The sequence below is a fragment of the Lithobates pipiens genome, unplaced genomic scaffold (assembly GCF_037356315.1).
Source record: "Lithobates pipiens isolate NorthernLeopardFrog02 unplaced genomic scaffold, aLitPip1_a1.2 Scaffold_18, whole genome shotgun sequence".
NCBI lineage: Eukaryota > Metazoa > Chordata > Amphibia > Anura > Ranidae > Lithobates > Lithobates pipiens.
Window position 1 is genome coordinate 367,387,898 of NW_027507758.1, and position 144,179 is coordinate 367,532,076.

Genomic DNA, 144,179 nt, shown 5'->3' on the forward strand with positions numbered 1-144,179 from the left:
TCCTGTTCCACAGACACAACAGGAAGTGAAAGGCAATCTCACCAAAATGAGAGCAAATCCTGTCTTAGGCAGTTGTCATTGGCACAAATTTCTGACCCAAAAAATGTCTGTGAACCTATTCTTCTGTTATTATTATTTATGTGTCTGTGGTCAATAGTACAATAGAACAGAGTGAATCCGCCAGTGGGGACACAGACAAAAAGAACTTAACAGACATTCTAACCATCCAAACTAAAAGAAAAAAAAAAAAAACGTTTTTGTATCTGATGGTTGTTCCAAAAGAACTTCACTAATTTAAAGCCAACCCACTTCAAAGTACAGGCTTTGTAATATCAGAAAGCCCACTGCTTGCCTCAATTGTACTATTAAGAGTTTCCTTGAGACTTTAGAGTATGGTTGAAGACAAGCTCCAGGCAGAACTCTTGCCACCTTGACCTATATAACATTTCCAAAATATACCCCTTCTTGCCCAATGACACCAAAAGCTACTAATTCACTTCCTGGTTATCTCTCACTTTGACTACTGCAACACTCTCCTCATTGGCCTAACTTTACTCATTAGCCTTACCAACCACCTCAGTATCTGCTAACCAACTCTGCCAATCCCTCCATTGGCTTCTGTTGAACCAACAAAGAAAATTCAAAATACTAACAACATACAAAGCCATCCACATCACTGACCTCCTCTCAAAATATTACCCAAGCCATCTTCTATGCTCCTCCTAAAATCTGCTGTTCCCTTGTCACCTGCCCTGCTCTGAGCAGTGGATGATGTCAGAAAATCAGTGGACGGTGTCAGGAGAGCAGTGGATGGCGCCAGTAGAGCAGTGAATGGCATCAGTAGAGCAGAGGACAATGTCAGTGTGGCAGCGGACGGTGTCAGTGTGGCAGCGGACGGTGTCAGTGTGGCAGCGGACGGTGTCAGTGTGGCAGCGGACGGTGCCAGTGGGGCAGCGGACGGTGCCAGTGGGGCAGCGGACGGTGCCAGTGGGGCAGCGGACGGTGTCAGCAGAGTAGTGGACGGTGTCAGTGGGGCAGTGGATGGTTTCAGTGGGGCAGTGGATGGTGTCACTCTGCTTGCTGTTTGACAGACATCTACACGGCCCCAACTCAGCAGCTCGACACCACGTTTGTCCACACTCCGTGCCTGAGGGTCATCGCTGGTGTTTTCATCGACGGATATCTCTTCCTGTTTCGCTGTCCTGCCAGGCATCTAGTTTGGTCCAGTCATTGGTGAGGTGGCAATAGCCCATCTTTTACAACCTTTCCCTGGTTACTTTATTGGAACACTGTGTACAGACACCTTTACCTTGGGAACACTTTACTGCACTGCCATTTGAACACTGTAGACACCTCTACCAAAAGTGTCTGATGTGTCCGCCATAATGTCGCAGTCATGAAAAAAATTAAAATAAAAAAAAATCGCAGATCGCCGCCATTACTAGTAAAAAAAAAAAATGCCATAAATCTATCCCCTATTTTGTAGATGCTATAACTTTTGCACAAACCAATCAATATACGCTTATTGCAATATTTTTTATCAAAAATATGTAGAAGAATACGTATCGGCCTAAACTGAGGAAAAAATCATTTTTTTTTTTTTAAATGGGATATTTATTATAGCAAAAAGTAAAAAATATTGTGTTTTTTTTTAAATTGTCGCTCTTCTTTTGTTTATAGCACAAAAAATAAAAACTGCAGAGGTGATCAAATACCACCAAAATAAAGCTCTATTTGTGGGGAAAAATAAATAAAAATGTAATGTGGGAACAGCGTTGCATGACTGCGCAATTGTCATTCAAAGTGCGGCAGTGCTTAAAATTGGCCTGTGCAGGATGGTGGCATAAGTGCCAAGTAGGCAAGTGGCTAAACACACAAATGAGGACACAGTACACATGGTTCTTTCCTATGCCATTGTTCCTTGGCATATTAAAAACAGGTGTCACAAATTAAAACTGTTCATCTCTCGGAGTACCAGCAGATGGCGCTTTAACCACACCGGAAATGTGAGTGTGAACGTCGGAGACGGATGACGTCATCCTGAAAGTCCTCTATGCTCTGTGTTATGCAAGGAGTTGGTGCTGGAGCAGCGCGTTCTTGTGAATGTTATACAAGGAGGAGGCACGCGCGGCAGGTACTGTACTGGGAAAGGGCTGGAGTGATGGGTCAGTAAGGGGCAGGACCGCAGAAGGGCTACTAGTAGAAGGGCTGTGCTTGTAGGTAGCTTTAATTATACTGACTTCTTATTGGAAAACGTTAATGCAGTTATTTTACAGGGCTGTGACTAAATGCTGCCTCTTGTCATTTGCTGGTCTGGACAAAGCATGCAGCCAGTGAAATGTCATCCTGCATGCTTATTCCAGATCAGTGACAAGCCAGGTGTCCTGGGGTGAGCATGGTACATGAAGGTACAGCATGATCTGATCCTTCAGGTGGTTTCATTCTGGTTCACACTGATGCAGTGCAGGAACTGCAGCGATTCCTGTGTGGCTCCTGAACCATGTCAGAATCGCAGGCAGTTAACAATGCGCTATGCAAACCGCTGTGGGTGTCGATATAAAGTTAATGATGCCCCCAAATTGGTTTAAAGAGCGCAGTGTGAACTGTGGCATCTGCATGGGTCTGAACACCCATGTGATCTGATTGCAGTAGGGCTGCAACTAACGATTATTTTCATAATCGATTAGTTGGCCGATTGTTGTTTCGGTTAATCGGTTAATAACCTTAAAAAAGGGTGTGGTGTCTAATTTAGGTAATATGTAAAGTTTAAAAAAAGGCAATTTTATTCTTAAATATCTCTATATGCAGTGGTAAATATAAATAACCAACTATATGGTTAGGGAGCAAAATATCTAATCCACTCTGAGAATAACAGACAGAAGAGATATACTGTATATACTATTAGAAGAGATGTACTGTATATACTATTATAGGCTATATACTATTAGAGGAGAGATATAATGTATATACTAGAGAGATATACTGTATATATTAGAATAGATGTACTGTATATACTATTATAGGCTATATATTGCATATACTATTAGAGGAGAGATATACTGTATATACTATTAGGCCGCGTACACACGCGCGGACTGTTGGCCCAACTTTGTCCGTCCAACAGTTTGAGCGAACAGTCCGCTCAAACTTAGCATGGACGGACATGGCCACACACGACGGACGAACAGTTTGCTGAAACCGTGCGCGATGACGTGAACGGCACGTACGACGGGACGAAAAATACGACGTCCTATACACTGCAATGCAACCTTCCGACGTGGAAATCCTTTCTGAGCATGCGCGAGACTTAGTTGGCCGAACAAGCCTACACACGAGCGAACAGTCCGCTGAAACAAGGTTTCAGCGGACAGTTTTTCGGAATTTCCGTAAGACCTTGTTCGGCCAACTGTCCGCTGAAACTGTCCGCTGAAGCCCCACACACGAGCGGACTGTCCGCCCAAACACTGTTCAGCGGACAAGGTTGGGCGAACAGTCCGCGCGTGTGTACGCGGCCTTAGAAGGGATGTACTGTATATACTTTTAGAAGGGATGTACTGTATATACTATTATAGGCTATATACTATTAGAGGAGATATACTGTATATACTATTAGGAGATATACTATATATACTATTAGAGGAGAGATATACTATTAAAGGGTCAATCTGGTAAATATCATCAGACTCATTAACTTTAACCCCATTTTGTTACTGGCCGATTAATCGATTATGAAAATATTAATCGATTAATTTCATAATCGATTAGTTGTCGATTAATCGATTAGTTGTTTCAGCCCTAGATTACAGTGCGGACAAAAGCGCAAAAAAAAGGGTCCTGCATGGTTTTGGTGCGCATCGAGCCACACATAATGTATGGCCCAATTTGCACTGCACTGAATTTGCATGTCATATGTACAGTAATCGGGGGCGATTCCTGTACAAATGATATGCAATGTGGCAGACCGCATCAGTGGGCACCCAGAAGTGGAACTAATGGCATTTCCCAAAACAGATGCTTCCTATGAACAACTGTCACTGATCCTTGTGCTCTCATTCAAACTGTAACGTTAGCAAAAGGTTGGTGTCATAACTGGTCACACGTGATTGGTCACAGCAATCACATGGTACTAGGGCCATGCACAGTGGCTAGGATTGCCACCTCATCCCCTTAAACCCAAACACATGGATTACACAGCTTCTGTGGCTGATTAAGGTGGTAATTTTAAACTCTGAGCCTTATCCACATTAAATTAGCCTGAGAGCCTGTGTAATGTTTGGGTTTAAAGGGATCAGGTGACAAACCTATTCAAACCCCCCCGTGTTCCAGGGGTCTGGATACCATGCCCAAAATGGCCACAGGCCTGGGAAAGGGCATCCATATTCCAATGCACGCGCCCAGTTGGGATGCCACCTCATCCATTTAAACCAGAACATATGAATTACACAGGTTCTGTGGCTGATTAAGGTGGTAAGTAAACTCACTTGGTGCCTTATCTGCATTAAATTAGCTTCAGATCCTGTGCAATTCATATGTGTTTGGGTTTAAAGAGATGAGGCAGCAACCTTTTAGGGCTTTTTTTTTTACATGGGGCGGATCTGTGCTGTTCCGCCCCGTGGATATATGCTTGCTCAGTGAGGGATCGCTCCGTCGATTCCCCCGCTGAGCAGGGAGATGACAGGTCTGTCTCTGCACACTGCACAGGGACAGACCTGTCAGAGCACCGCTCTCCCCTATGGGAGATTGGATGAGGACAGACCACAGAGTCCGTTGTCATCCTATCCGATGATGGATGGAAAAGTAGGTTTTTCGGATCGGAGCGGATCAGATGTCAGCGGACATGTCACCGCTGACATCAGACGCTCCATAGACCTCTATGGCGCATCCGTTCAGGTCCACCTAAAAAACTGACAGGTGAACCTGAATGGATCGGTCATGTGAAAGAGGCCTTACAGTGGCCCAGTACAAAAATCTGTGTTTTGCTGTGTCTGGTGGACACAGCTAGTCACAGATAACCCTGCTGCATGGCCCCTAGGGCATGTGCGAAGCACACGAGGAGCAGAGCATCATATTCCGTCCACCTGGGTTAGCAGTTCACCCGTACGTGTTATTTCAATAGGCTGGGCAGGAGGTGGTTACTGTAAATGAGTGTTTAAAATAAAGGTAATTTAAACAGCTAAAGGAGTGAAGGATCTATGCCCTTTCTTATGGATATTAAAAGTATATAATGGATATGAAAGAAGAGTATATGATGTATTCTGTTGTACATCGTAAACCAGGAAGGACAAACATACCATTTACGCAGACTGCAGCTGCACAAGAGCCCTCTGGGATTTAGGGGTCCGTTTATATTGGAAGTATGTCAGTTAGGTGTTGGAACCCCTACCCACTGTCTTGTGACTCTGCTGCTGGCAGTCAGGCTTCAATTATAGGTAACGGTAGAGTGGAGAAGAATTAGAACAGTTGTAAGGTTTTTATTGCTGTCTGTACCCGCAGTAGGGAGGTTCATAATCTCCATTTGTCCTGTTTACCATTTTGGGTTGTCATCTGAAAATTTTCCAATGGGGACATTAGCTCTGGTGACAACCAGGGATTCCTGCACTATTGGAGGAATTTCTTCTCGCTTCCTGTTTTGGCTATGGGACAGGAAGTTTTAAGGGAAATCTCCCTAAAGGGAAATGGGTTTGTTTTCGCAACAGGTAATAATCCTCCCTTATGCTATTCAAAATGAAATGTGCCTTTTTAGTTCTACTTTCACCTTGGATGAAACCTCTAATTCTACTTAAATGACCTCCTATTTTATGTTTTAACTCGTAGGTTTGTCTTGCCTGCCAAGCTGATCCTAAGGTACCTGAGTTTGCTTCGTCCCTTAACCACAGCCAGAATTATGTCTCAAAAAGGAAAGGTGACAAAGAGCAAGAAAGAAGAGTCTAGTAGTGAAAAGTCTGATGGCAGCCAGAAAACTAGTAAAATGCTAGAGCCCAAACCCAAGTCATCCTCTACAGCTATAAGTCCAGGGAAAAGAAAATCCGAGGGCTCTGCTAAGGAAAAATCAAAAGCAATATCTGAGGCAAGTAGTAGTGAAAGCTCAGATATTGATGCCAAGAAGAGAAAGAAACAAGAAAAAAAGGATGACGCTGAAGGTGGAAGTTTGGTGGATGGATTGAAGAAGTCTCGTCTGGCGACTGCTGCCTCTGTTTTAGAATTTAAGTTTAATAAGAAGAGGGTGCGGTTGGTGTCTACTGAAGAGAACCTGAAGGATGATGCACAGGGCATAGTCTACTGGATGTCAAGAGATCAGAGAGTTGAAGGTACTTGTTTCTGCTTTGTGTATGTGTGTGTTTTTGTTTTTTTGGACATATGCAATGGTTCATAAACAAATTTGTTTTCTTGTATAGATGAGCAACTCTGTTTTGCAATAGGTTTGGTAAATCTAACATAGCACAGGCAAATTATACTCAGCAGCCAGCTTGAATATCTGAATTGGCATATGTTTATTTAGGAGGATACCTAAATGTTAGATTTTTTTATTGTTGATGGTACGGATCAACGTAAAATGATATTCAGTGTATACGTAACCACTTGCCGATCGCAATACATAAATATATGTTGCAGCTTGCAAGTGGTTTACTGGGATTCTGGCTAAAGATATCAGCCGTGACCCCAGTAATGTTTTTTTTTTCCAGCTGGTGGCTGGCTTTTTCAAAAGCAGTGGGAGGGGATGCCCCCCCCCCCCTCTTTGTGGACGTGCCAGGGGAAGGAGGTGTGGGGATGAACTTTTGACTGAGTTTGCAGCAAAGTCAGCTGGAAGTGGGAGCGGGTACCAGTCAAAACCAGCTACCCTCCCCCAAAAGGCAGCGGATGGGGGAGGAGGAGGCGGTGGAAAATGGAGCTTTCTCTTTTTGGGTGGGGCTCCACTTTTTAAAGACACTGTCAACTAGTCCATGCAGGGCCTCCCCTTACCTGCACTTCCTTTAGTGCATCCTCCACAGCCAGCATATTAATCAGCAGTGTTAGGAACACGTGGGAACAAGGAAGTCTCTCCATAGTGCATGTGTCCATGTTTGGGCCTAGCTTTTGGCTGCTAGGCCTGGGCACTATCATGGGAGCAGTTGCATGCTTCCCCATACCCAAAAGTTCTGGGTATTTTTGCTGACTACAGAGGAGTAAGAAGCTGTGAGAGCGCAGGATGTGGGGGATTGAAGGATCTGCTTTGTGGCTATTCTGTCACGTTGTTCTGCTTGGACAAGGTGGCAGTGTCTCTTTAAAATGATAGAAAACATGCCAGACACTTAACACAAAAACTACAAAAAATAGGACTTTTAAGGTATCGCACCAAGAAAAAATACATTAAAATTCCTTACATTTTATTTTGCACATATTCTAAAAGTTGATATTTAGAAACCCCACAGAATAAAACAGCAGAGATAAATTGCGTTGACATGCAGAGATATTACAACGTATAAATATCTTCTACATGTTTTGTGGGACAAGGCCTTCAGGAAGAAACTATTATCACATATCTGTTACACATGCTGAAAGCATCTGCCAATATTAAAAACACATAAAAATCCTCAAAGGTTGCCACTGATCACCTGGACCCCTCAATGACCTTCACATGGTTATCATAAAAGAATATTCCTCCAGATTGGTTACCCTTATCCTGAACAATGGTTAACAGGTAAGAGCTGTATAACCCCAATATGGGTGAAATCCTCCTCAATTTCGTTGTTTTTGTGCAAAATCAGAAATGACAGTGTTCTCTATGGTCCATGGCAGCCTCTCTTTAAAATGACTCTGTAGCTGTTTAACTGCTTCCGGACTGCCCACCACACATTTACTGCAGCAGGGTGCCTCGGGTGCGCGAATCAATGTACCTGTACGTTGTTAATTCTTCCTGGGCCTGGAACGCGCACCATCTGCGACCAGCTCCCGCTGTGTTTGGATGGCCGATCATTGACAGGAGAGGCAGACCGGCGCTCTGCCTATGGTAACAAGGCAGACCACTGTTCTGTCAGAGAGGAAGATGGAGATCTTGTGTTTTTTTTTTTTTTTTATAAGCAGGAACACAGATCTCTCTCTTCCTCCAGCTAAGCCACCCCCACACAGTTTAGAAAGCACTCCCTAGGAGCACACTTAACCCTATTGATCGCCCTTGATGTTGACCCCTTCCCTGCCAGTGTTATTAGTACAGTGAGAGTGCATTTCTTTTTTTATTTTAACACTGGCCCCAAAAAGTGTCGCTTTAGTGTCCAATTCAATGTTGCAGTCCCACTAAAAATTGCTGATCGCCACCATTACTAATAAAAATGCCATTAAAATATCTATTAGTTTGTAGATGAGAACTTTTGCACAAACCAATATACGCTTATTGGGGTTTTTTTTTTTTTTTTTTTACCAAAAATATGTAGCAGAATACATATTGGCCAAAATTGATGAAGAAATTTGATTTTTTTTGTTTTTTTTTTTTTTATTGGGTATTATTGCAGAAATTCTAAAATATACAGTGCCTTGCAAAAGTATTCACCCCCCCCTTGGCACCTTCAGTGTTTTGTTGCCTCACAACCTGGAATTAACATGGATTGTTTGAGGATTTGCATAATTTAATTTACAGAACATGCCCACAACTTTGAAGGTGTGGGTTTGTTTTTTTTGTTTTTTTTATTTTTTTTTTGTATTGTGAAGCAAACAACAAATAGGAAAAAATTACAGAAAACGTGGAACTATTCACCCCCTAAACTCAATACTCTGTAGAACCACCTTTTGAGGCTATCACATCACCAAGTCACTTTGGATAAGTCTCTATGAGCTTGCTACATCTCACCACTGTGAATTTTGCCCATTCCTCCTTGCAAAACTGCTCCAGATCCTTCAAGTTGGATGGTTTGCTCTTGTGAACAGCAATCTTTAGGCCTGACTACAGATTTTCTATTGGATTGAGGTCTGGGCTTTGACTAGGCCATTCCAACACATTTACATGTTTCCCCTAAACCACTTTGACACTTTTTTTCCTGGCCTTAAGTAGAGCAGGGAGGGGGTTAGAACTCCTGACTGTTTTTTAGCGATGCATAGTAGTCCATTATGCTTTGCCTTTGCAGAGAATGAAAGAGGAAGTAAACTCATCAGGGTTTACTTCCTCTTTAATACTATATAATCTTATATCTGTTGCTTGGCACTGTAGGGGTTTTCTCTCTTTTTAGATGTTATCAGCTGCATTTGTTACAGGCAAATCAATTTTATCTTTTTCAGACAACTGGGCTTTTCTATATGCTCAGCGCTTGGCTGTGAAGCAGAAGCTACCATTACATGTTGTTTTCTGCTTGGTTCCGAAGTTTTTGGAAGCCACAATACGTCATTATGGTTTTATGCTGAAGGGTCTGAAAGAAGTTGCTGAGGTATATTTATAAAATGCTAAATCCTACAGTATTGGTATCATGACTTTAACAGTAATCTGACCGTTTCTCCAATTCAGGACTGTAAGGAGTTAAACATTCCTTTCCATTTGCTCATTGGTTATGCTAAGGATGTGCTTCCAGACTTTGTGAAGAAGCACAGTATCTGTGGAGTAGTGGCGGACTTTTCTCCTCTTCGTGTCCCTATGCAGTGGGTGAAGGATGTCTCTGAACGCTTACCTAAGAATGTACCACTAGTCCAGGTATAAAGTTTATAGTTCTACTTCCAAGGTTGTATGGCTTGACCCAAATGTTTTGAACAGATGGATGCTAAATCAGGAGGTTAGTTGTATTGCTGAAACCCCCAAGCAGTTAGTGGTAAATTCTTTCAAAAAAAGATTGAATTAAATGGCTTTAAGGCACCATTTGGATCAGAAAAGTGCTTGCTTAGTGCCAAATTTAAAATGAATGTTTACATTCTAAAGCAGGGGTTTGCAAGTAGTCAGTCGTGATCTATCATTTGATCTCTGCCATGTCATGAGTAGTTTGTGATCCCACCATACTGCTGGCTCCTGATTCTGCCCACCACTTTCCAGATCAGAGCAGCAACATGAATGCAGAGGCAGGGGGAGGTTCTAAGCTCCTCCTTGGTTCTGACCTGTCATATGAGACAGCCGAACGGAGACTTGGGAGGGTTCTGCTGGGAGCCTCTATTAGACATCTGAGGTTTGTGAGTCCATTCTAGGAAGGGAGGCAGGGGAAATTTGTGTTGTGGGCTATTTTAGCTTGGGGGAAGATATTTATACTGGAGAGGGTTATAATTGTATTTTTTTGTATTTATTTTACCTGTGCACTCTGTTTACATACTACTGACCTCTGAACTCTGTGTTAGTTACTACTTACCCCTGCACTCTGTGTTTCTTACTTTTAAATTGTCACCTCCTTTCTGCGTTACTTACTCTTCACCCACTACATTGCGTGTTACATACTAATGACACCTTTTCTCTGCATTACTTCTGATCCCTGCACAGAACAGCCCCAATCCTCCTCTTCTGCCAGTGCTCCTGGCTACTCCCCCTTTACCAGTGCCCCCAATAGCAAGCCGCTTGCTATGGGAGCACTGGTGTGTGCTCGCTCCCGAGCCCTGCTGTATGTGTCCATAAGACACATAGAGCCGTGGCTCGACCCCGCCCCTCACTCTCTCCTGGCTGTGACTAACAGCAGTGGGTGCAAATGGCTCCTGCTGCTATCTCAACCAGTGAAGAGAGGAAGTCCCTGTACAGTCAAGGCTCTTGTGCACATCGCTGGACCAAGAGGGGGTTCAGGTGAGTATTAAGGGGGAGCAGCACACAGAAGGTTTTTTACCTTTATGCGTAGAATGTAGGTAAAAACCTTCACCACTTTTGATTTAAAAACAAAAAAATGTTTTTTATTGCATTTTCCAGTTTACAACAAAGCTTATAACACAAAAAACTTTCCCATCAAGCAACCCCCCCCCCCCCCCCCCAAAATATAAACCATTTCTGGGTATCAAGAGAGTCCTCAATTACCACTGGTGTTACATGGTAACCTATATGGAGTAGCCCATGTTAACCTGTCCTTTCTCTTTCAACCCCCAAAAAAAAGAAAAAAAAGGGGGGGTGTTCTATCATAGTATAGATGCGCTTTCCAAATTATAATTTTAGTATTACTTAAAACTTTTTGAAACTACTCTATATAACCAATTTAATTGCTACTCTTTAATAATATTAAAAAATATATATAATATAAAAATTAGGGCTGTTACTGAATTCAAATTTTTGTGATCTATTTTTTTTTTTCCCCAACTAATTTCAATTAATTATAACGCACATACAGATCCAAAAGAAATAGACATCTAATATTCACTGTTGTAGATCTGTTTGGGACAAATTGATCTACCGTATATACTCGAGTATAGGCCGACCCGAATATAAGCCGAGGCCCCCCAATTTACCCCCAAAAAAACTGGCAAACTTATTGACTCGTGTATAAGCCGAGGGTGAGACATGCCTGTCCATCCCTGTGTGTGTGTCCGTCCATCCCTGTGTGTGTGTCCGTCCATCCCTGTGTGTGTGTCCGTCCATCCCTGTGTGTGTGTCCGTCCATCCCTGTGTGTCCGTCCATCCCTGTGTGTCCGTCCATCCCTGTGTGTCCGTCCATCCCTGTGTGTCCGTCCATCCATCCCTGTGTGTGTGTGTGTGTCCATCCATCCATCCATCCATCCCTGTGTGTGTGTGTGTGTGTGTGTCCATCCATCCATCCATCCCTGTGTGTGTGTGTCTCCATCCATCCATCCATCCATCCCTGTGTGTGTGTGTCTCCATCCATCCATCCATCCATCCCTGTGTGTGTGTGTGTGTGTGTGTGTGTGTGTGTGTGTGTCCAGCCTACCTGTGTCCCGAGCCTGTGTCCCGTGCCTTGCCTCCTTGCCTCCGTCCCGTGCCGTGCCTTGCCTCTGTCCCGTGCCGTGCCTTGCCTCTGTGCCGTGCCTTGCCTCTGTCCCGTGCCGTGCCTTGCCTCTGTCCCGTGCCGTGCCTTGCCTCTGTCCCGTGCCGTGCCTTGCCTCTGTCCCGTGCCGTGCCTTGCCTCTGTCCCGTGCCGTGCCTTGCCTCTGTCCCGTGCCGTGCCTTGCCTCTGTCCCGTGCCGTGCCTTGCCTCCGTCCCGTGTCGTGCCTTGCCTCCGTCCCGTGTCGTGCCTTGCCTCCGTCCCGTGCCGTGCCTTGCCTTGCCTTGCCTCCGTCCCGTGCCTTGCCAGGATCGCCGCTCTTCGTCGGCGCCTCGGCGGACATTCTACCATTCAAACGCCGCGCCTCCGCCTTCGCCTGTGATAGGCGGAACACTGAATTTCCCAGCAGCCTGTGTTCCGCCTATCACGGACATCGTCTCATCCTCGTCCGTAGTACGAGGATGAGACGATGTCCGTGATAGGCGGAACACAGGCTGCTGGGAAATTCAGTGTTCCGCCTATCACAGGCGAAGGCGGAGGCGCGGCGTTTGAATGGTAGAATGTCCGCTGTCTGTCTGCTCGACACGCTGATCGAGCAGGCAGACAGCGATGACTCGAGTATAAGCCGAGGGGGGCACTTTCAGCCTCAAAAAAGAGGCTGAAAATCTCCGCTTATACTCGAGTATATACGGTAAATGCACTATCTTGTATATTACTTTGGCCATTCTAGTGACTTCTGTATGTACATCTTTTGCTTATTCTGTTTGGGGGATCGGACTAATGGATGTCTGGAGAATCTTGCATCCTCGTGATAGTGTTTTCCACAGGAATGTACTGTTTGCTCCTGTGCGATAGACATGCGATCTGGGTGCAGTGCAATTTCAGCGCATATATTTGACCAGACCACACCAAAAGTACTGTACCATGCAATCTGTTGCAGACAAACTACGTTTGCGACCTATGTTTGGAGTGTCATTAAGTTACCACTGACACACACTGCATATTGCAAGTGCAGCGCATATTGAACGTGGTTCAGGAAAGGCGCACCGGCCACTGGTTTCCCACACCCTATTCAGGTGTGAACTGGCCATAAATGTATTTTTCAACACAGACCAATCCTTTTAATTTTGTTTTATATTTACAGGTAGATGCCCATAATATTGTGCCCTGCTGGGTTGCCTCTGTCAAACAGGAGTATGGAGCTCGAACCATCCGCAGAAAAATACACGATCAGCTTTCTCAGTTTCTCACTGAATTTCCTCCAGTTATCAAGCATCCACATGACTCCACGTTTAAGGCAGAGGTTAATGCTTATTTCCTTTTGTTCTTTTCACTAACTGTGCAAAATTGATATATATAATATTATATAAATTTTTTACTGCAACAGAAATTATACTGATGTGCATTTACTTTTTTTATTTTTACTGGTCAGCCTATAGATTGGGAAAAGTGCTATGCCAGTCTCGAAGTGGATCGCACAGTCAAGGAAGTAGAATGGGCAAAACCTGGGTCAAAGGCAGGAGTGGACATGCTGGAAGTATTTATAACACAACGCCTAAAGTCTTTTAATGCTGACAGGAACAATCCAAATCATAAGGCCCTTAGCAATCTTTCACCTTGGTTTCACTTTGGTAAGTCATTGTAAAGATAAAAAGCAAGTATTTGTGGCTAATGCATTGTTTCTCAACTCCAGTCCTCAAGGCGCCCCAACAGGCCATGTTTTCAGACTTTCCATTATGTTGTACGGGTGATTTTATCAGTTTCACCTTCGTAATTACCACAGCTGTTTCATCTGAGGAAGATCCTGAAAACATGACCTGTTGGGGCGCCATGAGGACTGGAGTTGAGAAACACTGGGCTAATGTGAGCCTTTCTAACAAAAAGGCAAACACAATCACAGGCAGGAAATTATATTTCTAGTGTTAGTAGAGTGTTGTAGACTGCTGAGCTAAACAAAGCTAAACTACCATTACTGACCACCTGGAAATATTAGTTGCTTGGCAGCCATTGATAATCTTTTAACTTTCATTTTTTCTAAGTCACCCAGAACAAACAGCAATTTAAATCAAATCTAAATCTGTTAGTGCATCTAACACTACACTCTGCCAGATTGACAATGCTGCTGGCACTCAAGTACAGGAAGTGTGCTACTAGCCAGATCAGCAGGTGAAAATAGAAGTGAAGAAAACCCCTAAAAAACAAAAACAAACACTTCTGGACCGCTCACCCGCAATGTACTGCAGACAGGTGGCCCATGCAGGCAAAGAGGCGTTCGGTACATTGCTGCCTGCTTCTGGTCTTTTTTTATTTTTTTATTTTATATATTAAGCAAAAAACCCAGTGGCAATCAAATACCACCAAAAGAAACCTATTTGTATGAAGAAAAAAAAAGCAATTACCAGTAAAAGTAACAGTGTTAAATAGCAAAAAAAAAATGGCCTGGTCATACAGGGGGTAAAATCTTCCTGAGCTCAAGTGGTTAGGCTGTTAATCTTTTATATATATATATATATATATATATATATATATATATATATATATATATATATATATATATATATATATATATATATATATTAAAATATATATATTAAAATATATATATATAATTTTTTTTTTTTTTTTTTTTACACCACTTTAAATCAGAGCAAAGTTAGAACTGTGGATAAATGTACCTTTTTGCGGGGACCTGGAAAATATGGAAGTAATTTGATCAGCATTCACATTTTTAAAGGGAAAGTTCCTCATTTTATTTTTTCTTGGCACAGATTTTCTTAATAGATGGTATAACGTATGTTTGAATGTAACACCTTTTTGTTCTGTCTCAGGCCAGCTGTCTGTGCAGAGAGCAATCCTGGAGGTACAGAAGTATCGCAGCAAGTACAAGGAATCTGTGGACAGTTTTGTTGAGGAAGCTGTAGTGAGGAGAGAGCTGGCAGATAACTTCTGTTATTACAACAAGAACTATGACAAAGTGGAAGGTAAATATGGAAAATACATTGGTTTTCTGAAGCTTTCTTTGGCTATTGCTGATATGTTGTCTTCCCCAAATACACATGGTGAGGCACATAAGAAGCTGGAGTAAGCCACCACCACTTGGAGGCATTGACTAAGGGACCATGAAATGTTTTTCACAATTACTGTCTACCTTTACTTCCCAGTGTTAGGTGTTTTTTTTTTTTTGCTATTTGCCAGCATCAATGGCTACACTTTTTAGTATTAAAGAGGAGCTGCACCTTTAAAAAAAAATTAAAAGCCAGGAGCTACAAATATTGTAGCTGCTGACTTTTAATAAATTGACACTTACCTGTCCCAGGGTCCAACGATGTCGGCGGCAGATGACGAGCAATCGCTCGTCTCTCCGCTGCCTCCACCGCCATCCTCTGTCGGGAATCAGGAAGTAAAGCATTGCGGCTTCACTGCCCGGTTCCCAACTCTCTCTGGATGCGAATGAAGAGCTGGATATCGGCAGACTTTGATTTCAAGGCGAATTACCCCTGCAGGGGTGCATTCTTCTGGTGAGTGGGGGACCTTGTGGGGGAACACAGAAGTCACGTTGGAGATTGCACAAGAAGCACTATAGTCACATTTGAACTTTTTGTAATTGCACCATTGAAGATTTTTTTGGAAATTTGGACACTATTTTTGCACTTTTGGTTATTATGGATTGTTTTTTCCAATTTAGGGGTTAATTGACTCTCTGCTTTTTTATATATATATATTTTTTATTTTTTTGCTTTTTTGTTTTTTTATATTTTTTGTTTTTTGTTTTTTTGTTTTTTCACTTGCACTTTTCTGACACAATTTTTATGTACCATTAATATTCTGGTCTTTTATATATATGCTTATATTAGCATTTTGCATTTATAGGTTGTATCATTTTGAATTTTAATTTTATTAAGCACATCTATATACACCCCCTACTGGGTTTTTTGCATATCTTGGCGATAATGCGATTTTAGGCAACAAATTCTTTTATATATACCTATATCAGCGTTTTGCACTTGCAGTTTGCATATTTGGGATTATAATTCCACTAGCACATTCACACACGCCTCCTACTGGGAATTTGCTCACTTAACCTTATTTTGGCGATAATGCGATTTTAGAGAATATGGCTTCTTAGCGATAGATACAAATCTTTTGTTTTCTTGTTTGTTGTCGCTTGGTTTTTGGTTCTTTCCTTTTTCTTTGTTTACTGGAACTATCTATCAATCTCAGAAATTAATCTATAGTAGGAATTTTGTTGCTTTTTGGGACATCTGAGTAGCTTGTAAATTAAAAATCGCAGAATAGCAGTTTTTTGGGGTTATACCTCCTTTTATTATATATATATATTCTTTAAGATGAATGCATGATATATTCGGGATCATATATTGATATACATACATATAATGAGTTTTATTTGTAGGTAGCGCCAATTACCCCGGTTACCATATTGTTCTATTTTTTGGAGGAAACACCTATTGGAGTTTCTTTCTTTGTGGGTGGCAGCAACCTAATGATATAATTAGTATTTGGCCGTAGCTACTGCTATTGCTATCCTTTCCTACTTCCCACCGTTGTTGAGCGCGGTTTTTCCTTAATTTTATACTCGGTTCCCTACTGCGCATGCGCGAGTCGCGCTGCGTGTCTCCACTGGTCCCCGCTGTGTCCTGGGAACTGTGTGTTTCCCAGAACACAACGGGAGGCGGGGCATCTGCAGCTAGCTGCGGCTAGCTTGTCCCGGGAAGTGGGTGTAGATACCTGGATTATCCAGGTATCTGCACCCCCTCCCCCCCCCTCAAAGGTGCCAATTGTGGCACCGGAGGGGGGGAGGGATCAGATGAGCGGAACTTCCACTTCAGGGTGGAGGTCCGCTTTAAGCAAACTGCACACTGCTTTGATTTGCTGATACCCATAGCGATGGCAGAAAGCATCTCTTATCCCCTCTTTCCTATTGCTGCTGATATAAGCTTGTCTTAATACTACCCCTGTTGGGCTTCACGTTGGGGCATTTAAAGGAGCAGCTTGTTCCTGATGTAACCAACTGCCTTTTAACAAGTTACCCAAGTTATTCATACCCCTTGAAATTTAATTTTTTTTTTTTTTTTTTCTTGTTACAACCAAAAGTGGAAATGTATTTGATGTGGCAGACCAACACAAAGTGGCAAATAAAGTCCACCTGTGTGTAAATTAATCTCAGTATAAATACAGCTGTGAAGCCCTCAGAGGTTTGTTAGAGAACCTTAGTGAACAAACGGCATCATGAAGGCCAAGGAACAAGTTAAGAAGTTTAAAGCAGGGTTGGGTTATAAAAAAAATATTCCAAGCTTTGTACATTTCATGGAGCACTGTTCAAGACCTCTTCCGAAAATGGAAAGAGTATGGCACAACTTCAAACCTACCAAGACATTGCCGTCCAACTAAACTGATGGGCTGGGCATGGAAAGCATTAATCAGAGAAGCAGCCAATAGGCCCATGGTAACTTGAGGAGCTGCAGAGATCCGCAGCCCAGGTGGAAGAATCTGTCCACAGGACAAATAGTCATGCACGCCACAGATCTGGCCTTTATGGAAGAATGGCACGAAGAAAGCCATAAGTCCTGTTTGCAGTTTGCGACCCATGTGGGGGACACAGCAAACGTGGAAGAAGATGCTCTGGTCAGACAAAACCAAAATTTTACCTTTTGGCCTAAATGCTATGCGTGGGGGGAAAAAACTAACCCTGAACACACCATTCTCACTGGGAAACATGGTGGTGGCAGCATCATATTGTGGGGATGCTTCTCTTCAGCAGGGATAGGGAAGTTGGTCAGAGTTGATGGGGGGGGGGGGGGGGGGGGGGGGGGAATGGATGGAACCAAATACAGGGCAATCTTAGAAAACCTGTTAGTCTGCAAAGTACTTGGGACTGGGGTGGAGGTTCACCTTTCAGCAGGGCAACGACCCTAAAAATACAGCCAGGTCTACAATGGAATGGTTTAGATCAAAGCATGTTCATATGTTAGAATGGCCCAGTCAAAGTCCATACCTAAATCCAATTGAGAATCTGTGGCAAGACTTGAAAATTGCTGTTCACAGATGCTCTCTATCCAATCTGACAGCTTGAGCTATCTTGCAAAGAAGAATGGGCAAAAATGTCACAGTCCTAGATGTGCAAAGCTGGTAGAGAAAACCGCAAAAAGACTTGCAGCTGTAATTGCCACGAAAGGTGGTTCTACAAAGTATTGTCTCGGGGGGGGCTGGGTGTGTGCTGAATACAAATGCACACCACAGTTTTCACATATTTATTTATAAGACATTTTGAAAAGCATTAAATCCCAATACAATACACTTACGTTTTTGGTTGTAACAAGACAAAATGTGGAAAATTTCCAGGTATGAATACTCTTTTGCGGCACTGTATTTGGCCTAAATGGAAAAAGTTGTTTCTGGACCCTGCCTTTGCCTTGTCTTTAGTCTGCATTATCTTCCAGACTCATTAAGGGAAAGCAGGTCAGAGACTCGATCCACTGTAGACCTAAAGAATGCAGAACTAAGATTTCCTTAGTGATGCCACACTGCTTCCCATGTCAGATCAATTTTCATTATCCTTTGTGCTCTTTGGCTTCTTTAATCAGCTGAAGTCTCAAGTATGAACCACTGCCACAGCCAGTACTTGGCATTCCAGCATTATCTCAATTTGTTGGTGCCATAAGTGACCGTAAGAACCATCATGACTAATGCAGGGACTTATTTTATTATTATAAATATTATTTTAGGGAAACTTCACTTACTTTGTGCCTCCTCCACTGGAATCCCTCAGCTTGCAGGTACAGAATTGGAGGTAGCAATCCTGTTGGGATATATATATATATATATATATATATATATATATATATATATATATATATATATATATATATATATATATATATATATATATATATCTATCTCTCTCTCCAGGTAGGATAATTATATTAATATTGAGGCTTTATATGGTGCCAAAAGTTTGCACAACGCTTAACACCACTTTACAACAGAAGGGCACACAGTACAGTTACAATGCTATGCAGTGCCATAATGTGTTAGTATGCACTGCATATTTGAAACTCCTAGATTTATATAGATTAATTACACACCAAGTGACATTTTAAACATTTTACTTTAGTATTTTTAAAATTTAAAGAGATGCACTGGATAAAGAGGTTTACTAATCAATATATTAATATGCCAAATTCATTATTTCTAAGGTGCTTACGACTGGGCAAAGAACACATTAAAAGTTCATGAAAAAGACAAAAGAACGCATATATACAGCCTGGAAAAACTGGAAAATGGAAAGACTCATGATCCACTGTGGAATGCAGCACAGGTATTGAATTGTAGATTCAGTTGGAGAACCCTGTATGAGTTGTCAACTGTAGGTATAACAAATCAAACCTAACAGGAACAGCCTCTTCCTAAGGTGCATACATATCTATGCCTTAATAGACTCTGCAGTACTGTGTAAATTGTTCAAAATTACTTACTGGCATAATACTTTTGAAGGGCCTTGACCTTCTGCTTAGAATTCTCAAAACCTTTTATTTTTTGTTTAGAATGGGGTTGTTAGGCCATTGCCTTACCCCAAACCTGGAGGACCAGCATACCCATTTTTGTCTGGGTCACCTCAGGAGACCTCACCAGCAGGGATAACCCTACTGATGAATATACTACTGCTGGTACAGCTCTCATGTGGCCACACAAGCTCTTCCTTCAGGAGATCCATGCTTTGTGTATGCTGCCAACTCTGTTTTGCGAATAACGTGTATAGAGAGCTTTTAGGTGAATGCAAAGCTGGACCACCTGATTTTCATGAAAACATGATTTTGTACTTGCTGTAAAATTTACTGTCCATTTCTTGAAGTTCAATAAAGCAGAGGTCTGCTCCCCTCCCCCCACAAAAAAAATAATAAAAGCCAGCAGCTACACATACTGCAGCTGCTGGGTTTTAATAATAGGACACTTATCTGTCCTGGAGTCCAGCGTTGTTGGCACCACAGCTAATGTTTCCGTCAGCTGTCGGGTGCTGCCATTGCGTGTAGGGGAACCCAACAGTGTAGCCTTATGGCTTCATGCCGAGAACCCTACTGTGCATGCGCGATGCTCTGCCCCTCTCTCCTACTGGTCTAGCGATGGGGAAGGAGGAGGGAGCACCACAGTGACGCCATGGGCCTTGGCGCAAACTCCCGGGAGTGGGAACAGGATACCTGTCAAGGTGCCAATTATGGCAGAAGACGGGGAGAGCAAACAAATGAGCTGAAGTTCCGCTCATTTGTGGAAAAAGTGGAAGTTCCACTTTTGGGTGGAACTCCACTTTAAGAGACCCCAGATTCAGTTAATCGCACAATAAGGTTATACTGCTGCCAGTGGGATGATTTGAATATTTAGGAGTGGATCACAAACACAGGTGGGTGGTCCCTGTGTCCCTTATTGAACTTCAAGAAATTAGTACAAAGATCATGTTTCCCTTATCTTTCTTTAAGGGACACAGGATTCAGTTAATCCGAGACAATTAGGATGTTCAAAAGCAATCCAACTGAGGGGCAGGCAACACGGCACAAAAAAAAATGCTAACTGACCCAAAAACAGAACAAACGCCAACCATTCCCCCCTTCTCTTAAAATGCATTCTATGCATTAAGATAAAATGCATTCTATGCATTAAGATAAAAAGCCTTCTGTGTATGTCCCTGATGTTAACCCCTTCCATGCCAGTGTCATTTATACACCGACCAGTGCATATTTTTAGCACTGATCACTGTAATAATGTCACTGGTCCCACAAAACTGGGGGGGAAAAAAGGACATTAATTTTATTTAGGTACAGCGTTGCACGACTGCATAATTGTCAGTTAAAGTAACGCAGTGCCGTATTGCCAAAAATTGCCTGGTCATTAAGGGGGTAAATCCTAACTGTTGTGTTGCATGAATGAAAAATCTTGTATATTGAATGATGTATTAATATATATATATTTTTTTATTATTATTTTAACACAGTTGCAAATGGTTCATGAAGGAAAGATGCACGGCTTCCTTCGCATGTATTGGGCTAAGAAAATTCTTGAGTGGACTAATTCACCAGAGGAGGCTCTTAAATTTACCATATATCTCAATGATCGGTATGAACTGGATGGGCGGGACCCTAATGGATACGTAGGTGAGAATGTACTTTGTCAGTCTTTCTAAAGTTTGCACATGACCCCATTTTGAGAGAGAGGGAGATAGATGGAGATGACATATAAATATTATATATATCAACTTTATTGCTATCACACAGGCTCCCCAGTGGGATGGGGACAGCCTGGAAACAGGGGGCCCTTCTGCCGCTTGTAAAAGTAAGCGAGTGGCTTTTTAGCAGCTCTGATCACTTTTACTAAAGTCCACCGCCAGATCTAAGGAATGGTATCTGGATGATGACTGTAGCTGCAGCCATCATCCAGATATCCCTCCACTTCCCATGGTGGTTAAAGATACTGTCTGTTTTCTCTGACACCCATTGCCTGTACAGGGAATGAGAGGAAAGCTCTTCAATGTGGAACAATGACCAGGATTCTAATCCTTCCCCACTTTGTTACAATTGTTTATTTCTGTCTTTGACCCTCTTAGAGAGATTTCTCTCTTCACTTATGTTATGACAGAAACGTATTAAAAAGATAGAGGAAACCAGTCGTGGGTACTATAGTTGGAGAGGAGCCCACGAAACTAATCTCGACACTTTATGACTCCCTTAGAAGACGTGCCGTGGCCGGTCTCACAGGGGTAGCACGGTATAGGTGGGAGGAGGATGTAGGCCCGATTGAGGGGGAGGAGTGGGAGGAGATCTTAGATGTGGTTAAAAAAGTCTCCCCTAGGGTGACTGACAGGCTGACTCAATTGTACATCCTACATAAGTCTTATCTTACACCTGCCAGGATTCGTAGATATAAACCCTCCCTGGAGCCGGGGTGCCCGCGCTGTGGGAGTCTTCCATGCTCCTTCTACCATTTAATGTGGTCCTGTCCAGACATTCAGGCCTTCTGGTTGCAGGTAGTTCATTTCCTACATGACCACATGGGCTCCCCCCTCCAGGTGGACCCTAAAACTTTTTTATTGGGCCTCGAGCTAGGAGCCCCGGTGGAACCCTCGAATGCTATTTTCATCCAGGAAACATTGTTCAGTGCTAGGAAATTAATTGCCCGGTTGTGGATGCGGCCCGAAACCCCGACACTCAGGGCTTGGATGACTGAGGTCAATTCTACCTTGCCAATAAAGAAAGTCATATATGCACACAGGGGGTGCCCTGGCAAGTTTAATAAGGTTTGGGATCCTTGGCTTAATGACCCCGATACTTGTGGGAACTAGCTTGTGAGTCGAGACTTCTATGGGTGTGCCCTGTGAGGTATCTGTTTTCAGTCGCTACTGGGTTCCCCTTCCTGTTACTCTATTTACTTTGCAACACTGCTACGGTGCTTACACATACATATTTGACGCTGTTTTTATAGATCTGCTCTGGGTTTCTCGATGTGATGGAGCTACTTTTAAATGTTATTACCATTGGCTGTAAAATGTACCAACACCTGTAACTCTTCTTTTTTTTTGTATACTGTGCCATTTACCAATAAACTCGTTTTGTTTAAAAAAAAAAAAAAGATAGAGGAAACAAAATGAAGAGAAACCAAACAAAAGGGGCAGAGACAGCAGTAAAAAACAAACGTAAAGTTTATGGCTCGAATTCAACTGAATAAGAGCAAGTGGAAAGGGTATTCTCAAAGAAATTCTCTACTTTTTAAATAAAAGGATTGATATGATAGGATTTTAGTACTGACTGTAATGACCTTTTTCTCTGAGTTAATTGAGGGACATAGGATGTCTTTCACTTCTGGGTTATACGGCCACCTACAGACAGAGGTATAGAACATTAATGGACTCCAAAAAAATGGCAAGTACAAAAATCCAATTTTGTTTATACACAGGAAGTCTTTTACTTTTGGGACACCCAAAAGCAGTCCCAACTGATGGCTGGTCAATCCAAGCAAACGTAACAGACCTGAAAAAATAACAGATAATAGGGAACTGGCTTCAGCTCAGAAAGTCTCCTGAATTATCTTGCATCCAAAGCTGGCATTAGAAGATGCCAAAATGTGCCAGCGCGCTGCTCCAGGGCTTTCCCACTGGAGACAATGGAGCAGCTGTTTGAGGGCAGATTGCAGGCGTTATTCTTAATGATATAGCACCTGCAAAACGCCCACGGTGTTAAAAGGGTCTTAATCCATCTTCCTGAAAGAAGCAGTAGTAGAGAGTCTCGCAGCCTGAACCACATCCAGGCAATAAAGGAACATTTCCTTTCTGTGACCTGGAGTCAAAGGGAAGAATCTGATTGAGTTGAAAGGCAGAAACTACCTTTTGGGCAAGAAGAAAGTCCTGGATCTCAAAAATACCTTCTCCCTTAGCAAAAACAGAATGTGTTCCTTGCAGCATAAAACTGCCAGTGCAGATGCTCACCTCGCAGGTAATGACTACATTGCAAATCGCCTTGTAGGTGAGTATTCGGAGAAATGTCTCTATCGGGTTTAAGCCCAGTTTCTGAAGCACAGAGAACCAGATTAAGATCCCACAAAGCCACAGCAGAACAAATGGGGTGTGAGAGGCCAATGGCCACTGAAACATGATAGAAATGGCAGAAAGCTGGTCTTTGATAGTGCTGGGAGTCAAATGTTGGTTCAGACAGAACCAGGGATCATGAAGCAGGATGGTAAATTGATCCATGGTACTGAAGATCTGGATGATCTTTGTTTGTTCTGTGCCTTCTGAAGGTGTATCAGCACCTGGAATCCTGTTGTCCTCCACTCATAAGTTCTAGCTTTTGGAATCTTTCCTAGCCCAGCTGGGGTCTTTAGTGGACTTCATTCATAGAGCATCTAACCAGCTTGGTCTTTGAGGGATAACATCTATTGGACTGGTTCTGCTCCCTTTCCATTTCTTTACCTCTGTAGTATACATGGTTTTCTGCCCTGGTTATATATATATATATATATATATATGTATGCTTTTATTGGGGGTATCAAAAGCATAACAAAGCCATTCCGCTTACAGAGATTATCGGGTATAAAACTATGAAGAACATACACAAAATGGACATAGTTCTATTTATTCGTTCATTAAAGGTTTTACAGTGTTCTAAATTTCCAACAAAAAAAAAAATTAGGTTGAATCCTTTCTCTTTAGTCAAAAAAATATAGTATTTCAATTCACATATTCAGAAAGGGTAATTGTATCTAGAACACTTTTTATATCTCTGACTTTTGGAACTTGTGTTGAATCCGTAATCTCTTAATAACTAAGTATCATCTATAACAAGAATGAGAATGAAAAGAATGAGGAGTAGAAGTGAAAAAAAGAGAATAAAAATAATGGGAAGACAAATCTGAGATATGCCATGTATCATAATTGGCTAAGAACTCGTGCAATTGGGAAGATTTCTGGAGGGACATTCTGGGGGTCAGGTACCATCTGGTGTGTAGTTTCACTACTCTTTCTTTAATAGACATAGAGCGAGTGCTTTTATGCATGTTTAGTAGCATATCTGACCATTCTTCTGAGGCAAATTCCTGGCCTATGTCTGTTTCCCACTGGACCACCACAGAGGATTTTTCTGGCAAGTGTAACCCGTTTAGGTAACTGTAAATCTGTGATATGATCCCTTTTATCTCTGGCGGAACTAAAACAAATGGATACATATGTCGTAAATCTGGGCCTGACGTTAAGGGGGTATGATTCCTAAAAGTGTCTGATCTGGAGATATTTTAAAGAATTTCGTCCTTGGTATATTCTATTTTTGCTGGAGGTGGGAGAAAGGAATAAAAGTGAGAGCCTTATATTAGGGTGTTAAAGGTAACTAGGGCGTTCTTCTCCCACCACAGATATTCATTAGGTGAGGTATATGCGAGGGGGAATCCTCTTTTTTTTTTTTTTTTTTTTTTTTTTTTTATCTCCCGGAATGAAAATAGGGATGGTATTGGGGATTAGAGCTTAAACGTCAGACCATAGATGGAAAGATTGTGAGACTATATTATTTAGAGGGCTTAACTCCCTGGCCCTGACTGTATTCTGCCAAAGCAGACCTGGGAAGTAGTACGGGTGGACTGAAGTATTTTCGAATTGGAGCCAAGGGATCGAGGTTGTCGGGGTGTGCCATTGTGCTGTTTGTGCCAGTCTGGCTACCATAAAGTACCACCATGTATCAGGTAGACCTAGACTTTGTGAGAGAGGTCTATATGATATAAATTTGCCATATCTAGGTCTCTTGCCCATCCATATAAATTGATTAACCTCCCCTTGGAGCTGTTTGATGGTCTGGTGGAAAACATAGACCGGCAAGGCTCTAAAGTAATATAATAGCTTTGGCAGGATGGACATCTTGATTCGCTGTAACTCTGCCCAATAGGGAGTTGGGGAAATTGGACCACATTCTCAGCCATTGTATAACTATTGAAAACGCTTGAGGATGGTTAGTATTATACATCTTTCTGAGTGAAGGAGCTAGGCGAACCCCCAAGTTTTGCAAGGTTCTATCACTTATAGAGGAGCCAAAGGAGTCTTATGTTTGCCATTGTGTTATGTGGAACATTTTATCAGGAGGGCGGAGCACTTGGATAGATTCACCCCCAGGCCTAAGTTATCATGGAACTCTCTTAACACCTATACCAGTTTAGGGAGCGATACTATCGGGTCCAGTGGGAACAAAAGTATGTCGCCAGCGTACATGCTCAACTTAAATTCCTCTCCCCCCTTCAGATAGCCTTTGCTATTTGGGTTAGCCTTTATCGCCCTTGCCAACAGCTCTATGGCCAGGGCAAAAGTTAAAGGCGAGAAGGGACAGCCTTGCCTTGTACCCCTCCCTAATGGAAAGTAGTCGGAGGAGCAGCCGGGGAGCTTGATTCTGGTATGGGGGTTGTGGTATAAGGCATTAAATCCGTGTACAAATTTAGCTAAGACACTGTACGTGTATGGCCATAGCATGCTATCAGAGGCCTAGTGTATCTCTAGACCCAAGATCAATACTTTGCAGGAAATGAGATCTGCATCCTGTATGATGTTCGATGCCAATCGGATGTTATCCGTGATCTGCCTGGTAGGGTTAAAACCCATTTTGTTCTGGGGCTATTAGTGAGGATATAATTGGGGCAATGCAGTCTGCTAGCAATCTGCCCTGGATGTTTATATCATTATTGAGGACCGATATCGGCCTGTAGTTTTGAGGGACTCGTGGTCCTTATTAGGTTTTCGGGATCAATGTCATATTGGCATGGAGCATCTCTTCTGGGAGCTTATGGCCCTGGAGGATATAATTGAAATGATTGGAGAGTTTAGGGGCAGGGGTACCTGCAAATTTCTCATAGTATGTAGGGGTAAATCCGTCTGGGCCTGGGGCTTTCGAGGTCTTCAGGGATTCAATAATGGATAAAATCAAGCTCTGTAGCTGCTCCTCCGGGGTTGGGAGGTGTAATGAGGCCAGCCAGGATGCTGCCTGACTCTCTGGGCCTGCTTTTGGGGCTGAAAGTAGAGCCTCATAGTAAGAAGTAAAGATGTGTAGTATTTCTTTGGGAGTAGAAACCATCTGCCCCCTTCTATTCCTCAATTTGTATATATGTGTTGGCTGGAGGGACTGGTGAAGCTTATAAGTGAACATTGACGAGGCTGAATTACTATAAAGGAGAAAACGTGCCTTGGACCAACATAGGGACTTCTCTGTTTGTTTGGTCCGATAAGAGGGTGTCTAGTGCTACTCTTTTTATGTTAATTTGTCTCCGTATTTCCACAAAGTGCAAATGGTAATTTAGGTGATAAAGCTTGTGTAATTCCATAGTAAGGGAGGTAACTGCTGTCGTTCTTTGTCTTTTCCTTATGGTGGCTAGTTCTATTATATGTCCCTTCAGGACTGCCTTGTGGGCTGCCCGGGGGGGGGGGGGGGGGGGGGCGTGCATTTCATCTACTTCACTTGACCTAAAATATTCTAGAAGTTTCTCTGATATTTGTGCTTTTACCTTTTGGGTCGGGAGCAGAGAGTGAAATATGGCCTTCACTGCTGCTTGCAGATCTACCACCGTCTCGGGACCCCTCTCACACTGATTTCTTCTATTGTGGTTATCTAAGTCCTTGAGGTGGGTTTGCAGTTGGAGGACCGTGTCTGAGAGGGACTCATGATCTTTGCATAGATCCTCATAGGCTAGATGAAGCTCATCGTGCTTCGTTTCTAGTATGTCTGTGCGGCCTCCCAGAGCAGCTATCTCCTGTGTCAGAGTGCTGGTGGATTTATGTAGCTCTGCTTGGAACTTGTGGGTCAATTTGTCATACATTGTGGAGTGGCTATCCTCCAGATCGGCCTTTGTGAGATGAGGTGTGTACTCACTGTGGTCTGAGGTCATAGACTGTGAGGCTGCTGAAGCAGGAGAGACCTCGTATGCCTGCGTCAGCTGGGCGCCATCTTAGGACATCACTGCTTGCCCCCAGACGTGGAGCAGGTAATCTGTTAGGGGCCGCTGGGCGGTCTTCTTGCTGCTCCTGGAGTTTGGCATGCACCGGCTGATCCCTCCAGCTAGCTCCCCCCCCCCCCCCCTCCGGGATACTGCGGAGCAAAGTGCTTGAATTTGGTGCTCTCTGGCCCTGGAGACTTAAACCTGTTCCCTGCTTCCCTCGGAAATCCTGTGACTAGTGTCCCTCCAGTTTCGGGCTGCGCATGCGACCCTTACCCTGGTTTTGTTTTGTGACACCATGGGATCTAACCTTGTGGTGGGTTTTTATTTATTTTTTCTCTTTTTTTAATTTTTTAATTTTTCTTGTTTGGTAGTCCTTACCTCTGCAAGGTGGGTTTCTATACTCGCATCCTTTCTGTGCTTATAACCTGTGGGTTAAGGCCAAGGCTGTTGTCTGACCTAGGGCAGTTTTTTGTTCTTTTCCCTCAACTGGCATTGTTCTTCTGTCCGGTTCCAGCTTTTTTTGGAGTGTCTTTTCTGTTTAGCTATGGTTCTCAGCTACTGATTAGTGGGAATTCTTCAGCAGTCCCATTGGTGTTGTGTGTTTTTTTTTTTTTTTTTTTTTTTTTTTTTAAATGATCTTTTTAATTATTCTGTAAGTTTTTTTTTTTTGGGCTCTGCGTAACTTCTGCATACTTTCAACTATTAAAGTGGTTGTAAACTAATTTTTTTTAACTTTTACCTACAGGAAAGCCTATAATAAGGCTTACCTGTAGGTAAAAAAAATCTCCTAAACCTGTACGGTTTAGGAGATATTCCCCTCGGTATGCGCCGCTGACTGCAGCGGCGCATGCGCACAAGGGGATTCTTGGCCTGAAAATCCGCCAGTGGCCGACCGGCCGGAATGAAATCTCCCGCGCGCATGCGCTGGAGTGACTATTTCGCGGCTCCGGCCACTCACAGCGCCGGAGCCGCGATACCCGGAAGAAACGTATTAAAAATATTAAGCTTTTTAACTTTTTTTTTTTTTTTTTTAAATATTGAAGTCAATGCGAGCATGCTTAAAATCCATAAAATCTTCTTCCGCTGCCAAAAATTTCAGCTCCTTCATGCTTTCACCTACAGATGCTAAAACTTTAAAATGTTCACAAAATATTCAGCTATCTGGCTATATCTTTTCAGTTTGATATATTTTTTACAGTTTTTGTGAAAAAGCTGTTTAAGTTTAGTGATCATTTTTTTTAGAAAATTTCATTAAACTTAAGGCATCCAGGCTTTTGTCGTCTGTTTTGTTTCCATGGTTACCAAAGCTTCTTATACACAGTGATGGGAGAGCACAGACACACCATGTACTGATTTATAAGAGAGGAATATGATGGGCAGTTTTGATGGGGGCAATTTTGATGCTATTCAGCATTCCCACGCATTTTCTAGATCTCTGTTGGTCTTCCTGGTTGAGGGCAGGTCCATATTAAGAGCATTATGGGCCTGGTGCTGAGGAGTTTGGTTGGCCTTAAGGGCTGTGCATCGGCGTACACCCTGAGGTTGAAGGGTGCAGCTATTATGCAGACCTAACGCAACACTACAGAAGCTGAATACCATTAGGACTGCTGGCGGTGCCTATCGTTAATCCCACCACCCAGCCCAAGTAGTGAATGCAGGACTGGTCCGGCCTGGGGAGATCTTTCCCTCTCGGCCCATTGCTTTCCATGTGCAACCTGTTTTTTGGGTGGCTTTTCTTCTTAAAGATAAGGTGCAGGAACCCCCCCTCCCTTTCCTCTGGGGGAGCATGCCATGTCATAGGGTGGGTGGGGCCAAATTGTACAGTGGGAGGGTCTTAAAGGGACATTGTTTAATAAAACCAGGAATGCATAACATGGGGTCCAGGTTTGTCATGAACGGAGTGCTGTGTTCAGAGGTTTGCTATGCACAGTGAACACTTCTGCCCCCCACTTCCATAACTCTCCTCTGCACAGATCTCTGCTGCCACTTCCTAACCCTCCCCCAACAGCTAAGCTCTGTGTACTAGGTGGAGGCGTGACCCTGACTGAGTTGGGCGTATGGTGGTTTAGGTGACTTTTTTTTTTTATTTTTTTGAGAAAGCCTGAATGTGAAATACATTCTGTGTCATCCTACAAATGGGGGGGAGGGAATTACAAGAAAACTTTAATTTTTGTGTTTTAAAATGACCTTTTCAACACAGTGTTGCTAAAAGCGGTGACTGAGTTTGTATGACTTGCCATATTTTATGATTTAATTAAAACATTTCTTCTACAGGCTGTATGTGGTCTATTTGTGGAATTCATGATCAGGGCTGGGCAGAAAGGGCTGTTTTCGGCAAAATCCGGTACATGAACTATCAAGGATGCAAGAGGAAATTTGATGTGGCTCAGTTTGAACGACGCTATCATCCCAAGAACTTTGCTTAATGTCCTAGATATTTGTAAAGTATCACACATTACACTCAGGAAAATTGCATGAAATGATTATTTGCTGTACTGTTGGTCCATTTGGGAGCTCACTGCCTTCTTCATTATACTGTACGTGTCCCTCAGAACTTTCTAATGGCATTATCTTTGAGAAAAATGTACTGGTCCAAAACCTGAAGTGCATTTCCTGTGTAAAGTGTTGAATTTCCACAAAGCCTTACCTGGTGGCAGTGTAAAAAAAATTAATTATATATATATATGATGGGGAATGTATCCAGTACATCTTCTACTTCTTAGAGTGCACATTTTAAAACTTTTATAAATCTGTTTTACAAGTTGCCTGTTACAATGTATAGTTAATAGCACGTTTGTACTTTTCTACCTGACAGTTCCGCTTGTTAAAGTTTTTTTTCATAAAATATTAAGCAGCAGCTTGTGTGTTTGTTTTTTTTTGTTTTGTTTTTTTCCCTTTCCGTGGTATGTATTAATGGGAACTTTATACAAGAAATGTCTAAATTCAAGAGCCATATGTATTCTTAAGGGAATCCTTTTTTTTTTTTTTTTTTTTCCCTCAGATAAGTGCAGTAAATCAATCATGAAACAGCTTTCACAATTTATTCAGGTTGCGTGCTACAAAGCTTCCTCTGATTGGCTGAGGCATGAGTGGATGACGTCATGATTTCTGATTTAACCAATCCCTGTATTCAAATAAGAGAATACAATGCTGTCTATGAATGTCTGAGCAGTGCTTAGCTTGATTAAATTTTGAGCCATGTTTTGAGATGGGAAGTTTTCATTTCATTGATGAAACACAAGACTATATGTAGCTAAGGGCAAACGTGGTGGTGTAGGAAACCATTTCTTTGTGCTAACGTGGCCCAAACAAAATGGTTAAAAAGGGACAGAACTGGAGATCGGGTTTAAAGGGACCTGCAAAGTTTAATTCTCAGTACTATTTAACCACTTAGGCCCCTTTCACACAGAGCAGAGCCACACAGCGGACTCGGCAGGAGATCGCTCCGTTGAGTCGGTTGATGACAGGTCTGTCTGCTCATTGAGCAGGGAGGGACCTGTCAGAGCCCTGCTGATGTCTATGGGGAGATTTGAGGGCATGTCCGTGTGTTTGTTTTTTTTTGCCCCCATTTGATCCACCATACGTCTGTTTTTGATCGGATGGCAGACGGGTGTCATTGGACACATCTCCGCTGACATCCGCCTACCGATAGGAGTCCAATGGGTGCCCTGCTCTGAGCTGCCTCAAAAATAGACAGGTGGATCCGAGTGGGCTTATGGTGAGAAAGGGGCCTTAAAGTGGAACTTTAGTGAAAAACAAAATGGTTTAACAGGCAGGATTTTGTCTGTTCTGCATTAAAGTTACTGATGTACCCGTGTACAGTGCCCTGTAGAAATTAATCAATGCCGAAGCTGACCTCGACCCCTGTATGCCAATAAAAGCAGCTTTGATTGAGGTCCAGCAGCTGCCTGGGAGCTCTGGGATGCTGGATCCAAGGTGAACATTTTTCCACATTAAAGTGGAAGTAAACCCTTCTGTTTTCAGTCACAGAAGCTGCCATCTTGGCCTCTAATGATTCTTCAACTCTCCTAATGCTGCACATGTGATCAGTTATGAAACCAGCCATTGGATGGTTTGAAAGTTTGGTTGAGAGCACAACCAATATGAAAGTTACATTCCTGGCATGCCGGAAATGCTAAGTGTTTTTTGAAACTGGGTTTACTACCGCTTTAAAGGACATTGAGGATGCTATAGGCCAAAAAAAAATAAAAGCAGCTCTCCAAGGGTATTTAACAGTAATAGCCAAGACTTATTTTATATACACAGGAGCAGATCTTGTTCCTGTGTAAACTGTCACTCAGAACAATGTTTGTGTGACGAAGAAATAAGTTATTATTTCATTGCAATTTCTCTTGTTCGTCATAGCAGATTAAATGGGTGTCCTTTTAATCTGCATATGAAGGCATTCAAATAAAAGTGTCCCTAATTAACTGTCTTCCCTCTCCTTGGCTGTTTTCTGTATCCCCCCACACCAATGTTTATTCAGTTGTCCCTAATGTTTATCCTGATGCAAGTTAAAAAAAAATAAAATAAAAGACTTGTGTGACACACACAAAACCACATTACACTTGTTTTTAAAGTTAAAACTGGGCAAACTAGATGGGGGAGGAGAAGGAAAAGAAAAAAAAATTGGTTTGTTACATCATTTCTATTGAGTGCATAGAAAAAGGGAATACAATATTGCATTGTTCGTATTGGGGAAAAAAAAAAAAATTCTTTGGGGAATTACCAATCAATAGGCACATAGATGAAGTCTAAATATTTCTGTGGTCCATAGGCAGCATACTGGTGTTAGAGCTGATGGGATTTAAGGGATTCTAAAAAGCTAGGATTTTTTTTTCTCTTTTATGCATTCCCTGCATTAAGGTAAAAAATGTCCCAGTGGTTGTATCATGTGTGCCCCCACCTTCCCCTTATTTTTAAATGAGGGCTATCGATTCAGTGCTGCTCTCTGTTCCTCTCCTCACAGGATTCAGCAATAGCAGCAGGCGCTATTGCTTGTAAAGAGGGAGTCTGAGCCATGCTGTGTATCAATAGACACACACACAGCCTGGCGCAGGGGCTAGCCCCCAGGAAGCCGCTTCCTATGGGGGTGCACAGAGAGTGGGAGATCATGGTACAGAAAGGCTGTCGGCTTGGTCAGACTCAGTAAAGGGATGGGGGAGTGTTGTAATACACTAGGCTCCATGAAGACTATAAATAGAGGTCATTTAAGAAAACGTGGCCTACTTCACCCAGGAGGCCAACATGAACTGTGTGTTTTGGTTATCTCGTCAGATGAACAGGATGCTTGTGCTCTGTTCTTTCTATCTATATGGGTTGTGTACTTAACAACCAATAAATCTATACTTTCACTTTATAGCTGAAAAAGTAATTTCATAATAAAGACTTCTTTAGAGAGTTATACATTTTATTATGGACGGATTTACAGTTAAAGAAACTGTGAAACAGACTTGGAAGCATTATAATACAATAGAACAATTAGTATTTACATGATATTCACACATACAATGAACAAATTATATCACCACTTAAACTGATGCACGGATTTATTTAACTGGAGCCCAAAGCAGCATTGTATGGAATAAGGAAAGTGTGGATACATACAGTGCATTCTAGCCTCTGGAATATATTCTTTTACCATGTTACATTTAAGACAACCTAACAAAAGCATTTGAGTTGAGAATATTGCGTTAAACTCTTACATTATATTAAATTCCATTGCACAGATTTCTTAAGAGCTGCTGGAATAACCTTTCAATATTCTTCAGCTTGTATAAGAGCAGTGTGTAAAGTATTTTTGAAGATCTTTAACACCAATCATAATGGGAGTGCTACTCTTCAAGCAAGCTGCTAAAAAGCTTTCAGGAATGTTCAAACAGTGATAAAGCCTGCTAACTGCAAGTTTAAAGTAAAATCTAGCCTTCATCCTAACATCTGCTTATCCCCAAACCCAAGGAGACGGGTGCATTAGAGGCTAAAGCATAATTATTTGCAAACATTCTTAAGGCCCGTACACACGGTCGGACTTTTTGACAACAAACATGCAAATTAGCTGTTTTGGAGCAACATCCGACTGTGTGTACGCTCCATCGGACAAACTTTTTCTGTTTTCATCGGACTTTTGTTGGCTCTGCGAACGGACAAACTTTTTGACAACAGAAGTCCGATGGAGCAAAGTCCGACCGTGTGTATGCAAAAGCATCGGACTTTTGTACAAGGTACAAACACGCATGCTCAGAACCATTGCAAACGATCAGACTACAATACAGAAGTTGACCAAAGGTGGCGCTGGAGTCATTGAACGTCCTCTTTTGAAGCGGCGTCAGTACGTTGTGACGTCATTACGTTCGTGTTTGTTGTCAAAAAGTCCGACCGTGTGTATGCAATACAAACTTGTGGACAACACACTTTGTACAAAAGTCCACGGAAAAGTTTGTACAAGTCCGACCGTGTGTATGGGGCTTTATACAAGCTGAAGTCCACGAGGGGGCTTTACTAAAAGAAGAGCACACAGAATCTGGTGCAGATGTCATAGTAACCAATCGGCTTCCATGTTTTATTGTCAAAGCTTCATTGAACAAGTTAGAAGTTGAATGATTACTATGTAGAGGTGCACCTGAATTCTAGGTGCTCCATTTTTAGTAAATCCACCCCCATGCGTACCAGGATTAAATGTCCTTGACTTTTGGGGCCAGTATCAATAGGTTATTGTTCACTTCATTGGATTTCCCCAAATTATGGGAATGCAGAAGCTGCTTGGAGCAGGTAAGAAGAAGGTGAAATACACCTGCCAGTGAATTATCTCAAAAACATCTCAGACAGATGCCATATACATAAGCCCAAAGTCCATTACCACAGACCCGTAAACTCAGTGGACCTCTACACACCCATTGCAGCAACAATTACAGCAGTAGCAGCAAGCTGAAAGGTGCTTTGAAAGCAATTCATAAAAGCCAGGCTATTTAACACTAAATGCCACTAAAAAGTATATTCTTTTAGATTTTGGAAGATGCTCATCTAACAAACAAGCTGCTTTTCCTTATTCATTTAGGTTCATACAGCAGGGAGATATGTAAAATAAGCAGTAAATGTAATAACCAAGCCAAAATACAGTTAGCATGGATAATAATGCTTCTATGCAAACTAGCAGCTTGCCATAAAAACTGGGTGCCCTTTTTATTTTTTTTACAAAATAGGTTAAAGGTTAAATAATACCAGGGAAATATTTGGTTTATTTTCACTATTAAAAAAAAAATGCACATTTGAGATTTAAGATACCTGAAGACAAAGGATAGTGAACCAATAGGTCTATGTGACATTGTTTTGCAATTACTCCTCCCGTGATATGACATAACCTCACCCTACTGCCGGGTTCTCTTCTTAGAGATTGACTACAAGCTTAGCTGAGCTTCCACTTTTGTACCGCTATCTCTAAAGCCCCACACATGGGCAGAATGGCAGGAGACAGTTGCCAATTAAAAAAAAAAAAAAAAAAAACACCCACAGATGACCTGCTGCCCGTGTGTAGCCGACTGACTCACAATCAACGCTCTCAGCCAATGACAGAGTGCTGATCGGCATGTTCTGGCGGGGAAGCCATCCCCGTCATAAAACAGCTCAGTGAGGGAGCTAACCTTGCATGGATAGTACAGCACCTCCAACCAGAGCTGACAAGTTCTTATTGTTTTGTGCAACCAGTTGGGTTGCACGAAAAAAAAAAAGTATGCAGCCGGCTTTACTAGAAGTCTGCTTATCTCTGAAATAATTAAAGCCCCCCTTATATGTTAGGTTGGCCACACACGGGTTGATTTTCTAAAACTGGAGAGTACAATATTTGGTGTAGCTGTGAATGGTAGCCAATCAGCTTCTAACTTCAGCTTGTTCAATTAAGCTTTGGCAATAAAACCTGGATTTGTTTCTATGCAGAGCTGCACCAGATTTTGCACTCTCTGGTTTTAGTAAATCAAGCCCACAAACTTTTTAGGATGATGTAACAAATATCTGAAGTGCACACAAACGTCACAGAATTCTAGGTACAAAAAGAACCGGGTCAATAGAAGAGTTATGCCAATTATATTGGCTTTGCTGGAAAATATTCTTCCACAAACTATAACTTTGGAGAAGAAGTGTTATATATTACAGATTATCACTTAACATACAAGATAATTACAGACTAAAAGATGTTACTGTTCAACTTGAGAATCACCTGAAATAGGGACCAGTCCACTCCAAAATTGTACCGCATAAAAACATTTTGTTTTACGGGGGAATTCCGCCATAATTTTTCTGATACAATGCAAGCATAAACAATTGAGTACAGCAAGCCTTAGGTTCAACCTAAAAATAAAAAAAATCTACTAGAAACAAACTCTAAAAAAGGGACACATCCCTGAAAGATTAATGTGCTGTACCAGATATAATTAATGCTACAATCACCTCCCCACTCAACCTACAAGCAATGGTTGCAACCACGTTGTAGCATAAGAATATAGCCCACCCTAGAGCTTTCAGAAGTGTCTATGCACAGGTATGCGGAGATCAGATGCATGCTTTCCATCTCTCAAAGGGTGGTGCACTCACAATGCCAGTTGAGAAGGAAACTGTCTTTTTCCACATGGAATACCAGAGTATTGTTTAATATTAGAAACATCACTTTTCTGAGAAGCAAAACTCAACTCTTCATTTGTGACATGAAAAAACAATACTTATGGACCAAGATTTAACGGAGGTGTCAGTTTACTAGTCCATTACAAGGTTAGATATGGAGTTATATTTTAAAATTATATCCGCTATGGCTGGTGAATGAACATACTGAGTTAAAAAAAAAAAAAAATGTGTGCATATAATGATCAGTGTTAGCTTATGAATATATTGCTATATGAACACACAAACAAAAATAGTTAAGAAACATTAGAAGAACTCTGCATTAGCACCTTCACACCAAGACAAAATCAGTCCAGTGTAAGTGCAGAGAGGTAGCAGACAACAAAGAACAGGCACAGGAGAGTGTTTGTGAGCTGCCAAAAATTAGAACATGTGAAGGACACCTCACCTGTGCTATATTACATTCCAGTAGTAGCTCATTTACATATAACCTTAGCTCCAGCTAAATAAATCACATTAACAGAGAATTAAGAAAGTGCCTATACTTAAATAACATGAGGACACAATAACAATGTTCAACACTTTGGACAAAAATCAACACTGTGGCTGAGTATACAATCAATTAGTACATTAGTGCAATACACGTGGAGACTGTCAGCTGCCCCAAAGGCCACTTAGTCTGTCAGTTTGCGTTATTTTTTACTTAAACCAACAAAATTGGAAAAGGAAGGCCAGGCCTTATATTTGAAAATCATATTTCAATCATTGAATCCTCGTAGCTGTAGGGTTACGGCAGGACTATGCAACCAGTTTCTAGAATTGTGCTGAAAAGCTGTATGATTGAACAGTAAAAGTAATAAACAGAGCAACCAGGATGAAGGCAAGGGTCATGTGAGATAAAGTCACCTGGTGAGCTCTTGTGCGATTTCTGAACTGCACATTTTATTATGTGGAAATGAATACCATAGTGTGGTAACTGGAAAGTTCAGTGTTAAGCTCATAATAGTCACAAGAGTGAAACAAAACAGATCATGGAGTCCACACATATCCCACTTTTTTTTTTTTTTTTTTTGACAAATCAACAACACAAGCAGAGAGCTGTTATTTTGTCAATCTTGCAATCTGTTTATAAAGGTGGAAGACCTGGTTTCCCCCTCACCCATTGAAGTGAACAGCAATGTAACCAAGCCTACCGGTCATTTCAACATTTGTTCCTAACAAGTGTTCCCCATACCCTGTGGAAATCTGACATTTTCTTTATTCCAGAAAAAGAATTTCAATTCTAGTGGAGTGTGACATACAGTTCAACAACAGGAAACAGGCCAAACAGCAAAGCTATGTGTGGCCAACGTCTCCAGCTTTGTCATATTCAGCGAGTCTGAGCTCCACGCCAAAATTCTAACATGAGGATCTGCTCTACTTTGACTTGTACTTGGAAAACAAAGTGCACAGTCCTATAACTAAAACCAAGATACACTTATGTATTACTGGCAAGTCAAGGGGCCAATTTTGGAGCCGTTACCAATAGAATTTTGGTTGAACAAATATGGTAACTCAAAGAGTTCTGCTGTAGAACCCCCAAGCTGCTGTGGAACGTGGCATCCGATAGCAGCCCAGGGATAAGGTGCATTTGGTTCTTCTATTTTGTTCCCTTCCTCCCTATTCAGGACAGTCAGACTCTGTTTCCTGTATCGTCTCCTCCTCTTCAGGTTCAGAGTTGTAGGATTCAAGGCTTTGTTTGGCCATTTGATCCCTCCTTGCCCGTAAGCGTTCACACTTTGGGCAGTGATCAGAGCAGAAGCAGCCTTTGTGGTAGCAGGCTTTACATTCTGTTGGAGTGAAAGGAAAAAAAAAAGAGGGGTAAGACATACAGAATCACCAATACAAAACAAAACTTAAGAAGAAAATCTGAAGACCCCATACAACTTACCTGCACTCCTGCCATTACCCGTCTTCGCTGTGGTCTGATCTGCTTATGGACAGAGGGCTTGGGAGACTAGTAATGCCTGGTACACCATAGGCAGTTTTTTTTTTTGTTCAAGCCAGCAAGCTGAATGGAAAAAACTAGGAGGAGCTCACTGTACTAACTATTCAATGTTAGTACAGCGGTCCTCTCACTGAGCTACTGTGTTCTGACAGGGGGACTGCCACACATCAGTCACAGCCTTTGGCTGTGAGCACTGATCAGATGTCGATCTGCTGCTGGTTTTCCAGCATGCCCATTCAACAGAAGCCAGACGTTAGTCAGCTTCTGTTGGACAGGCTGCTGTACACACTGGCTGAAGCGGCCAGTGTGTACCAGCCGTAACTCTTGACATTGAAACCCAAACTTTATTTTATATTTTGTATCATATTTTTTGTATAACTTATACATTTTTGTACATTTGCCCGCTGGAAAAGAAATAAGTGAGAGCCAGAATAACAAAAAAAAAAAAAAATCCAGAAAAACGCATTTCAAAAAAGTTATAAATTGATTTGCATTTTAATGAGTGAAATAAGTAATTCACCCCTTCTCAAAACATAACTTTGTGATTGCCAACAAGGGCTTTGACACCAAGTACTGAGGTCAGGCGTTTCTTGTAGTTGGCCACCAGGTTTATACACATCTCAGGAGGGATTTTGTTCCACTTCTTTTTGCAGATCCTCTCCAAGTCAGTAAGGTTTCAAGGCTGACATTTGGCAACTCAAATCTTCAGCTCCCTCCACATATTTTCTATGGGATTAAGGTCTGGAGACTGGCTAGTCCACACAAGGACCTTAATGTGCTTCTTCTTGAGCCACTCCTTTGTTGCCTTGGCCGTGTGTTTTGGGTCATTGTCAAGCTGTAATACCCACGACCCATTTTCAATGCCCTGGCTGAGGGAAGGAGATTCTCACCCAAGATAGGACGGTACATGGCCTCGCCCATCGTCCCTTTCACGCCATGAAGTAGTCCTGTCCCCTTAGCAGAAAAACACCCCCAAAGCATAATGTTTCCACCTCCATGTTTGACAGTGGGGAAGGTGTTCTTGGGGTCATGAGCAGCATTCCACCTTCTTCAAACACAGTGATTTGAGTTGATGCCAAAGAGCTTGATTTTGGTCTCATCTGACCACAACAATTTCATCCAGTTCTCCCCTGAATCATTTAGATGTTCATTAGCAAACTTCAGACAGGACTGTACATGTGCTTTGAGCAGGGGGACCTTGTGGGCACTGCAGGATTTCAGTCCTTCATGGCAGTGTGTGTTACCAGTTATTTTCTTGGTGACTATGGTCACAGCTACTTTGAGATTTTTCTCGAAGGTATGTTTCCCTATGGTTGATGAATAACTCACAGTAATACATATTGGGGTTAATAAAGGCAAATGCACTCTGTACTGCAAATGAACTTGGAAGTGCCTCATAGAATATACGTTGGGGTGTTTGCTTTCCAAAATGGGATCATTTTGTGGGTAATTTCACTGTCCTGGTGCTCAAGGACCTTCAAAAGTGTGATAAGTAGGAATGAAATGAGATGTGTCATTTATGCTCCTAGAACACCTGAAGGTACTACTTCAATGTTCGGCCTCTCTATGTGGGCAGGCTGTGTAAAAGTATCACACATGTGGTATCGCCATACTCGGGAGGAGTAGCAGAATGTGTTTTGGGGTGTAATTTTTGCTATATACATGCTATGTGTTAGAAATAGCTTAGAAAATGGACAACTTTGTGTATAAAAAAATAAACCTCAATACAGTGCACTTACACCCCCCTTCCTGCCCAGACCAATTTTCAGCTTTCAGCGCTCTCTCACAGTTTGAATGACAATTACTCAGTCATAAATAGTGCTTGACCACGTGGACCCTTCACCTCTGTAAATCAATAGTGAATGGAGGCTTACCAGACCGGTGATCTGGTAAGCCTCCATTCACTATTGATTTACAGAGGTGAAGGGTCCACATGGTCAAGCACTATTTATGACTAATTGTCATTCAATCTGTGAGAGAGCGCTGAAAGCTGAAAATTGGTTTGGGCAGGAAGGGGGTGTAAGTGCACTGTATTGAGGTTTGTTAAACAGGGTCATTGTTATTCCACCAACAGGTTGTGTGCATATTTATTCTTGTTCACCATTTCATCCCTTTCACAATTGTGCCTTGAGAAACTTCAAATGTGCTTGAATTTAAAATGTTTAATCACTGTGAAAGAGCACCAAAACACAGTACTTAGAAATACTAAAATCTCATTTCTTTTCCCGTTACAAAATAATGAATATGTTAAACTTACCTGCTTTGTGTAATGGTTTTACACAGAGCAGCCCAGATCCTCCTTCTTGGGTCCCTCCCTCTGTTGAATGCCCACACAGGAAGCAGCTTTCTATGAGGGCACCCCAAGCTGTGCCGCAGCTCCCTGTGTTCATTCAGACACTAACATCACTGGATCTAGATGGGGCTCAAGTATTAGGGGGAGCTGAGGGGCGCTGATGCAAACAGAAGGCTTTTAAACTTAAATGCATTAGGATAAAAAAAAAAAAAACTTCTGCCTTAAAAATAACTTTAACTACCATTTCCCTATGCAATTTTGGATTGTAATTTGTATTTAGAATCTGAATGCCACTTTAAATCTAAAATCCTACTCCTGTATCTGATGAATATAGCTAGTTTGCTGTGGAACATACCTTCACATCTCCGGCATTTAGACAACTCAAAGGGAAAGATGATCTCATCACTCTGACAAAATTCACAAATGAAGCCTTTAGCTTGGCACAACTACAAGACAAAAGTGCAATGAAGAAGAAAATAAAGCAAACCATAGATAGACCTAGCTGTAATCAATTTTAGAAATAACACGTTTTATATCAATACAAATCTATTTACTGGTTCTGCAGTGACATCTATGTTTGGTATGTTAGGCCACTAAGTTTTAATAGCATTATACTGTATAAGCACATGTACACGTCAGTGTTTGGGATATAGTATTCATTTTAATCAAACAAGTGGTATAAATACTGAAATGTACAGCTTCCATTCCACAGTTTACCAAAATAAACTGTAGGAGGCATGGAGCCCTCTGAGTTCTAATGCAAAAGTATACTTCAGTAAAGGTTTTTAGGCAAAAACACAAATGTTAGAATATTTTTCCATTTTATTTTTCCTTTTCAGATTTTTGTGATTTTTTTTTTTTTTTTTAATTTGATCTATTATCTGTAGCTGGATTATTGTTCCTATATTTATTGGTTTTAACATCCAATTCATTTTGTATATATTTTCTATACAATCAGGACTGTTGTAAATGCATGTGTTTGCAATTTTGGCCATCCAATAGCAAATAGTCCCTGTTAGTATCAGTACAGGTGGTCCCCTAGTTACAAACAGCCGACTTACAAACAAAGGGAGACAACAGGAAGTGAGAGGAAATCTACCTCTAGGAAGGGAAATTCATTCCGATCATGGTAAAAAGGTGTCTCCACTGATGCTTTATCACCAATCCTTGTTTCCAGAACAACCCAAAATTTTCAAAATCCAATTGACATTGGCACAGAAAGTGAGGTGAAATCTTCTGAACGGGGGCACAGACAGCAAAACAAATGTTACAGGGGTGTTAACCCTTCCCTATGTTATCCAAAAAGCTTAAAAATAGTTATTTTGGCTGGAGCTACACTTAAAAAATGTACCAACTTACAACCGGATTCAACTTGGGAACAAATCTACAGACCCTATCTTGTTTTTAACTCGGGGACCGCCTGTATTGTGTGGTCTCATTTATTATATGCTACACTCTGTGTATTTCCCTCCCTTATCTGTGTTATATACATCTGAAGTGCTCTTTCACCAAGCTTGAGCATTGGGTGTCTGTACGGACGCCCAGGGTTATTTGCCAGATGCTGCTGCCCTTGGTGCTACCCTGGTCCACGTGCTGCCTTATGCCTCCCTGTTCTGTGGTTCCATTCCCTCTAGTTCCATCTACTCCTCTCCCAGCGTGATCAATACCAACTCTGATCACCCTAGGTTTTGTTCTATCCATTGCGATATTGTCTTCCCACCACCTGGTGGTGTCCATCCCACCCTGTGTATCCTAGAGCACTAGGACCTCATGGCTTGAAGGAGATTGAGGCAACACAGTGATGGTGCGTCATTACGTCTGCACCTGGCCATATGTTGGCTGAGTGGGAGGCATATAATGGCTGACATTCCAGCTTACAAGCTGACCAGACGCGGCCCACAGGATTTTTTCCTTTTTGTTTGTGTGGTGAATTAGACTTAAAATCAATCTATATGATTGCTCTCTGTGCCATGAGTTGACACAGATTGATCTATTGCTTAGTATTTTCCTTTTGTTTATACTTTCAGCCTAACATCTAAGCCAGCTTGCTCTGTGGTCTCTGTCCCCGCTGTCATTCACTTACACAGCTTAACCTAAGTGTGTTTATCTTTTTGAAATGAGTGCTAGTTTGCACACAAATATTGGTTTTATTTACTGGTGTTGCTTTTGTTTATATGTTTTAGTCTGGTCCGTGTCTGCCTCCTGCAGCCACCTGCAGGCTTTGCAGAGGAATTAGCACCTCACCATCCATTGAATACTTTTATGACTATTGCTCCAGGTGTTGTTTCAGAAATACAGGGATTGGATGGCCAACATGTGCATAGATATCCATAAAGTTCTATTAAATATAAATGGGGGGGGGGGGGGGGGGTGGTGTGTGTAAATATATATATATATATATATATATATATATATATATATATATATATATATATATATATATATATATATATATATATATAAACATTCATTGTGCAATAATTATGGTATCCTATTTGTATATCCTTGTGTAGAAGGCTGAGACCCCAAGCAAGTAGCATCCCCTGAAAAAGCCCAATACATAGGGCGCAACATGTCGGGATTCAACTCTATGCCAACAGTTTACGGACCACATTTATGGGTTTTAAGCCTATGTTAAGCCTATGTGTTCTTTTAACCATGACTTTTTAGATAATTTTGTTAATAAATTTAGAAGATTTTATCATAATACTCTCTCTCTCTCTCTCTCTATATATTTATATATAATTTTTTTTTTTAAATAATGATAATAAATGCATGCATATTAATAAGAAAATGTGCATTTATTATTTGTTCTTGCAGAGGAACCTGGAAAACATTGCACTCACAATCAGTGGATTGAAGCGCTAAAAGGCTCTCTTGATCTGAGCGCACGCTGAATGAGGAAGCATCGCTCTCACTTTCCAGTGATGGGGGGGGGGGGGAGAATAAAAAATAAAACTACCTGGGGAGGTATAAGAAGCTCTTTACAAACTAATGTAAATTCTCACCATGCATTTTTCGACATGTAAGGTTCCAAGCCTCACTAACTCTTTCAATCGGGGCCCCAAATCCCCCTTTTTAATGGCAGTAAGGTCATTCAGGGAGAAGAGATGAAGGTCTTCAGTAAGGTGTCCAGGTACGCTGTCATATAATTCAAGTATGCTGTGGAAAAACATTCCATAGTTATAAGATTTGATTTTCATTAACATAGAACACAAAATTAGGTTTAAAATAAGCTCACTTTTTGGCCAGTCTGCAAGTTTTGAACATGTTCTTCAGATGTACCAGTTGTATTCTTAATAACTGTAAAATAGAACATACAAGCTCCATTATACATAGCACTATTGTGTGTGTGTGTGTGTGTGTGTGTGTGTGTACACACACACACACACACACACACACACACACACAAAAAAAAAAAACTTTCCTAATCCAGACCCTTTGAAGGTCAATAGTGGTCCGATTCATTTTATAAAGGACACCTACCCGGACTTGCTCCAGGGCTTTTACTTTGCGGTACATGGCACTATTTATATCGTGGAGGTTGAATAGAGGATCACTCCAAATTTTGGTTAGAAGGTCCTTAGAAAAGTTACTGACATAATATTTGCTGAAGTCCCATTTCCTCAAAATGCGTCCTGGGATGACTGACTGAGCATTCTCATGACAGCACTGGCAAAAATACTTCCCCAAGTACTCACAGTAGCGTAGCCTTTTGATGTAATCTAAAAAAAAAAAAACAACAAGTAGTCATAGCCTTGCAAGACAAAAGCTCTGTTGAGTAATCTCATGCTGGTCATACATAGCAATTCCAACACTGCAAATTCAATATGAGAACCAGTCAAAGCAACCTACTATTGACTTCAATCATTTCGCGGGTTGATACAAACTGTTGATGGTAGGATACACTGATGTTTTTGAACATTCTGGGATCAAAAACTGGTTGGAAGTGCCAGAAATTCACAACAAGAGGTTTGTAAAAAAATAAATAAAAAAAAATAAAAAAAGTTTATTAATTGAGAATTCAGTTCATGTTAGGAATGAGCAGTTGCTATTGAGGGGCCAAGGAAAATGTATTTCAAAATAAATATAAAAGAAAAATCTCCAAAGTGGGGTCAGCTGGCTTTATGTACACTGGTTACCTGGGTCCTTTTGGTCATTTAACAGAAGCTAGATCTACTTACGGTACTTTAACTACAGTAACTTTGTCTCGTTAAAACCCCTTATACCATAAAGCTACAATCATACGCCACAGATAGTTTACTGCGCAGCACCATGGCCACATACAAGCCTAACGATTAGGGGGCCACCAGTTTTTGTGTAGAATTCACTATACAGAACCGCTGATCCAAGATGTACATTGTCTCCGTACAGGGTCTGTATTCACATACAATTGCTCGGAGTAGCAATAGCCCAACACCAGATCGCTGGTGCCATGGAGAACTCCAGCAGACTCAGTGTAGGCCGCACAAAGTATGGCCAGGCAGGTTCACACTGACTGGAAGACTCAAACTACCAGAGTGCTCAACAGCCCCGTGGTGGTTCATTGAGAACTACAAGCCAACAGCCGCAAAGGATGTAGTGGATTAATACACTGAGAACTCGGTGTATGAATGACACGGCCTGTGTTTGTAAAGCCCCGCACGGCCACGCTGTTAAAAAAAAAAAAATCAGTTAATACAGGGAACTTCTCCCGTACTGTTACAGAGAGAGAGAAGGCCACGGGCGGTAGCTTCAGCACTGGGAACATGTTCCACCCTGTAAACGGGAACATGTAACATGTTCCCAAAAGTGAACTTATCCTTTTTTAAAAAAAAAAAATCTTAATGAATACAGAGTATCATTAATGCGGGTCATTTTTATCTGCCCGGAGTTCAGCATTAAAAAAATGTCACACATAGCTAAAACCTTAATCCGATTCAATAGCTTACCAGGTTCAATCCTAATACCACATCCAGCGCATCTGAAATTCTGCTTTGTGACTGCTACCTTCTTCCTGTAAAAATTTGAAGCATATGATAAATGTCATAGGACAAATCTCAGACTCTCCTTACAAAAACAGCTGTATTCTTATAGCATACGTTGGAGCGGTGTGTATGTTAAAGATGATCTGTGGTCTTGGTGGGGCCCATTCCAAGTTTCCTCGTACCCGAATCCGTAGCTTGTAAATGTCTGCATGTTCTCCATCATCTGGAGAGATTGGCATGGAATCTGGGATTGGCAGGAGCTAGAAGTAATAATAAAACAATGGATAAGAAATACATGTGCAAAGACAGTAAAGTGCAAGCAGCGTTTCACACTTCTGCTGTAGCTGGGCTTACTTTATTCTGAGCAGCTGAAAATTATAAAACGCCACCATTGGATTAGAAGAGAGTTATTTAATGCAAATGTTAAGCCCAAAGATAATGCACAAAGCTACTAGTTACATGGCTCTCTGGCCAGTTAGTGGTATGCCATGCACCTCCTACACTTCCACACTTTTCACATACCAACTTGAGTTTTCTAGCAAGTCGTTTTCTCTTAAGCTTTTTATATGATTGTCGTAATGTCCGGAAACCAATAAATGAATGCTGAAATAAGGAGTATGGCGATCAGAATTGACATAATTTGTGCTGAGGTCTATTACAGCCTCCATCACTCATCAGACCTGTGAAGTATGCTTGCACAAATAGGATAGATAGATAGACCGAGAGATAGAAGAGCTGCACGATTCTGAAAAAAATGAGAATCACAATTTTTTGCTTCAAATAAAAGATCATGATTCTCAGCGCAACATCCTCTTTAAAATTATGCCTAGAAACGACAATAAATGACCTTGTGCACATGTACTGATAAGATAACAGAGGAGAGTTAATGGACAGCTGAAAAAAAGGCCCAACTGCTTCTAAACATCCGTTTACCAGCAGCAGTGTACATGAAGACTTACACACCGAAGTTCATCACTTTCATCTAAAAACTAAATGTTAGGCCTCATGCACACGAGACGCAGATGAAACCTCTGTCAAAAAAAAGCTGAAACGCGCGTTTAGAAACGCGCGTTTTGCCGCGTTTGCATGTCGCGTTTAGACGCGTTTAGACGCGTTTAGACGCGTTTGCGTTTAGACGCGTTTATAAAGATAACATCATGTAGACCCTCCCCAAGCTCTCAAAGCATTTTTTTTAACTATTTCTGCTATTTTGATCAGAGTGAGCAGCAGCAGCATAGAGAGCAGTTGTACACTTGCATTTGCCGTGTCACTTGCCACGGCACCTGCCACAAGTTGTGGATTGTCCACTTGCCACGTCACTTGCCACAAGTTGGGGATTGTCCACTTGCCACATCACCTGCCACGTCACCTGCCACAAATTGTGGATTGTCCACTTGCCACGTCACTTGCCACATCACCTGCCACGAGATGTGGATTGTCCACTTTCCACGTCATCTGCCATGCCACCTGCCACAAGCTGTGGATTGTCCACTTGCCACGTCACCAGCCACATCACCTGCCACAAGTTGTGGATTGTCTACTTGCCGCGTCACTTGCCACATCACCTGCCACGTCACTTGCCACATCACCTGCCACAAGTTGTGGATTGTTCACTTGCCACGTCACCTGCCACGTCACCTGCCACAAGTTGTGGATTGTCCACTTGCCACGTCACTTGCCACGTCACCTGCCACGTCACTTGCCACGTCACCTGCCACAAGTTTTGGATTGTCCACTTGCCATGTCACTTGCCACGTCAGCTGCCACGTCACTTGCCACGAGATGTGGATTGTCCACTTTCCACGTCATCTGCCATGCCACCTGCCACAAGCTGTGGATTGTCCACTTGACACGTCACCAGCCACATCACCTGCCACAAGTTGTGGATTGTCCACTTGCCACGTGACTTGCCACATCACCTGCCACGTCACTTGCCACATCACCTGCCACAAGTTGTGGATTGTCTACTTGCCGCGTCACTTGCCACTTCACCTGTCACGTCACTTGCCACGTCACCTGCCACAAGTTGTGGATTGTTCACTTGCCACGTCACCTGCCACATCACCTGCCACAAGTTGTGGATTGTCCACTTGCCACGTCACTTGCCACAAGCTGTGGATTGTCCACTTGCCACATCACTTGCCACGTCACCTGCCACGTCACTTGCCACGTCACCTGCCACAAGTTTTGGATTGTCCACTTGCCACGTCAGCTGCCACGTCACTTGCCACATCACCTGCCACGTCACCTGCCACAAGTTGTGGATTGTCCACTTGCCACATCACCTGCCACGTCACTTGCCACAAGATGTGGATTGTCCACTTGTCACATCACCTGCCACATCACTTGCCACATAACCTGCCACAAGTTGTGGATTGTCCACTTGCCACGTCACTTGCCACAAGATGTGGATTGTCCACTTTCCACGTCACCTGCCATGCCATCTGCCACAAGTTGTGGATTGTCCACTTACCACGTCACCAGCCACATCACCTGCCACAAGTTGTGGATTGTCCACTTGCCACACCACTTTCCACGTCACCTGCCACGTCACCTGACACAAGATGTGGATTGTCCACTTGCCACGTCACCAGCCACATCACCTGCCACAAGTTGTGGATCGTCCACTTGCCACGTCCCTTGCCACGTCCCCTGCCACGTCACCTGCCACAAGTGGATTGTCCACTTGCCACGTCACTTGCCACGTCACCTGCCACAAGTTATGGATTGTCCACTTGCCACGTCACATGCCAGTCACCTGCCACAAGTTGTTGATTTTCCACTTGCCACGTCACCTGCCAAGTCACTTGCCGCGTCACCTGCCAGGTCACTTGCCACGTCACCTGCCACAAGTTGTCTATTGTCCACTTTCCACGTCACTTGCCACTTCACCTGCCACGTCACTTGCCACAAGTTGTGGATTGTCCACTTGCCACATCACTTGCCACCTGCCATGTCACTTGCCACAAGTTGTGGATTGTCCACTTGCCACGTCACTTGCCACAAGTTGTGGATTGTCCACTTGCAATTGCAATTGTTTAAAATATTTTTCTAATGGTTTTTCATCATTTGCAATCATTTTTGAGATTTTTAATGTAAAAAAAAAGGTCACCTTTAAAAACGCATATAAACGCAAACGCGGCTAAACGCGGTTGCCGCGTTCAGCCGCGTTTAGCCGCGTTTAGCCCCGTTTTGCGTCTGAAACGCAGAAATTTTTGTCTCTGAACGCATTTTTTTGCTTCTGGAAAAACGTGATTAAACGCAACTGCATATAAACGCAAAAAAACGAGACTGTGTGCATGGACACATAGGATAACATTGAATGAGTTCAGGTGCAGTTGAAAAAACTGTCCAACTGCATCTGAACGCGCGTTTAACTGCGTCTCGTGTGCATGAGGCCTTAAAATTTTTCCTTTTTATCTCTCAGCAATGTTGATAAACATTTGCTGGATGTTTTTTTTTTTTGGACAGCTGTACAGAGAACGGCTCTGCACTTGTTACATGAATCATGGAAATGCTGGCTTAAAATCGTGAGGGGTGTTGAATAGAAATTGCAATTTTTTCATTTTTGTGCAGCTCGAATGTGATTATAATATATATATATATATATATATATATATATATATATATATATATATATATATATATATATATATATATATATATATATATATATATATATATATATATATATACACACATACATATACATATACACACACACACTATATATACATATAAAATATATAAATACATATATATACACACACACACACACACACACACATAAAATATATAAATACATATATACACACACACACACACACACACACACACACACACACACACACACACACACACACACACACACGGATACGATTTTTTTTTTTTTTTATATCTAAGGCCGCGTACACACGCGCGGACTGTTCGCCCAACTTTGTCCGTCCAACAGTTTCGGCAAACAGTCCGCTCAAACTTAGCATGGACGGACATGGCCACACACGACGGACGAACAGTTTGCTGAAACCGTGCGCGATGACGTGAACGGCACGTACGACGGGACGAAAAATACGACGTCCTATACACTGCATTATAGCTTTCGGCGTGAAAATCCTTTCTGAGCATGCGCGCAACTTTGTTTGACGAACAAGCCTACACACGGGCGGACTGTTCGCTCAAACAAGGTTTCAGTGGACAGTTTTACGGAATTTCCGAAAAACCTTGTCCGTCCAACTGTCCGCTGAAAGCCCACACACGAGCGGACTGTCCGCCCAAACACTGTTCAGCGGACAAAGTTGGGCGAACAGTCCGCGCGTGTGTACGCGGCCTTACATCACTTACTACACATTATTCACACTGCTCACAATATTTGCCTCAGCATTGGATAGTGTTTATATTTTAAATGGATATAATTTTAACAGTGACAATTATTATAGTGGAAAGAGAATTTGGGAGCGGTCAGACCTGTTTTTGTATTAAACATGCAAATCCAGCTCCACAGAACTATACAATCAGTGCTGTGCTGATTTTTCACCACCTAATCAGAGATCAAAAGAACTGTGCAAACACATTTCCTACACATCTGAATGATAATCTATTGGTTGAGACTCAACTTCCAAGTTTAAGTGCAGTCAGACTGTGCACTTATCTGGTAGAAAAAACAAAACAAAAAAAAAGTTATTGTAAATGGCTGAAAGAACTGGAGATTATATGCACAACAGAATGAAACAAGAAGTGGGTGTTGGTTGGGGATGAATGACATTTCTATTCAGTCAGATGTACCACAAAATTCCATGGAATATGGTGTCCTCCACATGCCAAATCGACGAAGAAGAAGATTAAAAAAAAAAAAAAAATTCTCTCCCATCTTTTTTCGGAATCTGCATGTGCAGTTTAAAGATCCCTCTTTATTAAATTTGTTTTTTCATAAAATATATATATATATATATATATATATATATATATATATATATATATATATATATATATATATATATATATATATATATATATATATATATATAATCCTCATTTAATTTAATTTGTAAACTGCTTTTTACCAGAATTATAATTTTATTGTCATTTAAACAGGAAAGATTATAGAATAAAATGTATACTTTTTTTATCAACAGCAGAACTATTTTTTTCACGTGCCGCTGATCAAATGAGAACAAATGTTTTTACACTTTTTTTGTCCACAGATTGCATCCTATATTTATTGTATAAGAATACAGAAGAAAGGCGTTTTTTCTTTCCCCCTTAGTTTCATGTTGAAAATCATATTTCATAGCCAAAATATTAACACAGGAATAGAAATGAATTGCTTACAGATACACCTTGTAATGTTTAAGCACTTGAACTGTAACTGAGAAATCCAAATATTTCAAGATTAAATTATACCCCCTGGCCCTCTTAGCCTTTGTACACACGGTCAGACATTCCGACAACAAAACCCGTCTAATTTTTTCCAAAGGATTTTGTCCGAAACTGGTATTGCATACACACGGTCGGACAAAGTTGTCAGAAAATCCGATCGTTTGGAACGTGATGACATTCTTTCGTTACGACAGGACTACGTAGCGGCTAGGAGCCAATAGCTTTGGTCTCGTAATTTGATCTGGGCATGTGTGGCACTTTGTCCGATCGGAATTCTCTACAAACGATTGGACAAAGTCCGATCGGATCATGTTATCGGAAAATTTTATATCCAGCTCTCAAACTTTGATGGTCGGACATTCCGACGGAAAAAGTCCGATAGAGCCCACAAACGGTCAGATCGGACATTTTCCGTCGGAATGTCCGACCGTGTGTACAAGGGCTTAGAGATGAACGTATTATTAGCTGCCACATGCATAGTAGTAATCCTCAGGCACCTTTCTTACGAAGGGTCCGATTAGATCCGTCTCTGTTTTCCAGGCTGACCTGATCGGACAGTCCATTCACCCCTATGGACTGGCCTATCTCCAGTCCAAAGGAAGGGAATCCGTCCTCCAAGGTGGTTCAGATTGGAGGGAGGGCAGACGGATGTAAACGGATACCAGAGTCTGTTTACTATTGGCTGCCCATAGAGCAGAGCAGTCTAGATGAAAGACAATGGATCCCCTCCCCCCTCGGTTTCTGCAGAGCGGACACAGACCTGCCATCCACCCGCTCTACTCTGATCCGCAGGGGATCCACGAACAGATCCCATGCAGCACAGTGGTTAGCACTTCCTCATAGCAGCAGTAGGATCGTTGCTTTGAACTATGACACCACCTGCATGGAGTTTGCATGTTCTCCCTCTGGGTACTTTGGTTTACTCACATACTCCAAAGACATGCTGGTTAATTGGCTTCTGTCTAAATTGGCCCTAGTAAGTGTATGTATGAATGTGAGGTAGGGACCTTAGATTGTAAGCTCCTTAAGGGCAGGGACTGATGTGAATGTATAATACATACACACACACACACACACACACACACATACATATTATATATATATATATATATATATATATATATATATATAAAGTGCTGCATAAATTGACAGTGCCATATAAGTACCTGTAATGAAGAAATACAATGTGAAAGAGGCCTAAAAATATGCACAGAATGACGTTCAATTCATTCACACACACACACCATTTCCCCATGAGATATTGGCCAAACATGCATGGCGTTTATGTTAGATCCCCATTCTCCCACCTTGCTCTCACCAGCTCATCAGCATGACCCCCCTTTCCGCTCACTACTGCAACTGTTACCTTGCTACCATGCTTTAATCACGACACCTGCACACCAACACCTCCTCCACCACCACTACCCCTGATCCTCATGTCCACACTGTTGTGACCACTGCGTCTGACCTCAATTCTTTCCTTATTATCACCGTACCCACTACCAACCCAACCTTGCTCATTTTGGAACATTGCACCTTTGCTAGTAAAAAATAAAAACAATTGAAATGCACTGATTACTGTGTAAATGAAACTGGTAGGGAAGGGGTTAATTGTGTGTTCCCTCCGCGTGTTCTAACTGTACGGGGATAGGACAGAGTAGAAGAGGAGACATTTCGCTGTTCCTACATAGTAGGCACAAACGATATGTCTCCTTTCCTCTGACAGCACAGGGATTTGCGAGTCTACATACACAAATCCTCGTGCAGGAGCTCGCAATCGCGCGTGGCCGGCAGCGATTGCAGCCACACTCATCAGGTCCCCCGCTGTGCAGCGATATATTTAAAAAACGGAAAGTGTAAAAAAAAAAAAAAATTCAAATTAAAAAAAAAAATTTTTTTTAAAAAGCACCCCCGTCCCTGCACACAGAAGCAAACGCATACGTATGTCACGAATGTTAGGGCGGGAGTAACAATTCTAGCCCAAGACCTCTTCTGCAACTCTAAACAGGTAACCTGTAAAAAAAAAAAAATGTTAAAGTGTCGCCTATGGAGATTTTTAAGTACCAAAGTTTGGCGCCATTCCATGAGTGTTCGAAATTTTAAAGCGTGACATGTTAGGTATCTATTTACTCTGCATAACATTATCTTTCACATTATATAATGAATTGGGCTTTATTGTTTTGGCTTTTTTTTTTTTTATTCATTAAATTTGCACATTAATTTGCACACAAAAAAAAGCGTGTTTGAAAAATCGCTGCGCAAACACCGTGTGACATAAAACGGCTGCCATTTTATTCCCTAGGATCTCTGCAAAAAAAAAAAAAACATAATGTTTGGGGGTTCATAGTAATTATCTAGGAAAAAGAAAAATTACTTAGAACCCCCAAACATTTTACGTATTTTTTTTTCAACAGAGACCCTAGAGAATAAAATGGAGATCTTTGAAATATTTTTTATTTCAAAAAAAGGTGTGACAAAGTAAGAAAAAAGTTAGCTTTTGTATAATGTGAAAGATGATGTTATGCCAAGTAAATCGATACCCAACACATCACGCTTATGGAATGGTGACAAACTATGGTACTTAAAAACCCCATTCTTGGTGGCAGCGAGGGAAACTGTGCCCCATTCTTGGCGGCAGCAAGGGAAACCGTGCCCCATTCTTGGCGGCAGCAAGGGAAACCGTGCCCCATTCTTGGCGGCAGCAAGGGAAACCGCGCCCCATTCTTGGCGGCAGCAAGGGAAACCGCGCCCCATTCTTGGCGGCAGCAAGGGAAACCGCGCCCCATTCTTGGCGGTAGAGATGGAAATAGCGTCCCATTGTTGGTTTCAATAGGAGGAATATTGCCCCATCACTGGTGTGTGGGAGGAATAGCGCCTCACCATTATTGTTAGTGGGAGGAATAGTGCCCCCCATCATTAGTGTCAGTGGGAAGAATAGTGCCCCATCGTTAGTGTCAGTGAAAGGATTAGTGCCCCATCATTGGTGTCAGTGGGAGAAATGGTGTCCCTTGATTGGTGTCAGTTGGAAGAAAAGTGCCCCAAGGGCCGAATAAAGAAAAGCAAAGGGCCACATTCAGCCCTCGTGCCGCAGTTTAGAGACCACTGCTCTATAGTGTGTACTTGTCTCAATTAAGAGCACTAAGTGTCAATTGTGCCTTCTGCTTCAGTCCTCTGCTATCAGCATGAATCATATCTGACAAGTTTTCTTGACACCAAGAGAAAAATGGTGACAGGGGAGGGACCTCCTGCTTATTGACAGCCTCAGCTCTGTTCCTGTATGCTGTGTGGAGGAAGATTTGTTTCATCTCCTGAGGTCAGTCACTTCACTGTATATATGTAAGGGTTTACAACCACTTTAGGGCAGAATTGTCTGATAGAAAGAATGTATATCTGCTGAAAAAGCATTTAAAGAGCTTTACATGTCACCAATGGTCATAGATTTCTTCATAGAACACCGAGTTATGGAGTCATTAGCAACAGACATAAGCTGCTGTTTAAGAATCTTATAATGTACAAATCTCAGCATTAACCGAAAGACGGGCTAAATCAATGCCTCAGATTTTGCTCCACACATAAACACAGCAATATATGTAGACTACTGCTTACCTTCTGAGGTGCATCGTGTTCTGGAACCAGCCATTCAAGCTCCGATGCAGCCGGTAACTGCATACCCTCAAACTGTTTCAGGAGCCCCATGGCCACAGCTTCAGCAGAGTTGGAGTGAAGGAAGAAGTGAGATCTGCAAGGATAATGACATTGGTATGACAGTAGTCCAGAGGAGCATCATATCTAAATTTGTAAGAAAAGAAAAAAAAAAAAAGAAATTCTGTTCTCACTATGCCTGATCTCAAAATGAACATATAAAATGTATAACGTTCAGGAAGTTGTACATTTTTAGGTAATACACATTTTGTTCTCATCCAGTGAGGGACACGAGAACGCTTTCACTTCTTCCAAAAGCAGTTTAACTGAGCAACACAGCAAATGCTTACAGACCCAAGAAAAACAGAAAACAAAGGATTGCCTGCAGCTCAAGAGCCTCCTGAAGGACCTAACATCTAGAGCTGGCATCAAATGAGCATGACATGTCTACAGGGTAGACTGTGTGAGCAAAACACAAGGCCCTGCAAGTATAGGAAACCAGAGCTTGGTGCCAGAAACCCCAACAAGAAGCACTAATGCCGCGTACACACGACCGGGCTTTGAGGGACTAGGTCCGTCGGTCTTTCCGACTGAGTTTCGGTGGAGTTCCGACGGACTTTCCAAATGAACGGACTTGGCCACACACAATTCCACCAAAGTCCGACGGATTCGAACGTGATGACATACGACTGGACTAGAATAAGGAAGTTCATAGCCAGTAGCCAATAGCTGCCCTAGCGTCGGTTTTTGTCCGTCGGACTAGCATACACACAAACTGATTTCTCGTTCCGGCGGAGTTCGGGTTGAAAAATTTAAAACATGTTCTATTTCTAAAGTCCGCCGGATTTTTAGCTAGCAAAGGCGCGATGGAGCCCGCACAAGATCGAATTGTCCGACAGACTCGTTCCGTCGGACCTTTGCTGTCAAAAAGTCCGGTCGTGTGTACACGGCATTACAGATCTAGTAGAATGCACCTTGACAGGAAGGGTGGAACCCAATCCTCAAAACCATAAGCCTGAATTGATGGTCTGTTTGAGCCACCTAGAAATGATGGAACAAGAAGCTGGAGCACCCTTATGAGATTCATCCAGGATAAGAAAAAGGGGAATGGAGTCGTCCTGTAAGAAGCAGTGGCTGAGAGGTAGACTCACACATCCCAAACCACATCCAGACAACAGAGGGAAGTTTCCTTTTGGTGAGCTGAAGCCAGAGAGAGGGAAATAAGAACAATGTGTTGGTGAAAGGCAAAAACTACTGTAGATGGCAACTTCAAATATTAGGACACTTACCTGTCCACAAATCTAGTGGTGTCTTTACCCGAGCCATTTTTTTTTTCCGGTAAGAGAAACTAGCAATGAAGCCGGTCCCCTACTGTGTATTCGCATTGCTTTGTGAATGACCTGGCAGCAGGGGGAGGAGGAGAAATTCTGGAGGAGTTAGCCGCTGCAAAGGCAACCGGGAGAGTGGGTACCTGTCAAAACCAATGTGGCAGTGGAGGCACATAAGCAGAGCTTCCCCTTTTGGGTGGAGCTCTGCTTTAAGTAAGAAGCTGACAGCTTCTGATACAAAAAGGAAAGGGCAGAACCCTGGCCCATGATAGTTCCGACAGCCAACAGCTGGTCCAGGTACCATGGAGAAAGTCTTAGCATGGAAGCCCCTAAGACTTGCACCAAGTATGCTTTCCATGTCTGATGACAGACCTTGCACAAAGTAGGCTTCCTAAATTTTCACTGTAGGAAACAGGTTCCAAGATCTTTCTGAATAGCCAACAGTCATGCCATTGGCCTGCAAGCCTGAATGGTAAAACAGCCCTAAGAACAAAAAGATCCTGATGATCTGAAAGAGTCCCCAGATTTTCTGTCAGATATCTTACTAGGGCAGGTATCTGTCTGGGCCAGTCTAGAGCAATGAGGATCTCCAGAATGTCCTCCATGTTGACAAGGAAGAAGTTTCAGGGGAGAAAAAGTATAGATAAGAGTGTTTTGATCCCACAAAACGTCTTCTGCTTCCGCTAGAGCAGGGGTGGCCAACCTGCGGCTCCTCTCTTTGCCCGGTTCCATGCGGCTCTTATGTTCAACAACACAAACAAAAAACAATCTTCGTTTCAACAATCTTCGTTTCTCTTCCTTACTCTTTTCCAGTCGTTCGCCATCCGCTCTCACACACACCTCCGCTCACCCCTCACTCACTCCCCCACCCCCTTGCTCTGTATTTTCGTCAAATGTGCATGTGGGCAGTTTTTCAGTAAGGGCAAAATCATTTGAGTAAACCTTTCGTGCTCAAAATGGCAGGGAAAAAAATGCACAGCAAAACGAAAATATGAAGAAGAACACAGGACATTTTTAACAGAGTGGGAGAGTTTATATTTTTTTGTTGAACGTAATGGAAAGCCATTCTGCCTTATATGTCAGGTGTCCTTGTCGCATTTCAAAGCTTCAAACCTTCAGCGCCACTTTAGCTCACTCCATGCTAACATCGACCAGGAATTTCCAAAAGGGACTGAACTTCGCAAGCACAAGTTGGTTACTTTGAAAAGTCAGACAGAAAAGCAGGCAAAGTTTTTCCAAAAACTTACAAAGCACACAGAGACTGTAACGCTTGCATCGTATCAACTGGCTTGGAACATTGCACGGGCCAAAAAGCCATACAATGAAGGGGAGTTCATTAAAAAATGCCTCTGTGACGTTGTTGAAATCTTGTCTCCTGAAAACGACAAACTAAAACGAATGGTATCAGACCTCCAACTGTCCCGCCACACTGTTGAGCACAGAATATCAGACATTAACATGTCTATTCAGTCAAAGTTGCACTCTGATCTTCAAGCTTGTGAGTATTTTAGTGTCGCATTGGATGAGAGTTGTGACATACAAAACAAGGCTCAATTGGTAATATTTGTACGGTCTGTGTCAAACGATTGTTTGATCAAAGAGGAACTCCTCGATATTATGCCTTTAAAAGACAGAATCCGTGGCATAGATGTGAAAGATACAATGATGGATGCATTTGTGAAAGCAAATCTGCCCATAGCGAAACTAACTGCAATAGCCACAGATGGAGCACCAGCCATGATTGGATCTGTGAACAGGCTTGTGGGGCTGTGCAAAGATGACCAAACATTTCCAGAGTTTTGGAATTTCCACTGCATCATACACAGCGAGCAACTTGTGTCTAAAACATTGAATTTGGACAGTGTCATGAAGCCTGTGATGGCAATCGTCAACTACATCCGTACACATGCGCTTCACCACCAGCAATTCAAGAATCTCATCGCTGAGCTGGACCAAGAGCTTCCAGGTGACCTGCCGCTACACTGTACTGTAAGGTGACTGTCAAAAGGCCAGGTACTCTCTCGCTTCTTCCAGCTTTTGGATGCTGTGAAACTGTTCATGGAAGAGAAGAACAAGGACTATCCACAGCTCTCGGACCTCGAGTGGGTTATGGATCTGGCCCTTTTGGTTGACATGCTGTGTCACTTGGACAAACTGAACCTGACCTTGCAGAGTAAGTTAAAAATGCTGCCTGATCTGGTGCAAAGTGTGTTTGCATTTGTCAACAAACTGAATTTGTTCAAGGCGCATATTCAAAAGGGAGATTTAACACACTTTCCCACTCTACTAAAAGCCAGCGGGCAGGTCACCAGCGCCGTCCTGAACAAGCAAAGAGCCAGATATGCAACACTGTTTGAAAAGCTGCACGAAAGCTTTGTGGCCCGGTTCCGTGATCTACAACTGAAAAGGCCACAGATTACGTTCCTTGTCGACCCATTTAACGCTGAGACGGACTGTTTGAAAGCCCCGCTAGTCATAGATGAGGGTGCGGCTGAGATGCAGATGATTGATCTTCGTGAAGAGGACAAACTGAAACCTGCTTTAAAGGAAGGGACCATTGAGTTTTGGAAACTTGTGCCAATGGAAAAATACCCCAATGTCAAACGAGCTGCACTTAAGATACTGTCAATGTTTGGGTCAACATATGTCTGCGAGTCTGTGTTTTCCACCCTGAAACACTTGAAATCGAAGCATCGGTCTGTTCTGACCGACACCCATGTGAAAGAATTGCTTCGAGTTACAACAACGGAGTACAAGCCAGATTTGAACAGGATTGTTCAAGACAAGGATTGCCAGAAGTCCCACTAAATAACACATATAATGCGCATAATAAAAGGAAAAATGTTTTGTAAATTGTTGTATTATTCTTGTTATGGATTTGGTTAAACAGAGTTTGTCTGTGTGAGAGTGCACAGTGTTCACTGTTGAAAATGACTGGCCTGTGGTCTTTGTAGTGTTAAAACAGTGTGTGACATTTACAATAAATCCAGCTGAGCAAAAGTATGTGTGTATGAGGAAGGGATGGGGTGATGTTCATGTGTGCCCATGCGTATGATGTGGCTCTTTGCGGTAACTTGGTAAAAAATGTGGCTCTTGGTCTTTGTCTGGTTGGCCACCCCTGCGCTAGAGGATCCCTGTACCAGGAGAAAAGCCTTTCCAGCATGATTGCTTGACCAAGAGGTCCACATCAAGCAACCCCCACCTGTGACACAGATTTTGGAATAACTTTGGGTGTAGTGACCACTCCCCTGGGTCCAGGTGCTGCTGGCTGAGGAAGTCTGCCAGCCAATTGTTTATGCTTGTGATGTACACTGTCAAACTGTACACAAACAAGGCTTGAATGTTAAGTTCTGCCCAGAACCAATCTACATCTTGCCACGGCAAGACCTCTGGTTCCTCCCCTGGTGGTCGATGTAAGCCACTGCTGTGGGGTTTTTCAGCTGCATCTGGAGGCCCACACAGCAGAATGGTTCAGCACTGCAACAGCAAAATCAACCAAAGTTCCAGAGGGTTTATCTAGAGACACAAATCCACTGATGACCAAGTCCCTACACCATCAGGGTACCTAGAACTCCTCCATAAAACGACATGTCAGCATTCATTGTGAGGATCTTCCAAAAGATGAAAAGGAAGGACTTCCTGAATTACAGAGCCAGATTCATGCGACACCAAGCCACAGACAACCTGGTCACTGGTGCCAAATAATAGGCATCTCTACTTGTCCCTCAATGACAATATGCTGCATTGTAGAAATCTTGAGTGAGACTGGTCAAAATGAACTGCCTCAAGGGAGGCCAACCTAGGGCTCACCTGGACTGGAGAGCTTGAATCTGATATTGGAGAACCTGAAGTTTCTTCTGTGGAAGAAAAAAATCATTTTGGCCAGGCAGAAGTGTAGAGAGCAATAAACTGGTAGTGTAGAGATCCCACATAAAAATGTAGGGATTGATGATGCACCGGAAAGATAAAGAAAAAACATCCACCCTGCTGGTGACAGCGTCCAAACCTCATGCAGGGGCAACATGAACTTGAAGAAGATTAAAGACCTGCGTCCAACAATGTCCAAAAAGGAATACAATTATTTTTGTACTTGCTGTAATAAAAACGTCAGGGAGATTTCTCGATCCTTGCTGACTAGCAAGAATGAGGAAAATTTGAGCGATTTCTCTCATTCAGCTCTAAGGGCTGAATGAGGGCCACCTGGCCATGTATAGTTAGCCTAAAATGCTAAACATCCTGAAGAGTTATAAAAAAAATATGCAGATAGAGCAAGGCAATGTTCCTTTTTGATAGTAAGTATTTTACCAAGACTGAAGAGTGCCAAAATCTACAAGTGTATGGCTGCATAAGAAGAAGCATTAAAGCAGGTTTATTGCATAGCACTACAAATGATGTAAAGCCTGCATAAAAAAAAAACAAAAAAAACAAAAAACACACACACACACACATATATATATATATATATATATATATATATATATATATATATTATATATATATATATAAATCAGGAAACAATAAAAGGTCTATAATTCCCTAGAAGAAAAGCTACATGCAGATCTATAAAAATACATGCTTATAAGAAAATAATTGAAGGTATCTATACATATAACTAGTATTAACATTTACATAAGTGTTGATATTGGCCTCCTGTAATCCCACTAGAATAGAGGGGTTGCACTCTGAGTCAGTCATGGCTCTAGTGCTTTTCACAGTAGAAATCTTTGAAAAACCTAAGCTTAGTCACACAAGAAAGAAAAAAGAAAAAAATCAGAGGGAACTGCGATAGGCTCTCATCAAGAGTGACACTGACTGTCCACCTTTTCCATTTATAGAGGCTGCACTATTATAGCTTCTATGAATGTAAAGCGATCTCTGAATAGAGAACAGCAGATGAATGAAAGGTCTGCCCCCTTTATTCAGAGATCGTTTTATTTATTGAAGTGATAGCCCAGTTTCTATGAATGGAGGAGCTGGGTGAAAAATGGTCATGCACTCCTAATGAGTGCCTGTCACAGCATCATCGGCTCTATTAACCAATGCCGCACAGGAAGATTACGGCGGTAGGTGTAGGAGGTAAATCAATAGGAGGACGATTTCAACAAATAGAGGAGCCAGCAGAAAAAGGGATACTTACTGACGGTAAGTAAATTCCTTGTGCTGACATTTTTGTTGGTGTGTTTAAACTTAGGCTTTAAGCTGAACTGCAGACAGACATACATATACGAGAGCTGTTTTAGCAAAGAATTTGTATTTTGTCCATCCAGTCATGATATTTATACAGCCCAGGCAAACAGCACACTCCTTGGCAGAGTAAGGTACCTGACCCTTTTTGCTGCATTTACAATTTTATTTCTTCTCCCCACACCTTGACTGGACAGTAAAAAGAAAAGCAGCACACTGATGAGATCATATCTCTGCTATTTTTGCATCCATGTGCTCCTTGCCCTGCAGCTCAACTGTCTGGCTTCTTGTGTTGCTTTTTCCTTGCCCAGAGTGAGCTCTGCTGTACAGTGGACAGCAAAAAGCTGATACCAAGTCAAATTCAAGTGCTTACATTAAATAAAGTAAAAATGTTATTATTTTAGCAGTGAATCCAGAGTTGCTCTCATTTGTGCCTTATATTGGCCTGGAGTTCAGATTTAAAAGAGGCAATGGTATAGGGATGACCTCAACAGTGTGCTGTAGCCCCTGTAGTGGTCAATTCTTATATACGTATTACAATTTTATGTAGCTTGGTTTGCCTGGAGTTCAGCTTGATCCGCTTTAGGGTACCAAAGAAAATATAAAATGTTACACATCAAACGCACATGGATTCAGAATTTTGCATAGGCTGAAAACTTGTGGCCTTTTTAATGTCTGCATCTAAAAAGAAAAAAAAAAGAAAATCACATTGTAAATAAATGCATAACATATACAGTGATAATTAGACAATTCAGATCTGTAGAAAAGAATATTTCATAGGAATGTGTGCTGGCTATCTAGGGACACACAAATGGCAGAATAAATGCAGTGCCATATATATTTCAGATCAGTTCATCTATCTCCTTGACATCCTTGTCTTATAATGACACCAATACTATTACACACCAAAAAAACACTTTCAGTATTGGAGAATCCCAAAGTCTGGGAGATGATCCTCACATAAAAAGGTGCATCTTCTATAAGAAGTCCAAAAAACCTTCAATGGTAGAATTTGAAAGAGTTATTTTTATTTTTGTAACAGTGATGTAACAGCCATTCCGATCAGCTGGAGGTGGCGAGACCACTATAAACTGAACCTGGTGTTATTTTGATGTGATGATCTATATTACTATGGTTTTAAATGCGAGTGGTTTTATTTTGATAAAAGGGTGTTATTTGAGATATTCCACTATTGAAGGCACTTCTCTTTTTAATGTATTTAAAGTGGAAGTAAACCCATGGATTTAAACAGTTAAAAAAAAAAAAAAAAAAGCATGCCGGGAATGCTAAATGCACATTGGCTGTGCTCTCAGCCAAACTACCAAACCATCCAATGGCTGGTGTCATAACGAATCACATGTGCAGCACCATAGCAGTTGAAGATTAAACAGAGGCAAAGATGGCAGCTTCCTTGGCTGAAAACGATAGGGGAGTTTACTTACACTTTAATGGCATGAGAGCTGGAGGCTGTGTCTTAAGTCCTGGGGTGGAATCCTATCGTTATTAAGTGCTATTACCAGTCATGAGAATAAATGGCAATGTAGTCCGGTGAGTGATATTCTGAAGGGAGTGGGACCCACCCGCACATTCACTTTGGCGGTGGACTTTTATTTTATTATCTTCATTGAGAAGAGACAAAGCACTTTATGGAAATTTGGTTGAAGGACTTATTTACTTACTTTATTTTTAGGTTATTCATTTATTTTCATTTGAGCTACTCTGGAATATTATTGGGTGTTCAACACTGATGATTTTTCTAATTTTTGGTTATAAATTAATATGGCTGGAGATGAGATTTTTTATCTTGGTTATCTACACCACTCACAACTCATGGGACTATGAAGACTTTCACAGGAAACCTATCCAAATTGAATAAAGACTTGAAGACCCAGTACTGTCGTTTCTTGGGGGATTACTTCTACCTGCTGCATACACTACTTCCATTTAACCAAGGATTGTGTTCTGATCTCACAGACTTAAATGTGATTGTAAAGTCGCATGTTTTTTTTTTATTAAATGTTATACTTATCTGCTCTGTTGTAGTGGATTTGCACAGAGCAGCCTGGATCCTCCTCTTCTCAGGTCCCTCTTCGGCTCTCCTGACGAGTGTCCCCACAGCAACCTGCTTGCTATGAGGGCATCCGAGCTGAGCTGCAGCTTCGTGTGTCCATTCAGACATGGAGCTGTGGCCCGCCCCTGCCCCCTTTATCTCCTAATTGGCTGACTGATTGATAGCAGCGGGAGCCGGTGGCACAGCACTGCTGTTTCAGTCAATTAGGAGGAAAGCCCTGGGCAGCCAAGACAATCTTACAACATTGCTGGATAGAAAAGGGGCTCAGTTACGCATTAGGGGTGCTGAGGAAGGCTGCTGCTGCACACAGAAGGCTTTTTATCTTAATGCATAGAATGCATCAGGATAAAAAAAAAAAAAAATCTGACTTTACAACCAGTTTAAACTGGAAAATCCTCTAAAATTCCTACAGAGCTAGATCAGCAGTATGTACAGTAAGAGCAACATACTGTCATACAAACTACATTTTTCTGCATCCTTACATAATTTTAAACAAACTGCCCCATCCATTCAAATAAAATGAGCATCTGCAACGATAACAGGGTATCAATGGAGCAGTTGGTAAGGGTTGATGGTGTCATCTTTGTAGTTCTACAAATAGATTACGTGTTCATAGTATACAATATCTTGCCTTGCCAGAGTCATCACAAAGAAATAAACATTTAGGTTTTACAAAATCCCAAGACAAATGACATTTTATTTGATTTAGACATATTACAGCAGACAATATGTGAAAAGGTGGGCTAACACGTTAACATTAAAGTTTTATCCAGCACTCCTGTGGAACTGCCTACCTATACCTACCCCACACAGATTATAAGAAATAAATGACGAATGTCTAAAAACCTCAAAAATACCACAATTCTTACTAAAAGTCCACCACCTGAAACATGCAACCCTGGCTTTCCCCCCACACATGCAAGGTGTCAAACGTGTTATAGGCAGGAAACATAGAATAGGTACTGTAAAAGCGTGAGCAGAATATCCATAGCCAGTGTAGAGATAATACAACAAGGTGACACACCCATTGTGGCCCTCTCAGCCCGTCTTAGCAATAATCTTTATACTACCTGAGAAAAGCGAAGCCATTGAGACAGAGAGTCCATTTCTATACACTACAATCAGGTTACGACCATCATTATCTGCATAATACAGCAATGAGTTACAGTATGTCAACAGGGAAGGTTTAGATTTTAAAATTACAAGCTTTTTATGTTTCTTCCTACAGCACAAAACTAATTAGCATAATTAAACCTCCCCTCAATCCTTTTGATGAGAATAAATCCTTCAAACATTGAAACAAGTCTGTCAATTGTAAATCTAATCTTATTCATTGTTTTCCCATATTTTTCAAGGCTACAGCAATATTCTCAACATTTAACAGAATATGAAGGAATCTTATTTGACCCTTCCCATCCTTTTATTTATGGTAGCAATAGAGGAGGTTTGTTTTTAGACAACAATTGAAGTCTAAGCCTCCACTTCATTCCACCCAAGCACTGACCACACCAAGTTCTAGAGGAAGCAATTCTTGACTGATGGAGAAAGCATTTAGCGGTGGAATTTTTTATTTTTTTTATGAAAATAAAAAACGTATGTTAAACTCTTACCTGCCCTGTGCAATGGTATTGCACAGAGCAGTACCTCTTCTGGAGTCCCATGGTGGCACTGCCCATGCCTCCTTTTCTACTAAGGTGGCATCCTTGTGGGCACACTCCCGCCTCATAAAATTTGAATTAGACTGACAGCTGGAGGAGCCAATGGCTCCCGCTTCTCTCTTTCTAGCCTGTGAATGCAGGAAGAGAGGAGTTACACTGCACACAGGCACAGCACTGGATCAAGAAAGGACTCAGTAGGGGGGGGGGGGGGGGGGGGGGCGCAGACAGTAGAAGTTTTTTTTCACCTGAATGCCTTTCGAACCACTTTAATTATATAACTAAAAAGTACAACACCTTCTGAAGTGCTTTTCTAGAAGCCAATAGAGCAGTTAAATCTGGAATGTTCCTACCTTTTCAGTTAAACGCCATTTTTTAGAAATCTTATTTTAAAATCACATCAAACCACTTTTTAAAATCTATATAATATGATGTACCTTTGATTTCATATTGATCCACTTCACCTACAGAACCAGAATCAGACAGATGAACTGAGTCATGGGAACTTATCTGTGAACTGCTATCTGTTACACCAACACCTGTGAGATAAAGCAGAGAAAAATTATCCCCATTAATAAAGGGTGACTGTGCAAAGATTTTAACCTGCATATTCAGAGCAACTCTTCATAGTCATATGAATAAAGAGGAACTTCAACCCGTAAAAGAAAGCGTTGCTCGTGCATTGATATCGTCAATAAAACCACAACGCCATGAACACAGCAGAGGGAAACAGAGAACAGCTAATGGATTTTGCGCTTACCCAGCACTTATTCAGAACTATGAACACGTTAGCTGTTGTCAGTTTCCCTCTGCCGTTTTCATTACATTATGGTTTTTCTTGAAGAGAGAGACTTTAGAAAAAGAGAAAGAGAAACTTTACTTTTTTGACCTACTTGTCTGAAGTCTTAACTTCTTGTTGGGTTCTCATACCGCCATTTTGGATTTGGTAGCTGGCTGTCATTGTCTGATGATTGATAGCTGGCTACCCACTGCTCATGCACAAGTTCAAAGCAGTTCTGATTGGTCAGCAATGGCATGTGATTGCACTGACCAAACAGAATCTGATTGTCCCATCATCCTCAGAGAAGGAAGAGGAAAAACTGCATGGTTTTCAAACCAACCCACCCTAGTGCACTTGGCTACGAGGACAGTGAGACTGTATCACTCATGGAGGTAAGTGCAACATGAACCAGGTAGAATGGGGAAGGTGCAGGGTGTTAGTTTGCCTTTTTATTTGTGAAAAGGTGAACTAACCCTTTAAATGACAGATAAGGTAAACATTTGATGTTTATAACAAAAATCTGCAACCAGGATACAGGAAGCCCACATTTATAAAGCCTGAAAACAAATCATAAAAAGAGTGCTTTCCCTGTAGTATCTAGTCCGATTGCAGCAGGCTAAGCAATGAGCCAAAAAGTTGATGGGGTGGTAAGAACTCAACACCAATGTGTTTTTTTTTTTTCAATGAAAATCAGTCCTAGTGCACTTTGTTGCATTTTCTTTCATTAAAAAGTGCAGCAATTAAAAATTGTGTATGCATGTCCAGAAGGACGGCAGCACATGTTATGTTCACCATTTTAACAGATTTTAAAGTGGGTGTCATACTGCTGGATTGTTCGTCGTTGCTTGTCCTTTTCTGAGTACGGATCTGTTGCCGCCTTAAACGGATTTTCTGTTTCAACTCCCGGATCTCACGATCACTGTCTTCTTCCTCTTCCTGAAGCTGACGGCTCATCATGTTACATTTCATGAGTTCAATAGCCGCAATGAGAGACTCGGAAATGCTAAAATGAGCGTTTTCCTATACAGAGAGGATAGAGAAACAAAAACTCATGACTTTTTTTTGTATTACAAGATATCAAAGACATTACAAAGTTTTACCTAAAATTCAGAAATGTGCCTTCAGTTTTTAGTACCTTTTCCAAGTCGGCACAGCTGCCAAAATCCTGCTCAGAAAGGTAACTGATTAATGACTGTCCCTCTGATGGCCTTCGAAATATCCCTTCTGTGCAATTCAAGTATTGAGTGCTGTCTGTAATGAAAGATTTTTTTTCTTTTTAAAACAGGGCTTTTATCTAATTTGGAGCATATCATACAAGGTTTCCCACCTCCCATAGCCCTAAAACAACAATTTCCCAAATTCTCAAAGAAAACCATTACATTTGACAGCCCCTCTTTCACCTGCATTTGGGTTTCTTTATCTTATTAGGACATATTCCTATTCCCTTTACGTCCTAAAAGATCACGAAGCAGCAAGTATACATGTGGCCAGGATCTCAGGTGTTCCTATCAGCCGCAACTGATAGACTGACTGAAAATAACAGAGGCTATTCACATCTGAAAGCATGTATCTGCATTTCTCCACGTACTTAGCGCTCAACTGTGGTTAGGGACAGATATCCACCCCTGGATGCAGATAGCAAGGAACATATATTCCATATTAATAATTATGCTACAAAAATCAGTGTGTGCTGTAAGTTGCCTCCAGCATTGCTCTGGTTTCTTCTTGCTGGAGACTGCCATTTTGCTAAAGCCCAGAGCCCCTGAGCAGCAGTAATTTCTTAGGCTGTCAGCAGATCGGCCTCTACAAATTCAGCATTGCCTAAAAAAAAAAAAAGAGCAGCCGAGCATGTGCAGAGCAGGATGAGACCGTATATTACAGGATTTTAAACAGCATAGGCACTTATTTTATTTTTAATGTTTTACATACCTGCAAAAAGGGCATAGCCTGATGTGATCTAGTAGGACTTACATTTTCTGACTAAAGTTAGACTTTAAAGAGGCACACAAAGCTTCTTTTTTTCAGCGCCCAACAGATAATACTTACCTCTTTGGTGTCCTTACTGGAGATGCTGTTGTGGCTAAATCTCCCTCCATACATCTGGTCTCTCATCAAATGGAAACACTGATTAAATGAGTTAAATGATTCTCATACTAGCTCATTATGAATAACTTACCTGAGAACGAAGCCCCCGAAGCGGTCCTCCATCTTCATCTTCGCCGCTGCCATGTATCCCGGAGTGACTTCAAGGTCTTGCTGCTCGGGCGCTGTGATTTGCGGGAGCTGCGATGACGTCACTCCTGCGCACGGGAGCCGACACGAGCGGCATATCGCAGTGATCTGCGGCCAGCTCAGTGTGCCTGCACACCATAGACAGCGGTGCCTGTCTTTGTAAATATCTCCTAAACCTATACGGTTTAGGAGATATTTCTTGGACCTACAGGTAAGCCTTAATCTAGGCTTACCTGTAGGTCAAAGTGGTTTGTAAGGATTTACAACCACTTTAAGGCTGCCCATAACTTAATCAGTGGAAATCCTTTGAAGGCACATACCAGAACTATCATCTTTGGAAATTGCCACCCAGCTACTTTTTGAAGACAACTGCCCAGATCAGGTGACCTAGTTCAAAGGCCCTGTACATAGGGTTAGAACTGAAAGTACCATATAGCTATGCCCAAGTGACAAAACACAGAAAAATTCTTGAAAAATCTATAGATTTTAGGCAATTATACCAGAAGAATGAAAAACAAAAAGGAGACTAAGTAACCTAACGCAGATGTGCGCAAAGCAAGGCCCTTCCCTTCAAACATATGCTGCTAAATATGAACAGGCTAAAGCGAAATATGAAAGCTAAAAGAAAACCGTAATGAACGCATAGTGCAGTTTCAGAGTTTATTCACACCAGATTTAACATTTATGATATAGGATATGAGCTTTAACATGCATTTTTAAAGACTTCTGTTCCAATGACTCGAATGGGAAGCTGCAGCATGCCAATTTTTTTTTTTTATTTTTTTTTTTGAGTGCTATGCAATGCTTCACTTTGCTGCAAAGAATCCCACTGACACAAATGTACGACTAAAGCTGGCCATACACCTATAGATTATCTGCAGATTTTCTATGGTTAGAGGGAAAAAGTAGGAGATTCCTCCATCCACACAGTTTAGCGAACATGGAGAAATCTGTTGCACTTTTTCCATCTAAAAATAGAAAATCTGCAGATAATCTATCGGTGTATGGCCAGCTTTAGCCCAAGTAAAAAAAAAAGAAATGCAGAAAATTCCTTAATTATCACATCTGGTGTGAATCAGCACTCATAAAAAAGGTAAAACGAGCTGAAGATTCAGAAGGGCATTTGTTTGAAGGTTATACTTTTTGTTTTATCTATATCAGATTTTTTTTACTGCTCTGCTGTGAAGCCCCACACAGTTTTACAGACAGCGTATGTTGTATAAATGGAAGATATAGACTTCTTACCACCTGTCAGTAGGAAAGCTAGCTCATACATCCCTGCGGGATAAAAGCAGAGGTGCTAGCCAGACTGTCACATAAAAACATTTAGGACATTTACTACTTTATATGACTAGTCACCACGCACCATAATCTACGTAAAGCGAGTCAGAGCCATTTGTTTTTCCATTACAGGGGACATTGCCTCTTCTGAACAGTTCAGCATGGGATTCTACAAATACCCAAAAGAAAGAAGTTAGGATAAAAGCAGTATGTTGCATTTCCTTTCCGTTATGATTGCAAAAACGGAACTTAATGTATATATGTATATATAAAGGCATGCTACAAAAATGAATAAAATGACAGAACAATCCAAAACACGATTTGTTACATCACGTAAAGAAACATATCCAAAGGCTTACAATCCGACAGTTTAGAAAAGAAGATACATAAACCTTAACTGAAAATAAAGTAAAATGTATTATAATAGGGTTATATGCACCATAAAAAAAAAAAAAAAAAAAAAAAATGGTTTTGGTACAGTCATACATGCAGGATACAAAGATAGGTCACCTAACAAGCAAAAGCACTGGGATATAGAAGAACAACTACTGAACCTGTCACAATTCACATTGTTATTATATTACTATTAAAGAATGTAATAGTGAACTGTGTTATACATGTCAAAAAGTGACCTACCCCAAAGCCGATATCTGTAATAAACTTGCCAGATCAATTAGATTCGTGTATGGGGTTCCGCTAAAAGTGTATTTTGACTGAATTAGTTCAAAAAAGGATTTTTGAAAAATCCTATTGTGAAGTACACAGAAGATAAAACGAGGACAGTTAGGTACTAGTCCCTCTCCTAAAAGTCATGTTACCAATAACCTTTCATGTAACTACTCCCAGATCTCATGCTTGCTCCATATGTTTAATAAGCAAACCAGGGGTACCAGGAAAGAATATAATTTTAAAGAGAAATTGAAGGGATGTGCTATGTGTTCCTTGGTGCAACAGAAAAAAAAATGTTGAGGCTAAACACAATACCCTTTTTACTCATTGGCATATTGGACTCAAAAGAGCTGCAGTGATTCGCAGGAAGCCCTGGTCGCTGGAACACCTTGTACACAAATCCTGGAAATGGCATCTCAAAGACCAAAGCATGCAGACCATCCCAGAAAGCAGCAATATCTTGAAGACAAGGGTATAGCACTACACAACATTGAAGGCAACCCTATGAAAGATTTGCAGGCAAAAACTGCAAAACCTTGAGGACAATCCAGCGAAAAAGCAGAATACAAAACGCAAAGCTTTAAATTCTTGTAGATTGAATCTTGCAGACAGTCCTGCTAGGCTGCAGGATGTGCAATTGTGTCTGCAAGGTAGATTAACCCCATGGATAAAATTGTGCTAGTCTTTCGGGATTGCAAATTCCTGCAGATTGAGTGTGCAGAGTAGAGAAAACTAACAGATAATTCTGTTATCCTGTGGAGCTACAGCTCATGGAGCTACCAAGTCTAGTAAGACATCTTGTGAGTCCACCATATATTGCAAAGTGTAGATGTTTTGCAGGCAGCCCGCCCTATGAAAATGAGGACATTCTGCCAACATTTCTATGAACTGGCAAAAAGAGAAGGTCCTATTAGCTACAACTCAAGGTACATTAGTGTGATGGTTAGTGGGAAGAATGCTCCTTACACTTGTGGACATTGGGAAGCATCTCCCCCTTACAGATAGCTAAAAATACTAATGGTGTCAGTGGGAACTTATCTGAAAGGCAGAAATTGATCATTGCTCAAGGAACCGCTAGCAACCTCTGGAGAAATCCTAGTTGAGAAATCTGGCTTAGACCAATGGTTACTGCTTTAGTAGCTGGCAGGCAACATGACATTTCTCAAACAGGGATCTTTGAAGATGAAGAAATTAATCTGAACAGCAACCCAATGAGGATTTATCATGTTCCTCCAGGGATATTGATCCTGCATACAAGCAGGAACCTCAGAATAGTAAATGGCCCCAAAGCATTGAAAATCCTGGACATGTTTTTACAATACCCAGATGGGGAGCCTGTTGTGCAAAAAGTCTAAAAACCAGTAAAGGACAAGGAGTACATATGTCTATTTAAGTAGAGTATTACTGAAGCTCTGAGGCTGGTCAGCTTCCATAGATGATGGTACTACTATCTCACATAGACCTAGCCAAGAAAGGAGCAGCATTTGATGAGGCCTAAGGCACGTTTCTGCTGTGGATTTTCCCACTGCTCGAACAATCGTCTTCACAGTAGCCAAAAAGAATTTTCACACATGTAAGCAGAGAACACCTCGCTGCTCTGAGAAAACAAGAATATGCCAGCTCTCCTTAAGGACAGGGCAACCAGGTTAACCAAGTAACCTCTGCAGAAATGCCATAGAGTAGTGTTCCTATGCACCTTCCAAACCTCTCTGCCCAGTGGTAACTGGGAACCCAGTGGTCTCAACAATTTGGCTTTCTATTTGTAGCATCTGAAGGGGTACCTCAGAGGTAGGAGGCAAACAGAGGGGGCAAAAAAAAAAATATGGGGTTAATTTAGCGTTTAACCCCTTAACTCTTTTTTTGGGTTATGCTCAAATAACACACTCATACGCTCAAGCAAGTCCCGCGTTGTTCTGCCACAGCACCCAGGATACCATGCTGCCATCTTACAATATCAGATTGTTTGGTTGTCTCTTCTGGATCATACAGCTGCTCCTTGCTGTCTCTTCCGGGTTGTTATAGACACCCTCCTGATGATGCATAGCTAGGTTCACCCTCCTCCAGCTGCTGTCAAGTAAGCAGATTCTTCCAGGATAATGAATGTGGATATCTAGGAGGCTGTTGAAGCAAAGTACACGTCATTCTTATCTAGATGAGAATGAAGACAGGGGGTGGGCCATAGTGGGGAAAAAGGCTGCCATGCACAGCTGCTCCAGTTTGGATAGGGCAAAGGAAATCTTAATTCATGACCTGCCTCCAAGTGGAAGGGCCTTTACCCTACCGTTTTGATGTCTTACAATGTGTTAATTCAAGGATTAAATTTGTTTAACTAAATTTATAAATCAAGCACAATAGCGGGTTAAAACAGAGTGCCATTTTAAAAACACTAGTCAGCACTATTTAGGTCTATGACTGCCTCTCATGTCAAAGTTGTGTCCATATCACCAGTGCTTTTGCTGATCATTGGTAACAGATGCTAGACCTGCCACAGGATCCTCCATTATAATAGTGATATCCCGAACACCTCCTAGCGCCAGCAGTCAGAGTGAACGTAAGAAAGTAGATTTTAGGAAAGAAAGACAAAAAAAAGTGTAGAGATATCTATCCTTTTAACAAGGCATTTCAAAATTAAAACCATTAAAAGAAAAGATATACAATTGTTAAAACATTACCCCCCCCCCCCCCCCGGGAAAGTCTAGCGATACAGCGAATGTATCTGTATTGTACTCTTAAACTGACAATAAACCCAAAATGTTACACTTTTACATCTTAAGATAAAATTTAACATCCGCATCAGATTATGTGTGTTGTGTTATTTTTCTCTAAAGTCTTGGTGTGGTTGTAATTACCTGGTGATCCTATCAATTCCCTATTTAGAGAAGCAACACTGGCGATCAGAACTGCTCTGAATTCCTACACTTTCCTCCACACCAAGCTGCCCACGTGACAAACCTGCATGTAAAGCGGGGCAGCTCAATGATCGCAATTTCCTCATTGCTCCACTGTTTATTATGGCTGTCTTTGTAAATGGTGGGCATGTGATCGATTTAGGAGATCTAAATATAAAATGACATTTTGTCAAACAAAACCATTAAAGGTAATGCTTGTTTTCAGGTTTTTGGTTTTTTTCACAGCATGTTGCTTACATTGGTTTTCAATTAATTATGTGACTGCCAACGCTCCATGCACATATTCATATAGACAGATGGGGGAAATGCTCAGCTAGAAAAGGAGAGCCCGCTGCACACACGTGCAGTTTGAATGGCCTGGGGTGGCTGCTACTGAGCTTAGTTGGAGGAGGAGAGCGTACTATGCACATGTGCACTTTGAACAGCTGCTAGGGTTGCACAATTGTAACGTCCAGCCTGTCCTACAAATTGCTGAATGGAGGGGGATCAAGGGGCCAGCGTTTTTTGCGGAGAGACCCCCACACACAGCTGCATATGTGATGGATGGGTGGAACTGCATAGGGAAACTTTTTAGAAAATCATGCTGATGGTGAACTAAAGCTAGTCATAGATAGTTTGAATCTTAGCTGGTTCAGCAGGGATCGGCCGGGATTCAAAGAATGTGAGCAGACTGATTGTACCAAAGCTGATCAATCAACTTGGGTACAACCAGCCTGTTGGATTCTGCATGGGATTTTTGCCAGCGGCTATAGCAGCTAGCAATAATAACTTTGTGTTTGCCAAGCCGGGACAGCTCTGCACACAGACACACAAATAGCTTAGTTGAAAGGATTCACCCATCAACACTGTGGTGATGGGGAAAAAAAAAAAAAAAATCAAGCAATTTTCTTTCCTGCAACCCGTGGTTGCAGGAAAGAAAAATCGCACCATCTATGGCCGGCATTACATTTGAAGGGGACTAGTCTTCTTGGCCCAAGAAGTACTGATACGCAAACAGATTAAGAAAAAAAAAAAAATCTGCAAAAACAACAATCTCTGGGAAAAAACACAAGGTAATAAAACAGTCTTTTTCCCAAAAGATTGTTGTCTTCAGCAGATAAACTGTTGTTGCAAGTGCTTAAAAAGTGGAGTTTGGCTTTAATTTGTTAAGGAAGTCCATCTAAATCTGACATCACTCTTTTCTCAGACTGACAATGTTGCCGTCTAAGCCCTTGTACACACGGTCGGACATTCCGACAACAAAATTCGTCTGATTTTTTTCCGATGGGTTTTGTCTGAAACTGGTGTTGCATACACACGGTCGAACAAAGGTGTCGGAAAATCCCATTGTTCAGAACGTGATGACATTCGTTCGTTGCGACAGGACTACGTTGCAGCTAGTAGCCAATAGCTTTGGTCTCGTAATTTGATCTGAGCATGTGTGGCACTTTATCCGATCGGAATTCTCTTCAAACCATCGGACAAAGTCCGATTGGATCATGTTGTCGGAAAATTTTATATCCAGCTCTCAAACTTTGTTGGTCGGACATTCCGACGTAGCCCACACACGGTCGGATTATCCGACAACACAGTCCGATCGGACATTTTCCGTCGGGCTAAAAGGTTCCCCTGTCCTGACAAAATACTCAGAAGAAAATCAAACCACGTCACTTCTGTTTTTTTTAAACCCACAGTAAGGCTGCTTTCACACTGGGGCGGGAGCAGCGTCGGCGGTAAAGCGGCGCTATTTTTAGCGGCGCTTTACCGTCGTTTTAGCGGCGGTGTGCGGGCGCTAGCGGGGTGGTTTTAACCCCCGTTAGCGGCCGAAAAGGGGTTAAACCCGCCCGCAAAGCGCCGCGGTGTCCCATTGATTTCAATGGGTAGGAGCGGTATAGGAGCGGTGAATACACCGCTCCTTCAACGCTGCAAAGATGCGGCTAGCAGGACTTTTTTCACCGTCCTGCCAGCGCATCGCTCCAGTGTGAAAGCCCTCCGGCTTTCACACTGGAGTTAAAGGGGCCGGTTTTTTTCAGGCGTTACACAGGCGCTATTTTTAGCGCTGTAACGCCTGAATACCGCCCCAGTGTGAAAGCAGCCTAATTGAACATTTGACAAACTTGTGTTTGGACACAACAGCAAAACCGAATGCAGTCCGGTAAAGCAACATTCTGGTGTTTTCACAGCACAAAGCTGTCTCTGCCTTGAAGGCGGGCATTTAGTTGGTTAGTGTTGGAGCGGAATAACAATCTCTGCACATAATAGCGTGCACCAGAGTGTATTCGAGCTGCACAATTAATTGTTAAAAAAATCGTGATCTCGATTCAAGCCCCCTGATGATCTCTATTGCAGAGTTTGCAGATTCTTTCCTATAACAAGTGGAGAGACTTATCTGCTCAGTCAGATGTCAAAAGAAAACATCTGGGCAGTTCAACAAGTTTTTAACATGAAACATTGTAACTAACTCTACCTTCTTAGATCAAAAAGGGAGAAACTTCTGTGTGTAAAGAAAAAATCCAGGCAGTCTGCCAAGTTTTTAACAGGAAGTTTAACCACTTAAAGTCTAAATCTTTTTCTGACACTTGTTTCTTAAAGTTAAAATCAATATTTTTTGCTAGAAAGTTACTTGGAACCCCCAAACATTATATAGATTTTAGCAGAGACCCTAGGGAATAAAATGTCAATTGCTGCAATATTTTAAGTCACACTGTATTTGCCCAGTGGTCTTTCAAATGCATTTAAAGTTAGCCCATTTTTTTTTTTTGGTTTTAATGTGAAAGATGTTATGTTATGCCACACGAATCGTGATCTATATTCTAAGCAAAAAAATTGTGATTCTCATTTTAGCCAGAATCGTGCAGCCTAAATAAAAAAACGAATGCAGCCACCTAATTCAGGGACTGATAACATGGAATATACGACATTAATTCAGACCTGAAACAGTAAACAGGGACGCACCGGACCCCCTGCTGCAAGCCACGCTGCACACAGTGTGAACCCAGCCTCATTATTACCTGAGCTCCAGGACTTTTGTAAACAAAGTACCCTTGTAGTGAAATCCACTCATGGAATTGCAAAGGTAACTGCTTGTTAAGTCTAGGGGTAGAGGAAAAAGCTGTAATGTGTATTCTTTGCTCCAGCAAGCTTCTGCCTCTATTTATTTTCCTCCCCGGTGCTTATGGTTGGGGGCAGGCCCTTGTCATTCTCACCTGCAATGCAGCACTACTGGTCTTGCATTGTATCCTGCATTGTATGAGATGACATCAGAGTGCATCCACCAGCTGCAGCACTGAAGAGGAGAGGATTTGGGGAGAAGGATCCCACTGATGGTAGAAACATGCCAGAGCAAGGAATTACAACTTTCATCTCTAGATTTAAAGTGATACTAAACACGTACTGATTAATTTAGATTGTCCCTTCTATTTCTGTATATGGATGATGGCGCTGTAAATATTTTAATATAAAAAAAAAAAAAAAAAAAAAAATCTAAGTACCTTTTTCCTAATCGATATACAGCTGTCACATGACCCAGATCTTTCCCAGTGTCTGCAGGGAAAAATAAGCAAGAGAAGCCTCTAGTCCTCTGCTGCTGGTCACATGTTCAAAATAATAATAAGAAAAAAACAGCCTTTTGAATACAGAGTAAAAATAAATATTAAGATCATTAAAGTGGTTGTAAACCCTTACAAACCACTTTGACCTACAGGTAAGCCTAAAGATGCGTAGACAGCGGCGCGCAGGCGGACTGAGCGTGGCATCCTCGATAACGTAGATGCCGCACAATGCCGCGCGTCTTGGCTCCCGTGCGCATGCGCGGGAGTGACGTCATCGCGGCTTCGCCGAATGACAGCGGCGGTGCTGCGAGACCCCGCCGAGAATATGGATGTGACGGACTACAGGGGACAGTGGTGACATCGCTGGCTCCTGTGTCAGGTAAGTGACACATAATGGGCTACTATGCAATGCATAGTAGTCCATTATGCTTTGCCTTTGCAGGGAATGAAAGAGGAAGTAAACTCATCAGGGTTTACTTCCTCTTTAAACTGTTTTTAATGGACTTACAAATATATTATATTATTATATATATTTATTAATCAAATCTTTATTATTTTTTGGCAATAACATGGTGTGGGCAGATTTCTGCCAGTCACAGGCTGTGGCATGTCCCTCCAGCCTGTGTCTTAGAACAGGAGGGAGGTAAAGCCACCATTAATCTACATCCCACCCCTATTGTGTCTAGCTTGTTAGTGGGCATGGAGGAGGGAGGGAGCTGTCATTTACCACTGTGTATACGTCCACGTGTGACTTTATAATCGCATGGGTAGCTCAGATGCGATAGGGAGGAAATGCTCAGCATAGAAACTCACTGAAAACTGAGCATGTGCAGAGTTGCCATCACAGTTGCAAAATCCAGAGTTGCACTGGGGACTTGGAAAGAAGGTAGTTAAGGAGGATAGCAGGATCAACCAGGTTTTTTGCATTATACAGAAAACAAATCTCTTAGTGAATGAGTGAGTATGAAATGCTGCAATACAGCATTTATAGTTTTTGTATGATGTGGGTTTAGTAACACTTTAACAAGCAGTTAACAATGGCAGTGTGTGTGTATGTATGTATGTATGTATATTTTTTATTTCCAGAATTCAGCTTTAAGTTGGCTGTATTTTACAATTTTGACTATAGTGGGGTTGATTTACTAGTCCCTTGGCTCTTTTAACCCCTGTTGCACTGAAAGATCACAGTGGTGGGGAGGATGGATTGGGGATGGAAGATTTTAACTAATTATGCATCCATCAGCTCTAGAGACACGTTGGAGTTGATTTACTAAGACTGGAGAGTGCAAAATCTGGTGGCATAGAAACCAATCGGTTTCCTTTTTTTTTTAATTGAACAAGCTGAAGTTAGAAGCGAATTGGTTACCATGCAGAGCTGCACCAGATTTAGCCTTCTCCAGTTTTAGTAAATCTCCCCCAGCATATCAACAAGCCACACAAACATCAAAACAGTCCTGTGCTGAAGACAAAACTAATAAATGAAAGTTTTTACCTTGATTTTTCGCAATAGTCACATTGGTGTCAGAATGTGAGCGCATGTGACTCTTTTTGATATGCTTTGGCAAGTTACCGATCTGCCCCTCTGAAAAGCTGGAGCGGCGTGGGACAGAGAGCAGAGACAGGCTGGGGATAACCGGTGTTGTCTGAACAGGCGTATCCGGCGGTTGAGAACCAGTGAAGAGATTTGAGCTGCTACTGCTCTGGGTCGATGCTCTGCGGCTCATGTTTCCAATAGCCAGGTACTCAGGACCATCATCTGCCTCACTCGGAGGGTCATCTGGGCTAACAGTCTCTTCACTGTGGCTGGTTAACGTGCTAATACTCATTTCGCTAACAGGAGAAAATGGTTCATGAGGCGACAAGTCATGGATGGCAAGATTGGACTCGTTCACGGGCAAAGATACACTCACTTTACAAACATTATTTTGCTGATCAACCAAGCTGGAGCCCAGGTCTGAAAAAAAAAAAAAAAAAATACTAAATGATTAAATATTTCAAAATAAATTACCAAAGATATCATATTATGCTGACTCTCAATTCAGCTTTTTTTTGTCATTGATCGCATTACACTATGTAAGCTAGCGTTCACTTACATATCCAGCAATGAAAACAGGCTATTAAGTAATAAACCATGTTTGGGCTTGCTACTGTGCGACTTTTTTTTTTTTGGGCTTCCAACACAGCAGTTACAGGTCACAAGCAAAGACTATAAGTGTTTGCTGCTACATTCCTCACAACAGAGTCATCTGGTCCATTGACATCAGTGAATGCCTCACCCTCATAACTCATACCATTGCTGGGAAGAGTGGCTGGACCATGCAGGCTGTTATACATGGAATGGTTTGGACTCCCCGTGTAGGGGATGAATGGTGTAACAGGTAGAGCATTCAGACTTAAACTCTTTCCGGAAACCGTGAACTCTCTCTTGCCAGCAAGCTGGAAAAAGAAAAGAAAAAACACAATACATAAGAAGTTAATTTCAATTAAAATAAAAAAATAAAAACCCTTACATTCCTGCAGGCTGTGTACTTATACGAGTAAAGCCCTCTTTTCTAGGACTTCTAGTTATTGCTGTATGGTTTTGCTATACAATTGTATGTATTGTCACCGGAAACATTTTTACTACCTGCACATTTTTTTGTATCACTGAAGCCATACAGAATGGAAGATCATGACAATGCATAATCTATTAATGCTGACGATTTGATTAAAATTTACAATACTGACATGAAAAACTATAGTATAGAAATCTAACAGTGTTTGCATATATTATTAAGCAGCTTCAACAGGTGTCAGCAATGTCAGTTATTGTTCCTTTACACCTGTGTGCCTCTTTGAAAAGCAGTTAACCATGGCAGATCACTTTTCAGAGAGTGGTGCAGGTGCAGTTGAAAGGCATTCAAGGGAGTGATACTGCAGCCTCCTGAATGCCTGTTTGTTTTTTTACAGCACAACAGGCTTTCTAAATGTAAATACCATGCTGCAATCAAGAGTCTAACATATGGCTTGTGGATGCGGCCCAATTCACTTAAATATGTTGCTTTCACCAGCGGTACTGCCTACCACAGATCACATGGGGAATCATTTTGTGCTGAAGCATCACAGCATGTATACAAGAGGGGCTCAACCACTTATTACTGCTCCACACTAATGAAGCCTTGAGAGTTGGTTTACAACACAAACACTGCACTCAAGATTCGTTCCGGATCCGTTTCTGCATGTGCGTTTCTGATGCATTTTCGGAATGCTTATTTTCCTCTTTTTGCCCATTTTTTTCCCCTTTAATTGTACTGGGGCCCAGTGCATTTTTACACATTTTTTATGCACTCCAATGCGTTTTTTGATGCAATTTACCGCATTCCAGTACAGTCCAGTGCAGGAAAAATGCAGCATGTTCTACTTTTTTTCTGGATGCCTCAATGACACCATGGTGCAGAGACGTCAGTTTTTCTGCACGCATTCTGCAAGGGCACAAAAAAAAAAAAAAAAAATAAAAAAAAAAAAAAATTGTTCTCCATGTGCCCTCTTCACACAACAACACCGGTATCACGAGCAAATTTTTTTCTGCACAGCAAAAAAAAAAAAAAACTGACATGACATTAACATTGGTGTGAACAGGGCACATAACTGACACGCAAGAAAACTGATGGAAACTGATGTTGGCTTTTCTTTCCATCAGTTGTCATGTACGTATGGCGTGAACAAGCCTGGAACGGGAATGCCCTGGAATGGACCACACTGCTGTGAACTATGCCATTGGAAACTATATAACCTACTTTCCTTGCATTTTTGATAGCCCTTAAGAAATAAGTAAATACAAACTCCAGGCAAGCAGCCAGCTAATACAACTGAAATATATATAGCTAGACAGGCCGTTAAGATTAACTCACCACAGATGTGTCTATCTGGGCCAATAACCTGGGGTTATTTTGCTCCACTGCCTCCAAGCACTGGAACATGGCTGTTACATATCTGTCACTCAACAGGAAGGCTGTATCTGTAATAGAGACAAAACACAGTTGTTTGTTTTGTACCGGTTACATCATTTCTTAAATTCACCGAATGTTGATAGTATTACATCCAGATTTGTCTTAGTTTAACTATGACTTATGTGACTAATTTTCCTGGAAAGATCATTGTTCTTTCCATAGAAATGTATATTCATGTACATGATATTTTGCACAAGCTGAATTGCACTTGTTTGATATACTTAATAAAAATGTTGTTTAAAAAAAAAAAAAAAAAAAACACAACGATAAAACACAGTGGAGGTGCACGGACATGAGACAAGTTGCAATTTTTATAGGCACCATCACGATTACCTCAATGCACTGTCTGATTGGGTGACTATGTGGCAGATGAGGTTTAATGTTGATAAATATAAAGTTATGCACTCGGGGGCTAAGAATATGCCTGCATCATACATACTAGGGGGAGTACAACTGGGGGGATCCACAGTGGACAAGGATCTGGGGGTTTTAGTAGATCAGAAGCTCAATAAGAACATTCACACCAAGCTGCGGTTCCCAATGCGAGAAAGATCATTTTGCCCCTGTACAAATCATTAGTAAGACCTCATTTAGAATATGCAGTTCAGTTTTGGGCACCAGTTCTCAAAAAGGATATCGGGGAACTGGAGAAAGTGCAGTGAAGGGCAACCAAACTGATAAGGCATGGAGCAGCTCAGCTATGAGAAAATGTTAAAAGGAACTGAATCTATTCTTGAGAAGAGGAGATTAAGGGGGGGATATGATCAACATGTACAAATATATAAGGGGTCCACAGTGAACTTGGTTTTGAGTTATTCACTTTACGGTCAACACAGAGGACAAGGGGGCACTCTTTATGCCTAGAGGAAGAGAGATTTAATTTCCAATTACGGAAAGGTTTCTTCACCGTAAGAGCTGTGAAAATGTGGAATAGACACCCTTCAGAGGTGGTTCTGGCCAGCTCAGTAGATTGCTTTAAGAAAGGCCTGGATTATTTCCTAAGTGTACATAATATAACTGGGTACTAACACTTATAGGTAAAGTTGATCCAGGTAAAAATCTCTTTGCCTCTTGGGGGTTAGGAAGGCATTTTTTCCCCATGTAGCAAATTGGATCATGCTTTGCTGGGGTTTTTCACCTTCCTCTGGATCAACTGTAGGTATAGGATTGTGTATATGGGATTGTTTGATATTATTTTTCTTATTTATATGGTTGAACTAGATTTAGATGGACTTGTGTCTTTTTTCAACCTGACTAACTATGTAACTATGACATTCTCAAGTTGCCCGATGCTTTAGATATTAAAGTGTATATAAACCCAAAAACAAAAATTTAATGTACTGCACCTTACCAGTCCTTGAATATGGGGGCTGCATTCATTATTTTTTTTCAAACTTTTCTTCTTTACTTTAACCTGGTAATCCTGCCATTAACCCACGTCATGTTTTAGGCTAGGTCCACACATGTCTGGTGCGAATTTCCTCTCCATTTTCACTGTGAGTTTCCCCAAGCAGCTGTTCAGTGGTTTAGCTGCAATTTTAGATGCCATTTAGTGGTATGTTAAGGAGCGTCCTTAACAATGGATGACTTGTCAGCGAGGTCCCCTGCTGACAGCTGAGTTTTTTGTTTGTTTTTTTAACATTGCCCTCAATAAAAAAAAAAAATTAAAAAAAAGTGGGAAAAATGAGTACCCGTAGTCATTCACCAAAGAAAAATATATATATATATATTTTTTTTTTATTCATTCCTATCAGAAGAAATGTAAACATCCCTTGTGATAGAAATAATGCATCACACATTATGTAGAGATCTGGGGTCTATACTCTTCTACCCTGGAAAACAGGAGATCCAGAAAAAAAACCCACATTGATCTCCGCTTTCTAGGGGAAAAAATTGGGTATTTATAACAGCTTACCTGTAAAATCCTTTTCTTGAATTACATCATGGGACACAGAGCACCATAATAATTACTATGTGGTTATATAGGCACCTGGACACTGGTATACCCAATACAAGAAGTTCACTCCCTATTTAACCCCTCCTCCTTCCAGGAGTATTTTTGCAGCAAAGCAATATACCTAAACACCAAAAAGAGAGGAGGGACCTCTATGTCCCATGATGTACTCCAAGAAAAGCATTTTACAGGTAAGCTGTTATAAAAATCCTATACACAGAACACCATAGTAATTATGATGTGGAACGTCCCATTGCAATGCTTTTTTGGGGGGGGAAGAGATAACCTATAGGGTACCCCTAGACTTTAGGATTTATACTGCTGCCTGCAGTACACTGCGCCCAAAGGTGATATCCTCATGCCTCCTCACATTCACCTGATAAAACTTGGTGAATGTATGTACCGAAGACCAGGTTGCGGCCTTACAGATCTGAGCCATGGAGGCCTGGTGACGCACTGCCCAAGAAGCACTAACGGCTCTGGTAGAGTGCGCTTTGACTTGAAAAGATGGAATCTTATCCCTTAAAAGTCTGAATTATAACCTGCCAAATCCACTTAGCGACAGTGGATTTTGACGCTGCCTGTCCTTTCTTAGGACCTTCGGGCAGAACAAATAAGACATCAGTCTTCCGAATCTGAGCAGTCGTCTTTAAATAGACTTTGACCGCTCTCACCACATCAAGACAATGTAGTGACTACTCTTCCCTGGAACACGGTTTTGGAAAAAACATGGCAGGACAATATCTTGGTTCAGGTGAAAACCTGAGACCACTTTTGGCAAAAAACTTGAACGAGGGCGTAACACCACTCTGTCCTCATGAATAATAAAGTATGGCTGTTTACAAGAAAGAGCAGCCAATTCCGAAACCCTTCTTCCTGAGGATATAGCAACCAAGAACACCAGCTTCCTTGTCAGAAGGACTTAGGCAGGTATGTCCAAAGTCTGGCCCGCCTGGTTTTCCCTTTGGCAACCAGTGTGCCGTGGGATCAGGGCTGTCAGATGAGCCCGATCCCCGACACTGTGAGAAGCTCCGTCAACTTCAAAAGTGAAAGTAAAATGCAGGGGAACAACTGCTGGCGACTTACCTAGTCTGCATGCCACTTCTCTATTCCCGGAATAAGACTGCCAATAAGCAAGGAACATCCTTTTCCGCCCAAGCTAGAATATGGTTCCCCACTCTCTGAGCTGCATGATCCTTAGTCCCCCCTTGGTGATTTGATATAAGCCACAGCTGTTGGACTGTCGGATTGGATCTTCAGTTACGTATACCGGGGCTGAGATGTGAGAAGCAGCTGCACCACCAATTGGTCCCAATGACTCACCCTGGCTCGTCATATCTGTCTCAGGAGAGGATGACAGTGCGGGGGCATGACTGGAGTTCCCAGTGCCTGGGGGTGGAATTTTTGGTACCTTTGTGGTGTCTTATTTTTGGAACCATAGTGCTGAGCACAAAAAAAAAGGCATTAAGTAAATGCACATGCAAATAGTCTAGCAAAATACAACGCTAATAAAGTTCAGTTTTAGTGTTGCTGTAAATGTTATTTCCTGTCAAGAAATGCCTGCATCAACCTTTCGTGCCCCCAAACGCTTCTACGTTCTGACTCCAGCTGTTAGCTGTGAGCGTCTGTCTCTTTTCCCCAGCGCCTGCGCCGTGTGCTCCTCGCGGACTTACAGAGGGGGTGTGGCGCCGCGCCCCCTCCGTCAATCACGCACGTCTCCCCCTCTGTATAATTAACCCTAGTTCATGCACGCGCGGATGGCAATTGATACACTCTTTGAGCGGGAGGGCTGGGAGGTGGGGAAGTTTTGAAAAACTTCTGTGAGGAAAAAGAAAACTCAGCATATGAAGCCGTCGCTGCACCCTGCGAGGGGGGGGGGGGGGGGGGATACAGGCTACTGTTGTACCTCCCTTCCCCCAGGGGGGAACTGTTCTGGATGAGGAATCCCCCCCCCCCGGCTTGCTGAGACCACACTGCTGTTTAGCTGGGACTTCTGAGCTGACTAAGAAGCAACGTACTAAAGGTATGTCGTATACGAGGCCCGGGTACCATCCACCTTGGCCTCAGTGGCACTTTGAATGGATCCGGTCTATGGAGGCTGTTTAAATCCAGCAGGGATCCCTCCAGCTTTGGAGATCTTCAGAGCACATCTTCACTCATGACCAACACCTTAGACACTGGCGAAAAAACTGAGATACTCTTGGAAGGAGGAGGGGTTATATAGGGAGTGAACTTCCTGTATTGGGTATACCAGTGTCCATCACCTGAAGGTGCCTATATACCCACATAGTAATTACTATGGTCCTCTATGTCCCATGATGTACGCTAATGTACATGGTTTACATTATCTGCCAGATCTCGAAGTGACTTCATGACATTGCTTCCTGCCTCCCAGGGTCATAGAGATGGCTGTGGACCAACCAGTCCTCAGCCATCTCTGTGGTAACCTGGCTCCACTGTCTGAATAGATTTCTGGCTTCACAATCACAAGGGAGAGCCCGGAAAGGCGCCGATGGGTGATGGGAGGGGCACATCCCCTCTTGCTGCCTGTAAAAGCCATCCAGCGGCTAATAAGTTACTAGGGTGTATTTTACATTGTAGAGAATACTGGCTGAAAAAGAAGATATCTGGAAAATGCATGTAGCTGCAGGCATCACCCATATATTTCCCCTCAAAGTCCACAATGTCATATGACGTCATGGGGCGAGAAGTGGTTAAAGGGCTACAGTATACCGATTAAACCAAATACTTTGATTTCATGTTCTGGTGTCAAATCACTGCAAATAATGACACTTTAATTTCAGAAACATGTTATTAGACCTTTACTAAGCAGAGAAAGAACATTTCACTCCATACTTGGTTACATTAATTGCATGCCCACTTTATAGAAAATAAGGCCCCTTTCACACTGGGGCGGTGCGGGCGTCGGCGGCAAAGTGCCGCTATTTTTAGCGGCGCTTTACTGTCGTTTTAGCGGCAGTCTACGGCCAATAGCGATTTGCCGGCGGTATAGCCGCGCTGCCCCATTGATTTCAATGGGTAGGAGCGGTGACTACACCGCTCCTTTCACCACCCCAAAGATGCGGCTAGCAGGACTTTTTTCACAGTCCTGCTAGCGCACCGCTCCAGTGTGAGAGCCCTCCGGCTTTCACACTGGAGTGAAAGGTGCCTGAAAACCGCCCCAGTGTGAAAGGGGCCTAAAGGATGGCAACTAGAGAGCTTCTCCATAGAAAATATTTAAGGCCGTGTTTCGGCCTTAGGCCATCATCAAAAGCTTTTGATGAAGGCCTAAGGCCGAAAGGAGTCAGTATTTTTGGAGGATGTTACTGCTGCAATGCTTAAATAAATATTTTCTACGGAGAAGCTGTCGAGTTGCCGGCTTGTACTTTCTATGGATCTTGTGTGAGCTTAATTAGCCAGAGCACCGACTACTCTACACACCAACTATATTATATAGCAGTAGAGCTTGGGTGAGTTTTTCTCTTGCTACTTTATGTCCATATATTAAAGACTGCTAGAGATGCCATCTTTTAAAGAGGAAGTAAACCCTGATGGGTTTGATTTCCTGCAAAGGTAAAGCATAATGGGCTACTATGCATTGCATAGTAGTCCATTATGTGTCACTTACCTGACACAGGAGCCAGCGAAGTCACCGCTGTCCCCTGTAGTCCGAAGCCTCCATCTTCTTGGTGGGTCTCGCTGCTCCAGCGCTGTCATTCATCGGAGCCGCGGTGACGTCACTCCCGAGCATGCACACGGAAGCCGCCACTCGCGGCATATCGCCGTTAACTGCAGCGCACTCAGTGCGCCTGCGCGATGCTGTCTATGGTGCATGCGCCATAGACAGCGGTGCCTGTCTTTCGGCAAAGATCTCCTAAACCGTGTAGGTTTAGGAGATATTTCTTAGACCTACAGGTAAGCCTTAATCTAGGCTTACCTGTAGGTCAAAGTGTGTTGTAAGGGTTTACGACCACTTTAATGGTATGAAGTAAAATAGTGCAATTCCAGGCTATTACTAACCAAGCTTAAACCTGCTTCCCCCTCCCCTCATCCTTCCCCCACCTCCTCTAATTCCTATTCTAACTACCCTGTGAAAGGAAGATGCTTATACATACCCATTCTCGGGTGACAGTGTGTGCAAGGAGAGGATCCCCCCCACTGTTACAGTGAGGGATCAGGGGGGTGAGCGGGACTACCGCATTAGTAACATGCTGTATATTACTAAAAGGTGAACTTAGCCTTTAACACTATTTATTGTATGAACATTCTCAAATCCTTTTTTAAACCAGCCTCATAGTGTATAATCTCTCTGTATATACAGCATGTAGGATGTCAGTACCTGAATAGAACTTCTTGGTGTACTGTTTGTTCCCAAGCAGGGACTTTAGCTGAGCTGAGAGGCTGTGGAATTGGAGACTGTGCTGTAACCACAATTTTCCATTGTCCTCGCTGGAGCCGTCGCCGTTCCTCTGATTGCTCTCACAGAAGCGCAGGAACTAAAAGGAACAGTACAGAAATGGAATAATAAAAAAAAACACAACACCTCAATAAAGCATAATAATTTTTTATTGTGTCTGTCATAATGTATTCAAAATTGTGTGTAATGCTGCAACAACATTATAGTATAGGAGATGAAGGGTAGCCCCACCAACATATTCGCTTAGTTCAGCATCTCAAGAGATTTTTTATTTTCTTTGCCACAGATACTGGGTGGTCACAGCACCAATTCAGGAGCAGGAATAGATCAACTGATCATAAGAATGTAAACTTGGATCCTAAAGTGAATAACTTGGTTTTTATAGGTGAAGGTTAGGAATAAGGCCAGGGGGTTAAAGGTTAGCGTTAGAATTCCATTTTAGGGAGTTCATTGTTAGGTTTCAAAGTTCATGTGTTAAGGGTTACATTTTCAGGGCTAATTGAAAACCAAACTGTCTCCTCTGGGATAAGGACTGTTAAATGGGCTGAGAGGCCAAAAAAGTGTACAAGATATAATAAAAAACATATAATTTTTAATAATAATACTAAAATGATATCAGCACATACAAATTGCCATAAGCAATACAATATTCATATATTTACAAAAAATATCTTAAGGGACACAATTAAATACAATATTTGTTCCTATGTCTCATGCATTTCACCTAAACTCCACTGTATTACAGCATGTTGCAGTGGACATAGAAAAAAAAAACAACGCATTTCGAGATCTTGCATAAATTCTCTTCATCAGGGGTGTGCGTGATTTACATAAGACAGTAACAGAAAAATAGTAAACTATATATCATACAATGTCCAAATTGCATATCCCAGACACAACGGGTATGTATAAAACAGACAAAAACGGAGGAACCCTCTCTCTGGCCTCGGGACGACCAAGTGAATCAATAGGACCACCAATCACAACTTCGCACAGTGCGCAAAGTGAACCTCCACAGAGGACGCCCAGGAGTGACTAAATGGATGTGAGGTCACTTTCCCTTTGCCAAAACTGGAGAGGAAGCCGTATTGCTGTGCTGGAAACTCAACAGCATAAAGCATCAAAGGTCACCTGATCACTAAACAGCCATACCTACAGAGCCCTTACAATCAGCATATGTGCATGGTCGGGCTGTTTCCAAGGGCTCACATTTTCAGGGATAGGTTAAGGTAGAGATTAAGGTTGGCGTCACACCTATGTATGCACCGAATAGTACCCTAACACATCTAAGGGAATGTGTATTTCAGCACACCACAATGCACAAATAGGAATCATCTGAGTGTTGAGGTGCACTTAGTGTACAGTAATCCAGAACAAGGCACCAGAAAGTTGGGATAAGGGCCTTAGGGTGAAAGCTGAACTCACTCTTGCAGTGGGGCTCCTCCTGCACTGGAAAGTTAAATGCTCATTTTTGCTTGGGTTAAAATTAAACTGAAGTTTTACTTATCTTCTCCTTCGCTCCCATGGCAGGCGGTGCTTTTCCTTCTCTCCAACGTCTGGGTAGAGAACCGCCCTTCACTGTACAGGAGAAGGTCAGACTACAACAGACGGGCGGAGCGCCAAAGAGAAGCAACTTCGGCAGGTTGCAGGAAAAAACAAGCAATTAACCCGTGCAGTAAAAAGGGAGCACCCGCTCAGAGTAGCTTTTATATTTGCCCAGAGTTTAGCTTTAAGTCTTAAGGGCCATGTTAAGATTTAAGGCTAGGTCAAGGTTTTACATGCAAGGGGGATAAAGCTTTTCATTTAGGGGGTCAGGCAAAGAGGAAAGTGTTCAGAGTGGCCTATAGTCAAATTATGTTAGGGGTTAAGAGGTGTATGGGGGACACACTTTCCTTTTATTTACACACAACCGGTTTCCTTTTCAGCACCAACACCCTGACACCAACTATATGACACCAGGTTCTTCATCACTGAAAAACACGTATTACACCTACTGTTGACATCAAATTTCAATTCAGTTTTAGTCATATTCTTTTGACTAAAATGCCATTTTAGTTTTAATTGTATTTTAGTCATCTGAATTGTTTTAGTCATATTTTAATTGACTAAAACCTAAAGGGTTAAGTTAAAGAGGAAGTAAACCCTGGTGGGTTTTACTTCCTCTTTATTTCCCTGCAAAGGTAAAGCATAATGGGCTACTAGCCCATTATGTGTGACTTATCTGAGACCGAAGCCTGCAATGTCACCGCGGTCGCCACTAGCAGTGAGTGTCCCATCTTCACCCATCTTCCTTCTGGGGCCACGAACTCTGGCTCTGTGACTGGCCAGAGTCGCCTGACGTCACTCCCGCACATGTGCGCGAGAGCATGACCCCTTTTAGAAACAGCACGATCTGCCCTTTCTAAAGTGCGCATGCGCCGTAGTCATCGGCGATCTGCTTTAGTGTAAATATCTCCTAAACCGTGGAGGTTTAGGAGATGTTGCCAGCACCTACAGGTAAGCCTTAATACATGCTTGGTTCTAAAAAGGCAGAAGGTTTTTTTTTACCTTCATGCATTCTATGCATGAAGTTAAAAGAAGCTTTTGTGTGCAGCAGTCTCCTCCCCCCCCCCCCCCCCCCACCATGTGCATGAGAGCCTAGGCTCTCCAGGGACTTTCATTGAGAGGGGGGTGGGGCCGAGCCGTGGCTTTGTGTGAGAATGGACACACAGAGCAAAGTCTTGGGAGCAAGCCTTCTCAGGTGCCCCCAGAGCAAGCTGCTTCCTCTGGGGGCGCTCGGCAGGAGGGAAGAATCAGGAGTGCCAGCGGGGGAACCCAAGAAGAAGATCAGGGCTGCTCTGTACAAAACCCATTGCACAGAGCAGGTTAGTGTAACATGTTTGTTTTTTTGTTTTGTTTTTTAATGTCAAGCTTTTAATATCACTTTAAGAATTGCCAAATGCATTATATACTTCTGGAGTAAATATCAAAAAATTTGCAATTATTTATCAAGGTTTGAACATGCACTACAGACACAGATTAAGCTGTTGTGATATATAACATCTTAAAAATAATAATAAAACCAAGTTTCATTAATAAACAAAAATATTGCTTTTTTGACAAAAGGAAGTGCAACTTTAACATTTATAAAAAAAACAAAAAATGAAAAAAAGAAACCTGTAAACCTTGTTGGCTGTAATGCCATTGCACATATTATATGATATAGTACCAACATTAAAGGTGATTGTAAATATATACTTACCTCCTCTGTGTAAGGGTTTTGCACAGAGTGGCCCTGGTCCTCCTCTTCTGGGGTGCCCCAGCAACGCTCCTGGCTCCTTCTCTTCATCGGTTGCCCCCACGGAGAGCCGCTTTCCGTGCAGATGTGCGTCCATTGGCGCAGACAGCAGGACTTGGCCCTGCCCCCTACCAGTAGATTTGATTGACAGGAGCCAATAGCTCTTGCAGCTAAAAATCTATCCAATGAGGAAGGAGACAATGGCTGGCGTCATGCAAATCACTGGAATGGACAGGCTAAAAGGGGGGGGGGGGGGATCTGGAGCACAGAAGAAGTTTTTTCACCTTAAAGCAGTTCTTCACCCTAAAGGGGAAGTTCCGCTAATCTGATCCCTCCGGTGCCACAATCGGCACCTTTCACGGGGGAAGGGGGTGCAGTTACCTGGATAATCCAGGTATCTGCACCCACCCCACTTCCGGGCAGACCGCCGCAGACCCCCTGCCCCCCGTTGTGTTCTGGGAAACACACAGTTCCCAGGACACAGTGGGGACCAGTGGAGACGCGCAGTGCGACTCGCGCATGTGCAGTAGGGAACCGTGCAGTGAAGCCGCGATGCTTCACTTCCCGATTCCCAGACAGAGGATGGCGGCGGGGGCAGCAGCGAGACGAGCGATCGCTCGTCATCTGCCACCGACATCGCTGGACCCTGGGACAGGTAAGTGTGATTTTATTAAAAGTCAGCAGCTGCAATATTAGTAGCTGCTGGCTTTTAATATTTTTTTTTTATTTTTTTTTTTTTAGGTGCATAACCACTTTAATGCATAGCGTGCATTAAAGTGTTTGTAAAGACTTGTTTTTCTTCCTATAAAAATAAACAAACATGTTATACTTACCTGCTCTGTTGCAGTGGATTTACACAGAGCAGCCCAGATCCTCCTCTTCTCGGGTCCCTCTTATGGCCCCTTCCTCCTGTTCAGGATCCCCACAGCAAGCAGCTTGCCATGCGGGCACCCAAGCTGAGTCACAGCTCCTTGTGTCCATTCAGACACAAGCCCACGAGCCCTCTCTCCCCTGTTTTGCTAGCTGACTTTGATTGACAGAAGCGTCAGCCAATGGCGCCACTGCTCTGTCTCAGCCAATTAGGAGAGAGAATCGTGGATGGCTGAGACAGTCGGGGACATTGCTGGACAGGGGGCCTCAGGTGTCAGGGGGGCTGCTGCACACAGAAGGCTTTTTATCTCAATGCATAGAATTCATTAAGATAAAAAAACCTGCTGCCTTTACAACCACTTTAAAGGTGAAAAACCTGGAGACTTTACAACCCCGTAAATATTAATAAGAAATAAGAAAATCCTTTTTCTGTTTTTTTGTTTTTTTTTGTTCAGTAGCTTAGTAGATGCCCCTTACTTATTCCTAAGTGGTAGTGTAATACATGTTTAAACCTGAGTGTGCTGTTATAGGCTGGGAATTGTGTTGACGATAAAAAAAAAAAAAAAAAAAGCCAGAGGGCGCCAAAGAGATCGTGTGAATGATTGTAATATGTGGAACTGCACAGGAATGGGAACGGATTGATGGGGTCTGAGTCTCTCAGCCAATGAAGTTTGTCAATAGAGTCAGGGGACTGGGGCTTTAATAGGCTGGTAGAGCTCTGAGGAAAGCAGTTCAGGTGGGTAAACCTCCCTTCCCCACATTTTCATTCAGTTTTCGTTCATTGGAATTGATTTTCGTCAAAGTTTTCATTAATTCAAATTTTAATTTTTGTTTACAGTTTAATCACTGAAAACATGCAGCTGACGAAAACGAAGATGAAAATATTTTTGTTGACGAAATGAACACTTGTTATGCCCTATCATATCCATACATACTTATATTAACTGTATGGACACATTTATAACATACATATATATTTATAACAAACAAAATAAAAAAAGAAATAGGACAGAGAAGACGTGAACCACTACTTCTTTTTTAACCACTGTTAATTCATACATACAACCTGGTCCAGCAAGTCTCTACATCAGTGGTCATCAACCCTCTCCTCAGGGCCCACTAACAGGCCAGGTTTGCAGGATAACTGAAATAAATCACAGGTGATATCATTTTCTGCTCAGTGATTGCAGTATTCTAGTCTGCATCTCCCTAAGGTAATACATAAAACCTGGCCTGTTAGTGGGCCCTGAGGACAGGGTTGATGAGCACTGCTCTACATGACTGGGCACTGCTACACAACATCCAGAGCATTGCAGGTTTCCTAGCCCATACTAGAGAGGTGCAGTTTGGAATATATTACGATGCACGCATTGCGTTACCGGACACATATGATGTGAACAAACCCGTAATCTTTATGTTCACAAACTTCAGAAAACAGGCCAAAAAAAAAAAAAATCAAATGCCTCTAAGGCCTTGGCATGCTACCGTAGACTTGAATGGAAGGAGTTGAGAAGCGTCAAATCCTTCCAAACTCAACATGTAGCTTTATTTTTGAAGGACAGCGGCGCAAACGCTACAGGTTTTCACAATGTGAACAGCTCTGTGTGCTGTCCATATTCATATTATCAAATGCAGACCAGTGTCGCCAAACTACCAGATTGAAATTTACTGACGCGATACCCAAAATGTACTGCTACAGCCAAGTTTTTACTGGCTTTTCCAAAAGTTATAAAATGATAGTTTTAAAGTGCAAATTTCAGTATTTAGGTTACAAACAAGTACAATATGCAATTTGCAATGTGATTTAAGGTACATGTTCAGGCAATAAAACATATTTCTTATTTTATTTTATTTTACTCAGGAGGGCAAGAAATTAGAATGGGCAGGCACACACACACACACACACGAAATTGACTCTAAAGTCCCATACACACTATCAGATTTTCTGCTGATTTTTGTCTTCAGATTTACCAAAAGCATGTAGTAGAAGGGCCTGCCTGATTGCATACAAATTGAAGCTCTTAAGGTTTGACCTCATATTATATGGTTTTGGTAAATCTGAAGGAAAAAAATAAAAATAAAAAAATCAGCAGAAAATCTGATAGTGTGTACAGGGCTTTACAGTGACACAAACGCAGTGTCCAGAAACACAGATGATGATGACACCTCACTAACATGTTACGTCCCTTCCTGAGTCAGTGCCAGTCTCTCTCCATGCCAGATGCTCCAATCAGTCCACTGCAGTTCACACAGCACTAACAGTCCCGCTCCCAGCTTGCCTTGCTCCTGTCCCGCAGACCCACACACAAGGCTCCAGCCACTCCACGCAGCTCCCTTGCACCATGACTTCACACGATGCAGCACCACCTCTGCCAAACACACTGTAGCAGGCACTTGGATGATCTCCTCCAAGCGTCACAGCCATATTTTTTACTGGCAACCTTTTGCTGTTACTGGCAGGAGAAAAGTGCCCATTTTTTACTGGCTGCCAGTAAAAATACTGACAAGGTTGGCAACACTGATACAGATTGCTTTGCTAGGCATTTGAGGAGCGTTAAAAAAAAAAGGCAAATCAAATGTTTGCTTTTAATGCCAGTGGGAACAGGGCCTAAAAATCCAAGTTAAGACATCTAAACAAGTCACATATTCACAAGTCAATACTAAAGTATACACATGGCTTTACGTTTGCCTGTGTGTGTTAATGCATAAAAAGCACTTGACAAAATACAGCTCATTGTGCCCAACGAGAATGCTGTATAATTAATGCATACAGTGGGAGAAAAGAACTTCTGGACAATAACTCATTGACTAATACAGCCCGGAAATCCCCTACAGAAAGAACGCACTACACTAATGCCTGCAGATACAAAGCCTGCCAGGAAGCCTATTTGCATAGCATTATTTCCGTCTTGCGTTATTAAACACATTTGCTGTATTTAACCTCTTGTGGTCTGAAAGTAAAATATACCACAAAATCATTCAAACCTATTAGACTGAAATGTATGCCCTCAACCTGGAAATCGCTAACTCGCCAAAGCTTTCCACTATCTATGCAGCATGCAGAAACTGTCAGTCTATGTGAGTCACCATCAGCAGTTCAGCCCAGGGGATGATGGTAGGAGATTGTGAAATACAATGACTCAATTTATTAGTGAGCATACACCACAGAAAGAGCATTTTAGCAATCTGTTTAGGTGTGCCTTTAGATTCTCAGTGTGTCATACTGCCTATTACAGCAGAATATAGAAAGCAACTATAATTAGCATATGAGTTGAAAGCCTCTGTTCTTTGTAGCCATTAATAGATCACCACGTGTATTTATTTTTTTAATGCAAGCAGTGCAAAAGTTTGAGCTGGCATCAGCCTCTTGCAGTCCCTGTACAGAAGGACTAAAAAGTGTAAGAGCAGAAAGCCAGGCAGTTCATGTGCCAATAAGAAGTATACTGATAGGAGGAGAGAGCAGATTGACACAAAAATGCGCTCATCACTCTGCTACTTCTGCTATCACTGTGCAGTCATTGGATGGGGGTGTATACAGGATAACCTTGGCTTAGAAGAAGTGTGTTAAACATATAGGTACTATGTACTTTGTAATATTGGATACTGGTTTTTTTTTTTGTCCTTTTTTTTTATTTCATATATACTCCTAGAGTGGGGGGTAGGGTTCATTTTATTCCCCCACCCCTTCTCTTTTTTTGGGGTTGGGTTTAGTTTCATGTGATTTTGTTTGTACAAATTTGTATTCCCTTAATGTTGTTTCCATATAAAAAATAAAAAAAAGTGTGTTGAACGATGCTGGTCAGACTGAGGACATCTAGCAACATGGAAAAAATAAAATAAATAAATAAAAAAGGTATGTGGGGAAAATTTCTTGATTGAAGGTGACTGTTGCAGCAAAAGCTGGTTTTGTTATTTTATCATTTAATTGGCTACTCATTTTCATTTTGTTACTTTTAACATGAGCTTTAAAAATGCCCCGATTTACAATAGTGGGAATTATGCATGAAACACAACATAGTGCTATTAGGCTACATTCACACCTGTGTCTTTTCCTGACTGTGTAGATGCAAGAAGATCAGCGATGGAAGAGGGGTTCCCAGCAATTGGTTGCGGGAGGCAGCCCCACAGAAGGCAATGGGAGGCTGTCTGTGTTCTATTGATTTGTGCCCGCCGTCGAAAAGTGCCCGCGCATTCACAGAACAGAAGGGCCCTCCAGCCGATTTACCAATCAGCTGGAGTGACAACCCCATAGAGCAGTGTTTCTCAACTCCAGTCCTCAAGGCGCCCCAACAGATCATGTTTTCAGGATTTCCCTCAGGTGAAACGGCTTGGTGATTACTAAGGCAGTGAAACTGATCAAATCACCTGTGCAAAATAATGGGAAGCTTAAAAACATGACCTGTTGGGGCGCCTTGAGGACCGGAGTTGAGAAACACTGCCATAGAGCACGTGAACATCGTAGGAGGGTTTTTTCTATGGGAGATACCATGCGACGGGCACAATTGAAAGCTACAAAAAAAGCGGAGGGACACCGTAGAGGTCAGATTGTGCCTCACTGTAAACCCGGGGCACAACAGCAAGGCACAATATGACAAATACGGTGTCCCTCAGCTGTTTGCATAGCATTAATTTGTGCCCGTCAAATGGTATCTCCCGTCGAAAAAAGGCTCCTACGATGTACGCATGCGCTATGGTGACATCACTCCAGCTGGAGTGCTGTTCCATCCTGCGAATGCGCGGGCACTTTTCGACGGTGGGCACATATCAACAGAACACCAGCTCCTGCAGCTAATTGCAGCCACTGGAATGTAATCGCTATGCAGTGATTACCTGCAAGTGATCCACTGACCATAATCTGCATAGTCTGAAGCCAGGGCGGATCACTTGCAAGGAAATTGTCACATAGCGTTTCCTTGTGAGTGGCTGCACTTGCTTTCAATAGGGTTGCCTCCAGCAGCTTACTGAGACCCCGCCCCCCCCCCCCCCCCACAGGTTTTCTCGCATCTGCAAGCTGTCGGGGCAAAAACGCAAGTGCGAACGTGGCCCTAATCCCTAAAAAAGGTAGTGTCTTCTTCAAACCACGTTCTGCAAAATCTGTTGTACTACCAGAGACTTTGCTAAAGAGTACCTGCTCCACCTGAGGTGATGATCCAGGGTTCAACCGCTGACTGCTCTTCACAAAGTTCCAGTAGTCATGCGCCTGATTATAGACCTGCTAAGGAAAGGGGAGATTTTCAGAAAATATAGCTAACCCCACCTCAGAATGTTTCAGCCAACAGATTTGAATGAGAATATGGCCATTCTTGGGCACTGGATGACAATAACCATCATGAAAGGGTGACTGGGGGAAGTTGAAAAGTTTAGAAAATTTTCCTAAGGTTTTTTACTGAATATACAGAAATCAGAAGCCAAAATGGCAAGTTCTATGGGGTGCTTCCCTGACCAGCACCCTCAAATTAATGGGCATGCAAAGGGGAAAAAAAAAAAAAAAAAAAAACAGGATTTACATAGGGTCTTGTCACTCCTTAAATGTATGTATTAACAAAAAAATATCTCTCCAGTAAATTCACATTTCCACAAGTTTCATCTATTTAGAAATGTTGCAAGCACAAAATGTAAATCTTGGCAACCCTCTACGACCTGTTTGATTGCTTTTGGTGCCACTCAAAGGAGAGGTGCAAGCCGATCCCTGTGTCCCATAATCATGGGTTACAAGCTTGTCCCAATACCAACTGCACGGGGTTAGTAAATGTAAAGAAGAAAGTATCGCAGCTACTCCCGACCTACCCAGGTGAATAAACGGTAAAGGAGCGGCCTCAGCTTACATGTCTCCACCAAACCACATACCCTGATGCACTTCGTCCTACCCCAGTGCTAAAAGAAGAATTTTACATACACAGATAGATTTTTTATATATATATATATAATCTATCACACAGGATCTTTCTGGCAGCAAGATCCTGTGTAAAAAACATCAGTAATTAAAGTGGTTGTAAAGGCACAAGGTTTTTTACCTTCATGCATAATAAAATCCTTCTGTGTGCAGCAACCCCCCAATACTTACCCGAGCCCCCTCTCAAGCCAGTGACGTCTACGAGAGCCTTGCATCTCAGGGCACTCACACTATTGATTGGATTTTGGCAGCAGCAAGAGCCATTAGCTCCTGCTGCTGTCAATCACAGGCAATGAGCCAATCAGGAGACCGAGGGGGCGAGGCCGAGCCGCAGCTCCGTGTGTCAATGGACACACAAAGCCATGGGCCAAGGACCGCCAGCGTGGGACCCGAGAAGATGAGGATCCAGGTTGCTCCGTGCAAAACCATTCCAAAGAGCAGGTAAGTATAATATGTTTGCTATTTAAAAAATAAAAAACACAAGACTTTAATATTGCTTTAAAGGGTAACTCACTTTCTCCACTGGAGAAAAAAAAATAGCAAAGAAAGAAAAAAAATAATATAGCATATACAATCACGACACAGGTCATATTGTAATTGAATAAAAATTACCTTTCCTTTTCAATCTGCAGCTCTGTAATTTTCTGAAAATGCAATGCAATATGGCTACCTGGAGGTGTTCTGTACTAACCACCCCCCCCCCCCCCCCCAGATACATAATTTCCTGCTTGTGTGATTGGCTCACCAATTTACCCAGAAGTCTACACTAAGACCCCATTCACACCTGAGTGTTTTGTAGCTTGAAGCTGCAAAACACTGGAGGGGAAAAAATCTATTATTCTCAATGGAGATGGTTCACATCTCCACTCCGTGTCACCTGAAGCTCAAAACAAGTTCTGGACCCTTTTTTGTCGTTCAGAGGGGGCAGATTTGGTAGTTTTTCTTTTTACATTGGTGACCCTTTGTCCTGCACAAAATCACTGCAAAAAATGCTGCAAATCATGGTAAAAAAACCACACGATTTTCTGCCTGAAAACGCTATGTTCAGGTGTGAATGGGGCCTTAGATACAATTTCAGGTACCCCCTGCAACATAAATGTCATTTTTGGCAAGATACTCCCAACAGGAAATAACGGCTAAAGAGATGCAGGCCCAGCAGATTTCTGCAATAGTGCTCGACAGCTGTGATTGATAATTTTTAAACCACTCCCATTAGAGCAGGTGTCTCAAACTGGCAGCCCTCCAGCTGTTGCAGAACTACAAGTCCCATGAGGCATTGCAAGGCTGACAAGCTACTTCCACACCGAGGTGCTTTACAGGTGCTACAGCATTAAAAATAGCACCTGCAAAGTGCCTCTCCTGTCACTCCAGTGTGAAAGCCCATGTGCTTACAAACTGGAGCTGTGCGTTGGCAGGACGCAAAAAAAAAAAAAAAAAAGTCCTGCAAGCAGCACCTTTGAGGCGCTTCAGGAGCGAAATCAATAGGCAGCGCCGGCAAAGCACCGCTGCAGCGACGGCAAAAAAGCGAAAACTAAACTAAAACAATGGTAAAGCGCCCGTAAAAATAGCAGCACTTTACCGCCACCGCCGCACCAGCACCTCAGTGTGAAAGTGCCCTTACAAGCATGCTTTAACCACTTCAATACCAGGCTATAGTCATATGACGTTCGCAGATGGGATCTCCCATCCTGTGCGGGCGTCATATGACATCCTCGGTTTCTCGCCGCTCCTGCGGGCCCCTGGACACAGCCCATCCCAGATCTGTGTAAAGAGTCAATACAAAATGGCTCTTTACCAAGTGACCGGCTGTGTCCAATCACAGCTGGTCCCATGTACTGCCCACATGCACGGCGCCCATTGAGCGGCGATCGGGGACGAGGCCTGTCACCCTGACACAGCCCAACTCTGATCGCAATGAAATTTGATCTTTACCACGTGACCGGCTGTTTCCAATCACAGATGGTCAAAGAATGTCAACAAACCACGGTAACAAGATGTTACCGGGTTCTCCTCCTCACATACCAATCGTGTGTGAGAAGGATTTTGCGGTAACATCTCGTTACCGCTCACAGTGTACACCAACACACACAATGATTGCCCCCCCTCAATAAAGAGGACTTGTCAGCAGCCAAAGTATGTCACCAGCCCAACAGAGTACCCGAGTACCTGTCACCAGCCCAACAGAGTACCCGAGTACCCGTCACCAGCCCAACAGAGTACCCGAGTACCCGTCACCAGCCCAACAGAGTACCCGAGTACCCGTCACCAGCCCAACAGAGTACCCGAGTACCCGTCACCAGCCCAACAGAGTACCCGTCACCAGCCCAACAGAGTACCCGTCACCAGCCCAACAGAGTACCCGTCACCAGCCCAACAGAGTACCCGTCACCAGCCCAACAGAGTACCCGTCACCAGCCCAACAGAGTACCCGTCACCAGCCCAACAGAGTACCCGTCACCAGCCCAACAGAGTACCCGTCACCAGCCCAACAGAGTACCCGTCACCAGCCCAACAGAGTACCCGTCACCAGCCCAACAGAGTACCCGTCACCAGCCCAACAGAGTACCCGTCACCAGCCCAACAGAGTACCCGTCACCAGCCCAACAGAGTACCCGTCACCAGCCCAACAGAGTACCCGTCACCAGCCCAACAGAGTACCCGTCACCAGCCCAACAGAGTACCCGTCACCAGCCCAACAGAGTACCCGTCACCAGCCCAACAGAGTACCCGTCACCAGCCCAACAGAGTACCCGTCACCAGCCCAACAGAGTACCCGTCACCAGCCCAACAGAGTACCCGTCACCAGCCCAACAGAGTACCTGTCACCAGACCATGCCTCATAGAATATACGTTGGGGTGTTTGCTTTCCAAAAAAAATTCCCCAAAAAATTTTGTGGGTAATTCCACTGTCCTGGTGCTCAAGGACCTTCAAAAGTGTGATAGGTAGGAATGAAATGTGATGTGCAATTTATGCTCCTAGAACGCCTGAAGGTTCTACTTCAATGTTGGTGCTCTGTATGTGGCCAGGCTATGTAAAAGTCACACACAAGTGGTATCGCCGTACTCAGGAAGAGTAGCAGAATGTATTTTGGGGTGTAATTGAAGGTATGCATATGCTGTGTGTGAGAAATAACTTATTATGACAATTTTGTGAAAAAAGAAAAAATTCTTAATATTCCAAGAATTGTAGGAAAAAGAAATGACATAGGCCTTCAGTGCATCAGGTGTGAACAATTTTCAGTGATTTTCACCATAGCTTGTAGACTCTATAATTTTCACAGAGACTAAATAATATCCACTAATTTGGGTTATTTTTACCAAAGATGTTGTAGTATACATTTCGGCCCACATTTATGAACATAAATTACTTATTTGCAAAATTTTATCATAGAAACAAAATTAAAAAAAAAGGGAAGCGTTTTTTTTTTTTTTTTTTAAAGTTCGCTCTTTTTTCACTTATGTCGCAAAAAATAAAAACAAAAACACAGTGGTGATTAAAATACCACCAAAAGAAAGCTCTATTTGTATGAAAAAATGATAAAAATTTGGTTTGGGTACAGTGTTGCATGACTGAGTAATTGGCATTCAAAGTGTGAGAGCGCTGAAAGCTAAAAATTGGTCTGGGAAGGATGGGTGTATAAGTGCCCAGTATTGAAGTGGTTAAGTACACCTGTGCACAAGAGCCCTTCATTTTCTGTACTTGCAAAAAGCAATTATATGAAAAATGTGCATGTATTCCAGATATGTACTAATAGTACATATACATACATATATATATATATATATATATATATATATATATATATATATATATATATATATATATATATATATATATATATATATATATATATATATATATATATATATATATATATATATATATATATATATTTATTTTTTTACTTCTCCCTGACATACGCTTTTAGCCCCAGTGTATATGCACGTTTATTCCACAAAGCAGATAATGATTCTCTTGGAGCGTCAAGGCAGTATCAGATTCTAAGAGTATATCCTGTCACTGACGTAAGAAGAGTAAATCTAAGATGATAACATTTCCTAGCCTTGAGTGCTATTTTAGGAGCCCTTGTTACCAGTATTGTGTAGGTAAAGGATATGAACAAGCTATTTTCACTGGTGTCATAAAGGTGTCATAAAGATAACAGGTCTTGTTTAAATGGTAACCTATACAGTATGTTGTTTAGCAGTGCTGACAGGCACACTTATTATACATTACCTGATCACAGAGGAGGCCGTGCTGTAGAATACTACTCATATCTCGGCAAAGCCTCTGCAGTCCTCCATACTTTGACCACACATTGCGGCTGTTTCCAGAGACCAGCCCTTCCACCGTGGTTTTCAGATTATCCAGAAGTCTCCAGTGTTCATCCCTGTTGAGGACAGAGGAAATGGACACAGTTAAACAGGAAAGTATGGTAGGTCTTGATCTTGCTGACTTTGCTGGTCTGTTTGACAGGTCAGCAATAGAGTTCTCATTAGACCGCAGTCTCAGAAGACAAACAGATTTAAAAGGAGAAGTCTCTCTGAGTGTAAAAGATGTAAAATAAAATAAAACAAAAGCTCCGTTTGCAAGGTTACCCCCATGAATCTTGTACTATTGGCATCTTAAAGATAGGAAAATATTTACATGTAAAGCCTAGATTTTATTTTTTTATTTTTATTTTTTGAAGCATACGTTTAATCAAATAAGGTTTAAAAAATAAAAATAAGAAATCAGCACAATGGACATTACTTACAGTTCATGCAATGTGTCCCTGGTGCTGTTGAATGCAAAATACATTTAAATCATCCTCCCCCCACCACCGCCGCGATCTTTCAGTGCAGCAGGAGGGTTAAAAGAACCAGGGACCTGTCATATTCACTCATCAAGAGTGGCGGGCTGTGCTCGCCCTTTCAGCCTCCTCTCCATTCATTGAAACTGTACTATAGCTTTTATAAATGAAAAGTGATCTATGAATGAAGGATGAGCAGATAAACAAAAGCCCCCCCACCCCACACACCCCCCCCCCCCCCATATCGATGCTGTAGCACCGCTTCTACGAATGGAGGAGGGCAAAAAGGGAAGTGTAGTCGGCACTCTTGACGAGTACCTACGACAGGTCCTTTGGCTCTACTAACCCCGTTAGCGACAGAAGATTACAGCAGCGATTGGGAAGATTGGAGGATGGAGGATGGAGGATTTTAATGAATTGCTAAATGCAGCCAGCAGCACAAAAGACAAATCGCACTGACTGTAAGACACTTTTCACATTGGGGCGGGAGGCGTGTTGGTGGTAAAAGTGGCTGCCGCTTTACCGTCGGATTTGCGGCACTATTCAGCCGGTAGCAGGGGTGGTTTTACCCCGTGCTAGCGGCCGAGAAAGGATTAAAATCCACCGCAAAGCGCCTCTGCAGAGGCACTTTGCCGGCAGTATAGCCAACTGCCCCATTGATCTCAATGGGCAGGAGCGGTGAAGGAGCAGTGTATGTCCTGCTAGCGCCACCGCTCCAGTGTGAAAGCCCTCAGCTGTATTATATATCCTGGCACCTGATATACCCAAACTTGTTCTAGAATAGTCACACCCTAGTCGCAAAGGAAGGATTAGGATGACAGGCATGGAGCAGGAGTCAGCAATAGCAGTTCACCAATTTCCTTACATGTTGCTCACCTCTGCATTGTTTTTTCAGTGTCTCAGCCTCAGATTCTCTCCATATCTAACAATAAAGACCGTTTACTCACAAATTCCACCTGAGCAGATACAATGGAACCCTGAGAACAAACTACTCTGCAAACAATGCTGGAGACACTCTGTTTTCCAAGTGCATTACTCATCTAAAGGAAACTTCCAGACTGGTGACCTGTGAAAGCAAAGTCATCTGGTGTCACCTTTGGCTGCATTACTTTGTACATCAAACGATTCAGACGGAGGAACCCAAACAAAATATTAAGTGTATGTCCAGCCAAAACAGTTTACTGCCATTTTGGCTAGAGAAGGATTGTGGAATGTGCCCACGTTCACCCTGGAGCAAATTTCACAGGAGAAAACATAGTGAGAAGATTTCACAAGTCTGATAGCAGTAACCTATTATATCATAGAACGCAACCAGACCAGGGCGATTGTGAAAACTGAAATGAAGAACAATAAGGAAATCAGACAACGCAGCAAAACAGATTTCACTTTTCATTCTCTAAGGCAGCCTTTCCAACACAGAGGAACCCTTGAAATAGTTCTCCGGTCTCAGGCAACCACTGCTGAAAATGAGAAATCTACAACTCATGATACATTAGTGTGATGGTCAGTGGGAAGAATGGTCCTTACACTTGTGGTCATTGGGAAGAATTACCTCCCTACAGATAGTTAAAAAGATCAATGGTGTCAGTGGGAACTTATTCGAGAGGCAGAAATGGTCCAATGCTGAAGGAACCCCTAGCAACCTCTGGAGGAACCCTAGTTGAGAATCACTCCTCTATGGCCTCTTTCATATGTGTGGCCAGAGCTGGTAAAACCTCCGTTTGAGGCACCCACCCAAGGCCTACAATACACCTGGAGGGTACGTTTACATGTTTTGCATTAAATTTAATGCAGCATGACGAGTTGACTGTCAGTACCGCCTGCCAAACACACCCATACGGGCTGAACTGTAACTACGAGCCAAACGCTTGGCTTGGGGTTGCAGTGCATTAGTCCCATTGCAAATGGCCATTTTGCAAAAAGAACCCAAACAGGGATTCGGAAGGTGGCAGGATCTCTACCTGAATAACAGTGGCTGGTTAGTCACACTATGAAAAGCAATTAATCACAGATCGCTTTTCAGAGAATAATCAAGTGTGAATGTAGCCTCAAGCGTCATTCTTGCCAGCACTGACATACATGCGTTTATGGTCTATTCATGCTATGTGGAGTGACAGGTTTTTTCTGCACCTGATCATTGCCAGTCACAGCAGAGACGCATAGGGGTTTATTTACTAAAAGTGGAGAGTACAAAATCTGGTGCAGCTCTACATGATCGCCAATCAGCTTTTAACTTCAACTTGTTCAATTAAGCTTTGAAAAAAAAAAAATACAAAAATCTGTAAGCCAATTAGTTTCTATGTAGAGCTGCACCCGATTTTGCACTCTCTAGCTTTAGTAAATCAGCCCCATAAAAAACGACTGCTTTCCATGATGTGCCCCATTCACACCACAATGCTGCATTTATCTGGCACTGCAGGTTATCACACCACAACGCACTGCTGTACAGAGACCTCAATGAAGTGCAACTTTGTACACTCTCAATAAAGGAATAAAAAAGGAAACAATGTGATATGCTGAAAAAAAATCTCACTGCATTTACATTGTAAGTGACACATCCAGAGAGAATCACTCACAATGCAGACCTGCTCTATACTGCATCAGGGTCACCCCTGACAGGTGGATACAATATCTGTCCATGGAAAATATACAAACTAATCAGTCAGAACTTTATGACAATGTGAATAAAGTTGATTATCTCATTACAATGGCATCTGAAAATTGGCAGCAGGTAGAGCTGCACGATTCAGGCTAAAATGAGAATCATGATTTTTTTTTTCTTAGAAGATACGCCACGAGAATCGTTTTTAAGTGTATTTTTTCTCAATAAATTGCGTTTGAAAGACTGCTTGGCAAATACAGTGTGACATAAAATATCGCAGCAATTGCCATTTTATTCCCTAGGGTCTCTGCTAATAAATATATATATATATTTGGGGGGTTCCAAGTCATTTTCTAGCAAAAAAATATTGATTTTAACTTAAGAAACAAGTGTCAGAAAAAGATTTATGCTTTAAGTGGTTGAACTTCCTGCATTTACACATTGTTAAGAACTTGGCAGACTGCCTGGATTTTTTCTTTACACATAGAAGTTTATCCCTTTGATCTAAAGGCCCGTACACACGGTTGGACTTTTTGACAACAAACATGCAAATTAGCTGTTTTGGAGCAACATCCGAAATTTTCTGTTTTCATCGGACTTTTGTTGGCTGTGCGAACGGACAAACTTTCTGGCAACAAAAGTCCGATGGAGCAAAGTCCGACCGTGTATACGCAAAAGCATCGGACTTTTGTACAAGGTACAAACATGCATGCTCAGAACCAATGCAAAAGATCAGACTACAATACAGAAGTTGACCAAAGGTGGCGCTGGAGTCATTGAACGTCCTCTTTTGAAGTGGCGTCAGTACGTTGTGACGTCACTACGTTCGTGTTTGTTGTCAAAAAGTCCGACCGTGTGTATGCAATACAAACTTGTGGACCACGCCCTTTGTACAAAAGTCCACATAAAAGTTTGTACAAAGTCCAACCATGTGTATGAGGCTTAAGAAGGAAGAGTTAGGCTGGATTCACACCTATGCATTTTGCAGATTTGCACTACAGAATGTGTTCCATAGGAACCCATGTTAAATGGACTGTAGTGCAAATCTGCAAAATGCAAAACGCACTAAAAATGCATAGGTGTGAATCCAGCCTTAGTTACAATGTTCATGTTCAAAACTTGTCAGACTGTCAATGTTTTCTTTTGACAATAGAGCGGGCAGATAAGTCTCTCCACTTGTTATATAAAAGCATTGGCAATCTCTGCAATAGAGATCTCAAGGGGGTTGAATCAAGATCACGATTTTTTAACGATTACTTGTGCAGCTCTAGCAGCAGGTGAACATGTTGTCCCCTTTGTTGATGTGTTGAAAGCAGAAAAACATAACAAGCATTAAGCCCCATACACACTATCAGATTCTCTGCTGATTTTTGTCTTCAGATTTACCAAAACCATGCCTGCCCAATTGCATACAAATTGAAACTCCTAAGGTTTGACCTTATATTATATGGTTTTGGTAAATCTGAAGGAAAAAAAATCATCAGAAAATCTGATAGTGTATATGGGGGTTAAGAATTTGAGCAACTTTGACAAGGGCCAAATTGTAATAGTTGGATAACTGGGTCAGAGCAACTCCTTAACTGCAGCTCTTGTGAGATCGGTGACAGGGTCACGGACAACCAAGGCTCACTGAGAAAGCAGAGGCTTGCCCATGTAGTCCAATCCGATAGAAGAACTACTGTAGCTCAAATTGCTAAGAAAAAGCTAACGCTGGTTCCAATAGAAAGGTGTCACACATAGAGCTGCACGATTCTGGCTAAAATGAGAATCACGATTTTTTGCTTAAAAGATAGATCACGATTCTAGCAGCGCAACATCATCTTTCACATTAAAACAAAAAAAAATAAAAAAATTGTGCTAACTTCACCGTTTTTTTTTATTTTTTATTTATTGAAGTGTATTTTTTTGCAATTGCATTTGAAAGACTGCTGGGCAAACACAGTGTGACATAAAATATCGCAGCAATTGCCATTTTATTCCCTAGGGTCTCTGCTAAAATTATATTTATTTATATTATATATAAAATTGATTTTAACTTAAGAAAGAAGTGTCAGAAAAAAGACTTAGACTTTAAGTGGTTAAACTTCCTGCATTTACTGTGGTTGAAAGCTTGGCAGACTGCCCAGATTATTTGTTTACACAGTTCTTTCCCTTTGATCTAAGAAGTTAGTTAAAATGTTTCAAGTTCTAAACTTGGCAGATTGCCCTGGATGCTTTCTTTTGACAGCTGAGTGAGCAGATAATCTCTCCACTTGTTTATATGAAAGAATACTCTCAGCAGAAGAGATCATCAGAGGGGGTGAATCGAGATCGCAGTTTTTTTAATGATTAATCGCGCAGCTCTACATCACAGTATGTTCGGTATGGGGATGCCTAGCCGAAGACTGGTGACAGTGTCCATGCTGACACGTGTCCACAGCCAAAAGTGCCTACAATGGGCATGTGATCATCAGAACTGCATCACAGAGCAAAAGAAGAAGGAGCCTGGTCTGATGAATGCAAGAATGGTTTGAGGAACACAACAATGCGTTTGAGGTGTTGACTTGGCCTCCAGATCTCAATCAAATTGAGCTTCTGGAAAGAAAAACAAGTCTTAACCTCTTGCCTACTGGGCACTTTTACCCCCTTCCTGAGCAGGCCAATTTTCAGTGCTGTCGCACTTTGAACGACAATTGTGCGGTCATGAAACACTGCACCCATATGAATCTCTTATTTTTTTCTCACAAATACAGCTTTGGTTTGGTGGTACTTAATCACCATTGAGGTGTTTTTGTTGTTAAAAGAAAAATACTGAAATGTAAAAAAAAAAAAAAGTTTCTTAGTTTCGGTGGTAAAATTATGCAAACAGGTAATTTCTCTCCTGATGTGTGCTGATGAGGTTGCACTGGTGGGTACTAATAGGTGGCACCGATGAGGCAGCACTGATCATCAGGACACTGACGATCAGTGTAGATGTCCCTTTTACTCCAGCCGGTTACAAGGAAAGGTGACAGTGCAAGGAAAGGAATGCGGATAACCAGCAAGTAAGGATGAGCTCAGGTCTGTTCATAAGCCACGCATGCAGAGCCCCCCAATTTTTCACTGCCTGTGATTAGTACTCTGCTTGTGAACAGGTGTGAGCTCATCCTTACCAGCAAGTGTGTTTACATTGTGATCAGCTGTGATTGGAAATGGCTGATCATGTGGTAAAGAGCTGCCAATTGGCCCTTTACCCTGATCTGTGATCAGCAGCGTCCGGAGGATCATACCGATCACATTTTCTTACTCTATAAGAAAATGACGGCTACAGCGCAGTTGGCACATGGTTAAAGGATCGGCTCCTGACAGTTTGGTGCCAGATACCACAGCATAAATTTAAAGGTGTAGTGGAGTCCATGCCTTGCTGGGTTATGGCTGATCAGGGTGTGTGTATATATGTCACAGCTGTTAGTGACAAACTGATATGTCACATATGATCTTTGCATTTAACCACCATAGGCCAAATCTACACAATTATTGGCTATAAAAGGCACGATGAAATTAGGAGAGGAGTGTTATGTGATGTCGGGAATCTTATAGGGTACAGGGCCTGGGTCTATGCATTTTGGTGTCACAGCTGGAGAGTGCCATCCCCTGTACAGAGGTGTACCAGCACACTCCTATTATTACTGAGATCACACCTGACCAGAACAATGTTTACCTTTCCCATGCTTGGTGAAGAATTGCATGTGTGTTGCAGTGACAGGAATGTCGTGTGTCCTCTGATCTGGTGATAAGGAGAGGAAGGACATGTGCTGCACACAGGAAACCAGCATGCACCCAATTGGTTGCCAAGCGTCCGCACTGACTCATTATATAAGGGGCTCATGGGGCAGGGTCACCACACTCGGCTAAATACCCTGAAGGGCAAATAGCAGGCAGGCCGCCCTCCCCCATCCATCCCTCCAGCTCTCATCCATTCCCTGGACCTGTCACTCACCCCTCGGATCGCTCCCGGTGCAGGCCGCCGATCTCCATGTCTCCACCCGGCGCCGACACTTTCCATCTCACGTCAAAACACAGCAAAACCTGCTCGAGCCCCGCCCATAGCATCACACGCTAACCCGTCCAGGCCCCGCCCATAGTAGCACACGCTAACCCGTCCCAGGCCCCGCCTATAGAATCACATGCTAACCCGTCCAGGCCCCGCCCATAACCTCACACCGCGCTCCTTCCGTACAAGCTGTGACTCCATAGGCAACACACCTGCACTGTGCATGAGTGCCGCTAGGGGCGCTGTACCTATGGAACCCTATGGAACATTTAGATTGCTCTGACTAATGAAGAAGGAATGCAGAGCCACCCTTTCCTAAGATGACGTGTGTACAAGATGAGGCTGGTTTACTAAAGTAGTTACTAAGATACATTTATGTACAGGTCATTCACAGAGGAAGGGGTTGGGCAGGGCAAGGGAGGTGAAGGGTTAATTGACACGTTACTAAAGACAGTATTAAAGATAACATGTGAGGAGGGGGCAGGAGAGGGTTAAAGTTTTACTAAACCCAGGACCCTGCATTCATTATATCTGTTCTCCCACAGGACATGAAATGCAATTATTTTAGTAAATATAAACCGATAAATACCTTTTCTCATCAGCAGTATATAGCAGGCCTGTGACTTCTATCAATGTCTGGTTAAGGCTTGTAGGAGGGGTTTTCATTCTCCCTTGACTGTCCTATGTGGCTGCAGGACCCCTGACTTTAGTGCTGATTGGCCCTGTGCTAATCACATGCACCCTTCCAAATAAAACTAAATAAACTCTCTAGCAATACACATTAAGCTGAGCATGTGTAAAGTGCCTCCAAGGCTCTGTTCTATCAGTAGATGGTACAAAAACAACAACTTCTCCTGCGCTCTGGTGCCTTGGTCTTTGAAGTGTGATACCGACAGTTTAAGATGGTAGTGTCAAAAGGTCTTGCAGCCCTCCTTTAGAACATTGGGTGTTCGGATACTGGAGAAAAACAAAACAAAAAGGAAGGTGCACTGACCTAGTGCATTACCATAAAAGGAGCTTTATTAAACGCAGAACAAATAGCAAAATGGCTACTCACAAACAAGTATTGATCAAAGGCAAAATCAATACAATTGAATCCATCGCACCGAACTTCGACAAATTCAGATCAGATGTCAGATGAATTGGCAAATACCTCAACGAAAATGGCTGACGCGTTTCGGGGGTGACCCCCTTTCTTCAGAGCCAAAGGTAAGCAATGGTTACTCGCTGGAGGCTAGCGGTATATATATATGTGTATGTGGAGGTTACTAGACACATGTGGTCAAAAAGGTCATATAGCTCCACCCACAAAAAAAAAAATTCTAATGGTTTACAATTTAATATTTATTAATTTGCTTTCCATTCACCATCATTCCAATATAGGAAATCGTTTTCAAACGTGTCTTATAATATACACACATATATATATATATATATATATATATATATATATATACATAGAAAAATATACATGCATATATACATACACACCCATATACACATACATGTGTATATATATATATATATATATATATATATATATATATATATATATATATATATATATTGTGGCAGCACGCAGGTAAAATCACCTGGTTGTATCCAGGATGGGAAATATGTGTGTCCTAGATTCAGGCTTTATGCAGACTTTTACAATTAGAGGGGAAGAGTTAATGAGCCCAGCTGTAGTAAGTGGGCTCATTAAGACCTCTACAAAAAACCCCAGCACGCTTAGGGAGATGCTCCATCCTGGAACCAGTTTTGTGTTGTATAGACTGGGGAGTGTGTCACCTGTACTGTGCGGTGAGTTAACGCCTGTGTGGCAAAACCTTTACAACAAAGGCAGGGACTGGTACAGCACAAGGCTGTACCCAGTTGTTAGACAGGGAGTCTACGTGTGTAGTTAGAGGTCAAGCTGACCAGGATTTATTTTTCTTGTTTTATTTTGTTTGGCTGTTATATGTATCACTGCATGGAGCATAAATAAACCGCATCTTTTGTTTTTTGAACCTACACCGCTGTCTGCTGTGCCTGACTTTGTGTTGTGAACCCATCCAGGGGGTCACACACACCCGCTGCCGAGCTAACCCCTCACAGTTGGTGGAGAATTTTGGCAGTTTTTTTTTTGTTAAGGCCAGCATGGAGGAGATACTGAGACAGCTGGCTCTAGCAAATGCAAACCAGCAGCAAACAAATGCAGGTTTACAAAAGAGCCTTGCAGCTCAACAACAGAGCCTTGCAGCCCAGCAGCAGATAAATGCAACTTTACAGCAGAGTTTGGAAAATCAGCAGAAGGCTCACCAGCAGAGTTTGGAAGCTCAGCAACAAGCCCAGCAGCGATCTGAAGCCCGCTTCATAGACCTGTTGCAGAAGCAAGAGCAGAATTTTCAACAGAAAATAGAGACATTAATACAGCAACGTCCGCAGACCAATGAAGCAAGTGGTTACAATAATACCGCATCCTTTGGTGTGAGCCGTTTACTGACAAAAATGACTGGAGAGGATGATCCGGAGGTGTTTTTGACCACATTTGAAAGGACTGCTGAAAGGGAAAAGTGGCCTAAGGAGCAATGGGCTGGACTGGTGGCCCCTCTGTTAACTGGGGAATCGCAGAAAGCTTATTATGACCTAGAGCCTGACCAAGCAAAAGACTATGTGGTGCTAAAAACAGAAATATTGGCACGGCTGGGTGTCACCCTGGCCGTCCGGGCTCAGCGTGTGCATAATTGGACTTTTCAGGTTGGAAAACCCCCCAGGTCTCAAATGTATGATCTCATTCACCTGAGCAGGAAGTGGCTGCAGCCAGAGACTTTGACTGCACCAAACATTGTGGAACGTGTGGTTATGGATCGTTTCCTGAGAGCTCTTCCTACTGCCATCCAAAAATGGGTAAGCCATGGAGACCCAGAAAATGCAGATAAACTTGTGGATCTGGTTGAGGGGTACTTGGCTACAGAGAACCTGACCACCTCTTCCAGGGACTCACGGACTTTTCCCCCCTAAGACCAGATCATTCCCAGTGGCGGGTAAGATGACTCCAAGGGGTGAGGGTGGAGAGAGTGAGAGGGTGGGAGTTCTACCTAAGGTCTGGCGGGAGCAGCCCAGGAAGCCCATGCTGCAAGAGGCAGCGAAAAAGATTATTTGCTACCGCTGCCGGCAAGAGGGACATATTGCAGCCAATTGCCCAGTTGTGGATGAGCCTATGCAATGTGACTTTATAAGGGAGAGACGTCAGTCGCTGTTTGCGACAGTTGCATGCACTGCCATTCGGGGACCTGAGAAACATTTATGTAAAATGTGTATTAATGGTAGACATGTTGATGTGTTGCTAGATTCAGGTAGCCTGGTAACATTGATAAAAGCTGAATTAGTTACTACAGAGGTCTCTGGGAAGAACAGGGTGGCTGTTATTTGTGTGCATGGGGACACCCGAGAGTATCCTGTAACTTCAGTGTTTTTTGAGACCCCCAAAGGTAACCTCTCTCATCAGGTGGGGTTAGTGTCTCAGTTACCACATGATGCTATTGTGGGAAGGGATTTTCCAAAATTCTGGGAACTCTGGGATTGTCCTGAGGCCCCCATTGGTGCCCCTATAAACCAGGAAGATGACCAGAATTCCTCTGGGAGTGGTGAGGACTCTCCTGAATTTCCCTTGTCGGTATTGGCGGGGGAAACTCGAGAAACTGGGGAGGAGCCAACACCCTCAGATGAAAACATGCCGTCTGTGGAGTTTTCGGATCTTGAGGTTCACAGGGAAAATTTTGCCACAGAACAGTTAAAAGACCCCACCCTAATAAGCACGGGAAAATGTGGTGAAAATAGATGGCGAGTTAGTGAACCCAGATAAGACTTGCCCTTATCCTTACTTCACTATGGAAAGGGACCTGCTGTATCGAGTGGCTCAAAGGGCAGAAGAACCCATTGAGCAACTTGTAGTGCCCAAACCTTACAGGAAGTTGGTGTTAGAATTGGCTCATGGACACATTCTGGGAGGTCATCTGGGGACAGAGAAAACCAGAGAGAGGGTACTGCAGAGATTCTATTGGCCTGGGGTCATGAAGGAAATAGAAAAGTATTGTTCCTCCTGCCCTGTGTGTCAGAAGTCGGCACCTATGCCACATTTCCGTAACCCACTGGTACCTCTTCCTATCATTGAGGTCCCCTTTGAGAGGATCGCAATGGATTTGGTAGGTCCGATAATGAAGTCTGCTAGGGGGCATCAGTACATTTTGGTTATTTTGGACTATGCCACCCGTTATCCGGAAGCAATTCCTCTCCGAAATACCTCGGCCAAAACCATAGCCAAAGAGCTATCTCTTGTTTTTAGCCGCGTGGGTATTTGTAAGGAACTGCTTACGGACCAAGGTACACCCTTTATGTCCCGGGTTATGAAAGAATTATGCAAGTTGTACAAAGTGAAGCAATTGCGTACATCTGTGTATCACCCCCAAACAGATGGGTTGGTTGAAAGATTCAACAAAACCCTAAAACAAATGTTAAAGAAGGTGGTGGATAGAGATGGAAAGAATTGGGATTGTCTAATACCCTATCTGATGTTTGCCATTAGGGAGGTACCCCAATCCTCTACGGGTTTCTCACCCTTCGAGTTGCTCTATGGGAGACACCCAAGAGGGCTGCTGGATATCGCCAAGGAAACTTGGGAAAATGAGAGTTCTCCTCACAGGAGTGTGATTGAGCACGTCGCCCTGATGCAAGATAGAATTGCACAGGTAATGCCAATTGTAAAGGAACATTTAACCCAAGCGCAGTTAGCACAGCAGAGAGTGTACAACCGTGGGGCCAAGACCCGTACTTTTTCCCCGGGGGATAGGGTCTTGGTGCTAGTCCCTACGGTTGAAAGCAAATTTCTGGCCAAATGGCAAGGTCCATATGAAGTAATTGAAAAAATGAGTGAGGTGAACTACAGGGTTAGACAGCCAGGAAGGCGAAAGCCGGAGCAGATCTATCACGTCAATCTGCTGAAAGCCTGGAGGGATAGGGAATCCCTAGTCGCAGAGACTTTGTCACAAGTACAGCCTGATTGCTTAGTTCCTGAGGTTGGAATAGCAGACACCTTATCGAAACCCCAACAACAGGAGGTTAAAGAGTTTGTACTTCGTAACAAAGAGATTTTCTCTGAGCTTCCGGGACAAACATCTGGCGTAGAGCATGACATTATCACCCCGCCAGGAGAAAGGGTAAAACTAAAACCTTATAGAATACCAGAGGCCCGACGGGAGGCAATACGTGGGGAGGTTCAAAGGATGCTGGAATTGGGTGTGATAGAGGAGTCCCAGAGTGACTGGTCCAGTCCTATCGTACTAGTGCCCAAACCTGATGGGAGCTGGCGGTTTTGTAACGATTTTAGACAATTAAATAAAGTTACAAAATTTGACACCTACCCCATGCCACGTATAGATGAGTTGATTGACCGGCTGGGAACAGCCCGATATATGACAACTCTTGATCTCACCAAAGGGTATTGGCAAATTCCCCTGGCCGAGTCGGCCAAGGAGAAAACTGCGTTTGTAACCCCAGATGGGGCATTCCAATATAAGAGAATGCCGTTTGGGTTACAGAATGCACCGGCAACATTCCAGCGGAAAATGGATAAGATTCTGAGGCCCCATCAGAAATATGCTGCAGCTTACCTGGATGATGTGATTATCCATAGCACAGACTGGGTCTCACATTTGCCAAAAGTACAAGCAGTCCTAGACTCTATCCGGGAAGCTGGGTTTACGGCCAATCCAAAGAAGTGTACCATTGGACAGGAGGAGGCCAAATATCTTGGGTACACTATTGGGAGGGGGGTGATAAAACCCCAAGTCAATAAAGTCGAGGCCATACAGAGTTGGCCACGTCCCAACAGCAAGAAACAGGTACGAGCCTTTCTGGGAATCGCTGGCTATTATCGACGATTCATTCCCCATTTTGCTTCTCAGGCTGTGCCCCTCACCAACCTGACAAAAGGGAAAGAGTCGGTCATGGTTAAATGGTCCCCAGAGGCTGAAGAAGCATTTCAGTCCTTAAAAACAGCCTTATGTAGCCAGCCAGTGTTGTACTCACCAGACTTCTCTAAGGACTTCGTGGTACAAACTGATGCATCAGACGTTGGGTTAGGAGCAGTGTTATCCCAGGTCTGGAACAGGGAAGAGCATCCAGTCATTTACCTCAGCAGGAAGTTGAAGTCCCATGAGGTAAATTACTCCACGATTGAGAAGGAATGTTTAGCAGTGAAGTGGGCTCTAGATTCCCTTCGGTACTATCTGCTAGGTAGGCACTTTGACCTAGTGACTGATCACGCTCCTTTAAAGTGGATGGCTCAAAACAAGGAGACCAATAGAAGGGTAAATAGGTGGTTCCTGGCCCTACAGGAATTTAACTTTACAGTTAAGCATCGCCCTGGTGTTAAAATGGGGAATGTGGATGCTTTGTCTCGGATACATGCGTGTCTGGCTGCTTGTGTTACAACCCCAAGGTTGAAACAAGAGGGGGGGGTATGTGGCAGCACGCAGGTAAAATCACCTGGTTGTATCCAGGATGGGAAATATGTGTGTCCTAGATTCAGGCTTTATGCAGACTTTTACAATTAGAGGGGAAGAGTTAATGAGCCCAGCTGTAGTAAGTGGGCTCATTAAGACCTCTACAAAAAACCCCAGCATGCTTAGGGAGATGCTCCATCCTGGAACCAGTTTTGTGTTGTATAGACTGGGGAGTGTGTCACCTGTACTGTGCAGTGAGTTAACGCCTGTGTGGCAAAACCTTTACAACAAAGGCAGGGACTGGTACAGCACAAGGCTGTACCCAGTTGTTAGACAGGGAGTCTACGTGTGTAGTTAGAGGTCAAGCTGACCAGGATTTATTTTTCTTGTTTTATTTTGTTTGGCTGTTATATGTATCACTGCATGGAGCATAAATAAACCGCATCTTTTGTTTTTTGAACCTACACCGCTGTCTGCTGTGCCTGACTTTGTGTTGTGAACCCATCCAGGGGGTCACACACACCCGCTGCCGAGCTAACCCCTCACAATATATATATATATATATACATACATATACACACTCCCACATACACATATATACACACACATATCCACCCACACAAGAATGCACAAAAAAAAAGAATAAGAATAAGAAAAATGAGTATTATTGAGCGATGTGCATTCTTATGTGGGTGGATATGTGTGTATATATGTGTATGTGGGAGTGTATATATGTATGTATATATTTCCTATATGGGAATGATGGTGAATGGAAAGCAAATGAATAAATAATAAATTATAAACCATTAGAATTTTTTTTTTTGTTGGTGGCGCTATATGACCTTTTTGACCACATATGTCTAGTAACCTCCACATACACATATATATATATATATACCGCTAGCCTCCAGCGAGTAACCATTGCTTACTTTTGGCTCTGAAGAAAGGGGGTCACCCCCGAAACGCGTCAGCCATTTTCGTTGAGGTATTTGCCAATTCATCTGACATCTGATCTGAATTTGTCGATGTGCGGTGCGATGGATTCAATTGTATTGATTTTTCCTTTGATCAATACTTGTTTGTGAGTAGCCATTTTGCTATTTGTTCTGCGTTTATTAAAGCTCCTTTTATGGTAATGCACTAGGTCAGTGCGCCTTCCTTTTTGTTTTGTGTTTCTATCAGTAGATGGATCAGGGACTGTGAAAGGAGGGGCGGATCAAAGAGCACAGGATCAAACAGCCTTTGTACACAATGCAGAGGATTAACCCCTTAGGTTCCATAGTGAGTATAACAAGCATGCTTTGCTGCATATATAGACTGATTTTACTGTTGTGGGTTTAGTAACACTTGGAAAAAAAAAAATAACTCATTTGTTACTACAACAGAATGAATTCATCTGCAGCTGCTGATCCACTTATTCTGCCCCCATTCACAATTACTATCATTTCCTTGCCCTGTTGTAATGGGGGAGGGATCAACACTGTAAACAGTACTGTGTGATCACAGCGATCACATGGTACTCAGTCCCTCAGATTGACTAGGTACAGTGTCTCTATATTCCCAGCAGTTGGGAACACAGCGACCACCAGGCAGATTGTCCATCTGACAGCTATTTATCCAGTGACTAATATGAACAGCTCTGGGTAAATAAAGGGTTGCAGATCGGCTGTTGATAGATGTGCTGCAGTACAAAAGGGATAAACCGATCCTTCTCCTATCTTTCTTTTAAATTGGATTTTTAAAATAACAAATGCAATAATTTAAAGTAGAATTAGACAATACTTTTTTTTTCATTTTGGATAGAGTAGGTGATGGCTATAACTCCTGTAAGGTTTATTTTTGCCATCTGTGTCCCATTGCAGAGATTTCCCTTCACTTCCTGTCCCATAGTCAAACAGGAAGTGAGAGGAAAGCCCTGCAAATAAGGGGAATTGCTTGGGGACCCCCACGTCACCAGAACTATCTATCTATTACTTTATGGGGGCAACCTAAAATGTAGGATTTTCTTTTCCTTCACTTTCAATGAGAATTGAAAGTGACAGAGGGACAGAGAGGGTGAATCTCCCTTTTGGGGACACAGACAGATAAAAACGGAAATAAAAAAGATATATCTCTGCTCTGTGGTGGGGCCATATATATAAAGATATATCTCTGCTCTGTGTCAGCTGCCACAGACAAGTAATATACCAAACTTAAAAATAATCTTTAGAAAAACTGTGTAGCAGCAAAAGTAAGTGAACAGCAATGAAATGTAAATACTGTGCTAGAAATGGACAGCCCTTTGAAATAGAGTCCAAAACAGTATTAAAGTGAAAAAAATGCAAAACTGGGGGAAAAAAAATATATATATAGATAGATATATATAATCTATATATAGATATAGATATCTATATCTATAGATATATCTATCTATCTATCTATCTATCTATTTTTTTATTTTATTTTTTATTTTTATTATTATTATTTTCACTTTAGCATTTTTTTCCACTTTAACACTGATTTGGATTTTATTTCAAAGTGCTGTCCATTTATATATATATATATATATATATATATATATATATATATTGTGGCAGCACGCAGGTAAAATCACCTGGTTGTATTCAGGATGGGAAATATGTGTGTCCTAGATTCAGGCTTTATGCAGACTTTTACAATTAGAGGGGAAGAGTTAATGAGCCCAGCTGTAGTAAGTGGGCTCATTAAGACCTCTACAAAAAACCCCAGCATGCATAGGGAGATGCTCCATCCTGGAACCAGTTTTGTGTGTATAGACTGGGGAGTCTGAGATCTGTTCTGTGCGGTGAGTTAACGCCTGTGTGGCAAACCCCTACAATAGAGACAGGGACTGGGGCAGCACAAGGCTGCACCCAGTTGTTAGACAGGGAGTCTACGTGTGTAGTTAGAGGTCAAGCTGACCAGGATTTATTTTCTTGTTTTATTTTGTTTGGCTGTTATATGTATCACTGCATGTAGCCTAAATAAACCGGATCTTTTGTTTTTTGCACCTACACCGCTGTCTGCTGTGCCTGACTTTGTGTTGTGAACCCATCCAGGGGGTCACACACACCCGCTACCGAGCGAACCCCCTCACGGTGGAGAATTTTGGCAGTTTTTTTTTTTTTTGTTAAGGCCAGCATGGAGGAGATACTGAGACAGCTGGCTCTAGCAAATGCAAATCAGCAGCAAACAAATGCGGGTTTACAAAAGAGCCTTGCAGCTCAACAGAGCCTTGCAGCTCAACAACAAGCCCAGCAGCAGGCAAATGCAAATCAGCAGCAGACAAATGCAACTTTGCAGCAGAGTTTGGAAGCCCAGCAGCAGGCAAATGCAAATCAGCAGCAGACAAATGCAACTTTGCAGCAGAGTTTGGAAGCTCAGCAACAAGCCCAGCAGCGATCTGAAGCCCGCTTCATAGACCTGTTGCAGAAGCAAGAGCAGAATTTTCAACAGCAAATAGAGACATTGATACAGCAACGTCCGCAGACCAATGAAGCAAGTGGGTACAATAATACCGCAACCTTTGGTGTGAGCCGTTTACTGACAAAAATGACTGGAGAGGATGATCCGGAGGTGTTTTTGACCACATTTGAAAGGACTGCTGAAAGGGAAAAGTGGCCTAAGGAGCAATGGGCTGGACTGGTGGCCCCTCTGTTAACTGGGGAATCGCAGAAAGCTTATTATGACCTAGAGCCTGACCAAGCAAAAGACTATGTGGTGCTAAAAACAGAAATATTGGCACGGCTGGGTGTCACCCTGGCAGTCCGGGCTCAGCGTGTGCATAACTGGACTTTTCAGGTTGGAAAACCTCCCAGGTCTCAAATGTATGATCTCATTCACCTGAGCAGGAAGTGGCTGCAGCCAGAGATTTTGACCGCACCAAACATTGTGGAACGTGTGGTTATGGATCGTTTCCTGAGAGCTCTTCCTACTGCCATCCAAAAATGGGTAAGCCATGGAGACCCAGAAAATGCAGATAAACTTGTGGATCTGGTTGAGAGGTACTTGGCTACAGAGAACTTGACCACCTCTTCCAGGGACTCACAGACTTTCCCCCCTAAGACCAGATCATCCCCAGTGGCGGGTAAGATGACTCCAAGGGGTGAGGGTGGAGAGAGTGAGAGGGTGGGAGTTCTACCTAAGGTCTGGCAGGAGCAGCCCAGGAAGCCCATGCTGCAAGAGGCAGCGAAAAAAATTATTTGCTACTGCTGCCGGCAAGAGGGACATATTGCAGCCAATTGCCCAGTTGTGGATGAGCCTATGCAATGTGACTTTATAAGGGAGAGACGTCAGTCGCTGTTTGCGACAGTTGCATGCACTGCCATTCGGGGACCTGAGAGACATTTATGTAAAATGTGTATTAATGGTAGGCATGTTGATGTGTTGCTAGATTCAGGTAGCCTGGTAACATTGATAAAAGCTGAATTAGTTACTACAGAGGTCTCTGGGAAGAACAGGGTGGCTGTTATTTGTGTGCATGGGGACACCCGAGAGTATCCTGTAACTTCAGTGTTTTTTGAGACCCCCAAAGGTAACCTCTCTCATCAGGTGGGGTTAGTGTCTCAGTTACCACATGATGCTATTGTGGGAAGGGATTTTCCAAAATTCTGGGAACTCTGGGATTGTCCTGAGGCCCCCATTGGTGCCCCTATAAACCAGGAAGATAACCAGAATTCCTCTGGGAGTGGTGAGGACTCTCCTGAATTTCCCTTGTCGGTATTGGCGGGGGAAACTCGAGAAACTGGGGAGGAGCCAACATCCTCAGATGAAAACATGCCGTCTGTGGAGTTTTCGGATCTTGAGGTTCACAGGGAAAATTTTGCCACAGAACAGTTAAAAGACCCCACCCTAATAAAGGCACGGGAAAATGTGGTGAAAATAGATGGCGAGTTAGTGAACCCAGATAAGACTTGCCCTTATCCTTACTTCACTATGGAAAGGGACCTGCTATATCGAGTGGCTCAAAGGGCAGAAGAAACCATTGAGCAACTTGTAGTGCCCAAACCTTACAGGAAGTTGGTGTTAGAATTGGCTCATGGACACATTCTGGGAGGTCATCTGGGGACAGAGAAAACCAGAGAGAGGGTATTGCAGAGATTCTATTGGCCTGGGGTCATGAAGGAAATAGAAAAGTATTGTTCCTCCTGCCCTGTGTGTCAGAAGTCGGCACCTATGCCACATTTCCGTAACCCACTGGTACCTCTTCCTATCATTGAGGTCCCCTTTGAGAGGATCGCAATGGATTTGGTAGGTCCGATAATGAAGTCTGCTAGGGGGCATCAGTACATTTTGGTTATATTGGACTATGCCACCCGTTATCCGGAAGCAATTCCTCTCCGAAATACCTTGGCCAAAACCATAGCCAAAGAGCTATCCCTTGTTTTTAGCCGCGTGGGTATTTGTAAGGAACTGCTAACGGACCAAGGTACACCCTTTATGTCCCGGGTTACGAAAGAATTATGCAAGTTGTACAAAGTGAAGCAATTGCGTACATCTGTGTATCACCCCCAAACAGATGGGTTGGTTGAAAGATTCAACAAAACCCTAAAACAAATGTTAAAGAAGGTGGTGGATAGAGATGGAAAGAATTGGGATTGTCTAATACCCTATCTGATGTTTGCCATTGGGGAGGTACCCCAATCCTCTACGGGTTTCTCACCCTTCGAGTTGCTCTATGGGAGACACCCAAGAGGGCTGCTGGATATCGCCAAGGAAACTTGGGAAAATGAGAGTTCTCCTCACAGGAGCGTGATTGAGCATGTCGCCCTGATGAAAGATAGAATTGCACAGGTAATGCCAATTGAAAAGGAACATTTAACCCAAGCGCAGTTAGCACAGCAGAGAGTGTACAACCGTGGGGCCAAGACACGTACTTTTTCCCCGGGGGATAGGGTCTTGGTGCTAGTCCCTACGGTTGAAAGCAAATTTCTGGCCAAATGGCAAGGTCCATATGAAGTAATTGAAAAAATTAGTGAGGTGACCTACAAGGTTAGACAGCCAGGAAGGCGAAAGCCGGAGCAGATCTATCACGTCAATCTGCTGAAAGCCTGGAGGGATAGGGAATCCCTAGTCGCAGAGACTTTGTCACAAGTACAGCCTGATTGCTTAGTTCCTGAGGTTGGAATAGCAGACACCTTATCGAAACCCCAACAACAGGAGGTTAAAGAGTTTGTACTTCGTAACAAAGAGATTTTCTCTGAGCTTCCGGGACAAACATCTGGCGTAGAGCATGACATTATCACCCCGCCAGGAGAAAGGGTTAAACTAAAACCTTATAGAATACCAGAGGCCCGACGGGAGGCAATACGTGGGGAGGTTCAAAGGATGCTGGAATTGGGTGTGATAGAGGAGTCCCAGAGTGACTGGTCCAGTCCTATTGTACTAGTGCCCAAACCTGATGGGAGCTGGCGGTTTTGTAACGATTTTAGACAATTAAATAAAGTTACAAAATTTGACACCTACCCCATGCCACGTATAGATGAGTTGGTTGACCGGCTGGGAACAGCCCGATATATGACAACTCTTGATCTCACCAAAGGGTATTGGCAAATTCCCCTGGCCGAGTCGGCCAAGGAGAAAACTGCGTTTGTAACCCCAGATGGAGCATTCCAATATAAGAGAATGCCGTTTGGGTTACAGAATGCACCGGCAATATTCCAGCGGAAAATGGATAAGATTCTGAGGCCCCATCATAAATATGCTGCAGCTTACCTGGATGATGTGATTATCCATAGCACAGACTGGGTCTCACATTTTCCAAAAGTACAAGCAGTCCTAGACTCTATCCGGGAAGCTGGGTTTACGGCCAATCCAAAGAAGTGTACCATTGGACAGGAGGAGGCCAAATATCTTGGGTACACTATTGGGAGGGGGGTGATAAAACCCCAAGTCAATAAAGTCGAGGCCATACAGAGTTGGCCACGTCCCAACAGCAAGAAACAGGTACGAGCCTTTCTGGGAATCGCTGGCTATTATCGACGATTAATTCCCCATTTTGCTTCTCAGGCTGTGCCCCTCACCAACCTGACAAAAGGGAAAGAGTCGGTCATGGTTAAATGGTCCCCAGAGGCTGAGGAAGCATTTCAGTCCTTAAAAACAGCCTTATGTAGCCAGCCAGTGTTGTACTCACCAGACTTCTCTAAGGACTTCGTTGTACAAACTGATGCATCAGACGTTGGGTTAGGAGCAGTGTTATCCCAGGTCTGGAACCGGGAAGAGCACCCAGTCATTTACCTCAGCAGGAAGTTAAAGTCCCATGAGGTAAATTACTCCACGATTGAGAAGGAATGTTTAGCAGTGAAGTGGGCTCTAGATTCCCTTCGGTACTATCTGCTAGGTAGGCACTTTGACCTGGTGACTGATCACGCTCCTTTAAAGTGGATGGCTCAAAACAAGGAGACCAATAGAAGGGTAAATAGGTGGTTCCTGGCCCTACAGGAATTTAACTTTACAGTTAAGCATCGCCTTGGTGTTAAAATGGGGAATGTGGATGCTTTGTCTCGGACACATGCGTGTCTGGCTGCTTGTGTTACAACCCCAAGGTTGAAACAAGAGGGGGGGGTATGTGGCAGCACGCAGGTAAAATCACCTGGTTGTATTCAGGATGGGAAATATGTGTGTCCTAGATTCAGGCTTTATGCAGACTTTTACAATTAGAGGGGAAGAGTTAATGAGCCCAGCTGTAGTAAGTGGGCTCATTAAGACCTCTACAAAAAACCCCAGCATGCATAGGGAGATGCTCCATCCTGGAACCAGTTTTGTGTGTATAGACTGAGGAGTCTGAGATCTGTTCTGTGCGGTGAGTTAACGCCTGTGTGGCAAACCCCTACAATAGAGACAGGGACTGTGGCAGCACAAGGCTGCACCCAGTTGTTAGACAGGGAGTCTACGTGTGTAGTTAGAGGTCAAGCTGACCAGGATTTATTTTCTTGTTTTATTTTGTTTGGCTGTTATACAGTGGTGTGAAAAAGTGTTTGCCCCCTTCCTCATTTCCTGTTCCTTTGCATGTTTGTCCCACTTAAGTGTTTCGGAACATCAAACCAATTTAAACAATAGTCAAGGACAACACAAGTAGACACAAAATGCAATTTGTAAATGAAGGTGTTTATTATTAAAGGTGAAAAAAAATCCAAACCATCATGGCCCTGTGTGAAAAAGTGATTGCCCCCCTTGTTAAAACATACTATAACTGTGGTTGTCCACACCTGAGTTCAATTTTTCTAGCCACACCCAGGCCTGATTATTGCCACACCTGTTCACAATCAAGGCATCACTTAAATAGGAGCTGCTTGACACAGTAAGGTCCACCAGAAGATCCTTAAAAGCTACACATCATGCCGAGACCCAAAGAAATTCAGGAACAATTGAGAAAGAAAGTAATTGAGATCTATCAGCCTGGAAAGGGTTATAAAGCCATTTCCAAAGCTTTGGGAATCCAGCGAACCACAGTGAGAGCCATTATCCACAAATGGCGAAGACATGGAACAGTGGTGAACCTTCCCAGGAGTGGCCGGCCGCCCAAAATTACCCCAAGAGCGCAGCGACGACTCATCCAAGAGGTCACAAAAGACCCCACAACAACGTCCAAGGAACTGCAGGCCTCACTTGCCTCAGTTAAGGTCAGCGTTCATGCCTCCACCATCAGGAAAAGACTGGGCAAAAATGGCCTGCATGGCAGAGTTCCAAGGAGAAAACCACTGCTGAGCAAAAAGAACATCAAAGCTCGTCTCAATTTCTCCACAACACATCTTGATGATCCCCAAGACTTTTGGGACAACATTCTGTGGACCGATGAGACAAAAGTGGAACTCTTTGGAAGGTGTGTGTCCAAGTATATCTGGCGTAGAAGGAACACTGCATTTCATAAAAAGAACATTATACCAACAGTAAAATATGGTGGTGGTAGTGTGATGGTCTGGGGCTGTTTTGCTGCTTCAGGACCTGGAAGACTTGCAGTGATAAAAGGAACTATGAATTCTGCTGTCTACCAAGAGATCCTGAAGGAGAATGTCCGACCATCTGTTCGTGTACTCAAGCTGAAACGAACTTGGGTTCTGCAGCAGGACAATGATCCTAAACACACCAGCAAGTCCACCACCGAATGGCTGAAGAAAAACAAAATGAAGACTTTGGAGTGGCCTAGCCAAAGTCCTGACCTGAATCCTATTGAGATGTTGTGGTATGACCTTAAAAAGGCCGTTCATGCTCGAAAACCCTCTAATGTAACTGAATTAGGACAATTCTGCAAAGATGAGTGGGCCAAAATTCCTCCAGGACGCTGTAAAAGCCTCATTGCACGTTATCGCAAACGCTTGGTTGCAGTTGTTGCTGCTAAGGGTGGCCCAACCAGTTATTAGGTTTAGGGGGCAATCACTTTTTCACACAGGGCCATGATGGTTTGGATTTTTTTTCACCTTTAATAATAAACACCTTCATTTACAAATTGCATTTTGTGTTTACTTGTGTTGTCCTTGACTATTGTTTAAATTGGTTTGATGTTCCGAAACACTTAAGTGTGACAAACATGCAAAGGAACAGGAAATGAGGAAGGGGGCTAACACTTTTTCACACCACTGTATGTATCACTGCATGTAGCCTAAATAAACCGGATCTTTTGTTTTTTGCACCTACACCGCTGTCTGCTGTGCCTGACTTTGTGTTGTGAACCCATCCAGGGGGTCACACACACCCGCTACCGAGCGAACCCCCTCACAATATATATATATATATATATATACATGCACAGTGCCTTGAAAAAGTATTCATAACCCTTGAAATTTTCCACTTTTTGTCATGTTATAATCAAAAACGTAAATGTATTTTATTGGGATTTTATCTGATAGACCAACACAAAGTGACACATAATTGTGAAGTGGAAGGAAAATGATAAATGGTTTTCAAAAATTGTGTACAAATAAATAAATATGTGAAAAGTGTGGCGTGCATTTGTATTCAGCTCCCTGAGTCAATATTTTGTAGAACCATCTTTCCCTGCAATTACAGGTACAAGTCCTTTTGGGTATGTCTCTACCAGCTCTGCACAGCTAGAGAGTGACATTTTTCCCCATTCTTTGCAAAATAATTCAAGCTCTGTCAGATTGGATGGAGAGCGTCTGTGAACAGCAATTTTCAAGTCTTGCCACAGATTCTCAATTGGATTTAGGTCTGGACTTTGACTGGGTCATTCTAACACATGCATATGCTTTGATCTAAACCATTCCATTGTAGCTGTGGCTGTATGTTTAGGGGTGTTGTCATGCTGGAAGGTGAAGCCTAGAGTCTTTTGCAGACTCTAACAGGTTATCTTCTAAGATTGCCCTGTATTTGGCTCCATCCACCTTCCCATCAACTCTGACCAGCTTCCCTGTCCCTGGTGATGGATGGGGGGGTTTGTCCTGAGGGGGGTCTATGCTGATGGAGCAGGGGGTAGGTTTGTCATGAGGGGAGTGTACTGATGGAGAGCAGTGGTTTGTCCTGAGGGGGGGGTCTGTACTGATGAAGTAGGGGATAAGCAGGGGATAGGTTTGTCCTGAGGGGGAGTCTGTACTGATGGAGGGGGTGGTTTGTCTTTAGCGGGGTCTGTACTGATGGGGGGAGTGGTTTGTCATGAGGGGGGTCTGTACTGATGGGGTGGGGGTTTGTCCTGAGGGGGGCCTGTACTGATGGAAGAGGGGGGTGGTTTGTAAACATGTGCAATTTGTTTCATAACGAATCGAAATTCGGCCAAATTTTGCATCTTTCAGACATTCGGATGCATCCGAATGTCCGAATAAAAAAATAACGAATTTCAACTAATATGAAAGAAATTATAGCGAATATAGCAAATTAATGTGCTAATGATCTAATGAAACAAAAGGTGAACTCAAAGTAAATCTTACAGTCCAATCAGCTGATTAATTTTGTGCTGGAGGTTGGATTACTGGCAAAGTGCATTCCTGAGAACTGAGTGAGAAGGGTGTTGTATTGTATTTGAGCAGAGGAGAAGAGATATTGTCATTGTGTGTGTTAAAAGATTAAAAAAACAAACGACTTTCCAAACTATGAATCATTATCACGAATATATATACATACATACATATCAAATTTCAACTAATATAAAAAGGAATTATAGCGGATATAACAAATAAATTCGACATGATTCGAGATTCAGTTTAACCAATATCGACACTCTACAAAAAAAAAAAATTATCCAAAAATGAATTAATGTATCATAACGAATATAGCAGAACGAAATTATGTAATTTACAAATGACAACGAACCAAAGCTAAACAAAATTTCCGTTGTGCACAAGTCTAGTGGTTTGTCCTGGGGGGGGGTCTGCACTGATGAAAGGGGGTGGTTTGTCCTCAGGGGGATCTGTACTGTTGCAGGAGGGGGGTGGTGTGTCCTGAGGGGAGTCTGTACTGATGAAGGGGTGGTTTGTCCTGAGGGGAGTCTGTACTGATGGAGGGGGGTGGTTTGTCCTGAGGGGGGTCTGTACTGATGGAGGGGCGTGGCTTGTCCGGGGGGGGGGGTCTGTACCGATGGAGGAGGGGGTTGCTTGTCCTGAGGGGGGTGTGTACTGATGGAGGAGGGGGGTGGTTTGTCCTGAGGGAGTCTGTACTGATGGAGGGAGGTTGTTTTTACTGTGGGGGGGGTCTGTACTGATGGAGGGAGGTTGTTTTTACTGCAAGGGGGGTCTGTACTGATGGAGGGGTGTGGTTTGTCCAGGGGGGGTCTGTACTGATGGGGGGGTGGTTTGTCCTGAGGGGGGTCTGTACAGATGGAGGGAGGTTGTTTTTACTGAGGGGGGTCTGTACAAATGGAGGGGTGTGGTTTGTCCAGGGGGGGTTCTGTACTGATGGGGGGGGTGGTTTGTCCTGAGGGGGGTCTGTACTGATGGGGTGGTGGTTTGTCCTGAGGGGGGCCTGTACTGATGGAAGAGGGGGGTGGTTTGTAAACATGTGCAATTTGTTTCATAACGAATCGAAATTCGGCCAAATTTTGCATCTTTCAGACATTCGGATGCATCCGAATGTCCGAATAAAAAAATAACGAATTTCAACTAATATGAAAGAAATTATAGCGAATATAACAAATTAATGTGCTAAAGATCTAATGAAACAAAACGTGAACTCAAAATCTTAAATCTTACAGTCCAATCTTAAATCGTAAATCTTACAGTCCAATCAGCTGATTAATTTTGTGCTGGAGGTTGGATTACTGGCAAAGTGCATTCCTGAGAACTGAGTGAGAAGGGTGTTGTATTGTATTTGAGCAGAGGAGAAGAGATATTGTCATTGTGTGTGTTAAAAGATTAAAAAAACAAACGACTTTCCAAACTATGAATCATTATCACGAATATATATACATACATACATATCAAATTTCAACTAATATGAAAGAAATTATAGCGGATATAACAAATAAATTCGACATGATTCGAGATTCAGTATAACCAATATCGACGCTCTACAGAAATAACAAATTATCCAAAAATGAATTAACGTATCATAACGAATATAGCAGAACGAAATTATGTAATTTACAAATGACAACGAACCAAAGCTAAACTAAATTTCTGTTGTGCACAAGTCTAGTGGTTTGTCCTGGGGGGGGGGGGGGGTCTGTACTGATGAAAGGGGGGGGTTTGTCCTCAGGGGGATCTGTACTGTTGCAGGAGGGGGGTGGTGTGTCCTGAGGGGAGTCTGTACTGACGGAGGGGAGTGGTTTGTCCTGAGGGGGGTCTGTACTGATGGAGGGGGTTTGTTTTTACTGAGGGGGGTCTGTACTGATGAAGGGGGTGGTTTGTCCTGAGGGGAGTGTGTACTGATGGAGGGGGGTGGTTTGTCCTGAGGGGGGTCTGTACTGATGGAGGGAGGTTGTTTTTTACTGAGGGGGGTCTGTACTGATTGAGGGGCGTGGTTTGTCTAGGTAGGTCTGTACTGATGGGGGGGTGATTTGTCCTGAGTGGGATCTGTAATGATGGAGGGGTGGTTTGTCCTCAGGGGGGTCTGTACTGATGGATGAGGGGGTGGCTTGTCCTGAGGGAGGTGTGTACTAATGGAAGAGGGGGTGGTTTGTCCTGAGGGAGGGGGTGGTTTGTCCTGAGGGGAGTTTGTCCTGATGAAGGGAGATGGTTTGTCCTAAGGGGGGTCTGTACTGATGGAGGGAGGTTGTTTTTACTGAAGGGGTCTGTACTGATGGAGGGGCGTGGTTTGTCCGGGGGGTCTGTACTGATAGGGGGGTGGTTTATCTTGAATGGGGTCTGTAATGATGGAGGGGGTGGTTTGTCCTCAGGGGGGTCTGTACTGATGGAGGGTGTGGTTTGACCTGGGGGGGTCTGTACTGATGGAGGGGGTGATTTGTCCTGAGGCGGGTCTGTACTGATGGAGGGTGTGGTTTGTCCTGAGGGGAGTCTGTACTGATGGAGGGGGTGATTTGTCCTGAGGGGGGTCTGTACTGATGGAGGGAGGTTGTTTTTACTAAGGGGGGTCTGTACTGATCGAGGGGCGTGGTTTGTCTGGGGGGGTCTGTACTGATGGGGGGTGGTTTGTCCTGAGTGGGGTCTGTAATGATGGAGGGGGTGGTTTGTCCTCAGGGGGGTCTGTACTGATGGAGGAGGGGGTGGCTTGTCCTGAGGGGGGTGTGCACTGATGGAAGAGGGGTGGTTTGTCCTGAGGGAGGGGCTGGTTAGTCCTGAGGGGAGTCTGCACTGATGGAGGGGGATGGTTTGTCCTGAGGGGGGTCTGTACTGATGGAGGGGCGTGGCTTGTACGGGGGGGGTCTGTACCGATGGAGGAGGGGGTTGCTTGTCCTGAGGGGGGTGTGTACTGATGGAGGAGGGGGGTGGTTTGTCCTGAGGGAGTCTGTACCGATGGAGGGGGTGGTTTGTCCTCAGGGGGGTCTGTATTGATGGAGGGAGGTTGTTTTTACTGTGGGGGGGGGGGTCTGTACTGATGGAGGGAGGTTGTTTTTACTGCAAGGGGGGGTCTGTACTGATGGAGGGGTGTGGTTTGTCCAGGGGGGGGTCTGTACTGATGGGGGGGTGGTTTGTCCTGAGCGGGGTCTGTACAGATGGAGGGAGGTTGTTTTTACTGAGGGGGTCTGTACTGATTGAGGGGCGTGGTTTGTCTAGGGGGGTCTGTACTGATGGGGGGGTGGTTTTTCCTGAGGGGGGGGGGTCTGTGCTGATGGAGGGGGTGGTTTGTCTTTAGTGGGGTCTGTACTGATGGGGGAGTGGTTTGTCCTGAGGGGGGTCTGTACTGATGGGGTGGTGGTTTGTCCTGAGGGGGGCCTGTACTGATGGAAGAGGGGGGTGGTTTGTAAACATGTGCAATTTGTTTCATAACGAATCGAAATTCGGCCAAATTTTGCATCTTTCAGACATTCGGATGCATCCGAATGTCTGAATAAAAAAAATAACGAATTTCAACGAATATGAAAGAAATTATAGCGAATATAACAAATTAATGTGCTAAAGATCTAATGAAACAAAAGGTGAACTCAAAATCTTAAATCTTACAGTCCAATCTTAAATCGTAAATCTTACAGTCCAATCAGCTGATTAATTTTGTGCTGGAGGTTGGATTACTGGCAAAGTGCATTCCTGAGAACTGAGTGAGAAGGGTGTTGTATTGTATTTGAGCAGAGGAGAAGAGATATTGTCATTGTGTGTGTTAAAAGATTCTAAAAACAAACGACTTTCCAAACTATGAATCATTATCACGAATATATATACATACATACATATCAAATTTCAACTAATATGAAAGAAATTATAGCGGATATAACAAATAAATTCGACATGATTCTAGATTCAGTATAACCAATATCGACACTCTACAGAAATAACAAATTATCCAAAAACGAATTAACGTATCATAACGAATATAGCAGAACGAAATGATGTAATTTACAAATGACAACGAACCAAAGCTAAACGAAATTTCCGTTGTGCACAAGTCTAGTGGTTTGTCCTGGGGGGGGGGGGGGGTCTGCACTGATGAAAGGGGGTGGTTTGTCCTCAGGGGGATCTGTACTGTTGCAGGAGGGGGGTGGTGTGTCCTGAGGGGAGTCTGTACTGACGGAGGGGAGTGATTTGTCCTGAGGGGGGTCTGTACTGATGGATGGAGGTTGTTTTTACTGAGGGGGGTCTGTACTGATTGAGGGGCGTGGTTTGTCTAGGGAGGTCTGTACTGATGGGGGGGTGATTTGTCCTGAGTGGGGTCTGTAATGATGGAGGGGTGGTTTGTCCTCAGGGGGTCTGTACTGATGGATAAGGGGGTGGCTTGTCCTGAGGGAGGGGGTGGTTTGTCCTGAGGGGAGTCTGCCCTGATGAAGGGAGATGGTTTGTCCTAAGGGGGGTCTGTACTGATGGAGGGAGGTTGTTTTTACTGAAGGGGTCTGTACTGATGGAGGGGCGTGGTTTGTCCGGGGGGTCTGTACTGATAGGGGGGTGGTTTATCTTGAATGGGGTCTGTAATGATGGAGGGGGTGGTTTGTCCTCAGGGGGGTCTGTACTGATGGAGGGTGTGGTTTGACCTGGGGGGGTCTGTACTGATGGAGGGGGTGATTTGTCCTGAGGGGGGTCTGTACTGATGGAGGGTGTGGTTTGTCCTGAGGGGAGTCTGTACTGATGGAGAGGGTGATTTGTCCTGAGGGGGGTCTGTACTGATGGAGGGAGGTTGTTTTTACTAAGGGGGGTCTGTACTGATCGAGGGGCGTGGTTTGCCTGCGGGGGTCTGTACTGATGGGGGGTGGTTTGTCCTGAGTGGGGTCTGTAATGATGGAGGGGGTGGTTTGTCCTCAGGGGGGTCTGTACTGATGGAGGAGGGGGTGGCTTGTCCTGAGGGGGGTGTGCACTGATGGAAGAGGGGTGGCTTGTCCTGAGGGGGGTGTGCACTGATGGAAGAGGGGTGGTTTGTCCTGAGGGAGGGGCTGGTTAGTCCTGAGGGGAGTCTGCACTGATGGAGGGGGATGGTTTGTCCTGAGGGGGGTCTGTACTGATGGAGGGGCGTGGTTTGTCCTCAGGGGGGTCTGTACTGATGGAGGAGGGGGTTGCTTGTCCTGAGCAGGGTGTGTACTGATGGAGGAGGGGGGTGGTTTGTCCTGAGGGAGTCTGTACCGATGGAGGGGGTGGTTTGTCCTGAGGGGGGGGTCTGTACTGATGGAGGGAGGTTGTTTTTACTGTGGGGGGTCTGTACTGATGGAGGGAGGTTGTTTTTACTGCGAGGGGGGGTCTGTACTGATGGAGGGGCGTGGTTTGTCCAGGGGGGTCTGTACTGATGGGGGGTGTTTTATCCTGAGGGGGGTCTGTAATGATGGAGGGGGTGGTTTGTCCTCAGGGGGGTCTGTACTGATGGAGGAGGGGGTGGCTTGTCCTGAGGGGGTGTATACTGATGGAGGAGGGGGGTAGTTTGTCCTCAGGGAGGGGGTAGTTTGTCCTGAAGGAGGGGTGCTCTATAATTAGTGGAAGGTGGTCTGTACTGAGGGAGGGGGGTCTGTACTGAGGGGCAACTATAGTTGGTGGAGGAGGGGTGGGTGACACCAACCCTAGTGATGCCACTGACATTCGTGATGCTGTTGGTTCACTAAGGTTCTCTGACAAACCTCTGAGGGCTTCACAGAACAGCTGTATTTATAATAAGATTAAATTACACACAGGTGGACTCTATTTACTAATTAGGTGACTTCTGAAGGCAATTGGTTCCACTAGATTTTAGTTGGAGGTATCAGAGTAAAGGGGGCTGCATACAACAAAAAAGAAAAAAAAAACACACACTTCTCAGAAATGTATTTGTAAAAAAAAAAAAAAAAATGAAAACCATTTATCACTTTCCTTCCACTTCACAATTATGTGCCACTTTGTGTTGGTCTATCACTGTAATAAACTAGATGTGACCAGAACTGTGTGACTGGGACAGAGTAAACCAGACATACATAGGTGAAAGTAAGTTTATTAAAGTGAACACACCACCAATACAAACTGAGTGAACAAACCAAACCACCAAACAGTGATAATAAACGAACTAGCATATGTAGCAAACGGGAGTACCAGAATCATAGTAAAGCCAGGCCAGGGTCAAAAACAGGATCTCAGTAGTTGAGAGGGGGACATTTATGTTTTTGGTTGTAACATGACAAAATGTGGAAATTTTCAAAGGGTATGAATACTTTTTCAAGGCACTGTAGTCCAATCTTAAATGGAAATCAACAATAAGAAACCAATATAGTGAAAAAATATAGATTTAAATGCACAGTCCCATGATAGGATCAGCAATATAAAGTTTTTGGTGAAAACTCAATAGTTCAGTGCAAAGATGTGCACAAAAAAATTTGTGGTGACTTGAACAGTGAAGTGGCAATCCAGTAGAGTGCTCCAGAATCATCCACGCACCCCTGTGAAATGGACACTCTCTGGAAATGCTGGCTGCCGTTACAGCAGCAAACACACACTCAGTGTAGATCCACCATCTGTTGTGGGGAAGGTTGTTTAGCAAATCGCACAATCCAGATGTAGCTGTAGTTAATAAAGCTCACCGGGAGCCAGATGAAGTCTCCATAGTGTAGTGTTTATTGGATTAGTATGTTAAAAGGCAAAATAAGCCCTGTTTCAAGAATTAGTCCCTGGCATCCCTATAGATCGCATGGAGTTTGACTGGATCCACCGGGCCCTGGGACCACAGAAAGAAGGGGACCCTCCACGGGATATTATTATCAAGTTTACCTACTTCTGCACCAAGGAAACTCTCCTTAAAGCGGCACGGGACAAGCATGACCTATGCTTCCAAGGTCATAAGTACCAACTCTTTACTGATTTGGCCCCCACAACGGTACAAAAGAGACGACTCCTGAAGCCTTAAATTTCTGTCCTGCTGGATCGCCACATCAAGTACACCTGGGGCTTCCCTCTTTGTCTTGCATTCGCCCACCAAGGAAGGAGCTATTTAGTGGGCACTGTGGAGGAGGCCCAGTCGACCTTTGAAGCACTACATCTGCTCCCCTCTCCAGATCATCCTAACAGCGGGGAGAGGGCTCCTAGGTCTTGCCCCCCTCCTAAACGCTTGGGCCGTGTGTGGGAACCGGTCAACAATCGAAAACGGGCCCTACCCGGCACCCCACCACCTGCGCGATCCCCCTGCTCGGATCCGAGATGAGGACTGCTCGGGTGCATCCGTTCACTACCCCTTTTTTGGTCGACGGCCCTGATGTACCTTTTCTGCCTTGTGCTAACATTTGGTTGCTATCAGGATGATGCGGCCGCGTCCTTGTGGCACTACCTCTGTCTCCTCAAGGACCTTGTGCTCTGCTGTTGACCTGGACTACCCCGGACTGGCTGGCTCCACCCAGGCTCACTGAATATTTTGAAGGCCTTCTCCTGGGGCTATCTTTTTATTTTATTTTATTTTCTTTCTTCCCTTTTTGCAGAACAATATCCCCAGTAAGATAGGCACAGCCTCTCTAGGGGTTTATATCAGGGATTACTATATGCTAGTCCCATGCTTTGAAATATGCGGGTTGTTTCTAGAAACTTGGGGACTGCCTGATATACCAACCCCTCCCCCTTCCCTCTTCCCTGGTCTCCATTCCCTTCCCCCCCCCCCACGGATCCCCATCTTTCTCCTTCCCTGCTCCCTTCCCGTTTCCCCTCCTCGTCCTCCGCCTCTCCCCATCCTTTTCCCTCCCTTCCCTCCCTGTAGCTTCCCTCCCCCCTCCTCTCCCTCCTTCCCCCTTTTTCCCTCCTTTTCCCATTCTCTCCCCTCCCCCTTCTACTCCCTCCTTTCCCCCCCCCCCTTTTTTTTTCTTTTTTCTCTTTCCTTTCTTTCCTGGCTCCCGCCCTCTTCCTCACCCCCCCCCCCCCTTATCCCATCCCCCTCCTTGCTGTGTGTGCAATATGGCTTGTTGGGCGGGCTTCCCCTTGGAGAGGCACAGTTGGGCCTACGATGGTGGCTTCCCGGGGGTCCGATGCTTGGGGCCTTGTTTGGGGGACTCTGAGCCCAGCGGCACCCCGGCAGGGGAGCCACGGTCGGGGTCCGGGGTTACATTTCCCCCTCAGGCGTTCCCTGCACAGGGATGCCGGTCGGGGAATACTTTAAATTGTTCTTCTTGTTATATTTGTTCTGTTTACTGTTAATCAGGTGCGGGTACCACGAGATGGGCCTGGCCCATCTGTTCTGATTTTGACCGAGTTTAAATAGCCCCTGTGCAGGGGCGGTTTCCTTATTGTTACATTAATATATTGTTCCTTACAAGCCTTGTGGTTAGTGGTAGAGCCACCCCCCCCCCCTTTAGCGTCCTGTAGCTAGGATGCCGTGGACACCAGATATGGTGACTAAGTGTTTAACATGCCTATTTCATCTCTTCTCTTCTTCTCTTCCCCTCATTATCTCTTCCCCTTCCCCCCCTTCTCGGACTCTGAGTGCCTCGACTTGGGACCAAGGTAGGTACGTGGCCAGTCGGTCGCTGTATATTTATATGAAATTTGTTTCCATCCCCGGATGGCTCAGAATGCGTTGAAAATATTCTTGCAGAATATCCATGGATTTAATTCCCCCACTAAACGGTCGAAGGTCTTCCATCATTTAAAATCTCAGTCAATTGATGTTTTCTGCCTGCGGGAAACCAGGTTTTCCCAATCCTCATCTCCCAAATATTTGTCTTCCCATTATCCAGTATTTTTTATGGCCTCTGCTTCTGAGAAAGATAGAGGGGTGCTGATGGCGTTTCGAGGTAATATTCAATTTAACTGTTCTAGGGAGATAGCGGACCCCACGGGCAGATTTTTAATCTTGCAAGGCACCTTGTGGGATCAAGAGGTCACCCTGGTGGGATACTATGCCCCTAATTCATTTCAGCAGAGGTTTTTCTCGCATCTGCTTCAAGTAATCACCAGGCACCAAAAGGGCCTGTTGATTATGATGGGAGACTCCAACTCAGTTTTTCATTCCACTATGGATAGGCGTAGTCTCAGGGAAGTACCTCCATCCCACGATGCCTCACAAGAACAAGCGCTGGGTGATCTTTTCCAATCATATGGCATGGTGGACGTGTGGCGTGAGCAGCACCCGGGATCTCTGGAGTTTACATTTTTTCTAACCCCCATCAAAGTTTTTGTAGAATAGACCATGTGTTTCTGCACCTGAGCTCCTTGCCATTGGTACATAAGATTATTGTTTCCACCTCTCCATGGTCTGACCATGACCCCCTGATTCTCGGAATTTCTTAGGCCGGGCGGGAAAATCCAGCCAATCTCTGGAAGATTAATGAATCTCTTCTAACTACGCCTGCTACCTGTTCCCAAGTACAAACACACATTCAGACCTATTTTGAAGAAAATGTGAGCTTGGTCAAATCCCAGGTCGCCCTGTGGGAAGCTCACGAGGTGGCGGTCAGGGGTCACTTAATTTAGATCGCCTCCCATACGAAGTGAGCCAGAGAGCAGCGGACACGGGAGTTGATCTCTTTATTGGAAGCAGCGGATGCGACTTGGAAGGCACGCCCAACAGCAGCCAATAGAAGGGTCCGTGACAATTTGGTCACTGAGTCGGACCTGCTTGCCTCCGCTCAGGCTGAAAATGCCCTGCGCTGGACCAAGTATAAATTCTATAGTAGCTCAAACAAACCAGGTCCCATGCTGGCTAGGAAGCTTAATTCAGTGGGGCACCCGAGCAGACTGGTTCGTCTGCAGGTGAGAGGAGGGGGATTCACATCGAACCCATCTAAGGTAGTGGCCGGCTTTGCCGCTTTTCTCTCTTCTCTATATGGCAGACCAGCCACCTTTGATCAGGAAAAGGCCGAGAGATTCTTTCAAACGTTTAGCCTTCCCTCCTTGTCCCCAGAAGCCCGGGACACTTTGAATGCTCCTATTTCTGAACAGAAAATCGCTCAGGCCCTCAAGTCCCTTAACCACTTGCCGACCGCCTCACGCCGATGTACGTCATCAGAATGGCACGGGCAGGCATAAGCACGTACATGTACGTGCTTTGCCTCCCGCGGGTCGGGGGCCCGATCGGGCCCCCGCCCGGTGCCTGCGGCGGTCGGTTTTCGTTCGGGAGCGATCCCGGACGAGGGGACGGCCATTCATTCATGGCCACCCCCTCGCGATCGCTCCCGACGAATGGAAATCCCCGGTGACATCACTTCCTCTCCTGTAATGTAAACACAGGAGAGGAAGTGATGTATTCTCTCCTCCGTGTCGGTATTTTTCGTTCCGACACGGAGGAGAGCGGATCAGTGAGTTGCACCAACACATCCCACACACAGTAGAACATGCCAGGCACACTCACACCCCCCCTTTACCCCCCGATCACCCCCCAATTACCCCTGCCCCCCAGTCACAGTGACACCAATGTCATTTTTTTTTTTTTTTTTTTTTTTTTGCATTGGTGTCATTTGTGACTGTAATAACTGTTAGGGCAGTTAGGGTTAGCCCCCTTTAGTTCTAATGTACCCCCCTAACCCCCCCAATAAAGGTTTAACCCCGTGATCACCCCCCGTCGCCAGTGTCACTAAGGCTGGGTTCACATTGCAGCGGTTTATGAGAACGAATGTGATTCGCACCGCACTGCAGTGCAAATCACATCCGATCTCTGTGCGATTCGAGTTCAGCCATTCGCCGCACCCGCCGCACCCGCCACACCCGCCGCACCCGCCGCAAATTCGCACGGGACCCTTTTTTTGGCCCGCAGCAGAATCGGATCGCATGGGTGTTCACACCATGCGATCCGAGTTTGCAGATCGCACTGCGATATGCGAACTGATCTGGGGGTGTCAGTAACATTTCACTGACACTCCCAGCAGTTCGCATAGGGCAGTGTGAACTGCCGCCGGGAGGCATGCGATGCGGGAACCCGCCGCGGATTCGCGGCGTTTCCGCATCGCTCCAGTGTGAACCCAGCCTAATAAGCGATCATTTTTCTGATCGCCGTATTAGTGTCACAGGTGACGCTAGTTAGGCAGGTAGGTATTTAGGTTCGCCGCAGCTTTTTATAGCGCTAGGGACCCCCATATACTACCGCATAAAGCCCCCTGATTGCCCCCTAGTTAACCCTTTCACCAGTGATCACCATATAACTGTTACAGGTGACGCTGGTTGGTTAGTTATTTTTTTATAGTTTCAGGGCACCCGCCATTTATTACCTAATAAAGGTTTAACCCCCTGATCACCCGGCAGGTGTCATTTGTGACTAATAACTGTTAGGGCAGTTAGGGTTAGCCCCCTTTAGTTCTAAGGTACCCCCCTAACCCCCCCAATAAAGGTTTAACCCCGTGATCACCCCCCGTCGCCAGTGTCACTAAGGCTGGGTTCACATTGCAGCGGTTTATGAGAACGGATGTGATTCGCACCGCACTGCAGTGCAAATCACATCCGATCTCTGTGCGATTCGAGTTCAGCTATACAGATAGTATGGCTGAATTCGTGTCGCACCCGCCGCACCCGCCGCAAACTCGCACGGGACCCTTTTTTTGGTCCGCAGCAGAATCGGATCGCATGGGTGTTCACACCATGCGATCCAAGTTTGCAGATCGCACTGCGATATGCGAACTGATCTGGGGGTGTCATTAACATTTCACTGACACTCCCAGCAGTTCGCATAGGGCAGTGTGAACTGCCGCCGGGAGGCATGCGATGCGGGAACCCGCCGCGCATTCGTGGCGTTCCCGCATCGCTCCAGTGTGAACCCAGCCTAATAAGCGATCGTTTTTCTGATCGCTGTATTAGTGTCACAGGTGACGCTAGTTAGGCAGGTAGGTATTTAGGTTCGCCGCAGCTTTTTATAGCGCCAGGGACCCCCATATACTACCGCATAAAGCCCCCTGATTGCCCCCTAGTTAACCCTTTCACCAGTGATCACCATATAACTGTTACAGGTGACGCTGGTTGGTTAGTTATTTTTTTATAGTTTCAGGGCACCCGCCATTTATTACCTAGTCTCACTAGTGTACCCCTAAATTTAGGGGTGTCTACTTTCTAAAATGGGGTCATTTGGGGGGGGGGGTTTGTGCCATCTTGGCATTTTATGGCCTTCAAAACTGTAACGCCCTTAGAAAGCCTGAAGGCGGTGCTTGGTTTTTGGGGCCCCGTACGCGGCTAGGCTCCCAAAAAGTCCCACATATGTGGTATCCCCGTACTCAGGAGAAGCAGCAGAATTTATTTTGGGGTGTCATTTCACATATGCCCATGGCATGCGTGAGCAATATATCATTTAGTGACAACTTTGTGAAAAAAAAAAAAAGTTTGTAATTTTCCCGCAACTTGTGGCAAAATATAAAATATTCCATGGACTCAACATGCCTCTCAGCAAATAGCTTGGGGTGTCTACTTTCTAAAATGGGGTCATTTGTGGGGGTTTTGTGCCATCTTGGCATTTTATGGCCTTCAAAACTGTAATAGGTAGTGAGAAGTGAACTCAAAAAATTACGCCCTTAGAAAGCCTGAAGGCGGTGCTTGGTTTTCGGGGCCCCGTACGCGGCTAGGCTCCCAAAAAGTCCCACATATGTGGTATCCCCGTACTCAGGAGAAGCAGCAGAATTTATTTTGGGGTGTCATTTCACATATGCCCATGGCATGCATGAGCAATATATCATTTAGTGACAACTTTGTGAAAAAAAAAAAAAAAAAAAAAAAGTTTGTAATTTTCCCGCAACTTGTGGCAAAATATAAAATATTCCATGGACTCAACATGCCTCTCAGCAAATAGCTTGGGGTGTCTACTTTCTAAAATGGGGTCATTTGTGGGGGTTTTGTGCCATCTTGGCATTTTATGGCCTTCAAAACTGTAATAGGTAGTGAGGCGTGAAATCAAAAATTTACGCCCTTAGAAAGCCTGAAGGCGGTGCTTGGTTTTCGGGGCCCTGTACGCGGCTAGGCTCCCAAAAAGTCCCACATATGTGGTATCCCCGTACTCAGGAGAAGCAGCAGAATTTATTTTGGGGTGTCATTTCACATACGCCCATAGCATGTGTGAGCAATATATCATTTAGTGACAACTTTGTGTAAAAAAAAAAAAAAAATTTTTTTTTTGTCATTATTCAATCGCTTGAGGCAAAAAAATAAAATATTCAATGGGCTCAACATGCCTCTTATCAATTTCCTTAGGGGGTCTACTTTCCAAAATGGGGTCATTTGGGGGGGTTTTGTACTGCCCTGTCATTTTAGCACCTCAAGAAATGAGATAGACAGTCGTAAACTAAAAGCTGCGTAAATTCCAGAAAACGTACCTTAGTTTGTAGATGTGACAACTTTTGCGCAAACCAATAAATATACAATTATTGACTTTTTTTTTACCAAAGACATGTGGCTGAATACATTTTGGCCTAAATGTATGACTAAAATTGAGTTTATTGGATTTTTCTAATAACAAAAAGTAGAAAATATCATTTTTTTTCAAAATTTGCGGTCTTTTTACGTTTATATCGCAAAAAATAAAAATCGCAGAGGCAATCAAATACCATCAAAAGAAAGCTCTATTTGTGGGAAGAAAAGGACGCAAATTTTGTTTGGGTACAACATTGCATGACCGCGCAATTACCAGTTAAAGCAGCGCAGTGCCAAAGTGTAAAAAGACCTCTGGTCATTTACCAGCAAAATGGTCCGGTCTGAAAGTGGTTAAACCGTCTAAGGCGCCAGGCCCGGACGGTTTTACTGGTCTTTATTATAAAACCTTTGCACCCCTGCTCACACCCCACCTGACTTCCTTTTTCAACTCCTGGCGGAAAGGTGAGAGGCCCTCACCAGACTCCCTTAAGGCCCATATTTCTATGATCCCCAAGTCTCTGGAGGAAGCCACGGACCTGCAATCGTTTCGTCCCATCTCCCTGTTGAATGTCGACCTGAAGGTCTTAGGAAAAGTTCTGAGCACACGAGTTAACAGATACCTTCAGGCCCTCATTCACAGGGACCAAGTGGGCTTTGTGTCGGGTCGCCAGGTGGGGGACAATGTCCGCAAGGTCATCCATCTCATCCATATCCTCCACCAATGTAAGATTCCGGGCTTTTTGCTCTCACTTGATATTTATAAAGCGTTTGATTCGCTCTCCTGGGATTATCTCCATTTTGTCTTAACTAGGTGGGGATTTGGGGTACATTTTTTGAGTTGGATCCAAGCCCTCTATTCAGCCCCCTCAGCGTCGGTTAAATATGCAGGCTTTCTACCTGACCCTTTCCCCATTCTTCGGGGTACCAGGCAGGGCTGTCCCCGGCGCTCTTTATCCTGGCACTAGAACCGCTGGCGGAGGCGATTAGGGCCCATGGTAGCATCTCGGGAGTTCCTTACGCTAGTTCTGACTATAAAACGAGTTTCTTTGCGGATGACACCCTCTTGACTCTGTCTGACCCACTTATCTCCCTACCCAACCTGCAACTTATATTAGAATGGTTCACTGCCTTTTCCGGCCTCCAAATGAATCCCTCCAATACCACGGCACTGAACGTTAACCTTCCTACGGAACTGGTACAGCGCCTCCAGGACCATTTCCCCTATCGTTGGGCATCCCACTCAATTCAGTATTTAGGTATCAAGTTAACACCTTCTTATTCCTCCCTGTTCTCCGCCAACTACTATCCCCTGTTGTGCACAGTGTCCACCCTTATGCAGGCCTGGCAATTCCTCACCCTTTCATGGGTTGGCAGGATCGCGGCAGCGAAAATGCCGATTCTGCCCAAGGTCCTTTATTACTTTCGCACCCTGCCGGTCCGAGTACCCACTTTTTTCCTCCGTCTCCTGCAGAATAAAATCCTCCAATTTGTCTGGGCAAACAAATGACCCAGGGTACCTAGAGCAAACCTTTTTACCCACAGGCTTCAGGGAGGCCTGGGAGTTCCCAACATCTCAAAATATTACACGGCGGCGCAGATCGCCCTGTTGACTATGTTACATGCAACCAGGGATGTTCCCTTATGGGTGCTTTTGGAGGTGCCTAACTGCGACCCCTGTTCACTCCAAGCACTACTCTGGCTCCCCCGGGCACTGCGCCCTCTTTCGTTGAGTCCCATGCTGCTGCAGGGTTTGCAAGTCTGGGACTCCATCCCCTCCTCTAGCAACTTAATGTCCTCTTTCCTTCCTTTGCTCCCCATCACTCACAACCCTCTCTTCCCCCCGGGTTTGGAGGAACCTCAGGCCTTTTCCTGGTGGCCCTCACACGGCTACCCACATGTCCTAAACTTTCTCTCCACACGCTCCTTCCCCACCTGGGAGGCTATTCGGGAGAAGCATGAGGCACCGGATAGTGAGCATTATCGCTTCATTCAATTGAAGCACTGGATTGCAGCCTTGCGTCGCACGTCCACCTATCCATTCCAAAAAAACTTTTTCGAGCACGTATGCCAACACACCCCTGGGTCCCCAGGCCTTATCTCGGCCATTTACTCTTTCCTGAATGGACGTTCGCCATCAGCACTCCTCTCATATATGGCCCAATGTTAAAGGGACCTTCAGACCTCTATAGATTTGGAAGATTGGAGTAAGGCCTGGAGAATGGTAGCCAAATGCTCGTTTAATACAAACACCTTAGAGGCCGCACATAGAGTACTGTTTCGATGGTACTGGGTACCAGCCCGCACAGCCCAGGCCTTCCCTGGAAGTGCTGATAGATGTTTCCGCAACTCTGGGCAGCGGGGAGATGTTATACACACATGGTGGTCCTGCCCGAAGCTGGTGGGGTTCTGGTCAAGGGTTTTTGGTTTACTGCAGACACTCTTTCACTTAACGATCCAAAGTGACGCCACATTGTCCGATACCAGGTTTGCGAGGCCCTTAGCAGAAGCTGGCCACATACCTGTTTATAGCGGTTAAGCGGACCATTGCCCAGGCCTGGAAGACCCAACGGGTGGAGTTCCACGGGGTAAAGACACGCATGACCACTATGCTACTACCTGAACGCATGTCCAGCATCGTACATGATTCACATACTAAATTCCTAAAAATCTGGGAGCCGTGGATTTCATATGAGTTCCCTATGCTACAAGTAGCTTGCCTAGGCCTGGTCTGACTCCCCTTGGTGGGGCCTCCGCGTCCGAGTTCCCTTATCCCTCCTCTCCCTCTCTTCTCTCTAACCTTCCTTTCCTGGTCCTTTCATTCCCTTTACTCTTCTTTTTAGCCTCCCTCTCTTCTTAGAATTACTGCTGCCCCTATGACTAGGAGTAGCGGGTGAAGGGTTCTCCCCTCAGAGACGACAGGGGGGTTTAGATTTAATGTTGTGGCCAACTTTGATGCCACCCCCTGTTTACATTATATTATTTGTATAGCGGGGCGATTGGCCCTTTGGACTGGTATTTATGTATTGTAGCCCCTGCGGGGGCGTTCCGTGAGCAGTTTATATTTTCTTGTTTATTCAAACTTCTAATAAACAGATTGAAACGAAAAGGCAAAATAAAATTAATCATAAAAACATATGACAATGGGTGCCACTGCTGACCCAGTATTGGACAGTGGCTTGATTTCAGAACAAGTGTCTCCTCCCCAACGCGTTTTGTCCAATAGGATGTTATCAAGGGGTCCTCTAATGTCAGACATCAAACTAGTTTAAATAGCTTTTCAAAGTTGCTCAAATCACTGTGTCTCCTTATTTGGTCTTCTGCATTGATAAGTAAAGGTTTGGACCCTACATACAGGAAGTTTTAATGTAATCTTTCCAATACCTAAGGGGTTTCCAGCTGCTATATGCAGTTCAAAAATGGCCTTATACTTACGAGTAGTGGTGCATAGGTGTTCTGTGCAGCCTCGTAGGCAGCCTGTTTACATCAATGACAATTGGACAGCTGGATAGATCTCTAAGTGCATCCCGAGTGTACCTCAGCGAAGGACAGATGTACATGTAGGCAGGATAAAATGTGTTAGTTCTAGCCAGTTAGCAGCTGGCCCAGGCTGGGGAAAGAGTTAACTGTTGTAAGCTCAGTTCCCAGTATTTTTGGTCCTAGCCAGCCCACCTGTGCTATAAAAAGGGGGAAGGCTGAGGTGTAGGGGCTTCCTAGATTAACTGGTTGGTTCTGTTCTGCTCGTGGCATCGGGGCAGTCTGCTGAAGACACTAGGACTTTCGGAGACATCCACAATGCCACAATGCCATAATGGACTCTCACTTCACAGAGGTATGCCTGTTCAGCCACACTACTATAGTTAGAGTTAGGGGAAGGACATTGCTCATGTTGAATTGTTACGCCACACTTGTTCAGTAAAGTTACAATAACCGTTATATACTAAGGGGTATGAAGTAACTCAGCAAGTCAAGAAGAGGAGTGTAGTTACTATGAATAATAATGTGAAGGAACAAACTACAAGCAACCAGTCATAAGGCGTGGTACCTGGTAAAGTGACAGGTCCTTCGGTAAAAGGAGGTCACCTGGCTCTCTCCTTAGTAGTTGGTATAAAATAGCAACCCGATCACAACCTGCATTATGGAAATCGATGGCCTGGTCATGAGGTACACAAAGTAAAGCGTTAATGAGTGCATACATGAAGTCCACTGTAAGTGCACGGCAGGACCCTAATATGTTACTTGGAGTGAGGTAACAGGGGTACGTTGGACTGGTGGAGTGGGCACAAGCTCAGCATATCCCTCCTAATGCAACACATACAAGGAACAGTGTGTAGTGACATGGGGCAAGACACTATTCAGAGAAACTCTGCATTTTTACTGCATAAAGTAAAGGCTTAACTCTAAATTGGGGAACTGCCTTAATGTTAGATTGTTCACATGACCGCAGTCTCTGCCTGGTCCCGGGCATAGATGAGCGCGCTCCACGTGAAAAGTTACCCCTACGTGTAGGGCGAAGAGGGCCCCACCCACACACGGATCAGAACACAGTCTGCCTCCTGTTCAGGTTAAAACCACTCTTTGCACCAATGTACAGAACAGTATGCCTGTGTGAATGAGGCCTTAGGGCTCTTCAATCAGCAAAGCTAATGATTATTCTTGGGAAATTTCCGGATCTGGCCTAATAGTTCTGGCCTTTCAATTATGGTATTGACTAGGCTCAGTCCTTTAGCTTTTGAAAACATAAATATATACAAAGTATTGCTAAGGCTAGACAGCTGTGGTGGTACAAAACCCAGCAAGCATCTCTGTCTCTCCTCATTCACACTCCAAGTGGCTACCTGTACAGTCTCAAAACCAACATACCCTCCACCTCAAGCTCGTGATTGGCTGCTCATCAGTTGGAACTTAAACAAGTTAGAACCCCGACATTATGAAAGTACCTAGGGAACACAGAATGGAGACTTGGACTCTAGAGTCTGAGAGGTGCCAAACTTTGAGGAAGCTCATTTACGATAAGCTACTGTAAATAGGAGACAATGGTATTTTTTAGATTTAGTAGTCAAGGCCTCTAATGCAATGGTATGTATTGCTGTACCAGTGTTTATGTAACAGAGCTTAGGGTGAGCATAGTGTTACAAGTAACTCAGCCGATAAACAGGTTTGAGCAGACTGTCATCCACCTGCATGGTGATTTAGAGTCCATTTACAACTGCATCTGCCATTAGCTGTGGTACGCATCCCTATTTAAAGCAATGAGAAGCTGCTGGCTCCCACAACTAATTGTGGCCATTCACATGTAATCTCTCATGCAGTGATCACATGCAAGTGATCGGTCCTGGACAAAGACTTTTGAGGCCAGGTCATGAAGGGGCTGCTCTTGCATCTCCTGCCCAACACTCCTGAAGGTGGTGACAGAGAGTGTGAGGGCAAGCATTGGTATGAGTTCAGGGGTTGCAGACAGTCCCAGGTCTATGTTGTTGCCAGATGCATGGAGCAAAGGATTGAGGATCATGGAGTAGCACCTTAGAGCAGTGTTTCTCAGCTCCAGTCCTCAAGGCGCCCCAACAGGTCATGTTTTCAGGATTTCCCTCAGATGAAACTGCTGTGTTAATTACTAAGGCAGTGAAACTGATCAAATCACCTGTTCAAAATAATGGAAAAGCTGAAAACATGACCTGTTGGGGGTGCCTTGAGGACTGGAGTTGAAAAACACTGTCCTAGAGCAGCAACACCAGAGTACCAAAGCTAGATATAGGAACTAGTTTGCTGCACTTGCCAATGGTGAAGACAGTTAAACAGTGGGGTACCAGAACAGAAGACAGAT

The 144,179-nt window shown here is 43.3% G+C and overlaps 2 protein-coding genes across 17 annotated transcripts; one reads left to right on the top strand and one right to left on the bottom strand.

The window, feature by feature from the left end:
- The first annotated feature begins 2,017 nt into the window (after window positions 1-2,017).
- On the top strand, window positions 2,018-30,172 carry LOC143988221 (deoxyribodipyrimidine photo-lyase-like). The gene is made up of 10 exons (XM_077487618.1): window positions 2,018-2,134; window positions 5,815-6,308; window positions 9,247-9,392; window positions 9,470-9,652; window positions 13,001-13,159; window positions 13,289-13,487; window positions 14,685-14,837; window positions 19,071-19,192; window positions 20,858-21,017; window positions 29,590-30,172. The coding sequence occupies exons 2-10, from the start codon at window positions 5,885-5,887 to the stop codon at window positions 29,739-29,741; spliced, it is 1,698 nt and encodes a 565-aa protein (XP_077343744.1). The 5' UTR covers window positions 2,018-2,134; window positions 5,815-5,884; the 3' UTR covers window positions 29,742-30,172.
- A 2,532-nt stretch (window positions 30,173-32,704) lies between these two features.
- On the bottom strand, window positions 32,705-107,711 carry RUBCN (rubicon autophagy regulator). Of its 16 annotated transcripts, none has more exons than XM_077487622.1 (22): window positions 107,581-107,711; window positions 100,465-100,618; window positions 95,472-95,546; window positions 86,110-86,266; window positions 79,718-79,824; window positions 78,104-78,263; window positions 77,320-77,781; window positions 71,871-71,915; window positions 68,805-68,888; window positions 66,342-66,457; window positions 66,031-66,226; window positions 64,863-64,964; window positions 63,841-63,912; window positions 61,326-61,380; window positions 54,152-54,284; window positions 45,284-45,429; window positions 45,134-45,198; window positions 43,689-43,927; window positions 43,444-43,505; window positions 43,211-43,364; window positions 40,558-40,648; window positions 32,705-37,751 (listed from the first exon to the last, which is right to left on the bottom strand). In XM_077487622.1, the coding sequence occupies exons 1-22, from the start codon at window positions 107,691-107,693 to the stop codon at window positions 37,582-37,584; spliced, it is 2,958 nt and encodes a 985-aa protein (XP_077343748.1). In that variant the 5' UTR covers window positions 107,694-107,711; the 3' UTR covers window positions 32,705-37,581. The 16 variants fall into 16 exon arrangements, with proteins under 16 accessions (XP_077343748.1, XP_077343746.1, XP_077343747.1 ...); XM_077487620.1 differs by having other exon boundaries at window positions 95,463-95,546; XM_077487621.1 differs by having other exon boundaries at window positions 95,472-95,549.
- Between the last annotated feature and the right edge of the window lie 36,468 nt (window positions 107,712-144,179).

Excerpts from the sequence above, each read along its gene's own strand:
- RUBCN (XM_077487619.1), bottom strand. The coding sequence starts at position 107,693 with ATGCTATGGGCGGGGCTCGAGCAGGTTTTGCTGTGTTTTGACGTGAGA. Across the intron at positions 95,550-100,464 it reads ACGGCCTCCTCTGTGATCAG|CAGGTCTATAATCAGGCGCA; the intron begins GTAATGTATAAT and ends CCCTTTCCTTAG. Across the intron at positions 64,965-66,030 it reads CAACGACGAACAATCCAGCA|GTGTTGGTGTAACAGATAGC; the intron begins GTATGACACCCA and ends TTTATCTCACAG.
- LOC143988221 (XM_077487618.1), top strand. The coding sequence starts at position 5,885 with ATGTCTCAAAAAGGAAAGGTGACAAAGAGCAAGAAAGAAGAGTCTAGT. Across the intron at positions 6,309-9,246 it reads AAGAGATCAGAGAGTTGAAG|ACAACTGGGCTTTTCTATAT; the intron begins GTACTTGTTTCT and ends TATCTTTTTCAG. Across the intron at positions 13,160-13,288 it reads ACTCCACGTTTAAGGCAGAG|CCTATAGATTGGGAAAAGTG; the intron begins GTTAATGCTTAT and ends TTTACTGGTCAG.